This window comes from Gastrolobium bilobum, unplaced genomic scaffold (genome assembly GCF_033153095.1).
Source record: "Gastrolobium bilobum isolate Gb01-03AN ecotype WA unplaced genomic scaffold, APGP_CSIRO_Gbil_v1 utg1425, whole genome shotgun sequence".
Lineage (NCBI taxonomy): Eukaryota > Viridiplantae > Streptophyta > Magnoliopsida > Fabales > Fabaceae > Gastrolobium > Gastrolobium bilobum.
Window position 1 is genome coordinate 171889 of NW_026898713.1, and position 144179 is coordinate 316067.

Genomic DNA, 144179 nt, shown 5'->3' on the forward strand with positions numbered 1-144179 from the left:
CCAAACTACCCTAGGTTAAATGTTAATAATGTTCAAATCAAAAAGCCTTTGATCTGGCTTCAGTAAATACCAAATAAGTTGGCTATTAATGCCCTGTTGGATGTGTGTTTCTAGTAAAGAAAGAGAACTCCAATTGAATTTTCTTATTCAACTTATCAATGAATCATACATTTATACTTCATTCTGTAATTTGAAATAGTCACCATGAATCACTACTTGTGATTCTGATGGTGTAACAGATGTAACAACTCTACTCTTGGATTCCAATTTAACAACTAGCCTTTACATTTATGTCATCTCTACTGTACACAACTTCATTAACATTTTTCTAATTGAGTTGGTAATGTTTTCTTCCTTGATCTTTCTCCTTGTTGGCCTTGGATCGTTTAAAAATTAAATGGTTGCACTACCAGTAAAAGAAGTGTATTGGTTGGAAGCAGCTAGGGCAAAAATGTCATATAGCCTCTTGTCATGACCTTACAGATTATTATTTTGATATTTGAGTTGTCTTGACGTGGCTCTAAGAATGATGCATATCCTTGAGTAAGTAGGGACGGGGTTATTGGTCTATCTATGTATTTGAGTGCGTTACTCCATTACATACAATACGAGTAACTAACTAGGGACTAGGGGATAAAATCATTCAATAATTAATCAACCATCCTTGCACAGTTAGGTGGTGTTTGGTTGGGAGCTTTCCAATGGATATCTATGTTTCTGAAGTATGGCTTTTAGAAACACCATGTTTGTTTCAACGTATTTTCACCAAAAACCCATCTATCCAATTTGTCTGGATTTATGAGAAACATAGATATCCGCACTGTTTAGAAACCCAATTTGAAGGTGGGATTTTTCGGAAAACCGGTCATCTGGCTTTTAATGCACTGTTGATTTCATAAAGTTACCTAATTTTCTCAGTAAAATTTTTTTCCACCAAACAACTTTTTTTTACATTTTTCTACCTATCTCACTTTATCTATCTTTCCAATCATTTCTCTATCTATTACATTTTTCTACTATTCCAAAAAAATTTCCTTAACCAAGCCCTCCCTTAAAACATTACTCATTCACATAAACCAAAACCCTGACTCTATCTATGCATAGCTTGTGATGCATTGGGTATTGGTACATCTCAAACTCAAAATTCTCCTCGTGGTCTCAATAACGTGCTAGTAGTAAAATATAAATTTTGTGAACTTTTCATCAATTGCTTATGAGGTGGAGGCCTATTATATATTAGTGAGGTGGTTTATGCTTTGCTTACCCGCTACGTGGAAAACCGAAAGTAGTAGAGGCATGGGGTTACCTTAGCTTAGAGGGCCAGCAAAGGCCCTATTTGGCCTGCTTTGCCACATTATTGCAAAGGCACAAAGCGCATGCATGAGGTGAATAGCAAATATGTTGTTCTCCCCACTACATATATGTGTGTGAATATGATGTGATGTTAATTAAAAATCATGCCAGGCTTCGTTCACTCAATGAGAGTGATGCAATGGAGGGGAGCTAGTCCTCTAAGGGGACGCCTAAATCATGGATAAACCCATAATCGTAATGTTAACTTTAGTGGAGGGAGGAACTCCTTTTTGTGTGTTTTTTTATCAATAAAATAAAGTTTTAATGTTTCTTGCGATAAATATAAATAAATTATCTACATTTATTTTTAAAACGACGTTGTTTTGAATTGAAAGATTAAAAAATTATAATAAGAAAGATTATTATAATTCTGAAATAAATTATAACTACAAAATGATATTATTTTGAACTAAAAATAAATAATTTATCTACATTAAACGAACCCATAAAATAATAACAATGATCAAAATGTCGCGACAAAAACCAAATTGACAGGTTTTTTTAAATAAATAATTATTCAAATGTCACATTTAAAAAAGAATTATTAAAATGTTATATTTTAAGACCCACGGTTAGTCTTAATGTATCTAGTTTGGCACGTGTCGCATCAGCAGAAATTCTCTATCAAAAAAAGCAGGTCAAAGACCAATCACTTATGAAAGTAGGTCCTTACGGAAAAAAAATTCAGTATATCAGACGTATTTAAGAGAGCACATTTTTTTTCAAAAAAAAAAGAATTCTTTCCATTTAAATACTTACTTTTATCTTTATTTCATTTAAATCTTTTTTTTTCTTTTTTTTACCACTGTATAGTGCAAGAGGTGGCAAAGTGGGCGGGGCAAAGTGGGCGGCCAGTCCCGTCCCGCCCCGCCTCGTTTGGAGGGTTGGGCGGGTTGACCCGCCAGCCCGAGCCTATTTTACACTGACCCGCCTCGGCCCGCCAATGCCCGCTGTCAACCCGCCAAAAAATGAGCCCGCCCCGCTTTTGAGATGGGTTGAAAAACTTAGCCCGCCCCGCCCCGTTTGGCGGGTTGGGCGAGTTGACCCGCCGAGCCGAGCCCGTTTTGCCGGCTCTAAGTGCAGCAGTAGCACTGGTACTTTTTTTATACAGTTGGATTATTGTCTGCCACGTGTCACATGGGTAGGAAACCACCGACATGTTGTTTCTAATAACATGTCTTTATCCACGCGATACATGATAAACTAAACTTGCTAAAACTAATGTTGGATATGAAATATGGCAATTTGACAACAAAAAAATCTAAAATATGAGAGAGTGAATCCTCTTATTATTTAACATGATCATGTTATGTAGGAGAATCATAACTATACAAAGGTGGATTAATAGTGATAAGAAAAAAGAGAATAAAAATATTTGAATAGGCAATTAGAAAAATATTATCGTTGATTTACTTTTGATTAGGATTCTCCTACATGACATTAGTGGTGTATCCATGTTGGCTCCGGTCAGTGCCTTGGCCATGGCTGATTTTTAAAATTTAGTCACAGTTTAAACGTAGCTAAACAACCGTAACTTGCCATGTAACGCCTGGCAACTTGCAAGGATTAACGACTGTCCCCACACACTAACACGAGACTTTTCAGTGTGTTGTGTCCTCACTCGCACACTTCCCGGGAAAACTTCCCAGGAGGTCACCCATCCAGGAATTGCCCCAAGTCAAGCACGCTTAACTATGAAGTTCTTCTGTTCTGAGAAGCCGAAAAGTAGATGCATCTTGTTAGTATAGGTGGAGCCAATTAACTCTTATAAGCTATTTCCAACTGTACCGTCTCATACCAGCACAGTCTCTGGAATCCCTTTCTTTCGGGTGTTTATTCGATTCATTCATGTACCCCCGTCGCTGGAAGCCTGCCAGGAGCCGCTCCTTGTCCATGCCGTTTTTGAACCGACGATCACTTCATGCCCTCGTCATGACACTACACATGTTACACAAAGAAATGAGTTGATCGGGCTCACACTCAGTGATCACAAATGCAATAATCATAAAGAGTACCAAACACATACTAACACGAGACTTTTCAGTGTGCTTTTTCCTCACTCGCATACTTCCCAGTAAAACTTCCCAAGAGGTCACCCATCCCAGAATAGCCCCAAGTCAAGCACGCTTAACTATGGAGTTCTTCTGTTCCGAGCTACCGAAAAATAGATGCATACTATTAGTATAGGTAGTACCAATTAATTCTTATAAGCTATTCCCAACTGTATCGTCCCATACCAGCACAGTCTCTGGAATCCCTCTCTTTCGGGTGTTGATTCGATTCATTCGTGTATCCCCGTCGCCGGAAGCCTGCCAGGAGTCGCTCCTTATCCATGCCCTTTTCGCACCGGCGATCACTCCCCGCCCTCGTCAGCGCTCGGGATGTTACATGCCACGTTTCAAAAATTTAGTTTTTGGCACTAGCTGAATTTTTTTGACCTTAACTTAGTCATTTGGCTAGCTCCGTCACTACATGAAATGATCATATTAAATAAAATATAAAAGGATGATTTTCATAATGTGGTATTTAAATAATTTATAGGTTAACGAGTTATATCATTTTAATTTTTAATACTATGTACTACGGGTAGTAGATAATTATAATATGAAAAATTACTTTTTTTCTTTCAACGTCATGTATTATAACTATATGATTGAACAGAGAAAAAAAGTAATTTTTCATATTATAACTATATACTACATGTATTATATAATGTTAAAAACCAAAATAATATAATTTGTCTCATTTAAAGGGATAAAACCTTTTTTTCATAATTTATGGGTAATATTTCTCTCAAGTTGTCTAAGAGAGAAATATCTTCCTACACTTACATAGTCACATTGATAATTGAGCTACTATTTTATTTTTTCTCTCTCTTGGTGGCAAGGGCAGAGGGAGGGGGGTGCTAGGGTGGGCGGCCGCCCCCTCCCTAAAATTTGAAGAATTTTTTTTTAATGGTGGGCATCTAATAATGTAATGGGAAAATATTATCTTTTGTTGTAGGAGAGTATTTTTTCTCTCCTACACATACATCGACTTCCGTGTTGTTGTTTTTTCTTTTTTTCTTTTTCTTTAAGTGAGTGGGTCTCACTCATAACTATCTCTATGACATAAGAGAGCTTCTCTTATGTCACATGAGATTAATAAAGCCCTAATGTAATATCATCATTACAATTCTTAAAATAAAATATCAATAACGAATAAAAAAAAAACGTAATCAAGCCAAATCACCATATTACGTTACTAATTTTTTATATACTTAATTACCCAATCCAGTGGGTTATTAAAATGATTGGATGATGCTACATTATGTACAGGGTTAATTAGAATGTGTTTGAGATTTTAATTTAATACACACACAATGACACAAACACGATTCAAATATAATACTAGTATTGTTACATTAAGTAATTAACTAATTAATTAATTGGAATGGGGTAAATAAGTAACTTAATTTACTTCGGCATACTTTCTTCTGTATATTTGATTTTCGCCCCACCTAAGAAAAAATTCTGGCTCCGCCACTGCTTGGTGGCCCCCACAATTATATGTAAGTATAGGAAAATAGTTCTCTATTATGTAACTTGAAAAAAATATTACCCAAATTTATTTATAAAAACATTATTTTGATTGTTATCCCTCAAAATGCCAGCCTTCATGCTTTGTCTCCTTTTGTACCTGACTTCATATGCCTTTCTCTCATTAATTTGCTGCAGGTGGAGGTGGCACATATGGTAATTGTGACTATATCTTTAGGGGGTGTTTGGTTCGAGTTTTTGGAGAGGATTATCGGTAATCCTTCTTTGGTAAATGTAATTACCACGTTGGGTAGAAGAAATAAATTACGATTCCCGGATATCCAAGGATTACCGGTAATTTGATTTATAAAGAAAAGTCACTATTCAGATTACCAAAAATAATATGGTAATTCGGAATACCAATCAGAATACCAAGTAAAGGGAAAACATAACAATAAATTTTGAGACAAAAATACCCCAATACAGATAAAAATCTAGACCCAATCTATCAATTACAAAAGTAAAAATAGTTTGGGGTTATTTTTGTAAAATAACCTCATATTCCAAGTCATATTTCGTTCTAAACCAAATATGGAATCAATAATTTTTACCCAATATTCCCGGTAATATTTTGGCGAACCAAACACATCTTTTGTAAGATTCCAAGTAAACTCAATTTCTACTGAATTCCCATTAATCATGATTTCCGGTCACCAAAAAATTTCTCCTGTACCAAACACACCCTTAATTCTTTATTACTCCTGCCCTAGGGAATGAGACGTTTGTAACGTATGTTCAACGTGCTCGCTTGTGAGGTCAGTTTGTATTCTTAAAAAGGGTGTTTGGTAGGTGGTTTTTTTGTGGGATTGTTGGGTAAGTGAGAGTGGGGTACCATTAATGCCATGTTTAGTAGAGGGTTAAGAGAAATAAAACCAGGCAACCATTTTGCCCATGCAAATCAGCTTTGTGTGTAAATTGATGTCAAAATCACTGTTTGCAAATACCACCTCCAAGGTGGTATTTGCATAAGACTAGAGAAGTGAAAAAATTGGCGCTGCTTTTGTTAGGAAAATGCCCCTCATCCAAATATTTTCTTCTTCTGCGGTTTCAAGCCATCATAACAAAATTTTGAAAGATGTTATATTGGAACTCGTTGAGCTTGGGCTACTCTGCACACAACACAATCCTTCAACAAGGCCAAGCATGTCGGATGTAGTCCAAAAAATGGGGATGTTGAAGGATTACCTCACTGATTCAACCTTTCTTCTCATTGAAGATGATTCCAAGAGTAATTCTATCTGCAGTGAAGATAATTTAGTTGAAAAGTAAATAGTTAATTAAAAAAGTTCAAGATTTTTTTTTTATCTTTTTTGGTTGAGTATGCGTTGAAATGATTGTGTTGTAATGAGAGTGAAACATGCGGGTGAACATTTCCAAAGCTGCTTCTGTGTACGTATTTGGCTCCTGAATATGCTCAAAGTGGCCAAATGACTGAAACAAGACACAGACGAACAGAGGTCATAGAGGTAGGTTCACAAAGAATCAACGATAGACTAGGGTTAATTTTTATTTCAGATCCAAAAGTTAAAAGAGTTATTTTCGTAATTTACAATCATTATCTCATCAATATTTTACCTTCAACCAAACATATACTCAGGAGATTTAACTCAATTTTTTCGGTAATATTTCGGTCAACCAAACAACTTTTTTTTAACTTTCTTACCAAACTCATTTTTCCATCATATTCTTAGTAATTATATTTCCATGGTAAAAAAAAATTATCCTCTACCAAACGCCCCCTAACAGAATTTACTACAATGATGGCAGATGAGAGTATTTTTTGGGCCCTCAACAAATATTATGGGTCTAATTTAATTTCTTAGAAAAAAAAATTAACTTGTGATCCTTTTAAAATTTAAAATAGTTCCATATTAGTTCTTTTGAGAGATTAATGAAGATCTTCTTTGAATTTTAGAGGGACTATAATTTCAACTAACTGAATCTATTATGAATTTCAAAGTAATCACAAGTCGACTTTTTTTTAAAGGATTAAAATAAACTCCGTAATTTTTGTTAAGAACCAAAAATATTTTACTCGTTCTTTTAGTTTTAGGTCATTGTCACCTACTTCTAATGAAATAATGGCGATGAATTTCTTTAGTAAAAATTTTATTTGACAAATGACAAGGTTATCAAAAAAATGATCGACAAAAAAAATTGTACGTGGTTTCATAAATTTTTGTAAGATCTTACTTGTTTAATATCCTTACAATTATTTCTCAGCTCATATAACTTTTTTTTTTAGAGTTACCCAACCCTAATTATCTCTTTGAGACGAATTGGCTCCCTCCGGTATCCCCACGAGCTTCGACTCTTTGAGCCAGCTATGGGACTAATCCGGAGTGCGGGGGAACAGTGATGGCTAAAGGTTCAGCCCCCTCCCCAAGAATGCATTCAGCAGGAATCGAACACATATCCAACCTCACTAACTCAGCTAATATAACTTTGCATATAAAAATCTAACGTAAAAAAATAATATATATTCCTACAACCAAATACGTAGAACAATTGGTAAGAGTTGACAAAAACTTAATAGGTAAAACTTTATTATTCTTATAGTCGTACTCCTACACCCTACGAAGCACCGACACTTCAAAGTGACGTGTCGTGTCCGACACTTCCCGACACTCTCCGACACTCCAACACGCATTGTAGAAACTCAAAAAATGATTCAAAGGTTGCATTGCATTATATTTTTAGTTCCAACTAATAGATTCGTTAGATTACGATTGTAATTTTATTGAGTTTAATATAAATATTTGAGATATTTTATGTTTCTTTACAAAATTGATGGGTATTATAAGTTTAACTTCATTTTTTGTTAAATTATTGAATATTAAATAAAATATACACTACATAAACAAAAATTATTATTTAATATCACAATGTGTCCTAACATGTCGAATCTAAAAATTTTTAGAATTAACGTGTCGGAGTGTCGTATCGTGTCACATGTTTCGTATCGGTATCGGTGCTACATAGCCTACACCTACTCAACTTCAACCAAATCGATAAAAGTATTTTTTAAAATATATATATATATATATATATATATATATATATACATGAACCTTACGCGAATTAGGCGTGGCAAAAGTCGGCGTCGGCATCCTCTGTTTGAACTATGGCTCGTTTCTTTGTATTTTTTAAGAATTTTTAACTAAAAAATATGTTTAAAAGTTTTATAATAATTCGATTATATTTTATAAAAATTTATAAACTAATTTGTAATTTTATTTGAATAAAAAAATAGTAACTTCTAAAAAATATTTTTAAAATCTTATCAAAATGCAATTTAAAAATAAAAAGGAAAATCATTATCAATTGGATTTTTCAGCTTGATCTGGCCTTGACTCTAAACTAAAGTTCTATAGGGGAATTTTCGGTCACGACCCAAAATTTGTCTAGGCCCAACTTGTTGTGTCAAATAGCCCGTATACATACGAAAAATATTTCTGCAGTTAATGCAGATAAGTTATCTGCATTTATTCTCAAAATATCGTCATTTTGGTATTGAAATCTAAAAAATATAAATATAAAGATTATTATAACCCTGAAATAAATTAAAATTACAAAAATACTATGATTTCCACCCCAAAACGACGTCGTATTGGACTTACTGCAGATAACTTATCTGCAGTAACTGCAGAAAGAATGAACCCATAATTATATCTAAATTTGTAAAAGAAAATTATTTTCTCATGCAACATGAGATTACTTTTTCATATTGTGAGGCACTAAATCCATGTTATTTTTTTTCTTGTTTTTTTAGCAAATGATGGGCCCATCTCTTATTATATCTAAAATATGAGAGATAATAGATCAATTGACATGAGGAATCTTTTGTAAAAAGGTTTTATAAGAGTTATGTTGTAGGAAAAATGATTGTGTAATGTTATAGAGATTCGTTTTGCGTGCCGTAGTTTTTTTTTTTTTCAAAAAGTGTGGGCCCCACAAAATATTGTGTGTGTAGGAATTTTATTGTGTTTAAATGACAAATGCAAACACCTTTGTAAAATTGTGTTTAATCATGAAACAAATGCACAGGATAACTCTTTAGCACCATGCCATTAAAACTTGTTATGGGCCTGAATTTCGAGAAGTCATAACCCATATTACTCTACCGTTTCAAGAGACTTCCTAATGAAAACATGGGCTTAATATGATTATTACGGACTTATACTTTATTAAGAGTGTCTGTAAATAAACTTATGACAAAAGTTTATAATATAGTTTTTCAAGAATATTTTTTTATTTCATGAGAAAAGTATAAAACTGTTTTTTATATTTTTTTTAAAATTTGAACTAATTATTACAAAAAAAATAAACAATTTATATATACATATATATAGACACACACAAATGACCCTAACTAATTATTGCTTTTTCTCATATACTTATCCAGCAGCATTTGACTATGACTGTTTTATAAAAAAAGTCTAAAATGATCCATCCACCTTCATAATCCTCAGCCACGGATATCCGGCGGAGAAGAGAATATGCGGCAAACAATCAACATCTATTGTTCTGTGAGCTAAGACATTGTTGGTTAGCCATAATTAATTAAAAACTTAAGTTATATTAATATAATAATTAAAAAAATATGGTAAAATTCTCTTCAAAATGGTTTTAGTATTATCTTATATATAATTAATTAAAGTTAATTGAGACATGTTCATACACAAATTATTGTGTGTGGTATTCTCCTCTTTTTTTACTCGGTATTTCCTATACATTTTTTTTTTATCCAAATTGGTTTAATTTGGTTCAAGAATTGTCGAACCTATATTGGTGACTGTAGCAACACTATTTTCTTTCTTCCCCATACTCGAATGAGAATGAGATCTCTAATTAAGGGAAACGAATTAAACTAATTTATATCGTTGTACACAACTAAAATGTAGAGTATTATATTTTTTATTCCATTATCCTAACATAATTACTCATCTGGGGTGAGTCGGTTTCCGATATATCTTTGCAACCAGATGGGAAAAAGGTCTGCACAAATATAAAATTAATTTCAAGTCAAATGGTGCGACAATTATCTAGCTCTGACCCCAAAGGTCTTTTCCAGGGATTCAAAGTTACTCTTTTGGCAATTTGTCAATCTCTAAATTTACATTGCCACTTGAGTCAACCCTTGAAGTTGAATATTGTTTGACCCAAGAGGATCGTGATTAATATGGGATTTGAAAGTTAGCAGAGTCCATAAAAGAGATGGTCGCAAGGGGTGACAAATTATTGTGAGCAATTGAGACTTGAAGCCAAGAAAGAGTGGTGTGTGTACAATAATAAAGAAAGTGGAGTTTCAGAAATGTATACTTATCAGGTTTAATCTTTTATTTATATATAAAATATTTACCTTTAATGGATAAAGCTAAATATTGTATCAGACTTGTAAAATTCATTATGAGGATCCCGAACAAATATTACATTTCTGATTTCAGTATATCTAAACGTCATACTATTTGTATATAAAAAATAAAAAAATAAAAAAAATCATACTATTATAAAATTTAAAAATACTGTTCAAAATATAGAGATGCCTTAGTCCCCGTCAGAAAAGAGAGCGAAAGCGCCAAGGACAGCTCTTCTTTACCTAATGATTTATAATTTATGTTTTAAGTATAAGATGATTACAAGTTTCATAAATACTCAAATGATGAAGAAATCAATTACCAATGATATTATGACAAGGAGTGCTCCTTCCCTTATCACTCCACCCCCAACTTCAATATGCCATGCTTAATTAATCAATTGTGACCGTAAATAAATCAAATAAAGCACACCTAATTGGATACATAGAAAATGGGCACAAAATACCAGAGAAGCTTAAAATATACTGAAGATAAGTACATTAGCTCACCAATTTCTTATATTAATTAAAAAAATGGGGCACAAAACTAAGGAATCTTGAATTATCCACCTAACGTGTTTAGTATTTTTTTTTCTATATTTTTTTTCTTCCATACTATATTATTGTGTCCCTAGCAATCACGGACAACGATTTAAGAAATCCACAACTTCATCTCATGTTCAATACCACCAACACAAAAGCTGAGTCAGATAATTTAGTTATTATGGCTCTTAACTTCACTATTACTCTTCGCAATATTTGAATACATTATTAGGATAAGCATCCTAACAGAAATTCATTACAGAGAGAGTGATGTTTGTTTCTTTGGGGGAAGAGGGGGGGTTAACAGGTCAATTAATTTGAAGGTTCAAGAAGCTTTTTGTTACAAATTTACTGTCAGCTTAATAGTGAAAGCACAGCATTTTTTGTCCATTGGAAAAGCCACTTACTTTTGTCTGTCATTTTCCGTTTTCAAGCCTAAGATGCTATGATGAAGGATAAAACTTACCTAATTCTGAAAGATGCGAGAGAAAATTAAAGAAAGTTTAAAAATTAAATTATGTAGTCGGATTATCTTATATTATATTTAAGATAGAATATAATAAAATCTAATCAAAACTAAACACGCAACAGGCCTGCTTCTTGAGCATTGCAAAATTTCAAGGAAAAACTATACAGTATAAGATAGGATCCGTTTACAATTTTTTTTTACAAATTACACTAAGTACGACCGATCGTATACTGCATGATTAAAGTATGACCGGTCGTACTTAGTGTAGTTTGTAAACAAAAAAATTTATAAATATAACCTGACCCATATAGTATTATTATTAAGGGTTTGTCGCTTTTCATGTGGCTGCTGATGAGAAAAGTTGCAGCAAATTTTTAACACTAAGATACACGTGCGGATCCTAGGATACACGTGTGGATCCTATCAAAACAAAAAAAACAAAAAAAATCCAGGATTCGGACGCGTATCTTGTGTTGCTGCAAATTTTCCCTTCTGCAGTCACGTAAGAATTATTTTCCCCTATTATTGATTAGTTGTGTTTTCCCTCAGTACTTTCCTTTGTGCAACAGAAGAAATTGCTATCTTTCTACTCACGCCTATCTGCCCCAAGATCAAAATAAGAATAAAGGATATATATATGTTTTCTTCCATAGATGTATGTATGTTAAGTTCAAGCCTTTCAAAAATAGAATAGAATACCATTTGAAGAATGGTCAAAGAGGAAGGCTACTTATAAGTGATTTTTCATTATACTAGAGTAAGCTAAATCACATCTATGAAAGGATTTACATTAATAATTACTTGTGGAAGTTTAATTACCGAAGTAAAGGTGGATGACAAAGCTTTTAGAACACAGGAAATTACCATTAAGTTTTATGAGGAAGCAGAAGATGATGGAAAGTACATGTACATGTACACCACTTACAAAGAAATAGGTAAAATGAAAAATATTGACCAATACTTAGAAAAAGAGTGAGAGAAAAGACAAAAGAAGAGGGATACAAATACACCCTTGCACACACGCATGCTTATCTACAACATTGGTATTTGGCCTTTTCCCCAATTCCACAGCTAAGCACGCACGAAACCCAAAAGGAAGAGGCCAAAACTCTAACTGGGACCATTAGATAGACTTGAACTACTCAGTACTGAACTGTTATTTTTTTGTGGGGACACCACCACAGCCCTCATAGGACAAGTCATAATTGAGGCGAAGCTAGCTTGATTAAGCGTTGCTCCTGAATGATCCAAGAGCTTTGATAGCTGCAGCTCTAAGAATATATTGGTGGTAGAAAGCAGCTACTGCAGCTCCAACAAATGGTCCAACCCAGTAAATCCACTGAAAAACAATCACCAAAATTTGTGTTAACAATATTATAACCTCATTTAAATATGTTGTGTCCATCATTAAATAAAAATAAAATAAAAAAATTACTTGGTCATCCCAAGCCTTGTCCTGGTTGAAGATCACAGCTGGTCCAAAACTCCTTGCAGGGTTGATGCCAGTACCAGTAACAGGGATTGTAGCCAAGTGAACCATGAAAACAGCAAATCCAATAGGAAGTGGTGCCAATACCTTTTATTATTATTTCAAAGTTCACACAAAGAAAGCATATGAATAAGTAAAGTGAACCAAAAACACAAACATAAAAAAATAAAGGGTATATATGGTTAATTAATTAATTAGTTAATGCTTACAGGAACATGAGAGTCTCTAGCGCTCCTCTTAGGATCAGTGGCAGAAAAGACAGTGTAGACAAGAACAAAGGTACCAATTATCTCAGCACCCAAAGCTGTACCTTTGGTATACCCTCCTTGCACAAGATTAACCCCACCACCATACCTCACATAGTATCCTTTTTGAAAACCCTTAGCAAGTCCAGCACCACAGATTGCACCTAAACACTGTGCTATCATGTACAGTAACGCCCTTACCAGCGACACCTTGCGTCCTAGGAACAACCCAAAAGTCACTGCAGGGTTTATGTGTCCTCCTGCAATATACCAAATTAATATATATAAATAACACTTACATATATCATATATGTATAAAATTGAAGAAGAAAAAAAACATTTTTTAACTAATGTTTTCTATCATAGGTTATAATTATATATATATATATATACTAACCAGAGATACCGGCGGTGCAGTAAACAAGGATGAAGATCATGCCACCAAAGGCCCAAGCTATGCCCAAAACACCAACCCCCTCACATTGGGAATCTGGAATATTGGGATCTGTCTGTCTATTGTAACCAATAATGGTTAACACGGTGATGTAAAGGAAAAGAAGGGTTGCTATGAACTCTGCTATTACAGCTCTATACAAAGACCACTTTGTCAGCTCCTCAGGGTCAAACAACGCTGCTGGAGGAGGGTCATGATAGTCCTTTGCTGAGTATTCAACTTGCTCTGCAACCTCAACGTCGTCTTTCGCCATTTTTTTTTCTTTTTTTCCCTCTATGGAAGAGATGAATAATTGATGGCTGCGCCTAGCTAGCTAGCTACTAGTACTCTGTGTACATTGAGGGGTTGAGGAGAAAGATGGTATTTAAGGAACTGAAGAAAGCGAAGTACTAATGTGTCGAATTTAATAATTAATTGCAAGTTTTTGTATGTACGTATGTATAAACAATGACATGATTATCATTAACGTAATTGTGTTTTTCTTTTTTTTGCCGCCCTTATTAGCTTGATTTCGCTTGCATGGTCCCACGATGTGGCTATACTCTACCCTCCTAAGTCCTAACAACTCTTAATCCCTTACATATATTTTCTCGATGTTTCTTTTATGTATTTAGGTTTTTTCTATTTTTGGATTTTATTAATCTTACGTTAAAGGAAATAAGTTATCTCATATTATAAAGATAAATTTATGGGTTTCACTGTCTAAACAAAATAGCACAGTTATCAAAGATGTATAAAAGAAAAAATTTATCTAATGTAACATGAGAATATTTTTTTCTTTTCTTTTTACATATGGAAAATCATTATCTCATTTTACATAAGATAACTCTCTCATGTTGTCTCACATAAAAAATTGTGCCATCATTTTTCTTTTTCGTTTTTTTTAATAAATAGTAGGCTTCACCACATCATATGTATATAGTAGGAAATAACTATCTCCAACGACATAAGAAAATAGAATCTCTTTACATATATTATATATTTTGTTTCTGTGGGACCTGAAAAGGCTCTATAATTCAACGGTAACATGTGGTTATGGCCAATAGGAGAAGATGGAAATAAATTGCTTGTAAAATATAAATTGGATACGCAAGTTATATATGCACCAAGCAAAACAACGGTCTGTTTGCTTATCTGTCGCTGATTTTGGAGAGATTTTTAGATAAATTAAATCTATTAAACATTAATTTTTACATAAATTTATTAAAGTTCATCATGTAAATAAATCTAAGACACATAACTTTAATGTCATATAATTTCATGTCACATAGAAAGTCGGAGTTCTGTAGGCTCTGTTTATTTCTTTTCTTTTTTCAAATGGATGTACGTAGAGTTATCTTTCATCCACATGGAATTTACCATTTCTAAAGAAAATATTAACATAAAATAAAAATTTATATTTATAACTTATTTTCTTTTATAACTTCTTATAATTATATTTTAACGGTTGATTTTCATTAATCAATGATTATTATTTTCATAAATTAAATTTATTAATTAATTATTAATTCACAATAAATAATAATCGTTAATTGATAAAAATTAACGATTAAAATATAATTATAAAAAATTATAATAAAAATAAATTATAAATATAATCTTTCTCGAAAAAATATAAAAAAAAATTCAGATATATTATACTAAGAAACAAAAGAAACCTGGCTATCAATCATTGTTTTCAGTAGGACTATAATTATTTAATGTGATTAAAAAAAGGAAAAGTCGTTGTCACTTTTGTTGGGTGATGCTGGCTTGCCAGGTGAACTTATCTGGACGCACCTAAAATCAAATAGGTTTAGAATCAATGGGGGTTTCAAATTATCCTCGCCCCAATTATGAGACCAATATTTGTAACTAATTGCGCAAAGTTTTAAATGATTATTACTATTTTCAATTTGGTATTCCGAATCCTGTTCTAATATTATATTTTCTGTATCTGTTTGTACTTCGATTCTCCAACAAAAAAGAAAAGGTTTAAACAATAAAATAAAGAATATTCGAAGTTTCCCGTAAATTTATTGCTGTCTTATCCGACGATTTGTTATAAAATATTTCTAAGAAGAAAAAGAAATAAAAGAGAGAGAGAGATGGGTGGCTGGGGAGACCTACAAAGAGTTTTTAAATCAAATTTCAAGTATCAATACATCAAAAATTGTTTCTTTTTTCACACTCTGAAAAAAATTTAACATTTTATATAACTGATTCACTTACGTGTTATTGTATATGTATGATAAATGTTACAGTCATGTTATTTAGTATCAAAAAATTTAAACAATATTCAACCCAAAAAAAAAACTTTTAGACAGAAGTGGTCATGTTATTTAGACATTTAGTAACTAGTTATAGATTGGAAGGAACAAAAAGTAATATTTAAATATTAAATTAATAAATGATAAAATGTAACAATTTTTGTATAATTTATTTTGCAAAAACATATTCATACTATTTAACATATTCTAAAAAATATTTTTACCAAGCAATAACAAGCCATGGTGTAAGTGTATATAAAATATTTTTTTTGGAAAATGCGCATAAGTTCATGCAAAAATTTATACTTTTTGTAAATAAGTACTTCTAACTTTAACTTCATTCCAATTAATTCCTCAATTCCAAATATTGTTATAATAAATTATATTGACTTGGAGTTAACTTACTAATGGTGAACAAATCCTAAGTCATTATCCTATTAAATATCAATCACCGATTCATATTTTTTTAATTAAAAAATCTCATTATCTTATTTTTTAGATTAATTAAAACAAAATTAATATTGAAGGTACCTATTTGCAGAGCACATATATATATCTCATGATGACTTTATCACTTTTTCCTATTATTTCTATTTTAAAATATATATATTAAAATAATAGTCTATGCATATATTGAGCTTGTCTTCTCTGTTGCAATTAGAGCTCGTAAAATGGGTTCAATGCGCTGGGCCGACCCGTCCTGCCCTGAAATGGGACGGAGCGGGCTGAATTTTTTAAATTTGTTGCTTGTCAAGTCTGTCAGCTTGCTTGGTTGATTTTTTTTATTTTTATTTTAGTGTAAAATGTCACGGACTTGGCGGACAGTCCGCTCCGTCCGCCCAAACAGAACGAGACGAGTTAAAATTTCTAGTCCATCTTCAAAGGCAGAACAGGGGGACTAGCCTACTTTTGGCAGACTTATGGTGGGCTGGGGCGGCGCGGCGCGGCGCCGGCAGCCCGCTTTGCCACCTCTGATTGTGATCCATTCAAGAACTCATTTTTTATATTTTCGAGGTAGACTAATTTTACCACCCCTAGCATGAATAAACTTCATTTAACGCACACGTTAATGGTCGATAACAATTTCCTTTTCACATGTTCGCAGGGACTGTAAATAAAACTGCTATGAATTAGAATCTATAGTTTTTTCAATTAACTGGTTGTACTTGGATTGAGGATACTCTGGTTCACTTGTGATTCCTCTGTTGATTTACTTCATTCATTTTCCAGTTAATGAAATTCTTGATATTCTCGTTGGTAAAAAAATAAAAGAATAATTAGACAGGATTAAGTTGTCTTTAATCCATGGTCAAGAACTTAACAGTCAAGTCAGAATAAGGAATATACATAAGAAACTGCAGCCAAAACACAAAGATAAACTATTAAAATTCAAAAACCTTGAAAGAAGCCACCGACCAGAAGAGGGTCATTCTCATCTTACACATGCAAACAAATATTTATTTTATAGAAAAAATTATTTTCATGTTACATGGAATTAATTAGTGTTCTATCTTACATATTCTTTCATAACTGTGCAGCCTTTTTCTTTTTTCAGGTGGTGAGATTCACATATTTGTCAAGAGATAACTTATCTTTTTTAACATGAGATTAATAACGTCCTTGTTTTAATCAACAAAAACTTGGTGTACAAATGTTTAACACATGGTGCTTCCTCAGCCACAATATCATTCATATCACAATTACAATTCACTCATTCTTAACCTGTACACATGATATTTGAAATACGAGAGTAAGTGGGTGGCTACATGTCAATTATCATAATGGTCATCATCATCATTTCCCCCTTATATTTTTTTTTTCCCAATAAAATTATGCTCAAAAGCATTTCTTCAATGGCACATTCGTTGTCCATGTCAGGAGAGTGGTTGGAAAATTAAGACCATGGCATATATACAATGCCATCATCTATGTAAAGACGACTAACTATTATGGTCCCATTCAATATGTCAGCCTGTCATCTATTACTGGATAATCATGACCGGCTGGAGGCACCCAATAATTGTTTTGTTATTCTAAGTATTAGGGTTTAAACATTTACAATTTTTGTTAATCAGATTAATTTGTTCATAAGCGAGGGTCAAGCGTTTAAAAAAATTCAGTAGTTGCTGTCCAATTCCTTGGGATCTTACGTATACCAAGCCAAGGATAAACTTTCTTTCTTTTCCTTTTTTTTTTTTTTGATACATCTAGAATAAACTTTAACTAGTACGTACGCTGACATCCTGTTCACTAAAAGATTGAGGAAAAAAAATTTAAAATATTATATTTTAAATAAAAAACTATAAAAACATAATATTTTAGAACCAATTTAAGAATCTATTACATTAAGTCATGCTTAAAATGGGTGTGATAACTCGCCCAAATTGGGCGCAATAGAGAGAAAACACGTCTAAAAAAAACATGACCAAACACGATTAAAAAAAGGTGACACAAAACACACCCAAATTGGGTGAGAGGTAGAAGCCCTATATAAATCCCATTTTTTCACTTTTTCATTTCATATCATCTCTCTATCTTTTCTCTAAAACTTTTCTCTGATTTCTTTCTAGATTTCTCCATTAGTTTTTTTGCGCACGAAGCTCTATCAGATAAGTAAGTCTTAATATCTATTTTTTATATTATTAAATTACAGCAATAGATATGTTATACTAGTGACTTAGAAAATTGTTAGTAACCTAAGATATTCTTCTGCAGCATGGTTAGTGATTTATAACATGCTTAGTGACTTAGGTTATAATTAGTAACTAAGGAGAATTATAATAACATATAATATATGGATAGGGAATTTTATTCATGCTTAATAAATTAGAGTATGCATACATACTTTGAAGATGGCTATTAATTTTGATAATAGTTAGTCTAATTTCTTTTGTGTAGTGAATTAGGGGATAAATGATGAATATATTATACTTAGTGATGCTATTAAAATTGAAAAAAAAAATATTTGTTATTTAATTTTTTTAAATCTTGTACTAGGCATGTAAATTATTTGAAATTAAATTAATTATAGCAATTAATTTGTAATTTTTTTAAAGTGTATTGATATGGCTGAGTTGACATCAACTGAATCTCCTCGGTCTTTATCCGACCACGAGTTTGAGCCTATTGATCCCACCACACATGTTCTTCCTACACCATACATGTGGAACATCCTCCGTAGGCAAATACAGCTCATACGCATTTCACAAGCCGTGTGGAATGAGAACCAGATTCGAGCGCTAAAGACTCAACGCAAACGACTGTAGGGGGCCAACTCCTGACAACATTCCAGATGTGGTCGCAAAGTACCTTACACGTGTCAGATTCATATATGTCACACGCATGCGACATATTCAGGTCTACATTTTACAATGTAATATACTATATTGTGTTTAAATATAATATTTGAAAATTAGTGTATCGTTCACATATGAATTGATAATTGTCTTATGTATTTCTGATTGATCATACCCTTATTAGTGCTTTGGTCGAGAGGTGGAGACCATAGACTCACACCTTTCACATGATGTGGGGCGACATGACAATTACCTTGCAAGACGTGGCGACTATCCTGGGATTGCCTATTGATAGGCCAGTAGTTTACGAAGCTACCTCTTTGGATTAAGCGGCCATGTGTGACAAGGTTTTTGGTCATATTCCTGATGAGGCCACTGAGCTCAAAGATGGAAATCTACGGTTTCGTACTTTGATAGACTGTATATGCAATGAGGTCCGGTTGTTGCACATTCCAAGCCGATGGTTTTTTACACTAAGACGCACATTGCACATATATCAGAAGCATGGCTGTTGTGCGACAGATCGGGGGTAGCACAATTTCATGTGCTTTATTCCGTTGCTTGTAGGGGACTTTGAGGAGATTGGCAGATATAGTTGGGGGTCTGTGATTCTCGCACATTTGTTCAAACAGATGCGCGAATATACAAACCCGGCCATATCAGATATTGGTGGATGCAACATTTTGCTTCAGATCTGGACGTGGCTCAGTTTCCCACTCATTGTTCCCCCACTTCCTCTTCCTACACACCCGAAGTGGCACTAGGATAATAGTGTGTGTGTTTTGTATTTCTAGATTCGGTATCTTTTTACGAGTATTATAATCAATGTTTATCTTAAATTTGTAAATCAAGTTTAATACTTTATCCCGCTTCAGACCACATGGGTTAAGGTATGTTATCTAAATTTGTGGAATCGGTACATATTAGACAAGCTATGTAAGTATAAGGTATGTTATCTATTTTTCAAATTTCAAAAAGTGATTACATACTCCAGTAACTGCCTGTATGTTTATTTATTTTATGTGGATGGTGGTTTGGGAACCATATGGAGACTACAATTTCTTTCATGCATCTGATCGTGAGCAGTATTTATGGATGGACAGGACTCCGGTTATCTATTTTCACACAGTTGAATATTGCCATCCGAAAAATGCATGTGACTGTTCGGCAAGGATCAACTAATACCATGTAGGCCTAGAAAGTTAAGAAGTGTCCATGACCATACTCTTTGAGGTAAAAAAGATGATAATTGGGTTCGTAAGTTGAGGCAATTTATACATAGATGGGAGATTATGGAGCAACACATAGAGGTTCCCCCTCAATTGGATGGCCTAATGTCTCCCAACCAAAAGTACATGCATTAGAACAGGATAAGAGGCAAGTGCTGATGAAGATGGCTACGAAGCTTGGACGCAGTGTAAGTTATTTTTTAGTTATTATTACTATGTGTTTTTTTTTTGGCTTATGTATTTATGTTGTGAGTTAAGATTGATAGCATGGAGATGTTCTACTTCGCGACCACTTCTGAGCACTTCGCGGGGGTACTCTTGGGTGTAGGTTTATAAGGAGATTGGTCGTATTATAGCAATTTTCAGAAAGACACCTCGGGTGGAGGAGGCAGGACCACATGCACCCCCATCTCAACTTCAGGATGAGCCCTAGTTGTCTATATACATTTCGAAGTCGTAGATAGCAGGGACACGGGTTAAGACATCGTCGGCAACCGATACGACCAGTATCAGAGCCTATTCATGGACCCAAGCCGCGCACAGCTGGATGGTTTAGGCCTCTAGTGATAAGTCATACATACGGCACGCAGTCCGTGTATTATAAACCACAACAACAGAAGGACCTGCCAGATCATATGTTCACTAGTCAAGCTGCTATGCATCCATTGGTGGACTCATAGAGCCAGTCGGTGCATCACGTCAATCTAGTGGCTATGGCATCCAGGCACGAGTCGTCCACTCACGCAGAGAGCAATAGTCACGAGCTTCTTTCGTGGTCTCACGATGATGTTGACGATTTCTGCAGTCGTTTAGATTTTGAGGGTGACGTCCTTGGGGAGTGGCCTTCAGAGCATCTGGCGGAGGCAACCCAAGCTTCGTACGATGCTTCGACGTCATCTCTCATCCAGCAAGGTATAGAAACACATGATTTTTTACAAGCGACATTTGATTTTGAAATTCCAGCACTAGCTCCAAGTCCAACTCCACCCCAGACCTTCCTACATAGTCTTTTCGCGGGCACGGTCGTCAAGCGCGTCATCAATAGTGGTCTCCTCCGCCATAGATTTTATTTGTATTTATTATTATAGACTATATTATATTTATGGACACTTTATATACGTTATAGACTATACTTTATTTATGGACCTTTTTGTTTTTTTTTCATGATTTTCTTTATGTACAAGGACTATCTAATATTTATGACTTCTTCTTTTTTATAGAAACCAATAGAGTTAATACATTAATAACCAAAGACATGGATCATGCAACATGGATGGATATAAAATAATTTCACAAAAAATTTGTTACATTAATTCCCAATCATAATCATTGGTTAGCTCCACGATTCAGACAATTTCTGCGATTATGTCCAGGTTACTTGCAAATACCTTACATAATGTGCCTTTGACTGCTTTTAGCTTCATCTATCTCGTTACGTGTTCTAGTTGACTTTAGATGACCCTTCGCACACAACATAGATTTATCAGGTATGAGCACTAGATCTGCACTGGGTGGAATAACTTGCTCATTACCAATTGGCTGCCATGGAAATGAGTACGCTCGAACCAGGTTAGTTTTCCGGAATACGTCATCCACATATTGAAAAGGATTTTGACGAACATGTAAAGCAATCGTTGCGGCATGACTACATGGGTATTTGAGGTCCTTAAACTTTCCACATTGACAGAAACGCTCTGGAAGGATGACAGAATATGACCTCTCATAACCCTCGTCAACCTCAAATACTGTTTGTTCAACCTTATATGTACGAACATGATGTCCTGTAGCAAGGGACTCATTATGCTTCAAGGAATCAACCATATTTTTGCAAAGATGATGAGAAGATTGAAGTTGCGAAGCAGATGCTTGACCCCTACTAACAAAGTAATGAACCAAACTCTTGTATATGTTCTTAACCAGAGTAGTTATTGGCATGTTTCTTGCCACCTTTAATACACTGTTTACTAAATCAGACAAGTTTCTTGTCATATGCACATATCTTCGCCCATCTACATTCTATGTACATGTCCACTTTTCCTTGGGGATGCTATCAATCCACTCCACAACCTAATGACTCGTATCAAGAAATCGTGCATAGGCTATCTCAACATCCACCACTGAAGGAGTATAACCTGCACCCAAGATAATTATTTACAATAAAATTCATTAATACTGAAAAATTGAAGATAAGATTTGTTAACTATACCTAAATTCATGACTGCCTTCTTTAATTTATCATTTATGAACCTTTGATTAAAATATCTAGCAATATGACAAAGGCAAAACACATGATGCGTATGTGGTGGCTGCCACCATGGTGATTCTCCACAGCAGATAATATACTATGGTACCAATTCGAAATGACACATATTTTGCATCTGCTTAAAAAAGGCAAATGCAAGTGGCAAACATTTATTATTTCCATCTTAAGCCGTGGCAATCAATAATTTTCTTTTGTACTTTCCATATAAATGAGTGTCATCAATTTGAATAACTGGTTTGCAAAATTTGAAAGTCTCACATCATTGTTTGAAAGTCCTAAAAATGCGATGAAATATGCATTTTTCTCGTACCAGTCGTGGTCACAAAATAATCATTTGTTTGAAAATGATAAACAGAACCTGGTGAAAAGCGAATCATATATTCACACCAACAGGGCAAAAATGGATAAGACTCCTCCCAATCACCATATATCATTGCAATTGTTTTCTTCTTCGCATACCATGCCTTTCTATATGAAACTATGATTCCAACACAATGGGTGATCCTCTCCTAAACCAGTGCAGTTAAGATTGATGGTTTCTCCTTTATCATCCCTAATAATCAAATTATAACATATACATTAAGACGGTAAATTTTTCATAATAATTGTAAATAGCTAATTCAACCTAAAAAGTTATGTTATAAAATGTTATGTTGTTGAGTGAATTAATTGTGAAACTACTTTTTTTTTTTTTTTGACAAAAGATGGAGATGTCACTACTCTTTATTGTGAAACTCGAACTATCTTCTAAGACAGTTAGATACAAACACTAGTAGGTTCCAAGACTCTTTTGTTTAGAGTGGTCATCAAGCGGAAATGTATAGTTTAGAAAGTATCGAAGCAATTATTATCCCACTGAATTAGATAAAAGGTGTAAAACATAAAAAACAAGAGTTTTAACTTAAATGATAGAGATTATCACAAGTAGAAAGCACACCCAAATCTGAGTTGCTTAGTATTGTTTCACTGGTACGGGAATAAAGGTAGTATGTACAAATTTAACTATATGTGACGAATAATCATATCAGAGACAGAGATAATGACATCTATAAATAAATTATCTCTGACAAATTCCTATCTGGCGCTAGAATTGTTCTAAGTGACGTCTCCCTATTCATTTACGGAATATGGACGCAAGGTATATGGGTATTAGGCACTGCCTTAGGGCGTTGCTTGGCTTTCAAGAATACAAAGCCTACCCTTTCCTAATATTATAAGGTCTTCTTCACCATCGAATTCTTCAGCTCTGTCTTCCAAGATGGTCTCTAGCTTGGGAGCATTGGAGGGCTTCCAAGGGAAATCCAGAAGTGAAGGTGCAACCTCAATCCAGGGCTTCATCGTGTGCCTGAGCTCTCTTGCCATTGCAACCTCAACCCAAAGAATGTTAATGTGAGGCTTGATGGCTATGACTTGGAGTTACGGAAGCTTTTATTATTGTATATTGATCTCTCTCTCACTCTCTCTCTCACTCTCTCTATGTCCCTCAATGAAACACAGAGAGAGAAAACCGAACGAAAAGAGGGACTCAAGAAAAGCCAATTCGAAATTTTCTCAGGGAGATATTTAGCAAAAGCTATTGACTGACTGAATGAATCAGCAATGAGAAATTAAGAGCTATATATTCACACGCAAAGTGGTTGAGGTTGCGGTTATAAACCAAAGGAGAAGAGGAAACTACGGAACAAATGGAGGTAATGAGAGGGCAGGGAGAAAACCACGAGCAAATTTTGGTAGCTGATGGTTTCGAAACAAAAAATAAAGAACAATACATTGATGCTTTTCCCAAAAAAGTAAAGGAAAACCGAATATGAAAGAAGAGAAAGGGAAGTAATTTTGTGAATTATACTGATATACATTTATATTTTTTTATAAAGCCGAAGGAAAAATAAATACTTTATTCATTAGATATACTTAAAAAAATAATAACCTCACCACTTCTCTCTTTCTTACTTTTCTATTCTTTCCAGTATCTTTTACATTCCTTTCTTCTCTATCTTAACAATGCATGATTAACAAACATCAACCCAACAAGCGATTTGGGCCCAGTCTATCTCACCTTGCATTAACCCTCAGCCATCATAACCAGATTTCAAACAACAGCCCAACAAGTACCAGGCCTTCATTCATAAAGCCAATTTGAGCATTAATTTTGTAGGTTATCATTGCAACAAGCAAATAAGGAGTGAATATTGAATCAAAAAATTGCAGAGTTATAACATAGATTAGAGTAAAAATCCAAAAATGGTTTTCGTTACAATTTTTTCTAAAAATCGACATCAAAATCCCAAAATCAAGAAACTTGAGCAGTTGGCTTACTTCCCCTTAGATTTAAAAAAGTGTTATTCTTACGATCCATATTCTACGGACTACGGTCATATTCTATATCTTTCGTTTATACGAAAAAGCGACAAGGAAAAAATGAATCGCTCTCATCCTATTTTCTATGAAAAGGAAATGAAGAGTGAAAGTATAGAAAATGAGGTACAGGAATAAAATTGTTGCTTCATTAACACGTATCTAACTAAACTCGGTAAAAAAATTTAGCTAATTCTGATCATGTAGCACTAAGAATATCTCCATCATTAAATTTATATGTACCATAAATAAGAGTTTTATAAGAATTATGTTGTAGGAAAAATGATGGTATAATGTTATAGAGATTTGTTTTGCGTGCCGTAATTTTCGTTTTCTTTTTTCTTCAAAAAGTGTGGGCCCAAAATATTGTGTGTAGAAAAGTTTGTTGTGTCATGTTAAATGACAAATGCAAACCCCCATGAATAATAAGTAAAATACACATAAATCCAATCTTAGAGATTCTCCTTGAAAGATTAAAAACCCTTCCTCCGTGATGATGTTGGGATTACTATTTGAGGTAGCAAGAAAACATATCTTATAAAAAAGACAGTCCCAATAAAAAGACATACTCTCCCACATAAGGATCATCGAAAAAACTTAATCCTCATACATATTAACAAATAAGGCACAAAAGACACTCCGATTGCTTGCAAGAAGATTGGAATATATCTGTCAATGCTACTAATCATTTTCTAATGAGCAAGTGTACACACAAACCAGTTACGGTAAATTGAAAGGGAAATGAATTTAGTCCTACACCCGTGAGTATCCTGTTCTCTCCGGGTTGGAATACCCAACACTGCTGTAATACAAAACCTCAACCACCGGTTTTGATCATTTTTCTGAAGAGGACGTTCCTTAATCCTCTAAGGACATTGGCATTTGGCAATGCTTCCCGATCCAATAACCTTTTGAGTTAAATGGCAACTCCTAAAGTAGCAAAAATGTGGTGGATAGTCAGAGTATCAGAAAACTCCAACTGAATGAGAGTGGATAACTACCAAGAAGCAGCATAGTACTGAGTACTGACACAAATACAACAAACGCAAAGGCACAAAAATAAATTAACTGCACCGGAGAATGAACTATTTAAACTAAGACGTAATAGTGTAATACTCGTTCCTCCCAACAACAGTAAACCCCCCAAAAACACATGAATTTGATGTAATCAAAACAGAAGCTCAGCTATTCATCCAGTAACTAACTCAACCTATATTAATGTAACAAAAGACAAGGACATTTAAAGGGGTTATATAATCTCTGAAAATCATAAAGAAAAATAATATTATCCTTGTAAAGTTGAAAGCAACGTCAACATAAAATCCCTCAAAATCAACTCAATTACAAACAAACAAACAAAAAAAGTAAACGAATCGAGCACAACATTAACTAGTTCCCAAAATTTATAAAGAAAAAAAAAACTACGCAAAAAAGAAGAAGACCTACTCAATCGTGCGGGATTTCAACATCTCCGTCAGTAATCTCCTGTTGCAAATCCTTGGGATCCTTGCCATCGACGGTGCAGCCAACAGAGACGCAGGTACCAAGGATCTCTTTGACGGTGCCGCTAAGGTCCTTTGCCATCGACCTCGGTCTCATAACCCTAGCGATCTCGATCACATCATCGAGCGATATGTTGCCACTGTGCTTGATGTTCTTCGTCTTCTTGCGATCCCTTTCTGGCTCCTTCAAGGCCTTGATGACCAGCGCAGCCGCAGATGGAACCACTGACACCTTCGCCTGACGGTTCTGCACCGTCAGCTTCACCGTCACCCTCAACCCCTTCCAGTCCTTCGCAGTCTCCTTCGCTATGTCTTCTCCTATCTTTTTGGGTGACAGACCGAGCGGACCGATCTTCGGAGCGAGTGAACTCGCCGCGCCCACCTCGCCGCCGGTGACTCGGACGTAGACGTCGACAACCTGCGAAGGATCGAGCTTCGGCGGCATTTTCGCAGAATCGAAAAACTAGGGTTTACAGGGGAAGATAGGAGCAAAGCATAAAAGAGAATATATAATAATAGACACTAGGGTTTTGCTGAGACTCAAAACGAAATGTCTATTTTAACCCTCGCTTAAGTGAGGGTTTCATAAGAATGAGGCGTGGCATTTAGGCATTGGCCGTTGGGCCTGGCCTGTGTTTTTTGGGTCATCAGGCTCTGTTTTCTGAAATCTTTTGGCCCAATAAGAGAGAACATGTTGCTTGTTTTATTATCGAGGGAAGATATTTTTATTATAAAAGAAAATTATCATTAATTTATTATCTATCTAATTATTATTGGCTCAGACTCAGAGAGACAATATTAAAAAAAAATTAAAGAAAGGAAAAATATTGATTCAATAATAATTATATAAGAATTTATAAGAGTTATGTGGTAGGATAAGTGATTGTATAATGTTGTAGAGATTCGTTTTGCGTGCCATAGTTTTTTTTTTTTTAAAGTTTGGGTCCCAAAAAATGTCGCGTGTAAGAAAGTTTGTTGTGTCATGTTAAATGATAAATGCAAACCCCAATTATATATATAATGTGGTTGGTAGGAAAAAAATTTATAGTAAAAATATTTTCCCTCTTTATTATATAAGAAAAGAGATTAATATTTTTATTTTTATTGTAGAAATACTTTCTATCGTATAAAAAAAAAGTATTTGCTATTTTAAATAATATAATTTTATATTATTTTTAATAAAATATATCATTTTGGTGTGTTTTAATCTCTCTTTTCCATTTTCTTTTTCATCCTGATTAAATAAAAAATGACGTAATTTTATTAAAAATATCACAAAATTATATTATTTAAAATGAAAAAAAAAATTCGAATAGAATGGATCCGTTTTAATAGGAAAAGATAAAATAAATTAATGAAATTCGCTCAATTTCTACCACAAAAATAAAAATATTATTCGTTAAAAAAAAAAAAAAAACCATACAAGCTGCAACGTGGGCTTTTTGACCCTTATAACCCTTTACTAATAATTAATTACCCAATTGACCTTCATTATAAACTATTTCAAAAATTTAACCCCCTCAAAAAACATAACACCAATCTGCCACTGTTTGACCGTTGACCACGAAGCCTACCCGGGTACACCCCTACCTACCCGGGTATCTGTTGAAATTTTTTGTCTACCCGAGTAGAGAGATGTGTACCCGGATATTGTTCTTGATTGCTTGAATTATTTACCCGGGTACGGATGAGTGTACCCGGATAAATCTTGTTCTTATATCAAAAGATTCTGAGGTAAGTGGTCCTCCTTTTCCCTTATTAACTTTAACCTGTTGTATTCCCTATGTATTTATCCTTAATAATGTAGTGTTGGATTATTCATTTCTTTTATTTTTATTTTTTTAAATATCTGCAGTTATGCATTCTTCTTTCATGTTTGCTAGCTGTATTTTGCAATGTGAGCCAGTACCTTTGCATCGGGCGCTTTTCAGCTGTTTCCTTCCAGGTTTTAGGCCACATGAAAACAGTATGTGTTCTGACATTGGGATGGCTGCTATTTGATTCAGAGCTAACTTTCAAGAATATAATGGGAATGATTATCACAGTTTTTGGTATGATAATTTACAGTTGGGCTATGGAAGCTGAAAAGCAGTCCAATGCAAAGACATTTTCTCAAGTGAAAAACAGCCTGACGAAAGAAGAATTAGACTATTGAAGGATGGAGTAGAAAAGAGTCCTCTCAAGGATGTTGAACTTGGTGAGGCTAAAGGATAGATTGACTTAAATCTTGGTGGTAAAATTTAATGGGAAACGAATGCAGTCAATTATAATGTTCATTGCTTTAATTTGGTTTGTGCTTTTTACCCGGGTACACTCATCCGTACCCGGGTAAATAATTCAAGCAATCAAGAACAATACCCGGGTACACACTTCTCTACTCGGGTAGACAAAAAATTTCAAAAGATACCCGGGTAGGTAGGGATGTACCCGGGTAGGCTTCGTGGTCAACGGTCAAACAGGGGCAGATTGTTGTTATGTTTTTTGAGGGGGTTAAATTTTTGAAATAGTTTATAATGAAAGTCAATTTGGTAATTAATTATTAGTAAAGGGTTATAAGGGTCAAAAAGCCCTGCAACGTGAGTCTCGTGGAATTACAAACACTGTTACAATGCCACGTCCATTCAGATTCAGACGCTCGGCATGAATCCACGTGCTGATTTCTGATGATAATAAATACGTTAATAATATAAAAAAGTCCAATTACTTGATAAATTATTACGGTATTTATCCACACTTATCCACCCCGTACAAACACGTGCGTGGTACACTCGTGCCCATACACGTGCATAATGTTTTTTAAGGGTCGATGTCAGTTCAAGCTACACACACCAACGATATAAATATCCTCTCAAATTTTGTTTTAACATCACCATATGAAATGCAAAATATAAAACAATTATTATTGATTCAAATGATAAAAAATTTGTTTTTCAGTAAAGTCACAAATAATATTTTCTGAATTTTATTATTAAAATTGTGACAATAAATGGATGAAATATTTTCCATCATCTAATCATATTAAAACAAAGAGTTCGCTTTTCTGTAATTAATGCAGATAAGTTATCTGCAGTAAATTTAATATGACGTCGTTTTGGGAAGAAAATCATTGTGTTTTTGTATTTTAATTTATTTTAGAATTATAGTCTTTACAAATATAATTACTTAATTTTTTAATTCAAAATAACATAAATACAAATAACTTATTTGTAATAACTACATAAATATTACTCAAAAACAAAATATGAGATAATTCATTCGCATGTATTGCCGTTATTTGTTGAAGCGTTATTATTGAGGGAGGTTTTCCTATATCACTCCCAAACATTCATACAATCTTTGATAGCTTAAATTGGCCAATTATTTTTTATTCGTATAGTTCAGTGTTTTATGTTTAAATTTTTTTTGAAAAAGTGTGTGTGTTGTGTGTATATATTAGTGCAAAAAAGGTTTAAGTTTAACAGTTAAATAACTTAAGTAATAAAATGACGAAATTCGAGTATTGATGACAGATTTTTATTTTTATTTTTCCCATTTTTAAGAAAATTTTTATCTAGAACATGATGTTGGATACTCGTGGCAAATCCTCAAAGAGACAACCATACCTTGTGGGGATGGATGTGTCATAAATATGTTTACGTGTGGGTCGGGATAAGCATCTAGGAGGGATGTGGGCCATCTCAACTACTAATAAAGGTAACTGTTTCATATATTAAAGATAGCCTGATAATGGTTATGGAATAGTGCTTTCTCCTCTTCTTTAACTTGGAATGAAAGGGGAGGCTCTAAATTGCAAGTTCCAATTTCTAGCAATCAAGCAGACCCCATTCTCAATACCATATTACGATGCACCTATGTCCACTAGTCATTATCTATCTAGCTAGATTAAAGGACCAAAGCCATCAAACAGGTCAGCAACCATGCTAAGTTGATATAACTATTAAGTTAGGGAAAGGCATATAGCAATGGCTACAATCTTGCAAACTTTAATCTATCGGATACCCCACATATTGGACATCATGGCGTGAAAAGAAAAGGATAATTAACTCTATGAAGCCTACCCCATAGCCAAATACCAATAATATCTCTAGTATTAAAATACCGGACTTAAAAGGACCAACAACAAAAAAGAAAAAAAAACACTTCAGTTCAATTTTATTTCCAACTTGATATATACGCATAGATAAAAGTCTTTCATGTTATTTACAAAAAAAAAAAAAAAAAAAAAGTCTTTCATGTTAATTCATTAGGGGTGTTTGGTTGGAGGATTATGTTGAGATAGATGGATATTTGAGAAGTGGGATAATTTGATGCCTTTATTTGGTTTAAACATTTGGAATATATGGCTACCTAAATGATTATCCCACCGAAACAATTTGCATAGGTATCTGTTTGAGAAACCCAGTCAAATAATCCCTCTTGATACATGGTATTATTGCATGTTAACCGGCCAAATAAACTATGCAGGATGTCAACCGACCAACTAATCCTCCTACCTAGTATCCAAATTAAAATGGAAGCCACAAAAAAAAAAACTAAAAAGACACTGGTCATGCTTTTCAAAAAAAAATTATAAACAGGGATATTTTCATAATATTAACTTTTTTTCACATCTATATTTTATCTACAACCAAACATAGACTTTATAAAAGTTACCTAATTTTTTCGGTTAAATTTTTTTCAACCAAACAATTTTTTTTATATTTTCCTACCAAACTCATTTTCCTACCATTTTCTACAATTTCTCTCTCAACCAAACGTCCCCTATTGTTTGTATTAGATTCCCACTCCAACTACTACACGGGGAGAGTTGGGGAGCGATGAGTTCTCATTAAATGTATAACTTACGGGTGTGTTTGGTACAAGATAAATTTTTTAGTATCCGAGAATTACGATTATTGAGAATACACTAAAAATTGAGTTTACTTGAAATGTTACGAAAAAAGTGTTTGGTTGGACAAAATATTACCGAAAATATTGGGTAAAGATTACTGATTCCATGTTTGGTTTAGAACGAAATATGATTTGGAATATGAGGTTATTTTACAAAAATAACTTCAAACTATTTTTACTTTTGTAATTGATAGATTCAGTTTAGGTTTCGATGTGTATTGAGGTATTTTTGTCTCAAAAATTATTGTTGTGCTTTCTCTTTACTTGGAATTTTGAATTATTATATTATTTTTGATAATCTGAGTCTTTTCTTTGTAAATCAAATTATCGATAAACTTTGAATATCTGGAACTGATTTTTGTTATTTCTACCAAACATGATAATTGACGTTTACCGAAGAAGATTTATCAGTAATCTTTTTGATACTCTTGTACCAAACACACGTTACATGTAGTAGATTACTGGTATAAAAAGATGGTTAAGTAGTTTGGCAATTCACATGATAAATAAACCAACGTGTTTGTTTTCATCGAATATATGTAAAAGATTAAAAAGGAAAAAAAAAAAGTAATGGAGCTTATTAAAAAAATCATTTTAGAGGAATCTTCATAATACTCCCACTTGCTGTCGGACCTCTTAAAATAAAGAACCTATTAATTTTGAGGTTAAAATGAAGTTTGTGTTCTGAGATCTAGATTTAGATGCTTTTTGGCTTTTTTTTATATTAAGCTCTTTAATATATAATCTTGATACTAAAACCCACTACTAATCAAAAGGATATAATATTATTAACCTTTTGAGAGCTGATTTCAAAAGTGGCACACAAGTTAAAGAATGTGAACATATGTCTACCAAAAAAATTGTGAACATACCAATTATATACAGCCAAGAAGGAATTTCTAATAAAATAAAATTTCCAATTAATTATAAGTTAAATGTGTCTATTAGGTAGTGCACGTTATTATGGAAGAAACGGATATAAGTTCCAAATTTTAATAATGATTTAGATTTATTTTATTTTATTTTTTAACTTATCTCCTATCCGTCAGAACTGAGTAGGAAGCTATCTATTTCTATCTAGGAGTTTGTTTTTGTAAATTTCATGTACGCTTACAATTTTTTAATGTCAAATACTTATCCATGTATATTCTTTATTGCAGGTTGTGATAGTTTTTCAAGACGAAAAGAGATAGATGTATAAAAACATAAGAAGAAAAGTTACGATCTAGCTATTTAATTGTGTTCTGATTTTATTTTTCTTAATACTATTTTATATAATAGTTTATGAAATAGGTGTTTTGTATATTTATTTATTTTTAAAATCAAAAGTCAAAACACAAAATAAAAAGAACTCAGATATATTTTTTAAATCTAATTCTAAAAAAAAAACAGTTACGATTTTTTAATTTTGTTTTACAAAACATGCCTCGTCAAATAGGTTTTTTATTTATTATTCTTAAAATCAAAAACATAATTTTCAAAACAGGCCCTTAATATGCGAATTTTGTTCATTGTTTTGTGTAAATTGTCAGTGCATCCTCATTTTTCGTGTTATATTCTTTTGGGCCAGCTAGCTAGCTAGGTAACGCATTCTTAATGCACTCACTTGCAATTAAAAGTAAACAAGTGGATATGCCTTTAGAACAACGCTAATGTATTTCAATCAAAAACTATAAGTTTTTTGGTGAAAGTTTTAACGATTTATATTATTTTTTAATACATTTTTTCACCAAAAATTTCTCTGGACTTGAAGCGTAGATATTGAACAAGTTTAATTTTTTATTTTACCATGACATTATGATCACTGAAGCTCTGATACTTGTAAAAATCATTTCAATCCAAAAATTTAAGCTGTTAGGTGATAGTCTTTTAAATAATTTATATTACTCTCTAACCAGTTAACAAAGGAAAATATATACACACTTGATTCATTGTCACAATTCGTGAGGCTAAAGTGGATGAGATGCTAACTTTAAAATGTAATTAATATGTTATCAAAAAAAAAAAATGTAATTAATATATGTATTATGTTGGCATAAGGTATAAAAGTTTATATATTATAACTAAGAATCACAATCAATATTAGGACACAATTGCGAGCTGGCTATAATTAAGGTCACCTGTTAACTGTATTTTTTTATTTGTTAGTTAAGGACGACAAACTCAAGTTGCTAGCTAGCTGCTAATAAAATGGGAAACAATTATTGGTATGAGCATAATCGTTTATGATATTGATATATATATCAGTGACATGAAAGAGATATGAGTGGTATTGAACTTGATTAGTGTATAACATCGATGATTAACACTTGACTCCAATTATAATTTTAATTAGTCTAACCAATATAAAAGAGAATAAGTTACATTTTCAATTGTAGACATTTTTTTGAATACAATGGTAACATTGAGGTTAGAATTCATAACTTCACGTAGACTACCCAAATCCCTTACCCTTAAATCAATCCCAGTGACTTTTCAATCGTAGTCATTAATTTTATGTATATTTATCGAAATGTAATTTATCAACTACACAAATCATTAAATACAAACGAATCAATAAATACGATTTAGTATAATACCTATTTATTTTGGGACAGGATTGTTTACACTGGTGTAAGTATAATAAATCTTACACTTAATCTTAATCGCTGATTTTTGTCCATCAAATACCTTCAATTAATTGGATTATTCTCATTAATTAATTATTGATTCTCAACAAATTATAAATATAAGATATTAAAAATTAACGATTAAGATTGTGTGTAAGATTTATTATTGTTATACCTGTGTAAGAAGATCTTGCCCTTAATAATTACTTATTATCGATATAAGAATAGTAATTCTTATACTCAATCTTATCCATTGATTTATTTGTATTTAATGGGTCACATATTTAATAATTTACAGCAAGCGTGGTTTACTTACACATATATAAAAATAAAGGGATAGTATCTTCTTACACTAGCGTAAGAATAATAAATCTTACACTCGATCATAATCGTTAACTTTTAATATCTCACGGATATAATTTATTGAATGGTTATAATTTTTAGTATCCAATTAATTATAGTGTATATTATTAAACGGCAAGTATATTTTTTTCTAATTAAATTAAAATTTAAAGAGAGAAAATATTGTCATATTCCAAACTTATGATATATCATAAGCCTTGATGATTAAATATACAATAATATTTATAAATGATATATCCATGAGTAATTATTGGTAAAAAAAAATTGAAATATTCCAATCGGTTCATTGCTTCGCAACTAATCCGATTCGGAACGGATCCAATTATTGGTAAAAATTGAAGTCAATACATTTTTGTTGACATTATTCAATTTTATCAGCCAAGCCATCCGTATTTACTAATATTTTTCATTTTCTTAAGAATGGAATTGGGAATGAGATACTCTTTAAATGTATCATTCGTATTAATTAAACGATATTTTTTTAAATATATAAATGTTGGGGATATTGTTTCTCATGTTACATGAGATAATTTGTTTCATGTAACACCAAAAATGAGTAAGTCCCACTTTTTTTTTTCTATTTTTCCCTAATTGGGTCCCATCTTTTTTTGTATATATTGCAAGAGATAATTTGTCTCGTGCAACATGAGAAACAATATTTTCGTAAATATTATATAATAAAAAAAACCAGCTGCTAATGATAATTAGCTCAACTTGCAATCCAGTGGTGCCAATGCAAAGTCTAAAGTGTAAATTCATGTTGGCAATTTTTCACCAAAATTTCATTAGATTTTTTTTATTTTTTTTGGAGGTTGTTATGTGCGCTGTTTCTGGAATAATACGGTCTCCCCATTTGTAAGTTCCATTGAAAAATATTGGTAAAGCGGTGACAAGTCTTAGTTTCAGAATAAAACATCATCACTTTCTTAAACTTTTTATTTACAAAAAAGAGTGAAAAAAGAATATGATGCTCTTATCCTCTATAATTTCTATACTTGCACGATATCATGGAGACTACAATTTGACTTGAACAGAATATTATAGTGAATATTACCAAAGCAATATGCTTCAATTTTTTATTTTTTTTTAAAAAAAATGAAGTGTGATATTAGAGCCGGCAAAATGGATTCGGTTTGGATGGCTAATTCGCCCCACCAACTAAACGAGGTGAAGCGGGCTGTGTTTTTCAACCCATCTCAAAAACGAGGCGGGACGAGCTAATTTTTTGACGGGTTGATGGCGAACATAAATGGGCCGAGACGGGTCAATATAAAATAGGCTCGGACTGTTAGACCAACCCGCCAAACAGAACGGGACGGGTTGTCTCATTTTTTGATGAGTTGATGGCGAGACGGGACGGGACGGGCTGCCAACTTTACCACCTATATACTGATATTTGAAAGTTGAAATCACAATAATCGATCACCATTTTATATTTTCTTTGCATACTACAGCCAAGTTAAACTCCATAATTAGTGGCATCCAAGCCCTAAAAATTAGGTGGAGTATTACTAATTATAAAATTTAAGAAAACTATCATAACATGTAAAAAACAACAAATAACTATTTTTAGTTGAATTGAACAATAAATTTGTCATTTGCATACTAAAATTAAAATAATCAATTAAGTTATAATACAATAGCAAAATTTTTAAATATCCATAAACTAAAACAATAAAAGTAAGAACTAGAACACCAAAGACATACAAGATTTGAAAATAACTAGAGATTTCAAAATATTAATCTAAAAAAGGATATTATAGTTGGAAGAATATATGCAGTTAGCATGTAAATATATTCTGTTTACTTGTAATCCTAGTAGTTTCCTATTTGATAGCTTGTTAGCATAGTTGTTGATATTGTTAGCATGCTGTTAGCCTATTTTCACGTACAGCTTTAGGTGATTAGTTAGTTAGTTTCTTTTCAAGTTTTGATAATTACTTGTATTTATTCTAAGCCTATTTAAAGGCAACTGATTAATGAAGCAAACCAATCATTTGGTACCATATTTTATCTTGGTATCAAAGCGATCCTATGAAATACTTCCGCAAACACAAGTGCGTGAGAAATGGCAGGAGAAAACAGCAGCGCACTGAAGCCATCGGATCCTGACTCTCCTTTTTATCTAGGAGGATCGGATAATCCAGGTGTGATTCTAACCATCGTGCAGCTGCGTGGAGAGGCCAATTATGATAATTGGGCCAAGTTAATGAAAAATACACTCAGTGCAAAGAACAAGCTAGGCTTCATCACTTGTGATGTGAAGAAACCAGAAAAGGATAACGCCGCGGAATGGCATGCATGGGTCCGGTGCAACTCGATGATAAATGGGTGGATTCACAACACAATCGACCCTCAGTTGCAACCGCTGATCAAATGTTTTGATGACGTCAAGGACTTGTGGGACGACTTAAAGGAGAGGTATGCTGTTCAGAATTTTCCTAAACAGTATCAACTCCGAGCTTCTCTCACACACACACGGCAGCAGGGAAGCACCGTTGGTGAATATTACACCAAACTCCGCGCGATCTGGGATGAGCTCGAAGGCAGGAAGATTTCCAAATCATGCGCGTGTGGAGATAATTGTGCATTGGCAAAAGAAATCGAAGAAGTTAGAGAACATGAACGAGTGTACCAGTTTCTCATGGGATTGGATGAAGCGTCATTTGGGAACTTACGTTCTCAAATTCTTAATGCTTCTCCTCTTCCAAATTTGAATAAGGTTTATGCAACTGTTACACATGAGGAAACACATCGCGCCATTGCACGCGGCCATGATAATCGAGGTGCTGTCGTTGGTTACGCAACGCATACGGAAACTGACGGAGGAAAAGCGGCTGCTGCGTCGCGCATGATTGTTGATCCCTCGGTTGCTCGCACACCGTGTCCACACTGTGGGAAGACTAATCATGATCCCTCCTGTTGCTGGAAAATTATTGGCTTTCCCTTTACCCGTGGTGCACCTCGCGGCCGTGGAAGGGGACGATCAGGTGGACGTGGGATGCATGAGCAAGCCTTCGCGGTGCAAGCTTCAGATGTTTTTCAACCAGGAAATACGTCGCAACCTTCAGCTCCTTCGTCGACAGCAAATGCAGCGCCTTATTCAACAACAAATGCAGCGCCTTATTCAACAGCAAATGCAGCAGCTTATTCAGTCTTCACTCCAGAAGTAGTGCATAAACTCATGACACTGGTGGATCACTCTCATCAGGCTACTGACAAATTATCTGGTAAGGCTATCAGACACAATGGCTTATTGATAGTGGTGTCTCGCAGCACATGACAGGTTCTTTGGAATTACTGACTAATGTTACAAAAATCAAACCCCTAGCAGTGGGGTTACCTAATGGTGCACTTACTCATGCCGAACAACAAGGGACAATGGTGTTTAATGATGAGTTCACATTGTCTAACATTTTATTTGTTCCTCATTTGCGGTGCAATTTGATTTCAGTTTCTCAGTTATTGCAGCAGAGTGATAATAAACTAATATTTACTAATGGACAATGTATTTTACAGGACCAAGCATTGATGAGGCAGACTGGATTGGGTGATGTTCATGCAGGAGTTTATGTGTTTCAACCAAAGCATGCTTCAGTTTCTACTGTGAGAATTCAGGAGTCTGCAGAGTTGTGGCACAAGCGATTGGGTAATCCATCCTATGAAGTTGTGTCTTTGCTTCCGTTGTTTTTCCATATGTCAGCTAAAATTGCAGCAACTAAAATGGCATGTACCATTTGTTGTCGTGCTAAGCACACTAGGACTATGTTTCATTCAAGTAATAATCGCAGTAAAGAATGTTTTGATTTAATTCACTGTGATATATGGGGGCCCTATCGCTCTTCTTCTTCAGGTTCACATTATTTTTTAACGATTGTTGATGATTTCAGTCGATTTGTTTGGGTATATATGTTAGCTGAAAAGAAGGAAACATGCGATCGTATTCAAAAAAAATTTGCTATGATCATAACTCAATTTGGAAAAAGGATAAAAATATTGCGTTCTGATAACGGTTCCGAATTTAAATCAAATAAATTGCTGCAGTTATATCATGATAATGGGACAATTCATCAAACATCGTGTGTTTATACACCAGAACAGAATGGACGAGTAGAGCGAAAGCATAGACATATTTTAAATGTATCTCGGGCATTATTATTTGAAGCTTGTTTACCCGTCGATTTTTGGGAAGAAAGTGTGCTTGCAGGAGTCCATTTAATTAATAGAACACCATCCAAAATTTTATTTGGTAGTACACCTCATGAAGTTTTATACGGGGAGACTCCAAATTATGAACACTTGAAGATTTTTGGATGTTTGTGTTATGCTAATGTTAGACCAAAACCTACGGATAAATTTGCTTCTCGCTCTCGCAAGTGCATGTTTATAGGATATCCGGTTACTCAAAAGGGGTGGAAATTATATGATCTGGAAAATAGAGAATTTTTTGTATGCAGGGATGTGAAATTCTATGAAGAAATTTTTCCTTTGGCTTCCTTATCATCGCATCAACCTGAGTTTTCATCTGCAATCCCTCCTTCCCATTAGACACAAAACATGTTGGTTGATTATCAGGCAGATGACGCTGATCACAATGGTATACTTTGGACGCATGCAGACGCCGATAATACTGGTGCACTTCAGGCACATACAAATGACGCTAGACATGCCGCACTTCCAAACCATGACGTTGGTCAAACTGGTGCAATTCGCGAGCAGGCAGGCGACGCTGATTGTCTAGCAACTTCTGAATCCGATACAGTTGACAGGGGGAGCAACGATCAGGTGCTTGTATTGCCACCAACAGTAGCAGAACCGCAACCAGTAGCAAGCCGAAACCAGCGATCAAGGAAAACTCTGGCATATCTTCAAGATTATGAATGCAATGCTATCGAAACACATAAATCTCTTCCTGCTACCCAAATCAGTCACTCTTCAAATGCAAGGTCAGGTATTAAATATCCATTATGTAATTTTCTTAGTTTATCTAAATTTTCTCCATCCCATCGTGCATTTGTAGCAGCAGCTCTTGATGCAGGATGTGAGCCTCGTCATTTTAAAGAAGCCATGCAAAATCCACAATGGGTAGAAGCTATGAGAAAAGAAATTAATGCACTAGAAGATAATGGAACATGGGCAGTCACGGTTTTGCCTTCTAATCGACGAGCATTACTTAGCAAATGGGTTTTCAAAATAAAATATCATTCTGATGGAACCGTGGAAAGATATAAGGCACGGTTAGTTATTGCAGGTAACCATCAGATAGAAGGCGAAGACTTTGGTGAGACATATGCGCCCGTTGCAAAAATGACTAGTGTTAGGACTCTTTTGGCTATTGCAGCAGCCAAGCAGTGGGAATTGCATCAACTGGATGTGCATAATGCGTTCCTAAATGGAGAGCTTAATGAACAGGTATATATGAAGTTCCCTCCAGGATTTAGCAATGGAACAAAAGATCAAGTCTGTCGTTTGAAAAAATCTCTCTACGGATTGAGACAATCTCCAAGAAACTGGTTTAGCAAATTGAGCTTATCACTTATAAAATACGGGTTTCAACAAACTCATGCAGATTATACCTTGTTCACATTCCAAAGAGGTGATATTTTTCTTGCTCTTCTGGTTTATGTTGATGATATAGTGTTGGCAGGAAATAATACTCAAGCATGCAATCAAGTCAAGGAATATTTAAACAAGTGTTTTAAAATCAAGGACTTAGGCAAGCTAAAATATTTTCTTGGAATTGAGATAGCCCGTAACAAAGAAGGGATATTTTTGTGTCGACGGAAATATGCTCTTGATATTTTACATGAAGCAGGTCTTAGTGGAAGCAAACCAGCTGTATCTTCTATTGAACAAAATCATAGACTTGGTCTTGTTGATGGCCCAGATATCGAAAATCCTGAGAGATATAGGAGACTGATTGGAAAATTGATTTATTTAAATATTACAAGACCATATTTGAGTTATGCTATACATGTCCTTTCTCAATTTATGCAGCATCCAAAACAAGGTCACTGCGATGCGGTCCTACGAGTGTTAAGGTATGTGAAACAAAATCCTGGTCAAAGACTTCTATTAAAAAGCACATGTGATCTCCGCATTCATGCCTATTGTGATTCTGATTGGGCCTCTTGTCCTCTTACAAGACGATCTGTTACTGGTTATTTTGTTATGTTGGGCACATCACCTATTTCATGGAGAACAAATAAGCAGGTCACAGTTGCACGTTCTTCTGCTGAAGCTTAGTATAGAGCTATGGCAGCTGCTACAGCAGAGTTAATTTGGTTAAAGGGATTCCTTGCGTCTCTTGGTGTAAATCATTCAACACCCATGCAGTTATTTTGTGATAATACAGCAGCTCTTCATATTGCCGCTAACCCCGTTTTTCATGAGCGAACGAAACACATTGAACTCGACTGCCATTTCGTTCGAGAACACATTCAGGCGAACACCATTGCTACTTCACATGTCCGCTCCTCCGCTCAGCTGGCAGATCTTTTCACCAAAGCTTTGGGACAATCTGTATTTCTTGCATTCCTTTCCAAGTTAGGCATTTCATTCTTACATGCTCCAACTTGAGGGAGAGAGTTGGAAGAATATATGCAGTTAGCATGTAAATATATTATGTTTCCTTGTAATCCTAGTAGTTTCCTATTTGATAGCTTGTTAGCATAGTTGTTGATATTGTTAGCATGTTGTTAGCCTATTTTTCACGTACAGCTTTAGGCGATTAGTTAGTTAGTTTCTTTTCAAGTTTTGCTAATTACTTGTATTTATTCTAAGCCTATTTAAAGGCAATTGATTAATGAAACAAACCAATCATTTGGTACCATATTTTATCTATTATATAATAAAAAACAAATAATATGAATAATTAGGCCATTTTGGTAAGTTAAATAAGTTTATTGTTTTCCAAATCATGAAGATTATTTTACTTAGTTAAATAAGTATTTCAAAAAGCCTAAATTGAACTTGTTTGTTAATTAAGTTACGTTAAAATAAACAAAAAATAGGCTAAGCCATATGTTATTGATAGGTTGCTTAACAAATTCTATCAATAATATGAACAAGCAAAAAGAATAACAATTATACACTAAATCAAAAAACTTCATTACTTTTGAACTAAAATAAGATTCACGCAATTATCATGGGTTAGGTTTTGTTTACTTGAAACGGTTAATTAACCTGATGTAATGGCTGGAGTAGTTTACCTGTTGATGCACTCACACTTAAATTAGATTAGCATTTAGCACAAGAAGATTAATGCTCTTGTATCCCAAAAAAGAAGATTGATTGTACAAAAAGAAAGAGTCAATGCTCCATCGTTAGGATTGCATACCCAATGAGTGGGGTTTAACCTTTTAGTAATAATATCTTACTTGTTAAGTTACCCAAAATCATTAGTCAAATTCATAATTGATATTAGTCCATAGTATTTAGAGTCATTTGAACGGGCTTGTAAAAAAAAATTATATTTTATTTATTTTAAAAGTACTTTTTATAAAAGGTGAAATTATTTAGATTTTGAAAAAATATTTAGCTTATTTCCAAAAAAAAAAAAAAAATATTTAGCTTTTAATTTTTTTTAACAGACATATAAACGAATTTTATAATGAAATATATATATATATATTTAAAAAAATAGCTATTGACTTAAAAAAATTCATCCAAACGGATTAGTGATCGGGGTTCAGGCAAGGATCTATGCTTATCGATTTGTAAGATCCAAGTAGCAGTTTAAAACAACTCACTTGAAATAAAAACAGAAGTTAACTGCTCAAAATGTCTAGCGGTAAGAATGAGAAAATTAGTATTATATATGATTAAAAAGAAGGGTGATTTTGTTCAAACGAGAAATGATCATCGACTCTTGGCGAGTTGTTTTCTTGTCAACTAGCACTACAGAATTTTTATATTACTTTTTACAAAAAATATTCTTACAATTTATTAAGTTTAAACAGCCTAACAGAAGTGACAATATTTCTTACTTTCTCTAAGGAGCACTAAAGACTTATATTTTCTTTTAATACTTGTTTTTTTTTTTTAGCTCCACTCCACCACAACCTAGAATCACATTTTATTGGTAATAAGGGTCTACTCTCATATTGCCCAACTTCATTTTTTCTTTTTCCCTTTTTACCGTTGAGAATAACTTTTCATTTTTTATTGAATGTTGGGATCTCTAATCTTTAATAATTTTAAAATGCGTTTAAAATGTTTCATATTGTAAAAACATAATTATCTCTTAAAGAAATATAAATGTATATGGAGTTAAGCAAAAAAAAAATAAAAAAAATCCTACTGTTATATCTATAAAAAATGAGAAAAATTATTCTCATATTATGGGCTTGTGCAAAATAATTAAAAAACTGAACTGAACCATGAACCAAACTGAATTACAGTTAAAGTAATCGATTTTTAAAATCAGTTCATGAACTGAACCAGTTTTTAAATAATCAGTTCATGAACCGAATCGATTTTCAGAACCAGTTTAATAACCGAACCGAATTTAATTTATTTTTAAAAATTTTATTTTTTCTTTTCAAAATAAGGTCGATCCGAACTGAACCTTTTCCAACCAAACCGAATCATTTTCGAACCGAATCAGTTTTGAATCGAACCGAACCATTTCTGAACTGAACCAAACCATTTCCGAACCGAATCATTTAAACCAATTCGGTTCGATTTTTTAAAAAAATCGGGTTCGGTTCGATCCATGCACATCCCTACTCATATTGTTGGAAAATAGCTTTTTCTCTACACATTCAGCGATTTTTGTATATTGAACCTCATCTATGATTGTATCTATAGTAGAAATCTCACCTGTAATTGTGTTTATAGTAGAAGAAAACTACTTTTCTATACTATGAGATTATTAAAGCCCATAAAAGATAATTTTATTCTCAGCATTTAAATCTTTTAAAATTTATTTAATGGAGAATAATTCATTAACAAATTTTTTTTACAAATTCCATTAAATATGACCGGTCATACACTCTTGATCGAAGAATAACCGATCATACTTAATGTAGTTTGTAAATAAAAAATTTATAAATACAATTTTACACTTATTTAATATATGTAAAATAGGAACACAAAATATAAAAAAGAAAAACTCAAAGGGACCGATTACGTTATAATATGAAATGGGGAATGAGAGAAGGGATCATCCTGGCGAGATTATGGCATGTCGCATTTGAGAGGACAATTGATATCCAGTTAGGACCTAGCTGGCAGCAAGGAACGAAGGAAGGAAGAGCCTGCTTCACCTTCATCTTCACCTTCCATCATCATGCCTTTTCTCCTCCCATCAAACCACTAACCAACACGTGTCACCCATCCTCGAACATCCAAACAGGACCACTTTTGTCCTCTTTTCTTGAACCATGAACCCCCCCGCTCCGCGACAACCACCACACCCCTCCTATTCAATCCTCCTCGTTAAACCCAAATCACTTTTCCCAATTTACCCTCATCCACCCCCCATTCACTTTCGCTCCCACATTTCCATGTTGTTAAATTTAAGAATACCTACAGTCTTATCCAAAACCCAATCTTTTTTTTTCTTTCATTTTTTAATTCTGTTTTAAGAGTGAGAATATTCTCACTGCTAAAAATTCTCACTACTAACTTACTACCTATCACATCACTATTGGATCAAAGAGAGAGAATGTTAAAAAGTTTTTAAAGAGAAAGAAAATGTTAATGTAATGGTGATTAAATAAGTAGTAAATTGGTAGTGAAAAATTTCAGTAGTGAGAGTATCTCTTCTTCTATTTTAATAATAAAAAAAAGCAAGCTAACCTTTATAAAAAGCACATCAAAGTAAATGGGTTTCTGAAGAATCAAAACAAAACAGAGTGATTGTAACTTGTAAGAAGAAGAAATCAAAAATCGAAAAAGCATGGCGAGTAAGGGCCAAAACTCCTACCGCTTCCTCCCCACCATGGACAGGGATTTTCCACTCTCAGATTCCTCCTTCGAATTCGACGAGTCCGACCTCTACAGCTCCGGCCGAGCTAACTCGCCCGAGTTTCGCAAACCTGTTCGTGCTTCTCGATTCCACAGTAACTCCGGTGGTGGACGCGTCGGAGCTCCGTCGTCTCTTCCGGTCAACGTCCCGGACTGGTCTAAGATACTAGGGAACGAGTACAGACAGAACCGGAGGAGGAACGACGACGAAGAAGCGGAGAGCGATGAGGAAGATGGAGGTGGTGGGAAAGTTCCTCCGCACGAGTTTCTGGCGAAGACGAGGATCGCTTCATTCTCCGTTCACGAAGGGGTTGGTAGGACTCTCAAAGGACGCGATCTCAGTAGGGTCCGAAACGCCATTTGGGCCAAAACCGGTTTCCAAGACTAGACCCGCAAATAAATTACAATAGAATCACCAAATAGACATTTTTGTTTTTCTTCACTCTCCTTTAAATTTTCCATTTTGTGGAGTCGTTTTATTTTTTTCCATGATCTTCCTACTTGTATAAGAGGAGATGAGGATCAATTATGAAATCCAAATCTGAGAGATTTTAATTCGCATCAATACACGATGTTATTGTTATCAACTTATCATTTCTATTTATGAAATTTTCTTTTTATAAATATTACCTTAAGTAAAATCTTATTTATTCCTTCTGCTCTTCTTGTGTTTATTTTTTGGTTAGCTTTCTTCCATTTCCAGGATTGAACCTTTGTATGTGATGATGATCAAAATCTGAGTGGTGAAATGATGGGTCCATTGTAGTAAAAGTAGTTCAATGATTGGTGGGGTTTGGGTTTTGTCGTAGTTGATGATGTGGTTGGGTTTAGGTTTGGGACCAAAAGCAAAGCCTATGACCCTATGTTCGACATTTGACAAAGACCCCATAACTGTTCACAACCAAAATTTGCCAAGATTGTAGGGGAGGGGGAAAAATGTGCATAGGTAATAAAACGTAGAAATCGGGCACTCGGTTTGTGTTTGATTTGGGGAGTGGGGACCAACGCAAGAGTGATTATTTTGTCACACTTGACAAAAAATTTGACAAAAAAATTTATGAGACTGCCACATCACCTTTAGCCGTTGTTGAAGAAGTCTGAAAATAATTAAGAGTTAAGATAAGATAATGCGAATTAGTTATATTTTCAGACTTCTTCAACGACGGCTAAGGGTGCAGCATGACATTTTAGCAAAATTTACAGTTAGCGTGACAGTCTGATAATTTTTTTTACAAATGTGACAAAATGATTACTCTTCCGGAGACCAACAACTCCGTTGCTCGTCTCTTTTTGCTCTCTGTTTGTTTTTAATAGTCGAAAATTCTGTAGTGTTATTTATCGTTCTGTTTCTGCATAATTGGTAACTTTGTACAAAATCTAACAATAAATAGTGTAAGAGTCACTGCAAAAGTATTCGCAGGCATGGTGCATAAAATCTAATTCAATTTTCAAACAGGGCCAAATGGCTAAATTAATTACCTGTCAGGCTGTCAGTCTAAATGATTATATATCAAGACCTTTCCTCCTTTTTTTTAATCAATATTATATCTATTAGCAATAATAATTGTCTGAGAACTAGTGGTGGTACCAAGTCAAGCAACGTATGCAGAGGATGGTCTAGTGAAATGGGGAATGTCGACATTATAAAGACTTAAAAAATGGTTTTTTTTTTTTTTTTGTTTCACGTCTCAGAATACCATATTCCTTCGATAACTTTGGTTGACTGAAGGTAAGGACAATTTTGTCATTATACAATGCTTTTGTTTGTTCGCTGAGGTCATAATGTGTAATTTTAATTTTTAAAATTTTATAAGTCTAGAATCACTTTGGTTTTTAAAAAAATATTATAACAGTGATTCAAGTTTTTTTTTTTTTCCGTGTAAAATGATGCATAATCCAAGATAACGAACAGGAAAAACAAATGGGGTCTCTTCCATTTTTTCACCTATTCCGAGTGTAAAGATTATAAAAATAATAATACAAAAATACAATGGATTTAAAATTTATACAAAATGATTTTTTATTTCAAAAATATCGAATATCTTTTTTACATCTTCAAGATCTTCCATTCTCAAAATGTCTTCTTGCCTGTTATTCAAGAGTTCTAATAATGTATTTATATTATATCTTTTGAGAACAATTATAGATCCTGAGGGGCAACTCTAATTAGTCAAAAGAATGGATTTTAATGCTATTTCTTCTTTTATTCCTTAGATTAGACCTAGCCAATCTATCATGAAAAGTAAAAAGGGATAAGGTGACTATGTGTTAACTGTTTTCTAATTTTAAAATTTCCTCTTTCGCGTGTAAAAAAGCAATAAATAAAACAATCAAATTCTGGGAGGCTTCATAAAGTGCTTCTAGAGGGGACTCAGAAGGTTCAAATGGGGACAAAGACCAAAATACCACACTATTTATAAAAAATTACTTGAAAGTCATAGATCAATTTTTTTTTCTAAAATGTCACCTCACATAACTCACTATAACACTTGCGAGTTAGGTGTGGACAAGTGGCAGCAGGTTTATGGCCAAGTAAGTCGCTGCACATTGCAGCATGATTACGTGGCAGACAACTTTTGTCACAACGTGCCACGCATCATAAAACGTAAGACAACTTAGCATGTTACGTTTCTGACACGTGTCAAACTCGCTATGCTGCATAGCATGTTACGTGTCAGCTTTCTTGACATGTTGCCGTACATGTTGTGCTGCATAGCATATTATGTGTAAATAGCCTAGCAGTCTAGCATTTTTGGTCTAATAAATTCATCATTTCCTTCCCATTTCTTACATCATTGTGGTCTAATAAATTATAGGATGATTTTAATTATTGAATTTTTTATTTTGAAATAAAATGATTTAAGAAAAAATAATATTGATTTGAATATTTTAGTTTTAAATAACTTATGTTAAAATAATTTAATTTAGGACTGTTAATTTAATTTAACTTAATTTATGAGTGTTAATTTAGTTTAATGTTGGAGTGTTAATTATTATTTTTATTTTTTTTGTATCCTATTTGGGCAAAGAAAACCCCAAACAGGCTAAGAAATAGAAATACAACGAGTACTACTAGTACCCCCAAATCAGCTAAATACAATAATAAATTTCCAGAAGGAGGGGACGGAAAAACACAAAAATCTTTAAGATCCTGATTAGCCAGAGGTAAATTTGAAAGCCAATCAGCACAGCAATTACTCTCTCTATACGTATGCTTACTAACCATTCCCTGTTTCATCTTTACTGACCATTGGAGTGTTAATTAATTTAACTTAATTTAGTTTATGTTAAGTTAAATTATTTTTAACTTTTAAGTAATTTAATTTAATTTAGGAGTGTTAATGAATTAAATTAAACTTATGTTTATTAATTAATTTAATTTAATTTTTATATATTAATTTAGATTATTTTAGAACTATTAATTAATTATTTTTAGCAGTGTGAGTTAATTTCATTTAATTTAGTTTATGTCAATTGAAATTATTAACAAACATAAATTTAATTTAATTATTCCTAAACTAAATTAAATTAATTAGCAGTTAAAATAATTTAAATTAACATAAACTCAATTAAATTAAATTAATTAATATTCCTACAAAAAATTTGATTAATTAACATACATAAATTAAATTAAATTAACAGTCCTAAATTAAATTTTATTTTAACATAAGTTATTTAAAACTAAAATATTCAAACCAATATTAATTTCCTTAAATCATTTTATTTCAAAATACAAAATTCAATATATAAAATTATTCAATAATTTATTAGACCACAATGATGCAAGAAATAGGAAGGGAAGTGGTGAATTTATTAAATAAAAAATGCTGAAATAGTGAGCTACTTACACATAGGGTTGACTCGTAACCCATAAAAAATGAGTCGGGTTGTATTAGAAAAATGAGCTGTAAAACCGAGCCAGCTGAAAAAAAAAATTGAGCCAATCCGCGGGTCAAATGGGCTAGCTCGCAAGTTATTTTTTTTTATAAAAAAATACAAAATATAATATACAAAAAAGGACAAAATCCACACATGTTGTCATCATCTTTCTTCCTTCTCTAAGTCTAAGTCCCTAATCTTCTCACATTGATGTCATTTTTATATTGTTAGGTTGTGCTGGCTTTGTTTAGTTCAAATATCTTACCCACTATGTAGCAAGTGGTTCTGATTGTTGCCTGATGTTGGCGCAAATTTGTTGTTAAGAAAATTCAAAACTAGAACATTTTGCTTTTATTTCTCATTTTGTAACCCTTTTTTTAAGCTTGTGGAAGCCATATGGCTGGTGCATTAATACTACAGGTTCATTTAAATAGGCTGAAAACGAGCAACCCCACGAGCAATTTTCGAGCCAACTCGCGAGCTATTTTTTCAAGCCAAAAACGAACATATCTCTAGGGTAGTTTGATTATCATCATTGTTGGAGAGGTTGAGATAAGCACCACATTGGTGTATTTGATTATTTTTAACCATTATTTTCATAGTGGATTTCTGATCTGGACTAGGTCCCGTGGGTTTTTACTTATTCATTGGAGAAGGTTTTCCCACGTTAAAACTGGTTGTGTTCTTCTTTTCTCTATCTCCTGTTTTGATTTTTTCGTTTTTGATTGTTCCGCTGCGCTGCCTGACCTGGTGAAGTTCAGGCTGAGGTATTGCCGAGATCCGAGATCCGGATCTTGTTGATTGTCTTCCGCACAAAGGCTGCTTAGCCGAAGCTTGAGGGAACCGATATTTCCCAACAATGGTATCAGAGCCCGAGTTCGACGGGTTCTGAGGGAGACGAGATGGAGACCAGTGGCATAACTCATGATGGAGATATGTTCAAGTTGACCGCAGACAACTTCACTTATTGGAGACCGATGATGGAAGATCATCTCTACTGCAAAGATCTGCATGAGCCCATTATCCTTGATGAGAGACCGGCAGGCAAAACAGATAAGGAGTGAGAGATCCTAAGTCGGAAGGCGGTAGCCACGATCAGGAAATATATTGATAAAAGCCTCTTTGAGCACGTGTCCGAATTCACGAACGCGTATGAGTTGTGGACGAAATTAGAGTCCATGATTCAGAAGAAGACTCCCAGGAACAAAGCACACCTGGTTCGCCGACTTGTTAAGCTTGAATACAAGGACGGCATGAGCATGACTGAACACCTGAACACCTACAAAGGTATTGTGAATCAGCTGTCAAATGCTGATATGAAAATTGATGAAGAATTGCAGGCATTGCTGCTGTTGAGCTCGCTGCCAGAAAGCTGGGATACTATGGTGGTGACCCTAAATAACTCGACTCCAGATGGAAAATTGAAGATGGATGTCGTGACAGACAGCCTCCTGGGCGAAGAATCCAGGAGAAGAGAACGAGGTACTTCGAGTACATCTGAGGCCAACGTTGCTGAGAACAAAGGGAAATCTGACTCCCGCGGTAGAAGCAAAAGCCGAGGTAGAGGTCGTGACAGACGAGATAAGTCCAGAGGTCGATCAAAGCCGAAATATGAGTTGAAGTGCTTTTACTGTGGAAAGACAGGCCATAAGAAGCCAGACTGTTGGACCCTACAGAATGATGAATCGGGTTCTCAAGCTGAAGAACAACCGAGATATCCAACTCGAGAAAGAAGACCCTCTACGAGATACCCATCTGATGAATACACCGTTGTTGCTGAAGACGGTGAGCCTCAGAGTTATGGTGAGGTTGTGATGAGCTCAGAGAAGGAAGAATGGAAAAAGGCAATGCAAGACGAGATGAAGTCTCTGCACGAGAATCAGACTTATGAGCTGACTGAGTTGCCAAAAGGAAGACGAGCTCTGAAAAACAAATGGGTCTACAAGATTAAGAATGAAGAGAATGGGCAAAAACCGAGATACAAAGTCCGAATTGTAGTGAAAGGCTGCAATAAGAAGAAAGGAGTTGATTTTGAGGAGATTTTTTCTCCTGTGGTGAAAATGACCTCGGTCCGAACCGTGTTAGCCATGGCGGCTTCGATGGACCTCGAGGTAGAACAAATGGACGTGAAGACGGCATTTCTTCACGGTGATTTAGAAGAAGAGATATATATGGAGCAACCTGAAGGGTTCCAAGCTCCAGACCAAGATGACTTGGTATGTCGGTTGAAGAAGAGCCTCTATGGCTTGAAGCAAGCACCTCAGCAATGGTACAAAAAGTTTGAATCATTCATGACTGATCATAAGTTTGAAAAGACAGATGCCGACCACTGCGTATTTGTGAAGAAGTATGAGGCCAGAGATTTTCTGATATTGTTGTTATATGTTGACGACATGCTTATTGTATGGAAAGACAAATAGAGGATAACCGCCCTGAAAAAGGCGTTGAGCTCGTCCTTCGCAATGAAGGACCTCGGCCCTGCAAAGCAGATTCTCGGAATAAAGATTATCCGAGATAGACAGAAGAAGCTATTGTGGCTGAATCAAGAGAAATATATTGAGAAGATTTTGAAGAGATTTAGCATGACAAAGCCAAAACAGTGAGCACCCCTCATTGTCAGACACATAAAGCTGAACCAGAAGCAATGTCCGAGATCTGATGAAGACAAAGATGAGATGATGAAGGTCCCGTATCGATCCGCCATCGGAAGCTTGATGTATGCAATGGTTTGCACTAGACCCGACTTGGCATATGCTGTTGGAATGGTAAGCCGATATTTGTCAAACCCAGGCAAAGAGCACTGGGAAGCAGTGAAGTGGATCTTCAAGTACCTCCGAGGTACGACCGACTTATGTCTCCGATTTGGAGAAGGCAAAGCCGAGTTGCAAGGCTACTCGGATTCTGATCTAGGGGGAGACGCCGACTCGAGGAAGTCGACTACAGGATATTTGATGAGATTTGCCGGAGGAGCTGTCTCTTGGCAATCAAGACTTCAGAAATGTGTTGCACTATCTACAACTGAGGCTGAGAACATTGTCGCTACTGAGGCAAGCAAAGAGATGCTGTGGATGAAGAAGTTCCTCATGGAACTCGGCCATGATCAAGACAAGTACGAGCTGGGTTGTGACAATCAAAGCGCAATCCATCTTGCGAAGAATTCAACCTATCACTCCCGCACTAAGCATATTGATGTGAGGTATCACTGGATCCGGGATGTGGTGGAAGGTGGTGAGCTCGAACTAGTCAAGGTGCACACTGACCAAAATTGGTCCGACATGATGACGAAGCCGGTCCAGCAAGAAAATTTGAAGACTGCTGTGAAGGAGCCGGGTTGATGATGAAGCCGACGCATTGAAGTCGGAGGGGGAGATTTGTTGGGCTTCCTCCTTCAATGCTAAGCCCAAGCCCATTTGAGGGGTTTCCTAAAAACCCTAACCCTAATTCCCACCTCCTCTATATATACTCATTAGTTGAGGGTGGAGGCTAGGTTAGATTTGAGAGGTCAGATTTGAGAGAACAAATCTGAGAGAATTATTTGATTGTTTGAGCAAAGTTTTATGCTTTGCATTTGAGAGATCTCTAGAGAGAGTTTGAGTGAAACATCTCTAGGGTAGTTTGATTATCACCATTGTTGGAGAGGTTGAGTTAACCACCACATTGGTGTATTTGATTATTTGTAACCATTATTTTCATAGTGGATTTCTGATCTGGACTAGGTCCCGTGGGTTTTTACTTCTTCATTGGAGAAGGTTTTCCCACGTTAAGACTGGTTGTGTTCTTCTTCTCTCTCTCCTGTTTTGATTTTTTCGTTTTTGATTGTTCCGCTGCGCTGCCTGACCTGGTGAAGTTCAGGCCGAGGTATTGCCGAGATTCGAGATCCGGATCTTGTTGATTGACTTCCGCACAAAGGTTGCTTAGCCGAAGCTTGAGGGAACCGATATTTCCCAACAATTTTTTCTTCTTTGTATGTATGTTAGAAACGAACCTGCCAATTTTTTCTAATCTATATCCGTATACGAGTAACAAGTTGAAGCTCACGAATTGCTTCACTATCCGAAGTGAGCAGTGATTGCACTGAAGAATCATTTTCCATGATAACATTATTAAATCTTTCGTTCCAAGCTAACTTCAACCAATGGAGAATGCCCCATAATTTAGCTTTAAATGATGAGCATATCCCAATCTAACTGCAAATCTTATTCAGCCACCTGCCACTCATAACAGACAACCACAAGCCGCCTGCCACGGGTTGCCACGAGCTGCAGCATCAATATTGATTTTGACTACCGCAGGCTCTGGGAATTGCGAATAAACATTAGAACATACTTTACCTGCACCAGATATCATGCTTCATCTATCTTCCACTATTCGTTGCACCTCTAAAGCCAAACTGACAATCGTTTAATATTTTATGTCCAAAGAGATGGTCCCCTCCCATGCTTGGCTATGTTCCTCCAATGCCAAAGTTTCTAGCATGTTAAAAGAAAAGTGGTCAACTATGGGACTGTTGAATAACCATCAACTCCTCTATTGATACTTACTGCCTGCCATTGAAATAAATCCGTAGAGAAAAAAATTGAACCCTTGGAGACAAAATCGAATAATTTGCCCAGGGTTAGACAAAAAGGCAACATAGGGATTGACCCATTTTTTAAATAATAGTTTTTTTTTTTTTTGGACCAACAAGGAAGAAAGAAACAAAACAGAAACCACAAACTAAGCTAAACAGATACGTGGGATAGCAATCCCAACCATATCTTTGTACACAAGCGAGCTACATCGCATGGGCGGATGGTAAAGCAACTGCAAATTCCAATCTTGGTCAAAAGAGTGGGTAGCAAGCCAATCTGCTACTCCATTTCCCTCTCTAAATATATGATGCATTCGAATAAACTATGGTTTGCAAAATAATTCACGAATTTTGTTTACCAGAGGATATAATGGGTGGTTATTCTCACAGCCATGCTGAATTAGATCTTGGACAACTCTTGAATCCCCTTCCAAGTATACTTGCCTAAACGCCCTGCTCCCAGCCTAGTTGAAGACCCACCAATGTCCCCCAAAGTTGAGAATGTGAACCCATCTCATTTTATGATACATATGCATGCTAATCCTCCTTTTTTTTTAAATAAATAAATAAAATAATTAGTCGAGATAGATGAGTTAATTTGTTAAAATATCAAATTAAAAAAGTGAGAGATTAAGCCAATCAACCTGCCTAAAATTACCAATTACATTACAAATAATTATTTTTATACTTAGAACTCATGTTCTAAAGAGAAGTTAATTAAATCAATATAGTACAGTGCAAAACGAAATACTGCAATCCTCTACGGAGGGAAATCTTATAGTTAGTGAAGACTGAAGAGTATCCTAGTTTAGAGGTACTACATAATGACGCTAATAATAACAGGCCCACCCAAAAGAATTTTTAACTGGATCTTAATTAAAATGCACATGGAGGGTTGTTAGTTGAGTAATTACGAGCGAGACTCAAATCACAAGTTCAGTTTCACATAAAACAATTTTTATTTGTACTGATAATAAAGATCAGAATAATAAAGATCAACGATGGAACAAAGTTTTCATGCTAGCATAATGGGTGGTATTTGTGTTGGGTTGGACCTATAGGAAATGTGATAACCCGGCCCGCGAATTTGACGGGTTGCACAGTGGACGCATCTTCTGAGACTACGCCTAAAGCCAAAGCAACTCAAATTCTCTCTCTCTCTCTCTCTCTCTCTCTCTCTCTCTCTCTACAATTGAATTGCAATGAGTGAGAGATGAGTTCACTAGATCATGATTCTGAGCCTCCGATCCAACTCAACTTGCCTCCTCTCTCATTGAGTCTATTCGATGCCGAACCATCTGAACCCAACGGCGTCGTTCGCGGATGCTCCGAACCCTCAAGCCCTAGTAGCAGCGGTTATGCTGGCGAGAGGGGTAGTAGCACCGCCACAAGCGCATCCCCGATCGAAGAGGTCGTTCAACATGAAATCGAGGAGATGACGATCCATGATTCCCAACCTGTCTCGAATAATTCCCCTGCCTCCTGGCTTCCTGGGAAACGACACCTCGATGAGGTATATATGTTGATTCGCAATTTCTTTATCGTGAAATTGATTGCATGTTCTCCTTAGTTAGTGTCAGTGCCATTCACTCGCTATTATAAACTATTGATTACAGTTTCGTGGAGAATTGTGTGGTCATTGCGATTGATCTCATGATTATACTCACTATTATAATCTAAGATGGAGTATATGGTTTGTTCCACAAGCAAATCCGATATTAAACTTAAAATCATTCAACTTTCCGTCCTGAGTCTATGATGAATTTATTAAAAAATTAGAACCTGCAGTGAAATAAGCAATGATGTAGAATGAGGATTTGCTCTTGCACTTAGAATTCTGGTTGCAAGGCACAATTGAATGCATGAGTAGAAAAGACATGGCATGGGAAAATGGGAAATGAAGCTGCATCTTAGCTTTAACGATGATTAAATATTGCTTTTGTTTCAAGCATTGACTGCCGAATTCCAATCAACTGTAATAGATGATATGAGCTATTAAGCAATTCTGGTCAAGTACTTTAGCTTTGTTGTTACATACATTTATTTTCAAATTTATGCCATATGAGGAATTACACTTTCTATGCGGATACCTGTAATATCGTATTCTGTTTGATTAATGAATAAAGTGCAGGATGATGCTTCCATTTCATGGAGGAAAAGGAAGAAGCATTTTTTTGTTTTAAGTAATTCTGGGAAACCAATATATTCTAGGTTAGTGTTTGAACTCCTCGCATAAGCTTTCCTCAATTTCTGTTCATATCTCTTTCTAGGGTTGCTGCCTTAAACTTCATGTACATTCCTCTATTTCTTGTGTCACATCTTTTGTTCGTTCCAGGTACGGAGATGAACACAAGCTTGCTGGGTTTTCAGCAACTTTGCAAGCAATCATTTCCTTTGTGGAGAATGGGTATTGTGGCTATCTTTGTTCTGGTTAATTGTAGTAATATTCCTAAAATATATCTGATTTCTTATTTGAATATAATTTTAGAGGGAGTTTTCAAACATTTATTTTTTCTGTTTTCAGGGGTGACCGTGTCAAATTTGTGAGGGCTGGAAAGCATCAGGTCTGATCAGACAATTTTCTCTCTAAAACTCTTTGTTCATGAATATACAGTTTCATTTTAGCTTTACTTCCATATAAGCCACAACTTTCAAGCCCTCTTAAATATTATGTTATGCAAAATGATGTTTTATTCTTTACTTAGCTTTAAAGTATAAATTAGAGATACTGGATATTTGTTTTGCTTTTTGGCTGCTGAGCTGCATCTTATATTTATTAGTGTTTAGGAGAAAGAGTCTTTTTCTGTTTGGCTTTGCTGGAGCAATACAATGCTTTGGTGTTATGAAATCTTAGTTTGAAGTTATGGTGCAGGTGGTTTTTCTTGTGAAAGGACCAATTTACTTAGTCTGCATCAGCTGCACAGAAGAGCCTTATGAGTCATTAAGGGGGCAGTTGGAGCTTATTTATGGCCAGGTACAATTGAGTTGTACATTTGTATACCTAAAAAATTCTGGATTCATTTGCTTGCTCACTGTTCCTGCTTCTTTGCTTCTCAACGTACTATTACATCTTTCTTTTTAATCATTCAAATGGACTAATTATGTTGCAACAATTATATGATACATCCCTGTTGTTGATACATATGCAGATGATTGTTATACTAACAAAGTCAGTAAACAGATGTTTTGAGAAGAATCCAAAGTTTGATATGACACCCTTGCTTGGTGGAACAGACATTGTCTTCGCTTCACTAATCCACTCTTTTAGTTGGTTCGTTTCTCTGCTCTGAGCATGTCTGGTCTTATTGTATTAAAGGAGAAATGATAAAATCTTTTCTAAAAGATGGGGGTGTTTTAGGTTCTTTTTCTGTAGTCTTCTGTGTATTTCTTTGGTGGATTTGGGAATGGAGGTTTTTTGTTTGTTTAATATTCCTGGTTTCCCAATATCCTATGCTAGGTTGTCAATAGCGGCCCGTAGCGCCGCTAAACCGCTACCGTAACGGGTAGCGGCTGTCGGCCGCTACAAACCGCGACGCTACGCGACATTGGCCGTAGCGGAAGGTAGCGGCGTAGCATAGCAGCAATACCACTACCCGCTACACCGCTACCATGTTGGAATTTGATGGAGAATCCGTAGATGATGATGATTTTCTTTATTAGTTCACTTCTTGTACTTGACTATTTGACAATTTTATTGTTCATTTGTGTTTAATTTTGGATCCTTCCTTTATGTTCCTTGTATTTGACATTGATTGTGGAATTATGTGTTTGATTTTGTGTGACTTCTTATGTTTGAACATTAATACTAAAAGTGGTATTGCCTCGTTTCTTGACTGTTAGTATAATATATGTGGAATTAATACTTCACCGTAGCGGCAATACCGCTACCCGCTACACCGCTATACCATTTTCGGGGTCGGCCGCTACCGGCCGCTAACTGCTACTAACAACTATGATCCTATGTTAGATTTCAGTATTAAGCGTTGTTATTTGTCTGATCATGTCAGGAATCCAGCTACATTTCTTCATGCCTATAGTTGCCTGCCTCTTGCATATGCAACAAGGCAAGCTGCTGGTGCTATCTTGCAAGATGTTGCTGATTCAGGTGTTCTGTTTGCTATACTGATGTGCAGGCACAAGGTTTAACACAATACTAATTTGTCTAGTTATATACTGACATAAAATGATAAAATAACACATTAAAGGTTGAAGGCAGGTAATCAGTCTAGTTGGTGCTCAGAAAGCTTCTCTTCATCCAGATGATATGCTGTTGCTGGCCAACTTTGTTATGTCATCGGAATCCTTTAGGCAAGTAGAACTGGCATTATTTTATTTATCTGATACCATCTCAGAGATGTTTTGATGGAATACTTTATTCTTCATTCAGTCCAGTTGTTTTTTAATGGTATAATTTTCTTTCATTCTGTCTGCTTGACTCATTGTTATTTATCATACATGTAGTAAACAGCTAGGATACTGTGCAGTAGCAATTCCTTTGGTCTTTGGATTTCCTTGTTTGTATCATACTATTTTGCACTTTCTTACACTTTCTTGTGCTATAATTATGCAGGACATCAGAATCATTTTCTCCTGTTTGCTTGCCACGATACAATCCTTTGGCATTTTTGTATGCTTATATCCATTATTTTGATGTGAGTTAGATTTGATTGCATAGAAAATTTGCTATATGTTGTACATTTAGCTCACAAGTAACAGAGCTCTATATGTTTATCTGTGACAGGATGACACATACTTGATGTTGCTGACCACTAGTTCGGATGCATTTTACCATCTTAAGGATTGCAGGTAAATGATGGTTTAGGATTGCTGGCCACTATTCTTGGATTCATTTTTATATTCAAAAAAAGAAAAGAAGAAAGAACATTAAAAGAACAGAATGGTTCATAGCAAAGAGATCTTAGGTCTCTATGTAGCAAGTATCTTTCTTTCTTGCATGACTCAGAAATTTGCCTGCCAATTCATAGGATTCGTGTTGAAATGGTCCTTTTGAAGTCCAATGTCCTTAGTGAAGTTCAGAGATCCTTGCTAGATGGTGGAATGCATGTTGAGGATCTGCCACCCATACCTCGTTCTGGATCATCTGCTCATTTGGGCCAGCACAGGCTTCCATCAGATTCTCCTGAAAGACCGAGGGAACCTAATTATGGCATTGGCGGTGCTGCTGGGTTGTGGCATTTCATATATCGCAGTATATGTCTGGATCAATATGTATGTTCAGAGTTCTCATCACCGATTAACACTCCTCAGCAGCAGAAAAGGTATTAATGTCATGGTAACTTGTTTGCTTTTTATGCTGCTACAGCCTTTTTCTTTTTTCTACATTGTTGTTCATGTGAGAAGCATAACCCGTCTTTATTGCTGCAGACTGTATAGAGCTTACCAAAAACTTTTTGCATCCATGCATGATAAAGGAATTGGGCCACACAAAACTCAATTTAGAAGGGATGAAAACTACGGTAATGAATATTGTGATTTATACAGCGTTAGTTATTGTACATCCAAGAGATAGATATATGTTTTTATTTTTTATTTTTTGAGTCATGTTAACTATTTTGCTTTCATGTCAATAAAAGACAAGGCAATCTGTACATTTGTTGTTCTGCTGTGAAAACTCAAACTAATATGTCTTGCTCCATTGAACAATAATCAGACTAATAAGATATTTTTTATGTGGCAGTTCTGCTCTGTTGGTTAACACAGGATTTTGAGCTTTATGCTGCATTTGATCCCCTTGCAGACAAGGTATTGTTTTAGCTCGCCTACAAGATTTCTCAATTATTTTATCTTTTATGCAAAAAATGTAATGTGCTATAACGCCTATATTATTTATCAGTAGCCAGGTGTAGATTCATGTTAACATCCAATGAAGACCTGATATAAAAATATTAAAGTTTGAAATATAGCATTATGTATCTTTTTCATGTTACAACAATGTCGTTGTCAGCCTTCTATTCATCATTAAGATCGCTGCAGTTGGTAAAAAAAATAAACCCTTTTTGGTCCATTTGATTGGGAAAAGGTTCAAAAAGAGAAGGGGGAGTACAAATTGCATTTATTTTTGTGCTACTCTGGTTGGATAAATTCTGACTATTTTTGCGCAATGAGCATATGCAGGCCTTGGCAATAAAGACCTGCAACCGGGTGTGTCAATGGGTAAAAGATGTGGAAACTGAAATATTTTTGCTAGGAGCTAGCCCCTTTTCATGGTGATTTACTATCAAATGCTGTAAACATGTACGAGAAAGGTTATTTGATAAAAATTCAATGGAATTTTTTCTTTCTTTATTTTCCTTTATTGTATTTTCTATTCAAAAATTATTTGATGGAAAAGTACTTTATTATCAGTTTAAGCATCACGCCCAAAGCATTTCATTATTACGTCGTCATCAGCTGTGGAAATGCATGAATTAAAGATGTTATTGACACATGATTGCTGCGCCTGCATTAGTATGGCAACTTTTATGCGGAGGAGCCAAGAGGACGGAAGATTAGTGTTTGCAGAAGAATCTCTGTTGGGTTGTTACTCTACTTCCAATAATTAGTTTTAAAGCGTAGAGACTGGTTATTTGGATGAGTAATTCTAGTGGACTATTTTCGAGGAATGATGTCCCATTTAAGTTCAATATGATAAAAATTCCATTTAAGTTCAATATGATAAAAAGTCTGATCTGATTCCATGTATAGCTTAGAGTTTAGAAGGATGGTTGTGAGCTGTTGATTCATTTTAGTTTTATTATTTGCATCGGAATATCCACCGAAGATTTTCAAGGGTGGTTGTGTTGAGATTGTAAAGGGGTTTGACGCCCTCTCCTTAGCTTTGCATTTTCAGAGGTGTAGGCTTTATGCAAGCTGGCTTTGGTTAAGCGGAAGACAGTGACATAATGTGGCATGTTATTTTTTGTGGTGGGTTTGGTTGTTAAAGGTGCACGTTTAGTGACTAACCCAACTCATCCAATGAGAGTTATATTTCATTTTGAAATTAACTAGTTGATTTTATTTATGGATCATATGTCAAAATCTACTGGAATTAGCGCACTACTCTCCATTAAATACATACACGAATTTATGGGTGGGCGGGGAGAACAAGGCAATGGATAAACATCTACTGACGCTACGGTTATTTAATTTTTTATTTGGGATGAAAAAAAATATGATGTATACGGTATTTAATATTTAATATTTTTTGTTTTTTGTACTTTAGCACTTCACTGTTAGAGGACCGCTTCCTAGGAAAGCAAGACATTACTAGTACTACTGGATCTTATAACATGGCCAAGAAAGAAATAATAATTGAAGTTTCTTTACTCAATATCGTATTTTATTTTCTCCATTCCTTTTTCTCTCCCCTTATTCTTTCTGTATTATATTAACTATTAAGTAGGAAAGACATTTAGGATCATGATAGTTTATATAATTTCACATCTCGATCGGCATGAGCCTGGGGTAAGAACGAGGGAGGAGCAGAATTGCGCACAAAATCGCTGTAAAATATTTAAAAGTTTTTTTTTAAGTAAATAAATAAAGATGTATTTATCTTCAATAATGAGTTAAAATCATAATTTACGTTAAATTAAATTTAAAGAGAATATAAAATTTATTTATGAACGAGAGAAACAACAGAATACTTTGTTCATAAAATCGCAGTAAAATATATAAAAATTTACTGAGTTAGGATTATGATTTAATTTTAAAATAAATTAAAAGACGATATAAATTTTATTCATATACTTCATAGATAACTTCACTATAAAGTATCTTTATTTAAAATATTATTATACGTATTAAAAAAATAAATAAATGACAATAACTTGTAGTGGCATATGATGCACCATTTAATGCATGGATGGCATAAGGATAAGGTGCGTTCAATTTAGTTGGGTGGGAAAAATAATAAATAAGACGCAATTTTCCCCCGCCGAGCCTCTTTCATTCATTTACGTTGAGTATCTTGATTGTGGATTCGGTGGCTCCAACTTGTCAAAGGCACAATTAAACACTCCCTTGTGGCAATCTCGTTATTTCTTGGGGTCAAACTCCACTAATTTCGGATATTAAAAAAGTTTTGGATCCATTCCCCAACTTAACTCCTCCACATTAAAAATGCTTTTTAATAATCACCTCCTAAGTCCCCATTGCATTTCATTATTTCATTGCCAAACAGCAAAGACTTAAAAGACTATATATATATACTATGTGAATGTGCTTTGTGGAAGCCACCACACATTATACCGAATAAAATAAAAAAAACGGTATAATTATGACTCTAATTCACATCACGTGACCTGTTGTGGGGTTCATCACTGGCTCTTGCATTGCATTATTTGCGCCATTATGAAAAATATTAGTTCCTTTTTTACTCTTTTACAATCATGACCCAGAGATTTATTTATTTTCTGAGCCATTGCCTATTTTATTATTTATTTATTTATTTATTTTCATGAACTAGAGATTTTAGGAGTATGCTGTATTTATAAGATCACTACATTTATTCAGTCAGTTAAAAAATAACTACTAATGACTGTTTTGAGTAATTTATTGAAAATCACAAATCCAAGCTTCCGAAAACAAAATAATGGAAATACATTAATGTAATTAAAATTTAACAAGTGACACATAAATTGAATTTTCTTTCTATATTTTTTTTAAAAATAAATTTAATATTTTGATTTTTATCAAATTTTAAGAAATAATATTTATTAGTCTGTACATTTTTATTTTTTTTGAAAATATTCCAATCGGTTCATCTTCGCGACTAGTCCGATTCGGGGCGAGTCCAGAATTAAGGCTTTAAACTCCTCTCAAAGATAATACTAGAGAGGATCGAACACATGCTTTCACCTCACCTGCTCAGTTCCCATGCACGAACTGAGCTACCATCATTCTGTGAGACTATATACACTTTATATAAATTAAACTAAAAAACTCATTATATAATGTTAATAACATGCAGTATACCCTAAAAAAGAGGAGGAGTAAGTGGATTGGTTGTGTAAAGACATTTTCTCACATAAAAAAAAATGATTATAAAGACATTTGAATTGTGATTTGTAAAATTTATGTTTATTTCACATCTATGTTACATAGTAAACTTAGATTGAAGGTCCATTCGGACAAGGTAAGAGATAAAAATAAAAATAAAAATAAAAAGATGCTGCGTGGTCCAGATAATTAAATGTGCAATTTGTTTGGTGTCTTCCACCGACTTGTCATATGTTGCTTACTCGTCTTGAATCGTTGAGACAGATAGCCATCGAAGCACATGAACATGCCATTAGGCGTAGAAGGATAGATTCTGGTTATTAATGCAAACAGAATTAGATGAGTGTCATTTTAATCCACCCTTAATCTACATTTTTTTTATACTATTGTTTAATTTCATATTGATACCTTCTTTTAATTAGTGGTAATGGCTATATGTATATCTCAGTTTGTGTGTGATCAAGTGACAATCGAAGGGTCATTCAAAAAATTTTTTTATAAAAAAAGGTTAAATTTATTAAATAACGCAATAATATATTATTTCATACAATTTTTTATATTCACAATACATTAAAATTACATTAATTAAATTCCACCAGTTACGTTCAAACAGTATTTAAAACTTTTTTTTTTTTTTTTTGAGAATTAAAACAACATACAATTTGTATGACTTGAGAACATTTAAAAATTGGAGATCATTTATTAGGGTCGATCGGTGAAATAATTTCTTACTAAAAATTATTGCATAATTTCTTTTGAACACCGCTTGAACGCAATGATGAGTATCATTTATAACACATCAACATATATTGACTCAAGTGATAAGATTCTTTTATTTCTTATTTTTTTCTGGTTATATCTTATATGTTTTGTTATTTGAAATTCGAAATGCATTGAATTATTAATCAAATTAAACAACTTACTACAATTAGTATAACATAAAAGAAGCTTTCAACTATTAATTTTTTTTTTAAATTTAGCAAGTAAAGTTGACACGTTTCAATGATCTAAAATAAAATATTCTAAATAAAAAGTAAATATTTAATGCTTTTAAAATTTTAAAAATATTCAATATTTTTTTTGAGCAATAAAATAATTTAAGATATTAATAATGCTTCTTAATTAACCGAAGAAGTTGAACACTAGTTAGTGGAGGTTCTCAAAGTCTGCTTTGTCGTCTGAAACACAAGTTAGTGGAAACGAGGAGGTAGGTAGGTGATTATTATGAAAATTAAAATGAAAATAATAATATGATTTTATAAGTGCTTTAATATTTTTAGTAGATAAGTTATCTGTATTTATGTTCAAAATGACATAAATTTAAATTGAAAAATTAAAAATTATAAAATAAAATATTATTAAAATCCCAAAATAAGTCATAATTATAAAAAATATCTTAATTTTTGTCTCAAAACAATGTCATTTTAAATTTAATGTAGATAAACTATCTATATTAACCGAAAAAACGAAAATTTTATAAGAGATACGCATTAGTAAAGTAAGGGTTAAATTAAATCAACGTTACTAGGAAACAAAGAAACAATGTTCAGTAACCTCTAAGGGTAGCTCAGTTGGCAACTGAGCTCTTAAGAATTTGTTTGAGTCAGTGGTTCAAATTCGGACATGTCTCTTTTCTCGAATAGGGGTAGAGCTGGCAAAATGGGTCGAGCCCGCCGGCCCGGCCCACCCCGCCCGCCAAACGGGGCGGGCTGAGTGTTCTAAACCCGCTGCCCGCCAAGCCCGCCAGCCTGCCCGGGCTGATTTTTTTTTTTTTTTAGTTTTTAGTGTAAAATGTGACGGGCTTGGCGGGCAGCCCGCCCCGCCCGCCCAAACCGGGCGGGGCGGGCAGCCCGCTTTGCCACCTCTAAATAGGGGATTAGTCTCATCCTTACTCTGGTAGCGAAGCTTAATGCACCTATTGTTTTAATAAGGGGCTAGCCTATAGGGCCGTTACCCGAGAACAAAGTGACCGGAGGAGGTTAAATGGGGATACTTCCAAGTTATACTAAAAAAAAGAAAAAAAAGAAAAGAAACAATGTTCAGTAAATACTGGTTTAGATCATAGTCATAAAAGTATAGAAAAATATGCATGCAGCCTAACGTTTGAGTTGACTCACAACAACAACGCAATAAATAACGTTCCCAATATTATAATAAACATTTCACAGAAAAACAAAACAAGTTACTCCTCCTTCTTACTCTCTTCTCTCCTCCCTCCACTTTCTCTCTCTAAATTCTTACTCATTCCTCCGTCGACAAACCCTAAAACTCATTCATCTCGCCGGTGACAATTTTTTTTCCCCGGCGGAACCGGGAGGAAGCGAGCTCCGGGTCTGACCCGACCCGATCTGTTTCCGGATACCATTTCCCGAAAGAGATTGGAAAATGTATAAGAACCAGCTTCAAGAGCTGGCCCAGCGGAGCTGCTTTAACCTTCCATCGTACACTTGCATTCGGGAAGGTCCCGATCACGCGCCTAGGTTCAAGGCCACCGTTAACTTTAACGGCGAGATCTTCGAGAGCCCTCACTACTGCTCCACTCTCCGTCAGGCCGAGCACTCCGCCGCTGAGGTCGCACTCAATTCTCTCTCCCACCGTGGTCCATCTCACTCCCTCGCCGCTAAGATCCTTGTGAGTTCTCTCCCTTTCCCCCCTATCTATCAATGCTGATTTTAGGGTTTCTTTTTCTTTTTCTTCTGCTTTCCTCACTCTTACTCACTCTCCTTAACTTGATAAGGCTCAATATGCACCGTTTTGGTTGGGTGGGTCGTGAAATGACCGTAGTGCCCTTGGACTTAGTTTGATTCTGGTGTAGTACCAAGTGATGGTAGGAAGAGTGTGAACTCACCTGAAATAATTCTGACGAGCTTTGTTTCTTTCTGTCTTTGTGGGAGGAGCTTATGTTTTCAATTTCTGTGTTTTTGAACTCTTAAGTGCTAAGGGGTGACCAAAGTATAATCATCTCATGGTTCTAATTGGAAATTAAGAATAAGAGGAAGCTCCCAATGCATGACTTGATGCCTGAGACATGCACAATGTGGTGACCTGTATTCATGTGCCGGGCTGTATCTCCCTTTTTAGTAACTAACTGGCCTTTGGTTTTGGTATGATATGTGGAGTGACATGTATCTTCTCTCTGTTTTTTGATTGCGTGTGGCAAAGTGCTATGTGAATATCTGAATTGTATGTTAGTGGAAAAAAGGTCATAAATATACCATAGCAGTTTGAGCTTTTCCCATATTCACAATCTGTTTTTTTTTTACAAGTGAGTGGTCCTGTCAGTTATATTTGAATCCGGGATATTGATTAATTCGACAAGAGTCAAGGATGCACCCAATTCATTGAAGTGAGTTTGGATGACAAATGCCAAATCAGGGGGGCCTTGTGAAAATTGTGGTGTTTGTCTAGCAAAATTGCCAACAGTAGTATCTAAGAAATAGTAAACGTATTAATCTGTGTTACTGGTTGACTGGTGCAAATGTCTTCCTTTTTATTTAATTTTAAAATAAATGCATGAATGTTGCAGGTTGGTATAGAACCATTATCTCACCAGCCATTGCTCTATCTAGGGAAAGCTGGGGTTTTGAACCTAAGATTATTGGAGAAATTTTGCAATCAATGTAAATAATCATTCAGAAGGCGTGATAGTCTTTGTTATAAACATATATGAAAGAGAACGTAATTTGTTTCTTAAAATAGGAGTGAGCTTTATTATGCTACTCTGCTGTATAACTTGCAAAAAGTTCACCTCTGTAAATTTCTCTTGCTTTTTTTAATGTCTATTTGCCAATGTGAAAGAAAAGAAAAACAACTAATTTTATGTAGGAAGCCCAGCATGTGGTGCATGGTACTATGTTTTTCCTGTGTATATACTTATCTCTCTTCAGCTGCCCCCATAAATATTTCCTGCTCATTAAAGGAGAATTTCTATTCAAAATATTTTCTTTAATTTGGCTCTGTTATTATTGTTAATATGTTTATATATCCACATTGCATTTTATGTCTTTATTGCAGCCTTAGTAGCTTTTTGTTCATATATTTATCATACTTATTTTTGTAGGATGAGACTGGAGTCTACAAGAACCTCTTACAGGAAATTGCACAAAGGGTTGGTGCTCCATTGCCTCAGTACACAACATTCAGATCAGGCCTAGGGCATTTGCCTGTTTTTACTGGAATAGTAGAATTGGCTGGAATCACATTTACTGGTGAACCTGCCAAGAATAAGAAACAAGCTGAGAAAAATGCAGCTATGGCATCTTGGTCATCTCTAAAGCAATGTAAGTGGCTGGCTATCTTTTGTCTGAAATTTGAATTGCTTTAATGGAAATATATGGAACTTTACATCAATTTTCCCTCTCAATATAGCATTATACATAGACTACAAAATGGAACAGTGGCAATACCCATCCCAGGCTTGTTTCTCTGATTTTTAATTTTTTTTATTAATTTTTTTTGGCAAATGAATCAGGCTGGAAAATTTATCTTATGTCACTCTGGTGGTGCACTAACAATCTATGCTAAATCTTCTTGTGTGCTTCATAATTTATTTGTGATAAAGGCCAATATGATCTTCAACACATTATTAATGGACCACCTTAGATGCCTAGTACTTATTTCTATTCCAAGTTGATTTCCTTTAAAAGAAATAATATTATGTGCCAGATAGTTTTTTTTACCTGTCTTTATGACAATCTAATTTTCTTTTGTCATCTCCTTTGTATCTGATTCAGATTTTAGATCTCCCATGTAAATGATTGAATATGAATTGACAATAATTTTCTTTCTCTCCAGTGGCAAAAGAGACTGCAAGCTCTTCAACTGAACCGGAGAACAATGATGAACTGGAACAGATCACAATAGCTCGGGCTTTACAGAACTACCGTATGAAGGAAAAGATGGCAATGTCAAATCCAAATGCTCCAATTCCATTCCATAAGAAGTTTCAGATTCAAAATCCCAGGCCAACCAGTTCTCAACCTCTGCCTGCCACTACATCAAAGATCCTTCCCCTAATTTGCCAAAAAGCGGCACCTCGAAGCAAACCCTCATTGGCAACAGCAAATGAAAGCCCTCGAAGCAGGCATCCACTATCAGCAGCAGCCAGTGACAATTCCGTGGTGCCACCTCAGTCTTCTGCACTGGAAAGCCGATGGACCCGACCCCTGAAGTTCCCTGCAGCAGGAGCAGCACCTTATGTTCCTATTCGACAAATGAGATCACCTTGCCATGGGATTGCACCTGCAGTGACTATAAGGACCGTAGTACCTGTATTCTCTGCACCACCTCTTCGACCACCAGCCTCAGTGTCCCATCAGGTAATACAAGCTCCTCCTGTAAGAGTTGCTCCTCCAGTCAATATTCGGCAAGCTGTTCCTGTATATGCTGCTCCATCAGCAAGAAAGGATGAACCTGCTCCCATCCAAAAAGAAGAATCACCAGCTATTAGTGCCCTGGGCCAGCAAGATAAACTGCCAGCTAAAATTCAAGATATAGACAAGATTGAGAATACCCGACTAGAATCACAGACTGTGCGGAGCTTGGAGCTTCTGAAAATTTGAATTTTATTGGAGTGGGTCTGAATCCAGGGAACTCCGTCATGTTTTTGTGCTGACCTTGAGTTTACTTCTCATCCTATAATGAGTGATGTTAAATCATCCCTTCATCTTTCCTTACCCCATTTTGTCCTGTTAAATGCGACAGTTGGCGCAGGTTCATTAGCATCAGCAGTCGAATATTTGTGAAATTCAAGAGCAGTTTGGTATTTAATTTGCTCATGTTTTTACTTATGTATGTATCTCATATCTTATTTTGCCTTGACAGCAAGTCTGCGAGCTTGATTATTGCTCGCTTTTTCTTGGGATAAGTATTGCTCCACTCTTGCGTGTGGAATTGCTGCATTACTTTCCCCACTATTCACCTGAGACCTTACCATCATAGTGAGTTCATCTCCGAGATTTGAGAATGTGTCTTTGGAAAAGAGAAGGCAGACGCTGCCCTATGCTAGTTCTGTTAGAAGAAAAGCCTTACTCATGAAACGGACCAGACATGGCTTATGTAATTAGGTCTATAGGGTACCTCTGGGCTCATGATTGTTAACTTTACGTGTTAATTGATAGATATAATAAAGCTACATGAGTAGAATCGGATTCTCCATCAAGTTCCGAAACTTCCTTCGCCCTTTTTCCAGGGAACGTGGTTCAATGTTTTGGGATAAAGTATAAACTATCACTTATATTTTCACTGCACTGAGTCGTGACATCAATTTGTATTTTACTCCAATTCACAGCCTGAGATAGGTTGATTTTGGTTTTATTTGTTCGGCTTCCCCCGTTTACGATGTCTTTTTAGATATTAAGCTGATGTTGAATTCCTTTTTCTTTTTCCCTTTTTTTCATGAAGAGTGAAACCGAGATAGACGTTTCTAGTATTAAACCACCACGGCACCACCTTTATTTATTGAGGAACTTGCATTTTCATCCTTTTTTTCAATCATCTTTGTCACGTTCTATTCAACGAGTTGAGACACAAACTAAAGTTGTTCAAATGTGGAGTTACATTAAACCAGAAGAAAACACCTCCTCTACCCGTGAAGTCATTTTCATCCTATCGTTGAATTACAAACCTTTCCTGACTGTAGAGGTAAGATGAAAATACTATTAAAAGACGAAAACTTTTTCACTTTGTATATCACCAAGATACAGTTCTCAGATTCTATAATTAAAACAAGCAGAGCCTGAGACTGATAATCTGGAACCTTAACTGTGTCGGGGACTTAAATGGAACTGCAGAAGGACTTATGGCGAGGTAGTTGGTTTTGTTTAATGCTTGTTTGAATTGCACATACTTTTTTAAGCTTACAACGTTTCTCCCAAAGTCAATAATTATAATTGAGTCAGGACCTCTTTTCTAAAAACATAACTATCAGAAACTGCAAGTATATGTCATAATTGAGTCCACAGATGCCCAAAACATATAACAGGTTATTCTCATACATTTATTGCAATGGAACCTTGTTTTGTCTGGCTCTCCTTATACACTCTGTAACAACACCTCCCACCTCTTATCCTATCCTTGTGCTTGCTAATGAATTGCTTTGGCTTATCAACGAAATTAACACCAAATCGATCCTCATAGATTGCTTCCATCTTATCTCTAAACTCTGTTATTGAGGGTACCTACAGGGATCAAAGACAGAAAAAGACACATCAAAACCAATCCATATGTTCCTTATGGAAAAGTGTTATATAACCAACCTCGTTCACAAATTCATCTTTATGGCTACCAACTTCGTTCTTATAATTGATACAAAAATTTGGTAAGCGGAATTCCGTTCCGGAATTCGGGAAACTGAATTTTTCTAAATTTTCTATTTTCGGATATTATCGTAAACTGAACGTAAAAATCATATTTTTGAAAATTGAGATTCTCGGATAAAAAAAAATTTCCTCCGACAAACGTCCCCTAAAACAGAAAAAGTTAAGGCTTTTAAATGACTGGTACACGTTATTCCCACCTTGGATATTTAACCAGCAAAAATGATAATTGTATATCATTTTGTATAAGTTATTTTTTTGTGTAAGTTATTTTTATATGGTTGAACAACGTGCAGTCGAATAGCGCATGTTATGTATATTATGAATGCATATAATAATCGATTACCCCGTTCAACCCCTTATTACACACTTCATCATTTTTTTATATATTGTTCATCAATGTAAAAACATGTGTAAGTAGTGAAATTGTTTATCTAAGTTCACGGAAAATAAGAGAAAGAGTAGCATAATTGTTTATAAATACAACATCTATATATTATGGTAAGACAGAGAGAGAGAGAGTAGTAAAGAAAATGGAATTTTATAGTGAAATATGTCAGACAGTTTCATCATCACGGCAGAAGAGGACAAAATATAGGGAAAATGGCCATGGATTCCCTTGGACATCTCAAATCACAGGTACGGTTTCTTTAACTTTAACCAATGCTTGTTTGTTTGCACCCTGATTGGGAACCTTTTGTTGTTATGTAGTTACTTCATAAGATCACAAGGTTTTTGATATTAAGAATGCAAGAAAAGGATAAGATAAACTTCTGGTGCCGCTGCACTCTTCTTGAGGCTTTTAATTTCTTGTCAAGCATCGGTGATCACATACATTCACATAAAGTGACTAATGGGTCCCTTGTGCATTTCACCTTAGGCTTATTATACATTTGGGGTTCTGCATCAGGTAGTTAGTTATACAATAATAATTGATTTGCTTGTCATGTAGTGGTTACTATAAAGAAGGAGGGGGTGGGTATATCATGATAATAGGGGCATGGTGCCCTCCATTAAAATCAAATGCATAGTTTTGCTTCGGCAACACCCTTAACCACCACGAAGTGGCATCTTTATCCATTTGTGGGTTATATTATAACTTTATGGTGAAAAGAACATAGCATGGAGGGTGAAATAAATAATAAGTGTGCCAAACAAGCAAAGGTGTTGTGAGAGAGTGAATGTGTCAAAGTGGCTAATTGAATGGGACCAAGTCTCCACTTCAAAGACACCAATGACCAACCCCTCAAAGCAAGGCCATATCAGCATTTTATATAAATAACTTTTTTTTTTTTTAAATAAAATAAAGGGCAGAATTTTTTGACACCAATGTCAAACTAAAAAATTTGATATGAAATTCTAAGGAACAGTGACCAAAATGTCACTGTTCACCAACTTTTTTACCTAAATGCCACGCGAACAGTGTTATTTCCCAATATGCCACGTGAGCGAGTTCGCTACAGTGCCCAGCGAACTCGATTGGATGACGTGTCACGTTTTTAGTAGACACAGTACCAAGTTCGCTACTGGTTGGAATGTCAGCTTTTTCAATTAAAAAGTCCAACCATGTGTCTACTAAAAACGTGACGCGTCATCTAATCGAGTTCGCTGGGCACTGTAGCGAACTCGCTCACGTGGCATATTGGAAAATAACACTTTTTGCGTGGCATTTAGGTAAAAAAGTTGGTGAACAGTGGCATTTTGGTCGGTGTCCCAAATTCTAACTGTTCATTTCCGACAATCTAATGATTATAATTTATTAGATCAAATTTATTAATAAATTATAATCGCCAACTGTAAAAAATTACCGGTTAAGATTTGGTATCGTAAAATCATCCTATCCTATAAAATAAAATGAACATGAACTTTAGGGATGAATATGGAGCCAGCATATAGAGGAAGGTCCCACGTGATTGGACCTGAGATGGGGCCGAAAAGGGTGTTTGAGAGGGAGGCACAGGCAGTAGTGTTAACATTAAATATTCCATTCCTATGAGAAAAGCAGTGGCTGAAGGCAAAAGGAGATGGGAACCCTCCACCCATTAGGAACTAGGAACTATGAAGAAGGAGGAGGACATCAATTAAATCATAAAGAAAACAACAAAGATAAAGCAATCAGAGAGAAGGAGGGGGACAAAGTGGAAGGATGTTAATCCCATTATAGTAAAGTTTAGAAAAGAAAATATTCCCATTTGACTTTGATATATCTCATCATACAACATTGATTGTACTATATGTTTAGGAGGAAAAAAGAAAAAGAAAAAAACATTTACATTATTCATTCATATGTCACTAGACTCACTACAACTGTGTTCTTGATTTTCTTTTTTCTATGGGGTTGACCAAAAAATTAAGAAATCAAATATTATTACTATTAAAATTATTTAAAAAGAGGTTATTTCCTTCCATTATTTCTTTCTTAATAATATTTTCCTCTCTCAAATAATTATAAAGGACTTCATTTACTAAAATCATTTGGGTAATGTTAACGCGCACTAAATCACCATTCTTGTATTCTCACTTTATTTCACATGGAATCAAGGCATCACATTAAATTATCATTCTAAAATATATTTTTCTGGAAAGCAAAAAATAGGAATTATTCATTGTAAAAAATAAAATTAGAAACAGGAGTAAAGACCATTACTATTGTACCCAACACTAAGACATCATCATTTGAAACGTTTGGAATTAAGTTTATATTTAAAGGAAAAAATTATTTTCATGTTGTTGAAGAGTAGCTCGCTTTGTTATATATCCATCAATTTTTGTATAATTTAATTTATTTATTTATTTTATAAGTGAGTGAACCTTACCTATAATTATATATATATATTTTTTTTTTGATAACAATAATTATATCTTTGATATGATAGAATTACTCTCTTATAAGATAAGATTAATAAAATCAACATTTAAAAGCTTGATTTGAGGGATAATGCCGACAATACTATGGGAAGCACGATAGGCTTTTCCCATGTTGGAAGTCAATTTCATTTACCTTTTGCTACCTATTTTCCACGTGGATATATTCTATTGGCTTGCTTGGGGTGGAATAAACGCGAAGTCGTACAGCCAGATTGGAAAATCATCCTATTTCCAAACAAAGATCTTGACTGTTTTTCCCACCCTGAGTTTCTTATGTGTATGTAAGTTCATATGTCAACTTTTCCTGTTTCTGTCATTTTGCATATTTTCAAATGCCCTATTTTGGCATCCGTATTTGTTGTTTTGTCTTTGAGAATCTAAAAGCGCTTTGTATGGTTCAATTCATTCCCCTACACATTTTGGTCCACTTTTTTTAGATATTTAAATTGATTATGTTTAACCTTTTGAAATTATAGAAATTTAAAAATATCCATACTTACTTATTCATTATTTAACGTAAAAAATACATAATAAAATTAGGGTATACAAGAGCGAAAAAAGGACCTCTGAAGTGTTACAAATTTAATATAAAGTTATTCTTATATTTGTTCAGTCCCGACTCGGTCGAGATAATAGGTCAATATGTAAAAAATATTTTTAACCCAAAATCTTAAAGTGTTGAGTGATGGTCTTTTTAATAGTTTATATTATTTTATAACACAACCCTTCAGCCAAGAGTCCTTTGGAAGGCTCGATTTTTTGGTTTTACCTTGTGTTCGAACTCTTGACCTCATAGTCACTGAAACTCTGATACCATATAAAGAATCACTTCAACCCAAAACTTTAAGGAGTTGGATAAGGACTTTTTTAATGATTTATATTATTCTCTAACACAATAAATCACTAGTTAAATCGATACGTAATGGGTTCAACTTCATAAATTAAATTTATAAAATAATTTATAATAAATATTAAATTATGAATATTACATCCAATAAATAAAAATATATAATAATAAGCCTTCCAATTCTCAAACATCACCAAATTATTGAAACATGAGTTAACCCTCCAATCCGATCCGAGTTTTAAAACATTTTCTTAACATACAATTCTATCAGCTCATATAGTAATCAAATAAGCATAATCAATATATAGCTTGGTGCCACGCTTACTGCAAGCAGCTCCTTAAAGTGAGAAATTTATCTTGTGAAGTAAATTAACATGCACCCGATGACACAATAATCTATATTATTATAAATCTATCTAATACTATGTTTTAACATATTTTCCAGACTAATGACACCATCATAATTTTCTAAGGAATTTTTTTAAATTGAAGGGTATTTTTGTTTTTTATTGTTTTCGTTCAGAGCACATGTTAGTGCTCTAGTATATTTAATGGGAGAAAACAAAATATACAATCATTGTATCAAAAAGATTGATTTCGATCTAAAGTGTTAAATTTATATATTATCTTCTTCTTTGTTGCTTGTGTTGTGATGCAAAAGGTGGATTAATTATTGTTTAATAAGGAAACACTATAAGAAAGAATTATTAATGTTAAATTAAGACGTTTGTGATTTGTGCTCCCTGAAAAGCATGTGATCCTACTTTTGGCGCATGCCAAAAGCAGCGGAAAATGGAAATGCCACGTCGTAAATCAATTTTCTATCTCCTTACCCTTTTTTATTTTATTTCTTTTTATATGATTTTGAATTTTGTTTTGAATTTAGCTCACAAGAAGCATAGTTTTAGAATGTGAAATTAAATTTCAGAATTTCAGTCACCAGAGGCTAATGTGCGCTGACGCCACGGTGCGGTCGGCGCAGGGAAAATTATAAATTAATACAAAAAAAAAAGTGAAAAAAAAAAAGATTGAGTGGAGAATGAGCATTATGGACCCTCAATTTTTGGAGTTTGAATTTGTCCTTACTTAACCAGAGGAATATCCAAACTACCACATACTTTCCCTCTCAATAACTTTTGTTCATTCATTTTCTTTTCTAAATAGAAACAATATTGGTTCGGGGGTTTATATTTATCATTTAACATGATACAAGAAAGTTTCTTACACACGTAATATTTTGTGGGGCTCATATTTTTATAAGCAAAATAAAAAATAAAAAATTACGGCACGCAAAATGAATCTCTATAACATTACACAATCACTTTTCCTACAACATAACTCTTATAAAACCCTTGGTTCACAAATGAAAACTTCATAGATTATAATAAAATTTATAAGCGAATATAATTATCTAAGGATGCTTGAAGCGTTTACGAATTCATTTAATTGTATGATTTCGCAACTATTGTATGGATCACTTCGTGTATCTTGTTTTTTTTTTTGTTCCCTTCTAATTATATCATGGACTATACCATTTATATATTATATTTTATATTTTAATTTGACTGTGTCTGCATGTCCTAATATTTATTAATTTTGTTTAAATTATATGTTGATTTTATTTATGTCTCGTGTCCATGCTGGCATTTCCTAGAATTTGAGCCTGTCATCTTCCATGTGCAGCCTAGCCCCGCCCACATGGAGATCGGTTCCTAAAGCGTTCATCTTCGCACATTTGCGTGACTTTTTCGAGCATAGAGTTGATTTGGGGGGAAGACTCTTTCTCCTTCATAAGATAATTGAATTGAGTGGTAACCTTAATTAAGGTCACACTGATGATCTGACCTTAAAGTGCATGGTGTGATGAGTATGTGTAAAGAATGAATTTAATTCAAAAACTTAAATTAATGAGTGAAGTTATATTAATGATTTTATATATTTGTAATATGTTTCTTCAAACGAAAGCTTATTGAACTTGAAGATGGACAATGCACAGACCCTATACACCTGTGCGAAGAAATTTTATGAGACTTGATTAATAGAGAACAGTGAGAATTAAACTTATTACAGTAAAACTTTGATAATATATAAAAAATCAATTTAATCCAAAAAATAAAGCTAATGAATGATGCTACATGAATCATTTTATGTTTATGTAACAATATGTGATTCGTAATTGGTATTCATTCTGTAATTGGTACTGAGCTCCAAAGGGTTTGATTGGATCAGGGATTAAAATCTTGATTCAAATAAATTCTTGGAAAATCTTTGGGGCAGAGGAATCGTCTCTCTCCTCGAAGGGGATCAATCTCATCCTTTCTCCCATGACAAAGCTCAATACACCCTCTGTTTTCAATGAGAAAGTAGCCTTTAAAGTTGTATTATTAGGACAAAGTGACACAAGGAGGTCTTTATAAAAAAAAAGTGAAATTTATGTATCATTAATGATATAAGAGGATGTATGATAAAACTTGTAGGATGTTTTAAGTTTGTAGGATGTAAAAATTGAAGTGTGTGTAGCTACAACTTCAACTTTTCATTTGAAACAAAGAGCAGGGACAAGTACGTAAAAGAGCCACAACTTATAAACAAACATCTCTGTTATGTTTTTTGATATTCGTGCACTGCAAACTCTCTCTCTCTCTTCCCACACTTTATTCCCACTGTTTCAGCTCAGCACAGATCAGTGTCTCAAATTCGCTCTTTCTCTCTCTTGAAAATTTTCCCGGAAATCTGTTTGAACTACACCTGGATATGAATATGGTTAGGGTTTCTTGGTTGTTGTCTATTCTAGCTACCTCCATCTCATCACTTTCTCCGACAAAGTGAAGTGTATCCAAACTACCTACCCATTCCTATTCCTTCCTTCTTCCTCAAGCTCCATTCACAATTACTCTCTCATTTCGGTCTGCTTTTCTTTTTCTTTTTTTTGTTGTTGTTTTTTCTCCATACACACATTCCTTTTCCATTTACACTGGAATCTGGTTGAAAAGGGAATGTTCCTGAGTTGAAAGTTCAAACCTTGAAAGGAACATATATATTTTTTTTATGGATTTCACATTAGCCTTTTACCCAAAGAGAAGAAAAACCCGTGAATTGAGGAGCCTCTAAGTTTAGTTAGAAGAGAAGAACAAGTGGGTAGTGGGTTTTTTTTTTTTTTCGGTTTTTCTTTCATTTGTTGAGGTAGAGAAGACAAATCCCGGTTTCTGTGGGAAATTAAAGAACCCGTTGGCGCAGGTGGTTTTGTTGGAACCAAAAAAGAAACGTGATTTAAGGTTGTAAGAACGAGGATTTCCCTGTTTCAGTTTGGAACTATTGAGTTGCAAAGGGAGTTTCGTTTCAGATCAGTTCAGAGCTACAAAACCTTGTGAAAGAGCAAACAATAACGGAGGTTACACACTTTTTTTTTTTTTTTTTTAGTATAAGAATCTTGTGATGGTGGTGGCTGGTTTTCTATGCTAAGAAGGAAGAAGATTGTAGTACCTTGAGAAGCAGAAGCAGAAATTTTGAAGAAGATGGCTATGGCTGTGGCTCAACACAGAGAAAGCAGCATTGACAAACACCTTGATGCTTCTGGGAAATATGTTCGATACACGGCGGAGCAAGTTGAAGCTCTTGAACGGGTTTACACAGAGTGCCCCAAGCCAAGTTCCTTGAGAAGACAACAACTAATCAGAGAGTGTCCCATTCTGGCAAACATTGAACCCAAGCAAATCAAAGTTTGGTTCCAGAATCGCAGGTGATTTTTAAGTTGTATGTCTATCTATAGGATAGAATGTTATGGTAGAAGAGAAGGCCAAGGTGTTTTGAATATTGATACCGTTTGGTTTGGTTTGGTTTGGTTTGGCGTGCAGGTGTAGAGAGAAGCAGAGAAAAGAGGCTTCACGGCTTCAGACTGTGAACCGGAAACTGACAGCAATGAACAAGTTGTTGATGGAGGAAAATGATCGGTTGCAGAAACAGGTGTCACATTTGGTATGCGAGAATGGTTATATGCGGCAGCAATTGCATACTGTAAGCGGATCAACATTCATTTTAATTCACTATATCTTTGTCAGTTGTCATGGTTGAGGCATATAGTTATAGCTTTGATTATATAAATTTTTCGGTTTTTTGAACTATTGTTACTGTCACTGCAGCCATCAGCAGCAGCAGCAGCAACTACTGATGCAAGTTGTGATTCGGTGGTTACTACTCCTCAGCATAATATGAGAGATGCTAATAACCCTGCTGGGTAATTTTGAAGTTTATGACCATGAGCTTTCCTCTGGATGCTTTTCTTGTGAAGCTCTCTCTGACTCTTTTTCTTGTGTGATCCTTGCAGATTCCTATCAATTGCAGAGGAGACCTTGGCAGAGTTCCTTTCAAAGGCTACAGGAACTGCTGTCGATTGGGTCCAGATGCCTGGGATGAAGGTTTCTTTTCTTTTGTCTACTTTCAAGAAAATAAGTAAATAAATCAGTGATCATGCTTCTAGGTGGTAGGGGTGTAAATGGGCTGAGCTGAACTTTGGCTTAAATAATAAAATACTTTATGCCTGATCTGGCTTGTTAGCCTTATGTATGCCCAAAAGCCTGATCTATATTTAAAAAACAAAAGTCAAAGCCCAGGCCTGTCAGCCTGTTTAAGTCTATTAGACTTTCAATAATTTCAAAAATAATTAAAATAATATTATTTTATTGTTCAAAATCATTAAAATAATTATTTTATTTATTTTATTTAAAATAAATAATATGATATAAGTTAGCCCGTAAACTTATAGACCCGACAAATAAAAAAAAGCCTATGTCCTACTTTGTAAATAGGCTTTTTTAAAAGACTGAGCCTATTTTATTTGATTAATGGTTATAGCCAAAGCCTGGCCTGACGTAGGCTGGGCCATAGGCCCCTGTTTGGCTGCCTGACCCATTTACGCCCCTACTTCTAGGAGACAATTATATTTTAGTTTTACAATTTATGATACTGGGCGTATTTTGATATGAAGGCCAAGTTTCTTCCACTAATATCACCTATTATGTTTATTTTGAATTTCTTTTTGTCAGCCTGGTCCGGATTCGGTTGGGATCTTTGCCATTTCGCATAGTTGCAGTGGAGTGGCAGCTCGAGCCTGTGGTCTTGTTAGTTTAGAACCTACAAAGGTACATAAGGAGGGAAAATACTGATAGCAATTTTCAGTCATTTCTTAGTATGCAAGTTTTTAAATTGTTTGGATTTTGAATTGTTAAAAAGTTCCAAAATTTTCAATAGATTGTGGAGATCCTTAAAGATCGTCCATCATGGTTTCGGGATTGTCGGAGTCTAGAAGTTTTCACAATGTTCCCAGCTGGAAATGGAGGGACAGTTGAACTTGTTTACACGCAGGTGAGATATTAAACGTGAATTGTAAGATCCCTTAGTTATTTTATTGAATCTTGTGAGTGCATGTTAATTTGCTACAGACATACGCTCCAATGACACTGGCTCCTGCCCGGGATTTCTGGACTCTGAGGTACACTACAAGTTTAGAAAATGGCAGTCTTGTGGTGAGTATGTTTATGTTGTCTATTATCTAATGCACAACTATTGTTGCATACAATTTATATATGAAACTGCGTCCATCCTAGTGAGAGGTTTTAATTCTTGTATTAAAGGGAGATGATTTGATGTAATTGCACTTATATGCATTCTGATTCCACTTCTGAAGGTTTGTGAGAGGTCACTGTCTGGTTCTGGTGCTGGGCCTAATGCAGCTGCTGCTGCTCAGTTTGTGAGAGCCGAAATGCTCCCTAGTGGCTACTTGATTCGACCATGTGAAGGTGGAGGATCAATCATCCACATTGTAGACCACCTAAACCTGGAGGTTTGATTTCTTGACAATCAGCTAGTATATTTTTAATCTCTTTTAATATACATTAAATTGTTTAATGTTTTCTTCTAGGCATGGAGTGTGCCAGAAGTGCTGCGACCACTTTATGAATCATCAAAAGTGGTAGCTCAGAAAATGACAATTGCGGTAAGTTCACTATTGTTAATTCATGAAATAGGGTTCTATTGCAAACTTTGGTGCGCTATTGTGATTATTGTAAACATACTTAAACTGTGAATTACAATATTTTGAGCAAATCCCATAGTATATCATTCGGCATTTGAGTTAGCCTCTGGCACATTGATGTTAGACTGTGCTGCAGATACATCTTCTAGAAGTTGCTGTTAATTTTGTTACTTCAAAGTCTTTGGAATAGATGTCTCCATGTATATATATTTTTTTATTCCCTTCCGTCTAACATTCTTAGTGTCAAGTACATACTAGTTCAAGTACATACTAGTTTTCTATCCGGTCTTAATTTCATCTGATTCCCCTCTCCCATGCCTTCTAAGAATACGGTATTGATTCAATGACTTTCATGATAGGCACTTCGCTATATCAGGCAAATAGCTCAGGAAACAAGTGGTGAAGTGGTATATGGCTTAGGTAGGCAACCTGCTGTTCTGAGAACCTTTAGCCAAAGGTTGAGCAGGTGGGCTACATGAAATAATATGTTTTCTTGAAAACTATTTCAGCTTCTTGTTGTAAAATGATCCATTTCGTTGGTGAAAAATTGATACATTACTCTTACAGAGGCTTCAATGATGCTGTCAATGGATTCAATGATGATGGCTGGTCTGTACTGAACTGTGATGGTGCCGAGGATGTTATTATCGCTGTTAATTCAACCAAGAATTTGAGTGGCACTTCTAATTCAGCAAGTTCCCTTACATTCCCTGGAGGAATTCTCTGTGCAAAAGCTTCTATGTTACTCCAAGTGAGTGTGAGAACCCATTGGCGTGATGAATTAAATGGTTTTTCTTAAAAAAGAAGGAACATTTACATCTTTGTAATCTTATATGACAATCTTTCATTGTGCTTTACTTGTAGAATATCCCTCCTGCAGTTTTAGTTCGTTTTCTGAGGGAGCATCGCTCTGAGTGGGCTGATTTTAATGTTGATGCCTATTCTGCTGCATCACTTAAAGCTGGCTCCTATGCCTATCCAGGAATGAGGCCTATGAGATTCACTGGCAATCAAATAATCATGCCTCTTGGACATACAATTGAACATGAAGAGGTATTCCCTTGCCCAGGCACAGATTTCACATGGAAGTGCATCTTCATCCATGTCATGGGATCCATTAGAGAGATCTTAGCTTTTGTGACGTAGAGTTCTTCCTTGTTTCTTAGATGTTAGATGCATATTTGCTTTGGGCTAAGATTTGGTTATTATATCTGTTCCAGTTATGTTTACCAGTAGAGTGATGTCAACAATTTATGGTCAAATCACTTTAAACACTTGTATTTTCAGGCATCATTCATGCTAATGTTTTGTGAACATTTCAGATGCTAGAAGTTATCCGGCTTGAAGGTCACTCTCTTGCTCAAGAAGATGCTTTTGTTTCTAGGGACATTCATCTATTACAGGTGCTGCCTCTGACTCTAGTTGAAATGTAGGAAACTATATGTATTCTGTTCATTTTGCATAAGCTGAGTCTGATCAAATGTTGATATATCATCTTTGGGACAAATTGCAATTTTCATACTAAGGTTCCTATGGTTTTGGTACAAATATAATGGAAAAGCTCAAATTTTCATTAAACAATACTATTAGGAGAGATCACAATGTTAGAAATATGTCGTAATTCATGATCTGGCTGGACTAGAGCTGACATTCTCTCGGTAAAGGTTATATGTTTGGAAATTGTATTTACTATTTCAGTATATTGCAATTGTCTACCATATTTTTTTGGAAGAAAAAATATGTGATGGATATAAAGAGTGGAGGATGAAGTTAGGTAAACAAATAGTAGGGCCAGCAATATTCGGGCAGGCCAGGCCAAATTTTATTTGGCTAGTATTTTCCTAGCCTTGCCCATTTATCTTCAGGCTTGGCCCATTTTGACAGCCCTAACACAACCACTGAATTTTTTCTGCATTCCACCCAGATTGAGATTTTTAGATTAAATTGGGTTTAATGCTAAGCACTACATTAAGTTTTTGCTAGCTTGTTAATTATATTACTTCTGCCTATCAGTAGGTTTTGGGGATTCTTCTCTCCTCTAAGGATGCGCCTCATCTATAGTTCATTTTTGTGCAGTTTTATGGTTTATACATAGAAGAATGTGTAATAAATAGATCGATACTAAGGAACCTTCTTTTCTCTTGTTTTTGTTTGTTTGTTTTCTTTTTTACAGTTAAGTAGTGGAATCGATGAAAATGCTGTGGGAGCTTGTTCTGAGCTCATATTTGCTCCAATTGACGAAATGTTTCCTGATGATGCTCCATTGGTGCCTTCCGGTTTCCGCATTATCCCATTGGATTTAAAACCAGTTGAGTCTTGTTCCTTTGCATTTGATTTTCTCTGACAAGCTACTTTTCTCATCACTTTACTCCTTTAGTCGAGTTAATCTCCTTGCCTTAGTGGGTGCTTATAGTGAGTTGAGATTATTAAATTTCATGTGCTAACCCAAAAACATAGGATATCATTTTCTTTTGGTGTTAAAGCATGAAATACCATATTTCAACAGACTAAAAAAATAGTGTTAGAAAGCACCAAGTGGAACTGCAGTCCATATATGGAGCCCAGTAATCATGTTAATATGTTGATGTGTTTCAGGGTGATAAAAAGGATGCAATGACAACAAATCGAACCTTGGATTTGACATCTGGTCTTGAAGTAGGCCCAGCAACAAGTCATGCTGGAGGAGATGCTTCATCAAGTTATAACAATCGATCAGTGTTGACAATTGCATTCCAGTTTCCTTTTGACAGCAGTATGCAGGATAATGTTGCGGCCATGGCACGTCAGTATGTACGTAGTGTGATTTCCTCTGTGCAGACGGTTGCCATGGCTATATCTCCATCTGGTATAAACCTGGCTGTAGGAGCAAAACTATCTCCTGGCTCTCCAGAAGCTCTTACACTAGCTCATTGGATCTGCCAGAGTTACAGGCAAGCTTGCACATATCTCTGATTTCTCTGTTTCATATTTCCAACAAGTTTAAAAGTTAATGCATGCATGCTACCTTGCCTGTCTTAAGTGGTTTGAGAATGTCATAGTTTGAACTGTGATTTTCTTATATTACGCTGATATGTGTGTTAAATGATTCACATTGTGGTTTGGACAACAATTCTAGTTAAATATTCATTTTCAAAATGTTGTCTTAACATGTTTGTCTCTTTCACTATCTCTTATCTAAAAACAGTTACCATTTGGGGACGGAACTACTGAGGTCTGATTCTCTTGTCGGTGATTTGGTGCTGAAACATTTGTGGCATCATCAGGATGCCATTTTGTGCTGTTCTTTGAAGGTATGGCCGTGATTTTATTTCATGGTACAGTTGGTCCTTTTGTTATGTAATGAAATTTTGATGGAATTTGGAAATGTATAATGATTTGACCTTTAAAGCCTGTGATGTAAGGTTTATGTGATTCACTGTTTGGTTTTGCAGTCAATGCCCGTATTCATCTTTGCAAACCAGGCTGGCCTTGACATGTTGGAAACAACTCTAGTGGCTTTACAAGACATCACGTTGGATAAAATATTTGATGAGTCTGGACGCAAGGCATTGTCTGCAGATTTTGCCAAGTTAATGCAGCAGGTAATTAATTGCCTGTAGTGAACATGTTCACATCCTAAGCCAAAGCAATATATATATATATATATATATATATATATATATATATATATATAGGGAAATAATACTCTCATGCCACATGAGATACTCTCATTTTCCTACACAAATTCGTTTTTCGTGCCAAATAATTTTTCTTTTCTTTTTTAATATAAAATATGGGACCCACATTTAACTTCTCTCTACTTTTTTTCTCTCCTACAATCCTACAACATAAGAAAAGCTAAACCCATATATATATATATATATAGGGGTTGTAAAGAACCAATTCAACACAAAAGCTTAAGCTGTTGGTGAGGTCACATTAATGGTTTTATATATCTCAAATGGGGTAAACATTTCTACAGCTACTTTAGATAAAGTTATCTACAGCTACTCCAAAACTACGTCGTTTTGACAAGGTGTTTTTGTAATTTTAGGTGAATTAATGAAGGGTGTTTCCGTAATTTGCTTATTTTTTTATCATATCAATTTTACTGAAACACTCTTCATTAATTCACCTAAAATTACAGAAACACCTTTCATTAATCAAAACGACGTCGTTTTTGGGTAGCTGTAGATAATCTTATCTAAAGTGGCTGTAGAAATGTTTTTTTCATATATATATATACAAAAAAATATTTCTACAGTTACTGTAGATAAGTTATCTGCATTTACTTCCAAAACTATGTCGTATTAGGTTTACTGCAGATAATTTATTTGCAAAAAAAACGAACCCATATATATATATATAGAGGGAAGATTTTTTGGTTGCAGTGTAAAATTAAGAAGTATTACTTACCGTCTCAGCCTTTGATTTCCCTCTATACGATAGATAGTCATAATTTATTTAAAAATAATAATTAATTAATAGATGTAACTCAATAAATTACAACTGTCAAGTGAATGGAAATCAATGACTGACAGGAAGAGTAAAACTTCGTTCAAAATTCTTATTATTTGTATTGAGATATCAATTTTTGATTTATTTTTAACGTTTCAACCTAGTATGTTTTTCATAAATGGCTAAATTGTTGTGTGAATATTTATTATTCCTTCAGGGGTTTGCTTATCTGCCAGCTGGGATCTGCATGTCCACAATGGGGCGGCATGTTTCATATGAGCAAGCCATTGCATGGAAAGTGCTTGCTGAAGAAGATAACAATGTTCATTGCTTAGCTTTCTCTTTCATAAATTGGTCGTTTGTATGAACATCCGATTCCAGTATTTAAAGCTCTGCTTTTTCCCACTTGAATATATGAACGAGGTATAAATCAAAAGGAGAAAATTTTGAGAGGGAAAAAGAAATCTGAATTTTTTTCTTTTCTTTTGTTCATCTACACCATAAGTTCAGTTTTTGCATCATTCGATTTAATTTATTTATTATTTGGTGCAGTTACCAAATTAATTTAATCTTGTAAACTTTTGTTAGTGCTAACCTTAAAAGCAGAGAATCAATTTGTTGATGCTAAAGAGGTTTGTCGTTTGATGCCTATTGCCTTGTATTGTATGTGCGTTACGATCGTGTGTTGTGACGTGCGACTAACTATAACCTTAGCTACGTTGTGTTGTTAATTTATTGTTGGAAGAGCTACCTCGTTTTAACTGTTTCAAGTTTCATGCTTAATCTGTCAGTTCGTTTAGGCAATTACATTCTTTTTCAGGGAATACTAACCATTAAACCCCGACACAATTAGTAGATGGTTGGGTTTCTTAAGCATGTTTTTATATCTCGCATTTCGAATTCTCCTTCTTTTTAGTCTTTATTGTAATTTGGAATGCATAATTACATCCTCTTGACCAGCTACTGATCATCGCCTTAGTAAGCTATTGCCTCACCAACTAGCTAATCAGACATTAGCAGATTCATTTTGTGGTTTTCCTAATCAAACTAGAAGATTGATTGAGAAATATTTCTTGTTCTTATTATAAGATCGTGATTGGATCCGGAAGGTCAAGGAAGTTGGTGACCTAATGACAGGGGAGCCGGAGTTTGATTTTTGACAGTGTGTATGGAAAATGTTTTGTTAGTAGAGATGAAATTTATTTCGGTGATCTTTAAAGGATTAATCTTTGGCTATTGGTTGTGGTATATAAATTAGGTTAAATTGTTAAATATAAAAAATAGCTTGGGTTGATATATTTTACATATTGAAGGATATTTAGTATACTAAAAGTCAGTTCGTTTCGTCTTTCAGAAAAAGTAATTTTTATCTCTTCCTTATTTTAAAATTATTTTTTAAAAAAGTTAAAGTTATTTATATTTTTATAAAAATATTTAGTTTTTTAAAAAAAAAAAATTGACTTTTGACTTTTGTTTTTTGTAGAAGTTAAAATTTTTACTTCTAAAAAAAAGTAGATTTATGACTTTTTTATAATTTTTAATTTTTTTAAAGTAAATATCCAAATGAACTTAAAGTGAAAAGTAATTTATTTATTTTTGAAGAAAAAAAAAAAACTCATCCAAACAGTCCGTTAGAAACCAGAACGGAGGAATGGGAAAAAAAAATATATGTGAAAAGAAAATGAAAGAAGTTATTATTCATTCAATGTTGCAGTTGAAACATTTTCCCTTTGAAAAAAGCCTGGGGTTAGTTTAAACTCTGACAGGTGCACACATGATAACAACATGTACTTTACAAGAAGTAAAAGTTCTGTCAGTCACTGTTCTTTGTTTACCGTGATGCCAAGGACTAGAAGTTAAGGAGGAACAATGGCAATGTAACAGAAAGCCATTTCTGTAGCCGTTTCAAACTGCACACAGTGGTCCTGTGAACAACGTCCAAGATCATCATCAATGAGGACTGTGATGTTGCCTGCCCTCGCACAGGCTGCACCAAATGTAAGTGTGGAAGTGATCTTCTGAAATTCTTATTGCACCATTTTCAGAGGGAAAAAAAAATGTGATATCTTAAGGTATTGGATTGAAATGTGATATCCATAGTTGAATATTGGCCTGAATGTACCGAACACTTGAGCAGTGGAATATTGTAATGGGAGTGGAGAATTAATCACATAAATAACCTAATTCTCCCTTTTACAACAATTTCACGTAACCTAGTTCTCCCTTTCACAACAAGTTGACATCCAAATGATGATAAGATAAAAGTTGGAAATCCAAGACAATGATCATAATGCGACATTTTTCTTGGAAAATTAGTAATGCGATACGGTATAAGGGGTTAATATTTTATGAAAACAAAGAGGATAAATTTTTTTTTATCAGGAAAATACAATTACTAAAAATTTGGTGGGAAAATGAGGTTTGATAGGGAAATTGAAAAAAAGTTGTTTGGTTGGTCAAAATTTAGCTAGAAAAATTTGGTTAAATTTACTGAGTCTATGTTTGGTTAGAAGTAAAAAATTAATGGAAAAATAACTTGAAATTACGAAATAAACCACGTGCAACTCGATTTGGTCCTCAACAGGTCTCACTTTTGTGCTATAGCAGAGGGTATTTTTGACATATAAATAGTCCCCTTTCTTCCATTAGCATAGGAAACTTGAAATACCATCTTGCAAAGGGTCTTTCTCAACAGTGTTTTTTCCCATTTTTACACACAGATGTAAATGGCTAGGCAACACGATGCATGGGAAAAATTTCCAAAAACTTTAACTAAACAAGGAAATCCAAAAAAAAAAAGACACAATCAGATGAATAGATAAATTCTACAAAAACCTGAAACAAACACCCCCTAATATCCAGCTACGAAAACTATCATTCTATGTCCTCTCAATGGTTAGATAGATTTTAATAAAATGTTAAAACTTATCAGAAAAACTGTATATAAGAAAAGTGGTATTTGCAGTTAAACAAATCATCTTCTTTCAAATCAATTTTCAAATTCTGACATATTCAACAATGTTAAGACATCTTCATGTAACAGAGACCTATGTAGTTAGTTGCAAGACAAGAGTACTTGCACGGTGGTCTAGCAGAGTCATCTCAGTGCAATCAACACAATGCCCGTAAACTGGAACAGTGATCAAAGTGTTAAGTTTGGACAAAAAAAATTACCAGACTGTCATGTTAATAGTAAATTTTACCAAAATGCCACGCGGCATAATTCGCTACACAGTGTAACGAATTATGTATGCAAGTAATTTGCTACACAATATAGCGAAATATGCCACGTCAGAACGCACAGAACCAAAAATGCCACATGTCAAATTTTGCAAAATTCGCTACATAGGGTAGCGAATTTTGCAAAATTTGACACGTGGCATTTTTGATTCTGACGTAGCATATTTCGCTACATTGTGTAGCGAATTACTTGCATACATAATTCGCTACACTGTGTAGCGAATTATGCCGCGTGACATTTTGTCAAAATTTACTATTGACGTGGCGGTCTGGTAATTTTTTTGTCCAAATGTGACAAAATGGTCACTCTCCCCATAAAACTTTAACGAATAAAAAAGAAATAAACTCTCTCATTTTTTCCTATGTCAAAGATAGATTAAGCACGTTGCATAGCTCCATTCGACCACCAAAAAGGAACATGAACAGCATCAATTTGTTGTTCATTTATAAAAATTAAGCAAAATGTGTTGTACTTCTATCCCGATCCTTGAGAAATCATCATCCAAAACTTAGTTGATTGTACTGAAAGTTATACACTTGGCATCAGATTCATTGCCAACCAAAAAAAAAAACAAGAAATGTTTGCTCTCTTGGCTTGAGTTCTCCAAAAAACATTGGCAAACTCAAACACATTTACAGTAAATGTAATTTTGGTTATAGGGTAACAAACAAACGAGAGGTTAAAGATTTGTTTGATTGCGTTGTGTAATTTTCTTTCTTAAAACTATTTTGTAGAATAACTAATGAAATATGTGTTTTTTTATATTTTTTTGATTTTGAAAGTTAAAAGTCAAAACACAAAATAAAAATAACTCAGATATTTTCTTCTAGAAACAAAAAACAGTTATATTTTTAATTTTTTTTAACAAAATAGGTCTTATCAAATAGGTTTTTTTTTTTCTAAAAATTAAAAACCTATTTTTCAAAATAGCTATGGTTACAACAATGTTATTTTAGCTAAAATAAAGAAGAAGCACATCTTCATGTCATGATACCTTATTATCTTCACAAATTTAATTCAATATTCCTGAATTAGCTATCTATGAAAAAGTATGAGTAACTTTCAATAAAAAAATTACGGGAAATGCATATGTGCTGTTACATGAAAAAGAAATATTGTCCTGGTGAGACAATATTTTGAGAGAGAGAAAAAAATTCATGGGTCCCACAATAAAATTGTCTCCGCAGGAAAAACAAAAATATTTATGTAACATTACATATGAATTACCCAAAAATTATATTGATAACAATAGTAAAGATTACCAGAAGGCAGTGGTTACTGGTTAATGCCAAGATAAAGAGTGCAGTAGCAGCAGAGTATAGCCCATCAGTATAAAAAGTGAAAATAATCCATTTCCTAAATCAATGAAAAATATAAAAAGTATGGATACGAAAGTAAACTTATTCATAGATAGCTTTCAAAATTTTGTCATTTTGGGTTAAAAAATTATGATGAAAAAAATTATTAAACTCTAAAATAAATTATAATTACAAAAATATTTTTATTTTCTCCTCAAAATAACATTATTTTAGACTCAATATATATAATTTATCTATATTACTGTAGAAAAAGATAACTCTTATTTTATAATAACAATGAGGGCCATAAGTGCATTGACAAAATTGCAATAGTTGATCGTGAACCTTGTGCTGATCTGTGACTTGCGTGTCAATATCCCAAAAGTAATGTATGGTTCAGCTACGTAACTGATAATCAGGGTCATCAACCAGTTGCAGTTCACTGTTCATATTAAGAATTTAAACTATTTTTTTCAGAAAAGTAATGCCACAAATTCTAACTCTTCTCCAGATTTTACACGGCATCATACCTAGTATTTGAAATTGAAATCCAGATATTTGTGAAGTTTCTTCCTAATATTTGAAATTGAAAGCCAGATATTTGTGAGGTTTCTTTCTTCCTTTCTAATTTTTATTTTTTTTGTTTTTAAAAGATTATTAGGTATTTTTAAAAGAAAAAAAGTTATATTTACATACTTTTTATTTACAAACTCTTACAAATTATACTATGTTTGACCGGTAATACACTACTCTTGAGTAGAGTATTACCGATCAGACATAATATAATTTGTAAAAAAAAATATTACCCTACTCTTTTTAAAAAGTTCAACCTTACCCGTTATATACTTTTTAGGGAAATTTTGAACTTTTACATTGCAAGTAAAATTTATTCACGTGGAATTTAATTTTACTGAGTCATACATGTTGATTTGTTTCTTATCTTTATACTTTATAGTCAAACACCATGTAATCATATTTTATAGGCACATACGTTTTTTTGTTGATTTAGTTCAAAGTTTAAACTCTAATATTTAATATAGGACTACCTAATATAAAGTTTTAGATACGGAGGATTTTTAAGACATTTATCAAAAAATTAAGATTGAGAATATTAATTAAAACCTTTTAAAGTATTATTATTTTTATGCTTTAACAAAATACTTTTAGAATATTAATTAATAAAATCTTATGAAAAGAATATATACACATATATGAGTATGAGCAAATGCTACGTGGAGACATACGTATGACTAAGACAATACATGAAAAAAATAGTTACGATGACATAATTGATGATGATAGCATTATTGACCATTGTCCTTGTCAGTGGGGATCCCAACAATGACCGTGTAGAATGAGAGTTTAAACTTAAACAAATAGTTTTAAATAATTTATCCATTTAATTTTTTTAAAAATATTTATTTATTTTTTCAAATTAAAATTGTATATCTAAAAGGGATAATTTAATAACTCTAATAATTGATTTTTATATTTTGTGGGTTAACCTGACCTATTACAAATGATCCTTCATTAGGTGGATCGAGTCAGATTAAATTTTTTTTAGATTAAATTTTATTTTGTATAATCTACATATTTTGTCAATCCAAACAAAAATTACGCTTGCATTTTGTGATGTATTGTTACGTTGCTAAAATATTGTTGCATTTTGTCAAACTCATCAAATATGTTTTCAACAAAAAAATTGATGATAATTTAATAATGCAAAAAAAACAAAAAAAACACCGATGTAGTGTATCAAAAATGAAAAAGAAGAAGCAATGAAATGCACAAGAAACATTGTTTGTTTTATTTAAAATTTGTCAACGCACAGGGTGAATTATTATTCAACTTTTTTGGATTGCAGTCAGATCCAGTACTCAAATGCAAGTCACTCTGTGTTAAGATTAGAAAAAGTTCACAAGAATATTTGTTGCCACTTAACCTTAAGTAATTCAATAAAATTAAAATTTAAACATGTAATTATGTGTTTATTTACATATCACGCACTTCTCCACTGCATGTAGATTGAATTATTGTTTAGCTATCATAAAGGGAACATATAACGCCAACCATAAATGCAAAAGGGAACATAAAGATACACTAAGATAACTACTTATATTACATTTATTTAGTTTAAGTAACGAGAATGTATACTTTTTATATATATAAAAAAACAAAGGAAAAAATTACTCTTATGCAACATAAGAGTAGTTTATCTCCTACACACTCAAAGAAAACTGTAACACTTCTTTTACTTTTACTTTTTGTTTTTTTAAATGGTGACCCCATCACATATGTGTCTACAATATGAGAGAAGATCTCTCATGCAACATAAGATTAAATGAACCCAAAAACAAAATACCTTGTAAAACTTAAGCAGATGTCACAACAAATTATATACGAAAAATGAATATTCTTATTATCAAAATTTTCTACTACTAACTTACTACCAATCTAATCATCATTGGATCAAAGAGAAAGAATGCTAAAAAGTTTATGAATTGAAAATTATATGCAATTTAAAATCCTAGTGATTAACTTTGTAGTGTTGTGTCGAAGAAAACATCTTTTCACGATAGCCGAAAGGGAGATTAGTTAAAGGGAATGATAACTTAATCTGAAAAATTAAATTAAAATCATATTTCCCGCGAAGCTTTTTGGCAATGCTCTTTAAACTCAATTACTGGTTGGTTGAGCCTGCACACTTTTCATTTCCATTCGAAAAAGGAGGAGTAGCCAAAGGGGAGAACACGTGCCATTCCAATCCCTTATGGCCTTATGTGTTCTTTCTGTGAAAATTGTATTTTACATTTAATTAATCATTTATTTATAACAAGTGTCTATACGAAAAATAATACTATAATAGTATTATACTTTTAGGAGGTCAATTTTGGTAACAAATTTGTTTTAAGACAGCATGGAACAAAACAAGCTTACATGCATGATTCATTCATGTATGACCATATCAGCACCATGAGGAATAATTAAGCTTCTCCGCACGTGATTATCAGTTATCACACCAAATATTAAAAAGGCCTACGGCCTACCACGCATCACTTGACACGTGTCCCCATAGTTTGACTAATTGACCGGACCATATTTTCCAAAACAAGTTACACGTCCATGTTTCAGAGGTGTATTACGTGTTTCTTTCTTTTATCACAAATAACTATTTGAAACAACTCCATTCCAATTGATGGTTATATAACATCTCATTAAATTTTATTATGATATTATATAAGATAATATATTATATAAAATAATATAATTCAGTATTTGACAATGTATTATATAATACTAAATAGAATAAAAATAAATATTTTTAACAAAAATATTCTTTAATAAAGAATTTATATAATTATTTCAAATGTGTCATATGATTAACTTTTATAAAAGTCTATAGATCAATGTATCCAAAAAATATATATTAATTTTTATAAAAATAAAAACCTCAAATATTTTAAAAATTTATATGTATATTTTTATTTTAATATATTAATATTGAAATAATATATTAATTCTTGAGAATTGCCTTAGCAATGTTAATACATCAATCCCTTATCAAGCCTATTCTCCTCCCTTAGGCCTGATTAAGTTATATATTATTTTGATGAATTAAGAAACTCTACTGTATAAGTTTATATTATACGATGATCACACCAAACAGATAGAAATGTCATGACTTATAGTATGGATATATAGTATCAAACTTTATACATCCTATCAAGCACGTCCTTACAATAATATTACATGGTATAAATCTATTTTTGAAAATATATAAAAAAATAAATATTCCGTCTAATTATTGATGAATCAAAGTGATGATGTGGATACAACGTATACTTGATAATTCCACGACAACATGGTTTTGATGATAACAAAGAGGAATGATTCAAAGACGAAGCAATATCCAAAAAGCAAATGTGAAAGCATGCACCAAGTCTCAAGCATCAATCCATGTCCAGAATCTCAAATGGTATACTTATTTAGGACTTAGGATAAATATGTAAAGATGTATAGATACAAAGCATTGCATGAGCTCAAGGTCATTCATCAATCATATATTTCAAAAGCATTCATCCTTGAAAGAAAAGTCAAGACAAATGGTTTCATATGTACAATATTGGTTTGGAAGAAGTACCTATGTGATACAAACTTTTCTAGATAATTTCCATAACCAATAACATGCATTACACGTTATAAAAATCATTTGGAAAGAGCAGAAACTCAGAACTCGTACAAAAGGCTGCTGCTATGAAATATCCGGATATTCCACTTTGAATATTCGGATATCCAATATCCGGATATGGAACCAAGAATATCCGGATATACCATATTCGGATATGTGCCCGACAAATATTCGGATATGTACGGAGTACAACGGCTATAAACGACTAGAAACGACTAGTTTTCATAGGAGGTGTCATTATAAATACCCACATCAGCTGGGATGAACAGTACACGACCTTAGATCATTTATTGAAGCTTTATTACTCTTGCTAGCCTTTTATTGCTCATTGATTACTTACCTTGATCATTGCATGCACTTGAGCTTATCTTTCCTTTGAAGTTATACATCTCTTAGTTCTTCAATTTGTTCAATCTGTACTTTGAGAGTACTTAGCCACTTCTAATCACCTCAATATTACTTCTTGATTTGAGAGGGGAATGAACCCTATATTTGAGAGGTTACCAAATTCCTAAGAAAATTTGGAGTGAAAAAGTGTAAGGCATCAAGAGCCCGAAGTCTTGAAAAGTTGTAGTGGTTTGTCAAGCACCCTCAAGCTTGATAGTTAGTGAAAAGAATTGATCGAGCGGCTTCAGTCTGGACGTAGGTCACGGTGGTGGTGACCGAACCAGGATACATCTAGTTTGCAATTTCTCTAACCTTAATCTCTTTATTTAAGTATTAAAATTGCATCTTAGATTGTCTTTATATATTCACTTGCTTACTTTGTTGATCACTACACTTGTTTTTACAATTAGACATTTCCTTATTAAATCACTTTATTGAAGAAATAGTCTTTAAAACATCAAAGCAGATACTTTGCGAAAAGATTTTGTAAAACTCAATTCACCCCCTCTTGAGTATTGACGAATCTCGAGATTAAAGCCTTAAAACGTATGCTCTCACCTCTGACCCTAACTGAATTATCATCATTTGATACAATTTGCCACTTTCATTCATGCTAATTCCAATTAAAGACATAAACTCTCATTAGTTGGTCAACTTCATTATTACTATTATGATTTAAACCTTGTTTTTCAGTTAAGCGCATTCATTATTTGGATTAAATATAGCCATCAGTCTTCAATCAATTAAGATTACATGTATAATTCAAACAATTAAATAAAAAATTATGCATTTTCAATATATTTGTTAGTTGTTACCCCCTAAAGTAAAAAAGATACGATACCTTTCAGTATTTATTATTTAACGATTGAAATTGAAATATATGTTCTGACGGAGAACAGAGAGTATAATGGTGACAACATTATGGCCATCACATCACATGTAACATAGGTGTAGATCCATCCACAAATATAATAATAATAATAATTTTTATTTTATTTTATTTTTTTAAAGAAAAAGAAAGAGGTGCATTAACATTATGAAGCGTGGGATGGTAGTGTTTGTGTGTGGCAATTCCGGAGTACATATGGTTTGTACTTTAGCGTTAGCGAGCGAATTATTTTGGGGTTTCTCTCTCTCCCTCTCTCTCTCTCTCTCTTCTCTCTGTCTTTTCCTCTATCGATCTTCACGGCCTTTCTTCTTTTCGATCTCTCTCCCACGAAATTAGGGTTTACAGCATCTCCATCAGCTTGACCTAGATTTGCAACCCTCAATTTCAACCCTCTTTACAGATCCCCACTTTCTCTTTCTCTCTCTTCCTCTTTCGACATGTTTTGGAAGCTCGCCTCGCTATCTGCTTCCTCTCCCGTGAGTTTTTCTTCTTCTCATTGCTCTCCTTTTTTTATTTCACTTTAATTGCGCCAATTACGCTGCATTTAAACTCTACTTGAATTCTTCTCTTCTTCCTTTTTCTTTTCTCTATGATTTAAGCATCACTTAGTTCCCCGTTCGAATGTCATTTATTTTACCCTTGCTTTTTTTCTCTTTTTGTTTACCAATTAATTAATTGTTATTTAACTGTGTTAACCACCCCGTGTTGTCTTAATTTCTATTTCCCGGATCGACCTTAGCTGTTCTGGGTTTATAAATTATATTACAGCAATCGATAGGCATTTTTTTTTTTTTTTTTAAAACGAATCTACTTTAGTGTGTTACTTGTTTGGAGGATCTCAATTCATTTTAGCGAATTGATTTATATATATTTTTCTCTGTAATCTGCCTATTTTTATTGCATTCTCACCAATGAAAAACCCTTGAGCTTTACTTAAAGCAGAGACACTCAATTTACTGCGAATTTGTGGAAAGGATAACCCCGTGATTCATCTGAAGTTTTTGCTTTACCTTTTTGATGGATTTGAATTAGAAAAACAGTTTGTAACAACTTGCTTTGCTTTCAAGATTTTAGCGTTAGGTGCTTATGGTGGAATTTTATGATTGAATGCCTTGTAATTGATGGCCGAAAGTTTTAAGAGGACAACTTAATAGACAATCGAAGTCTTGAGTAGCTTTAAACTTGCGAAGTTTATTTTTTTGCTTCCTCTATCTATGTCCACTTTTTGTAACCGTTGAAGTGCATTTTGCGTTGCTGGTGTTGTACAGGTGGAGGCAATTTTAGATAAGGAGAATTTCACTTTGGAAGAGCTTCTGGATGAAGAGGAAGTAATCCAAGAATGCAAGGCCTTAAACAGTCGACTAATCAACTTGTATGTTTTTGTTTAATTCATATCAATAGAGTTTTTCATTCTTTCAACAAATTTCAGACTTTGGTGCATATTTTTATGCAATTGTACGGATTCTTCAACAAAAGGTAATTGATAATTTGCTATTTTTGTTCCTTTTAGTCTGAGAGATCAAGCTCAGGTTGAGCAATTGTTACGCTACATTATTGAAGAACCACCAGAAGATGCTGAAAGCAAACGAGCCTTCAAGTATGCAGTTGTGACTGAAAAATTTGTTGCTAAAAAATTTCTTTTAAATGTTTCAACTCTCTTGTAACCATCTGATCATTTGTCTGTAATTTAGGTTTCCATTCATTGCCTGCGAGATTTTTACATGTGAAATTGATGTCATTTTGAAGACCTTGGTGGATGAAGAAGAGGTTTATAATTCATTCTATTTATGACACTTTATTTTGATTTTGAAATTGTATAGTGATGTTTTACTCGTACTGATTTCCTGTTCCCGATATTGTAATTTCAGTTGATGAACTTATTATTCTCCTTTTTGGAGCCTAATCGTTCTCATAGTGCCTTACTGGCTGGCTACTTTAGCAAGGTATATGTTTGGTAAAGTTGGAACTTTAGTTTGTGTGACATCTTGTCAACGTGGCCTATCAAATTATATTAAAACCACTTGCTTGATACTGATTTCTATTCCATTTTACAGGTTGTTGTTTGCCTAATGATTCGCAAGACAGTGCCACTTATGAATTATGTTCAAGTAAGTAAAACAATGTGCTTTGTATTACAATAGTAGATTACTTATTCAATTTTATATTTACAATTTTATGGCGACCACAAAATTCAACTGGCTATAACAATTACTATGTATGTTATGTAGTCTCCTTGTGAAATATCATCTGGTATTCATCTTTCATCATACTTTCTGCAGGGCCATCAGAATGTTTTTCGCCAACTGGTTGATTTGATAGGAATTACATCCATTATGGAGGTAAAGTTCTACCTTTTCTCTAGTAATTATAACAATCCTGAGATCCTGCTGATGTGTTAGAATGGATTCTGAGATAAGTTCTTTGCACAGGTTTTGGTTCGATTAGTAGGCGCTGATGACCATGTGTATCCCAATTTTATAGATGTGATGCAATGGTTGGCTGAGAGCAACCTGCTTGAGATGATTGTTGATAAATTGAGTCCATCTGTAAGTGAAGCATCATCTGGTTTTATTTTCCTTTTGCCAGAATTTTGCTTATTAGCTGTATGCCTTCCGGACATGTTAAATGAGCTTACCTAAAGTCCAGATTCTTTGGCTTGGGGTTGTTCTACTCTACAAGCTTGAGATTAGCAAGACTAATCATTGCTAGTGGTGTTTTGATTTCGTCCCAGAAAAAATGAATTTTCTGGGACATTAAGGAGTAATTAATGAAAAGCCAACTTACCTGGCAACTTACTGCCGTGTCTCTTTTTGTTGCAAATTATCTGACAACTCCCCCTTCACTTCATTTAAACCAGTGTCCTCCTGAAGTTCATGCCAATGCAGCTGAAACATTATGTACAATAACTCGAAATGCCTCATCTACACTAGCAATTAAACTTTCAAGCCCAAGGTTTGTATCACATGGCTTAATGGTTTTTTCTTCAAATATACCTGTGAAATATTCATTATTATTTTTTAATATGCAGTTATGTTGCAAAAATTTTGGGTCATGCATTGGAAGATTCACCATCAAAGTCTAGCCTTGTGAACTCGCTTTCAGTGTGTATTTCTTTGTTGGATCCCAAAAGATCTACTATAGCATCTACCCTTTTTCATTCATTCCGAAGTCAACACATGTATGAGCCACCTGTTTCTGTAAATCCAGAGACTATTGGTGCAATGCTCCCTAAACTTAGTAAGTCTGAATTCATGTTTTTTAACCTCATGTTGTCAAGCGTTTATATGCTTAATATTAGGGTTTTCAATTTAGTTATATTACCTATTGTTTAGAATGTTATGGAACATAATAGGATGCTGAAATTATAGTTGAAATGGTTATAGTTTTTTTAATTTTTATGTAAGATGTATACTCATTTTGATTTATAGTAAAAAATTTCAAAGAAAAACGCCAAGTGGGTATTTTTTCCAAGTATACAGTTGGTATACAGAGGAGTTCTTGAGAAACGGTAAAGATATATTTAGTGTACTGGGGTTTTATATAATTGCTGTAATGCTATGTGTTTTCTAGGTTTGAGACTTAATTTATGATTTTATTTTGTTGTATGATTACGATTTAACTTTTCTTTGTCCTGGTAAATAAAGATTATTGGAGGGTTATGCTTTTTTAACAATTTTAGGATAATTTGGAGTTTTCCTATTGAAAGGGGATCGGTAATTTTTCTAGAAGTAAGATTCCTGGTGGTCTACCCATAAATCCGGTTTTAATTTTCTTTGAGTTCTAATTTTTTACGGACAAGTAAATATGAGATTTTATCTATTTGTTTCTTTTTGCTATCACTTATCTTTGTTCTTTACTCTTCCTGCATCTCTCTCTTCCCAAATCTTGTAGTCATCAATAAATATGAAAGTCCCATAGGTTAAGATGGTGTGAACTTTAGTCCTGTCAGGGTTTTTTGAGTGGTGGTATGTTCCATTTGTGCCTTATGATTATTCCATAACTGAAGGTTTAAAGAATGATATTGCCACTTTTTGTTTGTTTGGTACAGAGTCTGTCAAATTTTGTTCAAGTATCCATATCACATCATCTATAACATTGCTTTCTTGTCTGCAGGTGAATTGCTTATGCTTTTGAATGTATCATCCGACGAAAAAGTATTGCCTACAACATATGGAGAATTGAGACCTCCACTTGGGAAGCATCGATTAAAGGTTGGTTGTTATATTTTTATCATAAATTTGATATGCATGGCTAACCCTATCCAATCTAGGAGAGTTGCTGCGGTACCTGTAAGGGTACTGTACTTAGGTAAGTTGTTACACATTTGTTGGCTGTTGATTCTATCTAATTGTTTGCAATTTTGTTAAATATAATTAACCAGTAATGAATGTTTGAAAACTCACCTTGACTGTCGTTACCCTTGAAAAATAGGTGGGTACTTTAGTATTCCCTAAAACTAGGTTGCAGTTTGGGCAGTTGAGGTTGAATACTTGTTCCAAATATAGCCTTCACTATGTACTTCAACACTTTTTTATTCAATTATTATTTGTATTCGTAGTTTTATACGCAAGGATAATGCTAACATGAACTTTAAATATATTTTCTTTTTCTGACGTAGTGCAATTTATTTCAGATTGTTGAGTTTATTGCAGTCCTTTTAAAAACTGGAAATGAAGTGGCAGAAAAGGAAATGGTCAACTCAGGAACCATTCAACGAGTTATTGATCTTTTCTTTGAGTAAGCAACAATTAGTTTTCTTTTTATTTGACGGAGTTTTAGATGTTTAGAGAAATCTCGATATCTTCTGTGCGAATATTGCTTATCTTTACTGGATGACATTTTTTAAACTGGTTCGTGTGTGCTCTGCTAATACAGGTATCCATACAATAACTCATTACACCATCATGTAGAAAGTATCATATTATCATGTTTGGAGAGCAGAAATGATGCAATTGTTGATCATCTTCTTCGAGAGTGTGATTTAATTGGAAGATTTCTCCGAGCAGATAAGCATTCTATTCTCTCTGCTGACAGAAATCAGGTAAATGGATGCTTCAAACTGATAGATTGGATGTTGTGTCTTGGTCATTACTGTATATTGTTGAGTCTCAGTCATGAAACTCTTAAAACTTTGGGTGCCAAGAAATATAATTTTCTTGTAAGATTTTCTATTGTATACAAGACTAAAGTTATCTTGATTTTCTTAGTTGTTTTGTTGGATTAGAAGGGAAAAGAAAACATACGTAAGCTTGATAGCACCTATATGCAGTGCATAGTATTTACATCTCTACTCCGCCATTGAGTCTATTAAAATCTCAGCACTAAACGTGTGTTATCTTGCAGCCAACAGTACCTGCTGCTGGAAAACAGGCACCACGGGCAGGAAACATTGGGCATATTACTCGAATTGTTAATAAACTTGTTCACTTGGCACATAGTCGAAGTCACATAATGGCATGTCTTCAGGTTAGCTGTGTATAACATTAATAGTCACTGGTTTTCACAGTAAATTTTTATTATTTCTATAAATCTATGAAGGTTTTTGAATTATGCCTTGCATTGCTATCCCTGACAAATCTCCTTAGAGACTGATAAATTGGCTCAAAGACTCATCTGGGAAAAGCTTTTGGTGTGTCTTGTTAACATTCTTCCGCTAAAGCTTGTATTGTTTTGCATCAAGGATTTGAGTCCTTGATGTACCTAGTTTACTTCAGCAATTGTTTAAATAACAATGACATCAGCGGTGTATCGGACAAGCTATAAAACATGTATTCAAAAAAAAAAAAATATTATTCTTGCATCCAAGACCATGAGGCCGAACTTAGATGTTGAATTTATGTGGCGATAAACTTTTCTTTAAATACATCAACTTGATGTATATAACATCTGCAGGAAAATAGCGAGTGGAATGAGTGGCAAGCTACAGTTCTTCAGGAGCGTAATGTGGTTGAGAATGTTCACCGTTGGGCTTGTGGGTAAGCTCTGACTCAATTATCTGGATCTAAATGCTTAACAAGAGTATTTTACTGGGAGAATCAGGATTTTTTGTGCATAAAGTCTTTGTTGGCAGTGTTGATTTGGTAGCAGTAATATAGTTGTAAGTGGGCAGGGCTGTGCCCTTTCATGGGTAGTCTTGTGACTATAAGCAAGTTTATCATGAACAATAGGTTGAGAGGGCTTGATTTTCAGCAAATGACATTAAAAATATAGAAGAGCAGATGTGATTGTAGTATTATAATTTACAATTTTGTTTATTATTATTATTATTATTATTATTTTTGTACAGAAGCCATTTGGGTATAGTAATGATGAGAATATACCATGTTTTTGGTCTATTTATTTTTATTAAAAGACTATAATAACTATAACCTTGTTTCCTTTTCCTGTGCAGACGTCCAACTGCTTTACAAGACAGGATGAGGGATAGTGACGATGATGACCTTCATGACAGGGACTATGATGTTGCTGCTTTAGCAAATAATTTGAGTCAGGCTTTTAGATATAAAATTTATGGGAACGAGGATAATGAAGAGGTTTGTAGTTGTTGGCTTCCTCTTCCCCTCTGTATGAATGAATGTGCCTGTTTGTGCATTTTTTAATCCTTTGCCTCTTTTAGTTCCCTATATTTGTCTTTTGGGTTGGGCACTGCAACCTAAATGCTGGACTAATGCTTTGATTGGCTTGGTTGCAGGAACGCGGCAGCGTTGATCGAGATGATGAGGTAGTAGTTTTGTTTATTCTTTGTAACTGTTGTAGTTTTATTTGGGGATTTTGACTGGCTCATTAAGACGCGTCTCATTTGGAAATTGGGTGACTGTCTGTTGCTCATTGTGGCCCTTCCATTCTGACATGTGAAACACAACTGAGATGTGCTGTAATTTGTAGTTTTACTACTTGAGCATTAATTTCCATACATTTGACTGACCGCCTGTCACCAAGTGATGTGGTCAAATTTTCTTAATCATAAACCGGAACATCTTGTAATCTTTCACACTTTATTAACTAATTTGATAGCAAAGTTATCTTTTGTATGAACTGCAGGATGTCTACTTTGATGATGACTCTGCTCAAGTGGTCATATCATCCCTACGACTCAGTGATGATCAAGGGAGGTGAGTCTAAATTTTGTCATGTAACTGTTAAAATCTGTTACGAAGAATCTGATTGTCACGTGGATTAATCAAGCAGAGCAATATTATTTTAAAGCAAAGTCGTGTGTGTATCGATAAATAAGTAAAATAATAGTCTCACTAGTATACTGCGCCTGGCATAAATCTTTCCATATTTTGTTGTATGCTTCATCTTCCACATGGTATTCATTCTTTCCTTAATTTTTTATGATCTTCTGAAGATGATTGTAGAGTAGTGTAGGTCTTGTAGGAAGTAGTGTAGGTCTTGTAGGATGTAGTTGCAGATTTGAGAGAGAAATATCCTTCAAATGCAATTATGGAAAAATGTAATATGTACTAGATATTGAAGAAACATACTCAATCAGCCTTTTTTACCTTGCAAATTTCTTATAGATCCTCTAGTCAGGGATTTCTTCCGTTTCACTAGATCCTCCTCCCATTTTTTGGCTTTGGGGTGGGACTGCAGTAATTGATTGCAAATATTCACGTCCTGTGATTGAAATAGAATTTGCTCTTTCATATCTTTAACCCCTCAAGATATTTTGGTTTCAGTTGTCTGCTGACTCTGCTTTATGGTGTGGCTTTTGTTACTTTGCCTCCCTATTCTATTCCCTCCCATCATATACAAAACTTAGTATCACAGGGAGGCTAAGTGATAAAAGTGGACAGCATAAGGAGACTAAGTGAGTTTCAGAGTTTGGAACATAAGGTCAGGAAGTTGTGCAGTATAATTAACTTGAATCTTATGCTTAGATATACATTTTGAATTTGGTAGATGTACGTAATTTAAAATTATTGTCAATGAAGTTTAATGAGACGAAACACATGACTGTTGCTTAAGCTGAAATGATCATCATTTAGCTGTTCTTAGAGTTTTACACGCAATCTCCATATGGACTTGTTTTTGCTTTCATATTTTATTCAGAAAATTATAAAGCATTCAAAAGCTTCATTTATCCACCCAATTCTGTTGTCTGGATTTTACTGAAATTTTGTGGAAGTTCGTTGGTGTTTCTTTATTTAATTCCATCATTTTAATGTGGATATAAGAAATATAATTTCTATTTTTGCAGTAGTCTGTTTACAAACTCCAACTGGTTTGCGTTCCAAGATGACAGGATTGGTGATGCAACTGGGGGTACAACATCATCGGAGATGATGGATGAGATAAAATTGAACGGTGCTGCAAATGGTGGTAGTAGTAGTGATGATGAGGTAGTGGTTGGAGAGGATGAAGAATTGGATGATAGCAAAAATACTCTGAATGGTGGTACATCTAGCTCAAGCACAAACTTCTTCAGTGGATTAACTGGTAGCGATTCCATGAATGGAGGCGCTTTGAACTTTGAAAGTGAAAAGGCAAGTGCTTCGCATGACATGGGATTCTTCAGGTTTGAGGCATCGGACAATGAAGAGTTGTTTGGGGATAGGCCTTTGCCAGATTGGGTGGGATGGGGTGAACCTTCAGATATGCAAGTTACTGGCTCAAGCATGAATCCCTTTGTGGATCATGATGAGTCTGGTAGCAACCTTCCTACTAAACCTGAATTGGGTAGCCCTGATGCTAGTTCTTCTACAAATGGGGAATCTGTTCCTTCAAATGGGTCGCCAACTAGTAAAGATTCGATTGAGGGGAGTGTTGATTCTAGTCAAAGATCAGTAGCAGTACCTTCGCTATTTGAAGAGGATGTTGAATTTGTAGGTGTAGAATTAGAAGGTACTGAGAAGGCTATGGAACAGGCTCTGAAAGAAGGGATAGTTGGGGAAGCAGGACCATTGAAAAGAAACGTAGTCCCTAAAGTGGCAGAAAAGGAAGGTTCCGAAGAGGGTGGTCCTGGAATGAAGGAATTCAATGATGCGAATTACTGGAGGGTTGATCACGAGGTTGCTGTTCTGGAGTGATGGACATGATGGTAAATCGCACTTATTTGCTTGAAAAGTTGAACCAACACCAGTGGACCCCATTCTTGGTTCGCAGGGGCGTATGCACCAAATCAATGTACAGTATATTTTTGTTTCAATTGTGTCCTACTTGTGTTGTTCACGCATATTAGATATTAAGCTTGTTTGTTATGTTAAGTTTTGCCTCTTCCTGTAAGTGATTGGGGTTTCCCACATTTATCGAATTTAGTCTGCTATTCATTTTGGGTTCTCTTCCACGTCGATGCTAATTTGCCCCCGTCGTGTATGTGGCCGTCGGAAATTGTTAGCTAGAGCGCTTATTTCTACATTAATTGTGAGGATGCTTAAACTTTTCGTGTTGCTTAATTTGTGCATCGTTCACTTAACCGTGGAAAAGTGAAAGTGCGTCAGGTACAATATAGTTCGCATTTTTTTTTTCTTTGTGAATGCGATGGGACATTGATCAAATTGACATCCTTTTAATAAAAAATTATCGGATTGCCACGTCACGAATTTTTTTTGTAAAAATGTCAAGTCACAATTCCGTTGGTCTGACAAGCGGAAATGGACTGAACACGTGACAGCGTCTGAATGATCAATCATTCTAGCTGAGCAGCTCAACGAGAATGACAGAATGTTGACACGTGACAAAAGTACAACATTGTGTCATTCTAGCTGGGCTGTTCAGTTAGAATGGTTGACCATTCAGACGTAGCCACATATCCAGTCCATTCCCGCTTGTCAGACCAGCGGGATTGTGACGTGACATTTTAACAAAATTTTAAAGAGTGATTTGGTTCCACCAAAATATTTGTTAATGTGGTAATTTTTTTTTTTGTATATTGCTAGGAGGTATCCCCATTCAACCTTCTCCGAGCACCATGCTCTCAGGGTACGGCCCGTTTGGGCTAGCCCCTCAGTTGATTTTACTAGGTTTTACAGAAATCCTTTTTCTGTCAGATTATTTTAGTTCGTAAATTTTACTAGTATAGCTCATTTGTGATAATGTTAAAGGAAACCAACTCGTTGTCTTGTATTGAGTTTCATATTAATCGAAGAAATAATAGTTTTATAAACAACACGGCTCCACCTCAAAAGTAGAACGGAAAAGTGTTTATCCTTTTAAATGACACAATTTATATCCTTTCACTCTCACAAAGAGGTGAGACTCACATCTTTATTTTTTTTGTCAACTCTCTCTCTTCCTTTATCTATCTCTTTTTCTTAAAATGACACAACTTTACATCCTTTAAAATGACACACTTTACCAAAGTAGAATTATAGCAAACATGAATCACGTCTATTATCCTATTTACAAATCGAATTTTTTTATTGTAGTTTAAAACAATCATTAATATTTTTTATTTTTACTCAAACATCACCACAAATTATATAAATATTATATTATTTTTGTATCTGTGCTTCCATATCTGGATGTATGAAATTTCAGATCAGACGTTTTGTTTGGTCCTGAATTCACACGAGTTCTTATTATTTATTAATTGTAAATTATTTTAATAAAATTATATTTTTGGTCCCAAACAAAAGGATGGATGAGGCACGTACTAGAAGGTTCCAATTTGGGCCGAGACAAATGTAGGCCCAGAAAGAGGCAATAACTAGAAGGTTCTTCAGTTGTGATGAAAGTGAAAAAGTGAGAAGAAAGGGCAAAAAGTGCGAGAATTAGGGAAATTGAAGTGTGTTTGAGAGAGGATGATAGAAGTGGTGCTTAACGATAGGCTGGGGAAGAAGGTTCGGGTGAAGTGCAATGAGGACGATACCATCGGTGACTTGAAGAAGCTGGTGGCTGCCCAAACTGGTACGAGACCTGACAAGATTCGCATTCAGAAATGGTACACCATTTACAAGGATCACATTATCCTCAAAGACTACGAGATTCACGATGGCATGGGCCTCGAGCTCTACTACAACTAATCCTCTTTATTCACTCTCTTCTAATATTTGTAAGTTTGTGACATGCATTATCAACATATATGCATCATTCTCCTATCTCAATTGTATCTGGAACTTTATCATGTGATGATATGCGTGGCAATGCTTGATGGACTTTATTTATTATAATTATGCGCTTGCTTTTTAGTTTTGTTATTAATATTTTATGATCCGTTCTGGCCATTGGCTATGGTGCCATATGATGATTCATGTGCTCTAACGCGGAAAAGTAACTAAAGTTCCACGTTTTTTTTACAATTTTTTACCCACTTGTAACAATAATTTTTACCATTGAAATTCGTTATGATTGGTCACGAATTTGATTAGGTCACGTGACACATCTCTATTATTAGTGAACTTAGTCCAATTAACTTTTCCTGCAAAAGTATGTCACGTGTCACGAAATCATAGATTAATCAAGTTCGTACCAATCGTAGCGAATTTTGACGAGTGAGTGACAGTCCGATAAAAAATATTATTCGCATGACATTTGAGTAAAAAATTAGAAAAAATGTGACAATTTGATAATTCCTGGTCTAAGTATAATCCAATATGATGTATATTAATATTTCAAAATTATTAGTATTCGAAATTGAAAGTTAAATGATTTAGAGTATAAATTAAAGGGAAAATGACTCTCATGTTAGCTTCCCTTGTGTTTGTGGGGTTTATTAGTTTTTTTTTTAAATACTCAAGGCATATCTTTCGATGACGATGAGTGTGAAGAAAGTAATTTTTTTTCCATGTAACATAACAAAAATATATTTCATAAGTTGATATGATCCCCAATAGGAATGGAGGAATGGATCTACTAGGAATGGAAATTCTAACCCCAAATTCATCCACCAACACGACCTGTTAAGAACAGAGCGTATCTCACGCTACAGACCTCGGATTTGGGTGATTCCAAAACGAGGTGAAAGATGGCTTCCTGAATCACGATTTTGGCACAAGAATCACCGGAAAAGGATAAGGAATTCGAGAGATATGAATCCAAGATAATATAGAACGAAATTGGAGTTTAAGGATTATAGGTAGGCGCCACAATTCCAAAGAATTGATAAGCCCAAGAACGCCACAAGGATTGATGCCCTTGATAAGTTCAGAGATTCTCAAAAGAACCCAAGAGAACTAGTCTCACCAAAATAGGTTAACTTGATATTCCAAATCTGTCTTCAAAAGCCATGGTGTTCCCTTATATAGTGGGCAACAACCATATTGAGTTTAACCTAAAAGTACTTACACATAAAAGAAGATAGACAACCCAATAATCCAGCCCAATAAGCCTTATTACAAAAAGTTTAACTAAATATAAGAAAATAAAAAATTAAGTGCAGAATTTGGGCCAAGTAAAATAAAGCCTTCATGCATATCCATTGAGGCTTATTCTTCAAGGTCTTCAATTTTAATTAAGTGTATCATTTTGGGGCTCTTCTTCCTTTAGACTTGGGCTTGTCTCAAGTAAAGTGGTCACCAAGAGATTTAGAGCCTCTTTAGCCTTTTTAGCTTTTGCTCTTGTCATTGGGCCTCCAAGACCTTGTATGTCCTCCAAGTTTGTTGTCTTGGTCATGCCACCTCCTATGTCCTCATCATAAGTTAAACGATAAACCATTCTAAAAAAGAAAATTGAAAAGAATAACATTAAATCTATATATAATATTCAATGTCATTTTTTTCAATTTTTTTTCTTTTAAAAATTGAGGTATGCAAACAGTATAGAAGAACATAAAAATCTTGACCTTCCCCTTTCTCTAGACGCAGAGAAACCCATCTTGATGTTTCTTGCAACTTTTGCATAATTACATTTCTTGGTTCTGTTTTTATTAGAACTATAAAACTACAAAGAAGTTTGTTTTCCTTTATGCGTCTGACAACAGAGCTCGAACTGAATTAGTTTCTAATGAATCAGTGAAAAAATTAAAAGAAATAAATAAGAAAAACGATAGAATTACATTATGTGATTTAACCTTTATTAGAAGGGGTTTCAACTTCTCATTTTTGCAGTTGGAGAAGAAAATTTCTGCAGAGACATGAAACGTTGGGGCCTATATATTTTAGAAAAAAAAAATATTTCAAGCACGCAAATCAAACTCTCTATGTTAAAAGGAAAAGTGTATTTCCCTTATTAGAAACATAGAGCTGAGAAGAATATAAAAAGATGAGGAGGGATATTCTTACTACTAAAATCTTCTACTATCAACTCACTACCTATCTAATCACCATTGAATCAACATTTTCTCTTTTTTCAAAAACTTTTTAGCATTCTTTCTCTTTAATTCAATGGTGATTAGATAGGTAGTAAGTTAGTAGTAGAAAATTTTGGTAGTAATTCCTCTAAAAAGATTGCCCATGCTCTTTTCTGCTCTTTACATAACTACATTCCGCGGGTTTTCTTACTAAGAGGTTACAACTTCTTCGCTTTATCTTCTGAGTAATGCTGCCTTATTGCTCGTGTACTGTGTGTGGATAGGGTTTAATCCACAGTGCATAGAAAGTCAATAGAAACTCATGATCGAATTTCATGAACTCAATAAAAGAAAAAAAGAAGTAAAAATGTAAGATTGATTAAAGTTATGGCATACTGTATTTTATTAGTAAATTAATAACATAGTTATTATCATATACTATTGTACTATTGTATTAAGTTAATTAATAGTTGGTTAGTTAGCTTAATAGTCGGTTGGTTTGTTTGTTACTATCAGTTAGTCGATTGGTTAGTTTGTTACTGTCAGTTAGTTAGTTACAACTGATGTGTATATAAAGAGTCTCTCTCTGTACTGAAACTTAGCTTTTCATAATATCATTTTTCTGTTTTTCCCTTCGATAATGTGGATGCTTTTGGTTCTCTCTGTTTCATAACATGGTATCAAGAGCCTCTTTCTTTCCGGGTGAATTTGATTCTTTCTTCTCCCATCTAGAGTTTTTCTTCCGCTTTCTTTTCCTTTTCTTCTGAAATTCTTTCTTCTTATTTGCATTGAAATGGCAAATCAAGGTCCATTACTTCCGGATCATGCGACTAATCCTTCAAACCCTTTTTTCTTGCATCCTAATGAAAATCCTTCACTGATGCTAGTTAATCCACCATTGAATGGAAGAAATTATCAAGCCTGGGTGCGTTCAATGAAGATGTCTCTGAAATCCAAGAATAAGCTTGGATTTGTTGATGGAAGCATCACTATACCTGATGAATCCGATCCTCTTTTTTCTGCATGGGAAAGGTGTAATACAATGGTGTTGTCGTTGATTACAAAGTCAGTATCTGATTCAATTGTACAATCAGTGCTATGGATGGAGAAAGCAATTGATGTCTGGGAAGATCTTCGTGAAAGATTCTCACAATCCGATATCTTCCGAATCTGTGATCTTCAAGAAGAGATTTTCAGACTTCAGCAAGGTGAGAGATCTGTTTCTGATTTTTACACACAATTAAAAACACTCTGGGATGAATTGGAGAGTTTGCAACCTCTACCAATCTGTAGATGTCCAGTTATTTGCACCTGTGGAGCTTTGAACCATGGAAGAAGGTCAAGGGATAAAGATCAAGTGATTAGGTTTCTCAGAGGGTTGAATGAGCAATTTGCTCATGTGCGATCCCAAATAATGCTCCTTGATCCTCTTCCAAATATCAACAAGGTATTTTCCTTAATCATCCAGCAAGAAAGGCAACTGAATCTGGATCAAGAAGTAAATGCACTTGCGGGTTCCAAAATTTTTCTCAATACTTCTGAACATCAAAGTGTAAGAGGTGGAAGTTCTTATCGAGGCAGAGGACGGTTCAATGGTGGAAGAGGAAGGATGAACACTGGGAAACCTTGCACTCACTGTGGAAGAACTAATCACACAGTGGATACATGTTATCAAAAACATGGATACCCACCAGGTTACAAATTCAGAAGTAATCCTACAGTTAATGCAGTTAATGCTGTTTCTCTTGATCCAACGAATGTTGATGGATCACAATTTATCCAGCATTCCAATTCAAGTATGCAATTTTCACCAGAACAATTCCACAGTCTGCTGAACTTGTTGGAACAATCCAAACAACCTTCCTCTTCAACACATTCATCAAATCTGGTGCAAACCTTTGCACTCACAACAGAATCTCCTCCAACAGGTAATAATTTTGTCCAATGGATTTTAGACACAGGAGCAACAGATCACATCACTCCTCATATGTCCCTCTTCACTTCTGTTCAAAGGATTAACCCCATTGCCATATCACTCCCAAATGGATCTCGAGTTTATTCTTATCATTCTGGAAATATACACATCTCCGATGGTTTTGTTTTACAGAATGTGCTATATGTTCCAAATTTTCATGTTAGTCTAATTTCTGTTACAAAACTGTTGAGAGACATGAACTGCATTCTTGTACTTGATGGAACTTCTTGTGTTATACAGGAAATGCATACGAGGCAGATGATTGGTTCAGCTAATCAACACAATGGGCTATACATCCTGTCCAAGCCAGAAAATCATTTGAAATCTGTCCAGTGCAATGTTGTTGCCTTAGATCCTTCTGTTCTTTGGCATTTCAGATTGGGACACTCCTCTCAAACTACAATCAAAAGCATGTCATCTATTTTTCCTTTTATTCCTTGTAAACATGTTAGTCCATGTGACACTTGTCATTTAGCTAAACATAAAAGGTTACCTTTTACTTCTAGCATTACTCAATCCAAATGTATTTTTGATTTGATCCATGTTGACATTTGGGGTCCTTATGTTGTTCCTTCAATAAATGGTCATAGATACTTTCTTACTATAATTGATGATCTGTCTCGTTTCACTTGGACCATTTTGATGAAACCCAAAGATGAAACCAGAATGCATATACAGAATTTTGTTAAACTAGCTGAAATCCAATTTCAAACTCATGTTAAAACCATTAGAACTGACAATGGACCCGAATTTTTTATGAATTCTTTCTTTCAGGAAAAAGGTATCATACACCAAACCTCTTGTAGGGAAACACCCCAACATAATGGGGTAGTTGAGCGTAAGCACCAACATATTTTGGATGTTGCTCGAGCTATTTTCTTTCAATCCAACCTTCCCAAACAGCTCTGGTCATTTGCTATCACCCAAGCTGTTCATATTATCAATAGGTTGACCACTTCTGTTTTGCATAACAAAACACCATATGAGCAGCTTTATGGTTCACCTCCTACATTACTTGATCTTAGAGTCTTTGGATGCTTATGTTATGCATCCACAATTACTTCTCACAGGACCAAATTTGATCCTAGATCTCGAAAGTGTGTGTTCCTTGGGCACAAAGAAGGCACCAAAGGATATGTTCTATTAGATATTAACTCCCATCAATTGTTTTTTTCTAGACATGTAGTTTTCTATGAGTTGCATTTTCCTTTCTTAGATAACTCCAAGCCAGTACATGACCATGCTCAACTTCCTTCCATCACTTCCTTTGATCAACCCACATATGATCCATTCCCTTCTGATTCAGGGGCAGATAATGTCCTTGATCAAATACCTGCTGTACCTGAACAAATTCCTTCTCCTACCAGACGATCCACAAGAAACAGAACCAAGCCTAACTATCTTAGAGACTATCATTGTAGCTTATCTGTTGAGACTACTGAACCATCATCTTCCTCAGGTAACACTATGCATCCTTTATCTTCTGCTGTCTCATATAAGAAGTGTTCATCAGATTATACTCGGTTCTGTCTCAATTCAATCATCCATGAAGAACCAAACTCTTATAATGCTGCTGTCCAATTCGAATGCTGGCAGCAAGCTATGAAGACTGAAATCATGGCACTTGAACAGAATGACACTTGGTCCCTTGTTGAATTACCTACTGGAAAACGCCCTATTGGTTGTAAATGGGTGTATAAAATTAAATACAATTCAGATGGATCAATAGAGAGATATAATGCAAGGTTAGTAGCTAAGGGCTACACTCAATTAGAGGGTGTAGATTACTTTGACACATTTTCACCGATTGCAAAGCTTACAATTGTCCGAATTCTCTTATCCATTGCATCTATCAAAGGCTGGCTGATTGAGAAATTGGATGTGAATAATGCTTTCTTACATGGGGAGCTCAATGAAGAGGTGTACATGACTCTCCCACCTGGTTTTCAAAGTTCTTCTCCAAATCAAGTGTGTAAACTGCAAAAGTCTCTTTATGGCTTAAAGCAAGCTAGTAGACAATGGTATGCCAAGTTGTCCATTGCTCTTACTTCTCTTGGTTATATTCAATCCCAATCTGATCATTCTCTATTTGTTCTCAAGACTGCTGCTTCATTTACTGCACCTGTAGTTTATGTGGATGATATCATGTTGGTTGGTGATGACAAAAATGAAATCAATCGGGTAAAGAATTTCCTTGATCAACAGTTTAAAATTAAGGACTTAGGTTCCTTAAGATTCTTCCTTGGGCTTGAAGTTGCAAGATCCAAGCAAGGAATTCTTCTAAATCAAAGGAAGTATGCATTGGAAATCTTGTCTGATGCAGGAGTCCTTGGAGCCAAACCAGCATCCACTCCTCTTGATCCTTCCATCAAGTTGCAAAAAGATCATGGGGAGCCATTTGATGATCCAGCAACATATCGTCGGTTGGTTGGACGTTTGTTATATCTTACAACTACAAGACCAGATATATCATTTGCTACTCAACAATTAAGTCAGTATGTGTCCAAGCCTATGCAACAACACTATCAAGCAGCCATTCGGGTCCTACGATATATAAAGGGCTCACCATCCAAGGGATTAATTTTCCCTTCTACTGGCATACTCCGATTGACAGGATTTGCTGACTCAGATTGGGGAGCTTGTCCTGATACTAGGAAATCGATTTCTGGTATGTGTGTCTTTCTTGGACACTCCCTTATCTCCTGGAAATCTAAAAAGCAAAGTACTGTTTCCAAGTCTTCTTCTGAGGCAGAGTATAGAGCTCTGGCTTCTCTCAGTTGTGAATTACAATGGTTGGCTTATCTTCTAGCTGATCTGCATATTTCCATAGCCAATCCAATTTCTGTGTTTTGTGACAACCAATCAGCAATATATCTTGCTCACAATCCTACCTTCCATGAACGAAGCAAACATATTGAAATAGATTGTCATGTTGTAAGGGAAAGGATCCAATCCGGTCTCATCCATCTTCTGCCAATCTCTTCTTCCAACCAGTTAGCAGATATTCTGACTAAAGCCATGCATCCTAATCCTTTCAAGTTGATTGTTGACAAGTTGGGCCTTCTCGATGTTCACCTCCCAACTTGAGGGGGGGGGGGTATTATCATATACTATTGTACTATTGTATTAAGTTAATTAATAGTTGGTCAGTTAGCTTAATAGTCGGTTGGTTTGTTTGTTACTATCAGTTAGTCGATTGGTTAGTTTGTTACTGTCAGTTAGTTAGTTACAACTGATGTGTATATAAAGAGTCTCTCTCTGTACTGAAACTTAGCTTTTCATAATATCATTTTTCTGTTTTTCCCTTCGATAATGTGGATGCTTTTGGTTCTCTCTGTTTCATAACAATAGTTATCACTTATAATTCCGTTATTAATACCTCACTAGGATGAAGAGCTCTCGTGTCAAGGGGAGTCAATTGCGAGGGATCGTTCCTAATGAATTAAGTTATATCAATTGTAGCAAGTGAATTTAATATTATAACTCAACTCAAAATCGTAAAATATAGAGTTCATGGATTCTCCTATTGATATGGACTTCAATTATTTCATTACCAATCAATGTAGGATTTTCATTACACTTGAATATGCAATAATCTCTCCATCACGTGTGAAATCTCATATTGGTATGCTCTCCTTCAACCAAAGTCTCTTTGAGTACCTCAGGTTTAAGTACTCAACAACTTACCATAATGTCTTTGTCTGGCGAATATGGGGAAGACTATGGTAGGAGGTCACCAACAATGGGATAAGTTACACCAATCATAATAAATGGATTCAACATTATGTCTAACCAATCATAATAAGTGGATTCAACATTATGTCTCAATCCAAATGTGGTATTAGAGTTAAAAGTGGCATTAGAGTATTGGGAGATGGTAGTTGGTGTTTGGATTTACAGGTAGCGACAAACCGATGTTGTGAAATCAAAACTTACTCATTCTTGGTTGGTAATCCTATCAATACTCGATGAAATTTTTGCTTGGGATGGAGTTGACAGTTGTAGAATATACACTTAAGGGGGAGATCGATGGAAATTCAAGTGTGGATGATAAAATTTTTTATATAGGAACAAAATGAACTAAGCATAATATATATAAGTGAAATAATTTATAAATCTCTTAAGATTTTGGTTAAGATATGATGTTCACTTGATGTGATTGGTTTAATTTAACTCATTTATAGTGGATTGCTGCTATGGGTTTCCCTGAATGACATCTATCAAATTCCAAAACCACTTGCCAGGTTTCTGAAAATCTGAGTGGCGTTATTATGTCTAGCTTTGACGGTTTAGGGAGCCTAACTTTTCGGGCTGCTCATAACAAAACATTTGACTAACACAACTTGCATAATTTCTGCTGGGATCATTGCGGTTGCATGCATCTGTTACGCATTTGACTAACCCAATATGTTGGGCACTTGTAACTCGTTCTTAATATATAATTTACCTTTTTCCTTCTTGTAATCCAGTATTAGTGAGAATTAGTTTCAATTTAATGCTCTGTCACTAAATCTTTTCATTGGTTGATTAGACCGCTATCGTGGAGAATTGCAATTTGTATGAAATTCCATTACCTTTCTACATTGAGGTTCTTATATTCAGCATATGACATAAAGCAAACATTTGTTACTGAAGACTATAATAACAGTAATGACCATGCTGACAAACAATAATGACTTTATACTATCAAAAGTAGGTTGATAAAAAAAAGTATTCAGAGTAGGAGAAGATAATTGTACAGTAAAAAAAAAGGTACATATAATATAAGATCCGTATCCAATATCAAATTAATGATGTCACGTCCCGAATTGGGAAGAGATGTAACATTTTCATTTTCAACGATGCAAACTTAGTTTCTCGCGAGAAGGAGAGAAGTTCTTCCATAATGGTAATCTCGTCGTTAAATTGATCAAGGCAATGGTATACCACTTGTCCACGCAATAGGACTCTAGTCCTGATTTCAATTCACACACTGGCACAGTATTTTTCTTTTTTTTTATATATTATATGAAATCTATTAATCTCATGTTGCATGAGATAATTATCTCATGCAACATAGATAAAATTGTGAGGTCTATTATTTTTTTTAAAAAAGTAAAAAAATAGTGGACTCTACTATTTTGTTTCTGTTGTACGAGATAATTATCTCATGTAACATGAGATAATTATTTCTCATATTATATATATTTTTTTATAATTTGATTAGCCAAAACTATATAAAAACAAGCTAAGACAAAAAAGAAAAGAAAAAGATAGGGTCCACCGCACGGGTTGGTGGGTCTTGCAGGCCAACCTCAGCATATCTCTGTCGCTATGGTGCTTAAGCCACATTTTCTTTCTTTCAATTATTATTATTTGACTATCCTTACCTTACCCCTTCCAACTCCCTCATCATACAATCTACTTTTGCCATCTACTTAGTTTGATAAGCTATTACATCGGGGAAAATAAAGAAAATTGAGAAACAATAAAAGTTAATTATTCTTATTCTCGTATGCTTTAAATAATATTGATAGTTGAGAATTACTGCACGGTCAGAAATATTAATTTAATGGTTTTTGTGTGGGTGTTTTTATCTGTATAAAATCAACCATATGTTGTAATCAACTTTGTACAACTATTAAAAGTAGTATAAACATCATATAAATAACAACGAAATGCAAATATCACCGACTCTACAAAACTTAGAAAACCATATGCAATTATCAATCCATAAATAAAACTACGTAAGGGAAATTAATTAGCATGCGGCAAACCAAGATTTGCAATGTAATGCCGCAAAAGGGGAAAAAAACATGAATTTCATCAGTGAAATGTGGGAAATAGGAAGATGCTTCACTATCACAGAGCAAAGAAAACAAGCTCCAGAAACTACGGCTTTGTAACTGAAAACAAGGAGATTCAACTCCTCGGAACGAGTTTTCTTTGTCTTTGCACCTTGTGAATTGGCATTATGCCTCCTTAATTTTCTTCTTATTTGGACACAAACTTCCAGTGCATGCCCCCCTTTGACCATTTGACTGGTAATTGTTTAGCTGCTACATTTTCATCCATAGATTTCTGCATTGGTATACTTTGATTATGGTCAAGCTTGGTAGTAGTCTTGCAAATTGACACTGATCTCTAATAATTAAGTCATATATCATATATATATATATATATATATATGTTGTATAATACAATTTCAGCTTATACAAGTGAATGAATATGTTGTTATATATCAGTTTTGGTTCACAAACACCTGAACCTGAATTTTAATTTTGAGGATTTGAAAGGAGAAAGATGTAATATATAATGGAATTTGCGTTTGTCATTTAACATGACACAACAAACTTTCTATACACACAATATTTTGTGTCGAAAAAAGAAAAAAAAGACAATTATAACACGCAAAACGAATCTCTATAACATTACACAATCACTTTTTCTACAACATAACTCTTATAAAACCCACGACAATACATTATTAGAGAATTATAGAGTAGGTGGATTGGAGTCAAATCCCAAAACGCCATTAAAATGGGCAAAAGACTCGGCCATCGAAACGGCAACACAGCACGTGCAACTGTCTGTTGTCAAATATAGAATTGCGGTATTCATATTCACTATTCAGCTCTCTCTCTCTCTCTCTCTCTCTCTCTACCTTACCTCAATCCTCATCTGCTTTGGTATTGGTCTGGTCCCACTCCCACGTGTGGCTATCGCTTAGGACTCAACAAAACACTCATGTTAAGGTGGTTTTCTTGGGATTGAGATGGACCTGTATGTATGTCCTCAGTCTTCAACGTTTCACGTAGAAATAGGATTCAATTCACTTATTGGTGTAATTTGGACAATACAATTTGAGACCAAACCCATTTTGCCCGTCAATTTGCCACAACAAATATTTCAAAACCCATATAATGTTTTCTGGCTTTTCAGATCCCAACCTCACTGAAACACCCTCAAAGTTAGCTACTAATAGTTGATCATTTCATCCTATTAATTAATTCACTTATGGATGATAATGTTAGAAATAATCAAGTGTGAGTAGTGATGAAATTCCACGTCGATCACAAATATTCCAAGCAAGTACTACGTAAGTGCAAAAAAGACCTACAAAGGGTTTTGGAATTCTCAACTAAGTATTTGGAAATGATGATATTTTAAGACGTCTGCAAAAGACTAGTGTGATGTATGATATTGGGCCTCACATTCGAGGGGAGAATATTAGAAATAATCGAGTGTGAATAGTGATGAAGTTTCACGTCGATTAAAAATGTTTTCCTTAAACATTTCTAAATGTTAAAAGGGTTTTTGACTCTACCGTATCATTTTCAACTAAGCATCTCAAAAATCTGGCTCAACATTTTACTCTTGCAAACCATACATTTGCGCTATTTGAGGTAACAAAATTTATTTTGCCCCTCACCTATTAAACGAATGGTCTTTTGTCCAAACACGATACGTTCACACTTTGCTCTTTGCACCAAAAAAACCAAACACACTCGTGATCAACAAGATTAATTATACCCTTTGATTCATCAATTTGCCACAACAGCACCAACCCACACACTACTGGCATAGAATAGTTCAATGACATTTTCAAGTTTTTGTTTGAAAATTGAAAGATGATTATGAAATTGACAGTGAGACAGTGATAGGGACAGGACTAACCTATTCCATTATAATGTCTTGCTGGTTAAACCAACCATATTATATTTATATATATATAAATGAATAATGTCGATGATTGAAGTGGATGATGTTCTTTCAATATTTGCTCTAAGAATTTGAGAATACACTGTTGCCACGGGGTGAGGGGGACCTACATGGTGACCATTCTAAGTTAATAATTGTACAAAAACTTTAGAAACACAAGAGGGTGGTTGCGGTTTCTTGGCTTTGGCTGAATTTGAAAAATTTAGAGTAAACATCTTTTTTGATCTTTGCTAATATCTACGAAATTCTTTTTAGTCCCCGGCAATAAAGAAACATCAAATTGGTCCCTAACAGTATGCAAAAAGGGCCACATTAGTGTCGGAGGAGTTGACATAAGGACTAATATGGCCCTTTTTTTCATAATTTTAGGGACAAATTTGGTCATTTTTTATTGTCGGGACTAAAAAGAATTTCGTAGATATTTTCAGGGACCAAAAAGAGTGTTTATTCAAAAATTTAAAAGGCACTAGTCAAAGAGTTCAATGTCGGGTTTAGGTTCAATATTCAACCCAAAGTGAGTAGCTTGCGGGTTGTGCTAACTTCCAAATGCCAAAACAAACTCACATAATGATGCTGCTACTACTACTACTACTCTAATTTGACAAGAGACAAACCTTTCCTTTCAACTTTTTACTATATGCCTTCAATGCCATCATTTTAAGATGGCAGAGAGGTGACAGTTTCATATAATACCCATAAACAGGAAACCATGAAAGTAACATGACTCATGTTTATTACCTAAAAATTGAAATAGCAAGAGGCCAAGCGCTAATAAAGTCAAAACCAAAAACTATAAGCCATTGAAAACCAAGAATTCTGAAACCTTACAATCATGGGGATCCCCGCTACGAATTTATTATAAATTCATTAGCAATTTATGTAACATAGTTTGATAAGATGTTTAATCTGTTTTTCACATCTATCATTCAATGAATCCTCCTTTTTATTTTATAAGGGAAAAGATAAAGATCGGTTGCCTAAAATTGTTTGGATTGCAATGATTGTTGTGGCCTTGTGGGGATCTCAGATCAAAGATCATTGGTCAAGTTTGGATTTTGAAAGTTAAATTTGATACAATTTTTATTGCATTTTGGTTAGTTCGTCTTGACTTGATATGCCATTATTTTTTAAAACAAAATGTATTATTGTTTGGTACACTGATATAAATGTCAGTGTCTGATGTTATATTTTTAAATTTATAATTTTTTAATGAGTATAATTTATTTTTAAAAAAAATAGCTGCAATCTTGAAAGCACGGACACACAATTTCTTTTTAAAATTTGCGTGTCGAACACGTGTCCGACACAGACATGCTCGGACACGCGTCCGACACGTGGTCAACTCTCCGACACGTTTTTTCGACACGCGGTCAACGCTCGGACACACTAGGACACGTTTTTTTTAATCTTAATTTTATTTTGTTAACTAAATATAAAAGAAATAATTTATAAATTAATTTTTTTCTATTATGAAATTTGACATGAAAAATTAACAAAGTACGAAAAATTATTTATATTTATATTTATGTTATGAAATTTAAATATTTGATTGGTTATATGACTTATTATAGACTCTTATATGTATTAAATATAAATTATATTATATATATTAAATTTTTTATTTAATATCAAAACGTGTCCCAACGTATCAAAATATGACATTTTTTAAAATTAACGTGTCAGCGTATCGTGTCGTGTCCGTGCATCATAGGCTCCGATTATATCCAAATGGGAATGAAAAATAAGAATATGAATCTACTTAAATTTTTTTTGGGAAAATGAAAGTTCAAACCTTCAACGTATAACAACAGCACAGCCTCGATTGAGTTATGCTAACTAGCTAATAAAAATTTAATTTCTATGTGTATGTTATTATTATCACTAACTTTAATTATATTTTTAAAATTAAAGGTTTTAGCCCCCAATCGATGGGTCACAGCAAGAGAAATGTTTTAGACCCACATCATGTAAACTACAGTAGCAATGGCAGATCATGACTTCAACTGATGACCTCAGTTTTTCTGTGTGTCCGCACACAACATATTATACTCAAATTCTCAAAGAAATAGTGACGTGGAAACCAAATCTTGGTTAATATTAGAACAACAATCGTCTATGATACACAATAATCATTATTTTCTACACTTGGAAAAAAACAAAGACACCAATCTTGATTAAAAGTTTAGTTCACATTCAGCATCTCTCTAACAAGTAAGAGTGATAGATAACTACGTCCTTCAAAGTCTCGGATCTTTAAACAATATCAGATGCCACGCCATATTAAGCAAATATGCTCAGAACACCTGTCTTATTTGATGCATCTAATCCATGTTCAGCATTTCGACTTCCTGTAATCCACACCCTACAAAACAGACTTTAAAGTCACATACATGAACAGTTACACATACCAAAAATATTGTTTAGTACTTCACTGATCTTCCGAGGGGCGTTTGGTTGAAGAAATTTTTTTAGAATAGTAAAGAAATGAGATAGATAGAGAAATGATTGGAAAGTGGGATAGTTAAAAAAATGTAAAAAAAGTTGTTTGGTGGGAAAAAACTTTACTCGAAAAATTAGGTAACTTTATGAAATCAACATTGCATTAAAAGTGAGATAATCGGTTTTCCAAAAAATCTCGCCTTCAAACTGGGTTTCTCAACAGTGCGGATATCTATGTTTCTCATAAATCCATACAAATTGGATAGATGGATTTTTGGTGAAAATATGTTGAAACAAACATGGTGTTTCTAAAAGCCATACTTGAGAAACATAAATATCTCTTGAAAAGCTCCAAACCAAACACCACCTAAGAGAAACATCCTATAGATAGATAGATAGATAGATAGATAGATATCTCAATTATTTATTTATTTTCTTATCACCTTCTTGTATCTTTGCCGCCTGAAGCCGTCAGAATTGTCAATCTTTTTGCTGTCTTCATGAAGTCACTGCAATGTCATGGCAAAAAAAAACAAAACCCCATTAAAATATAGGACTCTAATAAAAATATTCATTAAGTAAAAAAAAAAGGAAGACATAACAAGAATGGATAATACCTAAAGGGTTCTTCTCCAGTTTGTTTAACAGCACCTGTTGCATCACGGTAGAGTACATGACTCAACATGTCAGACCTTTCTATTCCAAACATGTTGGCCAGTCTCCTGTAAAGTTCTTCATAAGAACCAAGACGTGACAGGTCTAGGGTCCTTCCTACATCTTCTGACTCCATGAAAACCTTGCAATGACCGGTTTCCAATCCAAGCTGCCAAGAAAACTCAGTGGTAGAGGACTTTCCTGGTGAAAACTGCTGTGGAGGTGAAGATTGGGAGTCACTAAAAAACCACTTTTCTTTGTCCTTATTCTCATCTGGTGAATTTTTCCCGGTACAATTCTGAGACAATACATCACTGGAAGCTCTTCTAGAAATTTGTTGCTCAGTGAGTATTGGTTGACCAAAAAGCAAAAATTGGTGTCTCTTCACATTATCAGATTTCTCCAAACTCTTGTGAGAATTTCCCATGGTCAGCAAGCATGATAAGCTTTCTTTGCTCTTATCATGGTTGGTTATGTTGCCATTAGAAATCCCAGTATTCAAATCAAGCTTATGGATGTTAGCTGGAAGCACACCCAACTGCAGTTTATTGTTAAGATGGAGATCTGAAAATGATATTCCGAATTGAGCATGCCTGGCTCCCTGTATGCCTGCAGGAGCATTATCAGATACACAACACAAGGGGCTGTTAGGCCCAAGGGGGTTGCCTGAAAACGTTGGTATTGGAAATTGAACATCAAGTGGAAAATCTGGGTGTTGAGGAAACCGAAGCTTCTTCCTTGGTGGAGAGAAGGGTGTGAGATGGATGACTGGCATGTTTGATACCAACTCAACCAACCATGGGCTTACACGCTTCACATTGTTTAGCAAATCTGGCTCATCCCAAGTAACCTGTAGTGATATCAGCAAGATCAATCAAGATTGCATGATAAGCTTTTCTACAAGATTATATTGATCTGAACTATGGTTTGAATACAATCAAGTATTAAAAAGACAAACATCTCCCCAACATAAAATTGGCATTTAGGAGTACTACTACTAACTAACCTAGAAACTGAAAGAGATAACCATAATATTCGTGGATTAAGAACTGCAAGTAAATTATTGTAGAACTTAACCCCATAAAAAAAAAAGAAAATAATAATGAAGATAGAGTGGGGGGTTACAGGATTATAAAGCATTCTTCTAGATCAACTTCATTCAAGCATTTTGTTTTATATATATACTAAGAGAATCAGATTCGTAAGAGACCTTCTCATAAAAAGAGAACCTTAACAAAGCACAAATACAACACCAAAGGGGCATCAGAATTGAGCCCCTTATGGCTCTTATCAACAAATGATTTAGGAACCAGATTGCTGAAAACATGTTAACCAAAAAGAGAAAAAGATAAGAATGTCAAATTTTGTACCGTCCTAACAACAAACATAGGGAGAGAGAGTACCTGAAGAAGTCGCCAAGGGGAATTAGGCCAACGGATAGGATCAACAACTTGAACAGAAGATATGGTCCCCATGAACCAGCTTATCCTGGAAGAATCCTCAGTTTCAAAGGGCATCTTAAACCTCATCCCAGAGCCCCATTGAATCCTCATAGCAGCCCTCACAGCTGAAGTCTTAATGCAAAACTCAGGTGTGCTTGCTCTCGGGTAATAAACAACTTCAAACGGTTGATTGCTAGCAGCAAGTGTCATAGCTTCCCTAACAGATTCATGAGTCACTTTTGTTCTTCCACTCAAATTGCCACCACCACCACCACCACCACCACCACCAGGACTTGAGTTCCCACAACCATTTCTCAAGGGCTTGTTCTCCTCTCTGAGGAAAACACAGAAAGCCCCATAAGGTCCAAGACCACAACTTCCAGAACCAGAGCTCCACCCAGATGGTGCCTCTGAACCTCCAACGATTCCCCTCTTGGCCCTACGAATTCCAACACAGAGATCACCATTTTCAGCCCTCAGAAACACGATAGAATCCCCTGCAACCAGTTTCTTCTGGTTCACGAAACTGCTCCACCCGGTTGTAAGCAAGTGGCGACGTGGCGTGCCTCTATATATATGCCTAAACTTCCAAACTTCACCGTGAACGTCCTTGGCGATCACCGTCTGAACCGGTGGTTCAGCCGAGTAATCCAGCCTCGGAAAGATGGTTTCCGCGCAGTACCTTGGAACAGAGAACCCCCCACCATTGTTTGCATCGGATTGAGTTAACGTCTTGGCAAAAGATGCAGGCTTTTCTGAACTCTCGGAGGGATCACCGTCAAGAGCACCACCATCTTCGTAATCAAGCTCTGAATTTCTCAGAGGAACCAACCTCATCCTTGCAAAAACTTCATCGGTTTCTGGGTCAGCCAAGAATTTCACAGTCGCCACACGGCAGAGAATGAGTGGTGGAATCCTCATGGAAGCTCCAAAATCAACGTTGGCTTGAGCGTGCTCGGCATGCCCTTGAGGAAAGTAGAAGACTTTGGTGTTCACCGGAGGCATCTGAACCATGCTTCCGGCGCATGCGTGCCATAGTTGCGGATCCAAGCTCTTTTCAGCTTCCTTCATTGGTTGGATTTGGATTATTGTGGCAGCACAAAGCTAAGTTGATCAAACAGTGGAAGAAGCTTTTGGTTTTTGTGCTGATGGCTCTCTCAGTGAGAATGGTCTCAACCAACTATGAAATCAAAAGAGATCCAAAATGGTTTGGAAAAATCAGAAGGTAAGCCACTTCTTCATTGATTTGCTTTCAAGAAGAAGAAAAAATAAAATAAAAAAAAAAACTTTGGAGATTGGAACAGAGATGACTTTGTTGAGAGAAAATGTTGTTACCTTTTTGTTACGCAGAGAAAAGCAGGAGAATAGTGAAAATGTGCCGTAGAAAGTTGGATTGCTTGCTTCCACAGTTGCAAAGCTCGAATCTTCCAACCCCAACAAAGAAAGACAGAAACTTTAACTCCCCCACAGAACAGTATGATTGCACATTCAGTTTCCAAACACCATCACGTTCTTCCCGTTCAAAAGGTCTTGCTGAATTTTCTCAATTGGTTTTCTTCTGGTTTACTCAATCACAATAAAGCCTTCATTTTGAAGTAGAATCTGAAACATGAGAGACTCTTTGAGTTTTCAATTTCATCAATCCGATTTTCAGCAGCAGCTACTACAAGAGATTCAGAATCATATCTTCACAATCACGCAAGACCCTCACCTTCCTCAGCTGATTTTTTTTTTTTTTTTTCTCTCTTATCTTTCGGTTTCTCTCAGATCTCAGAGGAAGAAGAAAAGAAAGATACAAACAACTATTTTCTATTTCACACACACTCTCCAGAGCCTATAAACTAAACAATCGAACCACTATTTATTTAATAATAATAAGAATAATAAATAAACAAATGAGAAGAGGAATGGTATTGTTTTTTTTTTGGCCTACAGTCACCATTATAATTATGACGACATGATATGATAAAGATAGTAGTTATTTCCAAATTGAAGGAGAGATAGAGGTAATTACCATTGTGTCACGATATTGTGTCAGAAAATATCGCGAGTTAAAGGTAATTGATTCATTTACATTACATGGCATAAGTAACTGCTAACTTAACTCAACATCGCTGCCTCTGACTCTGGCTGTGCCTGCAATAAGTCATAAGCTGACAAAGTAACGCATTTGGATATTTACTTTATTTAATGATAATAATAATAGTAAGGGAAAAGTATGTGTCTTTTTTTAAGGATGTAAACTTGTGTCATTTTAAGAAAGAGAAAGATATAGATGAAGAAGGAGAGAGTTGACAAAAAAAAAAGGTGTAGGTACCATTTCTTTCTTTATAAGAGTGAAAGGATATAAGTTGTGTAATTTAAAAAAAAAGTAAACATAAAATAAATGAAACTTTCTTTATTCTTTTACTTCTTATTTATTTACTCCCTCTGCCTTTAACTAGTTAGTATCAAGACTTTGCCAAATTGACAAAAACAGAAAAAAGAAAAGTCCAAGACTCTGCCAGTGGCAGTAACGCGTACATGACACGCTTTATATGGGTCGTGGGGAACGGTGGTCAAGGAAGTGAGGGCCCACGATTTTTTGGTCGGATGAGGTTAATGGAAAAGCGGGCCTTTGTGGAAATGGTTGGCCTTAGGTGGACACCACCCTTCTCACACTCACTTACCCGCCCCTACACTCTCTTCATGTAGATGTCTAATCTAAGCTTGCATAATGCATAGTTGCATTGCACATAAATAATAAATAAATAGAATCACAAATGAAAGAAAAAAAAAAGAGTGAAAAAATATGGGCCTCTTGCTCTTGGACATGGGCTGGTTCTTTCTCTTAAAAATGTTGTATCAGTCATGAAGTCGAGTACTTACTACTCAACAATGTATCAGTCAAATACTATGTGTCTTTTTTTTTTTTTTTTTATAAGTTCAAAAGCTCCAATATTGAACATTATATTATGCATGCGGAAATAATAAAACAATTATGAAATTGTCAACAAACTAAGATATTGGCGAAGTAGTTTGTTGTGTTTCTTTTTGTGAGATCAAATGGTGAAGAGCATGTCACTAGCTAGATGGTGTTGTCCACAATGTAGAGTTAACTTTTATCTAATTGGTGATTGTGCTAATAAAACGCTACCCTCATGCCAAGATCTTGGCTTTCGAAAACCTTGTTTGGTTATGACAAAGGAGGGATTGACGCGGGATGTTTATCTTGTTCTTTTCTTGCCGACCGCAGGAACGACTAGTGACTTTATAAAAATAAATTAACAAAGAAATAGTACCAAGAATTTATTATTTTACTCATGCATAGGCCTACAAATTCTTCCATGTGTATAATACATGTTATGAAGTAAGACATTTGAATTGGAAGATATCTAATTCACAAGGATCAGGATCTGAATCATCAAGATGGAACAATATTATAGAACTCGCAATATAGAAATTTGAGTCGAGAACAGTGGCGCGTGTGCTAGAACAAAGCTCACCTGCATATTTTCTTCTCCTCCACAAAAGTAGTTTGCCAGAGGGGCAAACTAAAAAGGTGAGGTGGAGGAGAGAATATGTAGTGATCCCGGCACACATCTAAAAAGGTGAGGTGGATGAGAGAATATGCAGTGATCCCGGCACATGTGTGCCGGAAAGAGAGATAGTGAGAGAGAAAGAGAAGAGAGAGGAGAGAGAAGGGGGATCACTGAATATTTTTTCAAGGTGGATGCCTATAAACCCCTTCACTTCTCATGTCTTATTCAATGTGAGACTTCTACTCATACACCTCTTTCACCTTCCCTTTTTCTCTTCTTTCTCAATCCATTTTTTATGTATAACCCATGAGATTTAGACACAAATCAAATAATACATATAGAAAATGCCCGCTTTGATTGTGATAACATATCAAATTAATAAAGCTTCAATTGAACAGTGTTTAAAAACTCGGCTCGGCCATCAACTCGGCCGAGGTTAGGGGTCATGGGTTCAACCGGGGGGTCATGAGGTCACTTCGCAGACCCAATTTTATACATTAAAAAAATATAAATATATATCCTATATGAAAAATTCAAAAAATTCAAACTACCGATCATTAAAGATTCAAAATATACTTAACATAATTCAACCAATTACATCCACAAGTCAATATTCACAAGCTAATCAAAGTATCAAACTATTAAAGTATAAAACACAAATTCCAATGGAGTTAATAAAAAGTTATATCATCAAACTCAGGCTCTTATTGTCTTTCTCATGCACTTACAGCAGTATGTGAAAAGAGATCCCCTTACCAAATAGAGAATAACAGAGGAGAGGCGGCGACACGATAAATTAACGGTGGGAAGAGAAGAACCAGTACGGTGGAGGAGATCACCGGATCAGGGAGACTGAGTCTAGTTCTAGGAGAAAAGATCGAAAGAGAATAAGAATAACGATTCAGATTTTAGATTTTAGATTTAGTTCTAAACGTAGGTAGCAATGATTTTTTATTTTTTATTTTTTATTTTATTTTTTACACAACAAACAATGTTATTTTGTGTATAATTTGTTTTTTAAAAAAAATTGCAGTGACCCCTTTGACCTATCTGACCCTGGAGTCACAGGTTCAATCGGGAGCCAAGGGTTAGAGGGGTCAACTCTTAAGTAGATCTTAATTACTAACCCTAATCCTCAAAGAGAGGATCAATAACCCAACTGGATCGATCCCGAAATGGGAGTGAGTTTTAAAATACTGCAATTGAAAGCAAAATATCTCAGAAAATAAAATTCAGTTATAACTAGGCACAAACCGACAAAACCAATTGGTAAAATTACAAAGGAAAACCATCGGCACGTACGACATGTAGCCGATTTTAGCAAGCATTGTCAGGGCATATGCTTACAGTCATATAGGCTATGTGGTCACACAAGTTGTTTAGGTGAAGCGACCACGTCGCTAGTACCAGCTTGTATCTAACATATCAATCTATTATGTTCAACCAGGGTCTATCTTTATAAATAATATTAAATGTCATTTAAACAAGTTTAATGTATGTTTTTGTATTTATATTAAGAAAGAAAAGACAATAACAACAATATCAAGATGAATAAAATAAGCAAAAGGAACAAAAAAAGTTGATAAATCAGCCAGAAAAGATGTGTTTATTGGAAAAATAATTAATTGGATTGGTTGGTTAAGAATCAACATTGATACAGACACACAGCGTCGAGACAATTAATACACGAAGATGAAATGATAGACATGTGGAGGAAACAATCAATGTGGAAATGTTGGGGATAATAAATTTAAGAAATGAATTGTATTAGCCATATATATATATATATATATATCACCCATGGCCCTTGTCCTCAACTAATCTCGTTCTTGTGCTCAAAGGCCATAACTTCTAACAAATGTCTTATTTTGCCGTCCCACACTCGGTCCTCTTTGTAGTGTGTACCCAAGAACCTCATTCATTCATCCGTGCTCATAGTAATTGTTTCTGTACCCTTCTTTTCTCTGTCGGCTGGGAATTTCCTTTCTTTGTTTTTTTTTTTTCTCAAGGTATCTTTCGACTGATAGTCGAAGACTAATTCTTTCGAGACGGGAGATCACATTAAGTGAATAAACCTCTTCCAACAAAGCTTTTTTCATACGCATGGCCAGGAATTGAACTCCTGTCAGCATGCTTAAGGAACCCAACTATCTACTAACTGTGCTAGACTTTGTTGGTTCTTTGTCTTTTTTTAGGTTATGTTAGCACATAAAATTAATTTGAAAATAATAAAAATAAAATTTTACTCTCTTACGTACATCATAAAATATTTAAATAATACTATCATAAATTTATTTCATTGTATGTCACAGTATCACTCCATCTTTTTTCCTTTCATTTTACTTTTCATTGAAAATTTAAACATAACTTCTTGGAATTTTTTTTTAATTAAATGTATATATGCGGTCCCTGCCCTTCACTTATTAACCAGTTTTCTTGATAAATAATCTTTCCGAAGAAGCAGAATCTGTCTCCTCTATAATTCTATAAACCATTTTCTTCTGCTACATTTATTTAAGGGGAAGGAGGTGTTAAGTTAAGGTGCTCCACCAAAACTCACATGCATCCCAAAAGCCAAAAGAATCCATTATCGTTAACGAAAATTGTCAATAAATGTTACCATTCCAAGACCATATCGGACCCACCCCAGCAGGGGCCTGAACAAATTTGGTCCCAGGAAATTGACAAATGAACTCAACTTTCGCCATTGTTTGTGACTTGCATATTATTTTGTGTGTGTAACGGAAGTAAATATTTTTTTATCAAAAATGAAAAATATGAAAAAAAAAATAACTATAACTATAAAAATAAACATAATATAAATACATTGTTTTTTTTTTATATTTGATAAAAGATATACAAAATAATCGATAGAAGATGTCAAGGACAGTGACCAAAGTGTCAAAGTTTGATAAATTTTTATCCAAATGTCATGCGAATAGTATATTTTACCAGACTGTCACGTGACGTTTGTTACGACTGACAATGAATTATGTTTGTCAATGATTTTGTGACACGTGACCACATTCCGTACCAAATTCGTTATCTCTAATAGCAAATTATGTCGAGTCAGTTTTCTTTAACGAAAATATGCCACGTGTCACAAAATTATTGACAAACATAAGTCGCTACCCGTCGTAGCGAAATATATCTTATCCTGACAGTCTAATAAAAATATTATTCGCATGATATTTGAATAAAAAATTTGTCAAACAGTGCGCTTTGATCACTCTTCCACCAAACCAAGCCAAAATCAAAATAAAAGGGATGGATGGTGTGGCTGTCCTCTCTCTGATCACTGATCTGGTCTGAATCTGACAACGATAATTGATGATAAAATTAAACTAGGTTTGAGTGCATCCATCCATGTCCATTGTCAATTCCACATTATTTACAATGGACCATTCCCCAAACCCCATAACCCCATTCCCACCAATTTGATTTTCTTTGCTGTTTGTACTAAGAATAACATCTACAGTATATATGACAATAACCTTCAGTGATGATAGTTGACCTGACATTAACCTGTCGAGGTTGGACACGTGTCAACATCAAGGTGGGCTTATAGCTGTTCCTCGATGGCTGATGATGGGACCTATAACATAACCCGAGGGGCCCCACCAGCATGGTGATGAATGATGGGGACACACACACACTCTCTCTCTCTCAGGAATCTCTGTCGTTGTGTTCTCTTTGTCACAGTAGAAAAGAGAGGGTGGTAACTTGGCACGACTAAAAGTCAAGGCAAAGGAGCATGCAGCATTATAAGGTTAAAAAAAATGTAAACGTGGCTTTTGCGTTTACCTTTATTATTTATTGTTTGTCTCTTTCTGCTTCAATGATGTGAGGTTTTTGTATAAACTCGGTCGGTGGTTGGCGATTTGATTCCGGTGAAGGGAGATGCTGCCACGTGGATCATATGGTATCAAATTTGTATAATCAATGTGTGAGGGTAGTGCCACTGAAATTTTCTGACAGTGCCCTTTGGCCCATCGCACTACCACTTGCCACGTGTCGTTTTCTTTCATTCTCAGGAGAGTTAGAATGTCGGATCAAGACCTTGCTTGATTGGTACTTGGTTATCTTAACCTTAACATAACCTCATGCAATCATCCTAATTTTATTTTGGAGTTTTATAAGAGTTATATGTCGTAAGAAAAATGATTGTGTAATGTTATAGAGATTTGTTTTGCGTGTCTTAACTTTTTTAATTTTTCTTTGTTTTAAAAAGTACGAGTCCCACAAAATATTATGTGTGTAAAAAATTTGATGGTATCATGTTAAAGGACAAACTACAATCCCTTTATTTTGCTGTGTAACTAAGACAAAAACTATGCTTTTATGCTTTATGTCACTCGTGCATTGTTAGAAAATAACTTCTTTTTTTTTTGGATTAAATTGGTTTTTTATATAATATTAAGACTTATAAGATGAAATTACATTAATAATTTTATATATCTCTAATATTCTCTCTCACACGAGAGTCCACTAAACTTAAAGGGTGGATAATGCATAGGTCAGTGAAAATTGAACCTATAATACTGAAACTCTGATAGCATATAAAAAGTCAATTTAACCGAAAAGCTTAAGCTATTGAGTGAGAGTTTTTTTTAATGGTTTATATTATTTTGAAACTTGCATTTTTTCACATTTTTTTTTAAAAAATTTCCCTTCTTCTACAAAATGAAAATAGTAGCTATCATGTCCTATTCGTTCATTTTATTTTTTAGTTTTGTAATATGTCTTCGGCGTACAAATAGAGAAGAATAGAGCAATCTTCTTTCTTGGTCATTTTAATTTCTTGATTGTCTTCAACCAAACAAGAAAACGACATCATTTCTTCCAAAAAAGAAAAAAGAAAAAAGAAAACGACATCATCAATATAAATAATATATATATATATGATATATTATGAGCTGCAATGAATTGAAGTACATTACAACCTAAACACTATTTATTGGTTTGAATTGAATAGAATTACCACCAGGCAAAGTCTGACACCAAATAATCAATTGGCCGTTTGTTAACAAAAACAAAAATAGGAGAAGTAAATGATTTCGATCCCTTGCTCCTTCACTATCCCATAAGAGGAGTAGGATATGATGCATATAGAGAAGTAATGGAGGAGTGTAGCTATCTAAAAACAGAATGTTATAGTACGAAGGGTGGAAGAAATTGATGCCACTACATTGGATTAATGCATGTACTTACTTTTCATTTCGAAAAACTGATATATGTGCACTTAAACCAAAATCGTTAGGGCATATTAATTAAGTCTTTTAAATTAGAGGTAGTTTGGTATTTGGTTGGTAATTTGGCACTAGGGGGTGGGGACGCATGGGAAAATCACCAAAAGGCCAAACCTTAATTAAGACTACGTAGGACCACTCCTTTAAGATGGGGCATGTTTAAAATAAGGCAGCATCAAAAGGAGCAACAGACTCAACAAATTAATTAAGGTACTATTGTTTGACCCTTTTCATTGAATGTTTGCATGTAAGCAGTGAGCACAGCCTGTTTATGATAATTAAAATAAGGGTTTTATTAATCTTATTTAACATAAGATAGTTATCTTATGTTGTAGAGAGAAAATAGGTGAGTTTCACTATTACAAGAAAAAAAAAGAAAAAGAAAAAAGTGGAGTACGAAAATCGAAGTGAGAGAACATGAGAGAATATATCTTATGTAAGAGGAGAGTAATATTTTCCTTAAAATAATACATAATATTTAGTATAATAGCAAGCCAGGTTGACTTTTCAAATTTGTTTGACAGTGAATTATTTGGGTTTGGGGTGAAGAAGAAAATAAGTGTGACTATGGGCTACCTCTGAAAAGTTTATGGCTTTGGATACATGACTTACTGGCTACTAAGTCAATTATGGTCTGCTTTTAGTTTCGGGCTCATAAGTCCAGTTTATATTTGCATTAGATCTTTATTCCAATAATATACGATAAAATTAATCCAAACATGATGATGGATTAATCTTCATTAGTTCATGGAAAAAATGTATATCATTTTAAATGACATAAAGTTGTATCATTTTAAGTGAGAGAAAAAGATAAATCAAAAGAGAGAGTGAAGAAAAAAAGTTTTAAAGATGTAAATCTCACCTCTTTATGAGAGTGAAATGATGTAAGGTGTGTCATTTAAAATGACACACCTTTTCCCCTTAGTTCATTCAGATGAATGGTTTGTGATATGTTGTCAACCAGACAAACAGAATAAAAATGGATGTCAGCATAGAGAAGGAACAAATATATTTTAACTATATAGAATTTTACAAAACACATTAAAAGTATACTTGAGATTAAAATATAAAACAAATTTTAAAACAGAAAATATGTTCTTTAAGAAAAAAATTAGGTCAGCCCGCACAGACAAACGGGCTTTAGTATGAGCTAGCTCTTTAAGCTATGCATGCTGTTAGAAACAAAATCTACTAGCCTGTTTTGCAGGGTAAATAACCAACCCATTTAGAAGCTGACTTGAAAGGCGTTATTCCAACCTGCAGGTCTAACATCCATGCATGTGCTTTTACTATAATTTTTGTGCCATGTTGCATGTGATATCATTGTCCTTGCCTTAATTTGACCCTTGACTTCATGTCCTCGTAGCACATGCAATGGCAAGGATCCAAGTATCCAGTTAGAGAATTGCTGGCTGGCTGCTTCATCAGCCACAGCGATGAGATTATATTTAAACAAACATCTGAATACCATTCTCTTTCATTACCATGTTTCCTGAATGCCTAGCAAGCACTAACCAGTGATCTTTTGCTACTACATCTTATTTCACCAATCAATTTACATTCAACAAATAATGCTTAAGCAATTTAACATTAGACTAAAAAGAAAACAATAAATAAGGAGGATCCAGTTTGGGACTATAGTTTCTTCCTCAATAAAATCCTACACAAAATTAGCCAACAGAATTTCCAGGAAGATTTGATGAAAGCCAACATAGAACCCCTAACAGCTTCCTAGATGACCTTGCTTCTCATCTCCACGACCTTCTTGTGACAGTTTGAGTGCAATGATGCTACAAAAGTGGGGCTAGCAGCAGGCCGGTATTCCGGAAAGAGACGGCCAGACCTGTATCGGACGCCACAAGCATTGCACAGTGTCTTGGGACCCATAGGTCCCTCTCTCCATTGTGGGGTCTTTGTCACCTCACAATGCATGCATTTTCTTGAGGCAACTGAATGCAGTGATGACGATCTCTTCATCTCAACATCACCAGATAGCAGGGAGAGATCCTTTTTCCTCTGTTTTTTTTCTCTGTTTAATAGTTTCCCAGCAAGGTGTGTTTCTAAATCTGATTCAGAGGCATCTGTCCTCTGATATTTTTTCAAAGCTGGTGAATAAGGGATGAAAGGAATTGAAAATAGACGACTGAAGCTTGAACGACACAGGCGTTTACTTCGAGCCCGCTTTACTGGTATGACAGATAGATCAAAGTTGGAATTCTCTACTGAGGCAGAACTACTGCTTTCAAAAACAGAAACTGGACTGTAGGTTTGGAATTGATGCAAATCTTTCCCATGGTAAGAGACATTCTGGCTGGGAACAGTTTTTCCATATGTTGGTCCAGCAGTCTTTGCCAGCTGTTTTATTGGGGAAATCTCATTACACTGCAATGCAAAATAATCATCAAACCAACAACAAAAGGAAAAACAAGAATCAGATCCAACATCAATGAATATGCTTAGTTGAAATAATAAGTGAAACAGGAACCTAGGTTATTTCTTCCAATATTTACATCTATAATCTACAGAGCTAATCACATGAAAGGACTGCTACTGTGCTAAAACATATGCTCATATAGTTTAGTTATCAATTATCAGATGCTTTCAAGTCAAATCATTATAACAAGGACCAAAGAGCCTTGGTCACTCAAACTAAATGCGTCTTTTTGCAATTTCAGTATGCAATACCGCATATCATAGTCTTATCTCTTAAGAAAACATGAATACATACACTGTAAACTTAATTATGTTCTGTTTCATTGCCATTAAACAATATCCACGGAGGAGAACCCAAGATCTATGATCAGCCCCAGCCAAGTTGTATCAGGCAGCCACCTTACAAGGCGCAAGAAGATTCCTCAATTTAAATCCATGAAGAGACAGGAATAGCTTTTGTTAGGGGTCATTTATTTACTTACTGCCTCCCACCATTTACCAAATACAAGAACATAAGACACACACTCATCTATTAAGGAACCAAGGAAGCAAAATTTACATCTTTCTATGTATGCAAGCCATCTATCTATTCATCATTCAAAATAACTAAAGAGTTACAAATTCCAAGCATTGTCCAAATATTGTTACTGTTGAGATATATAGTCCCACATTGGTTGTATGAGCAACTAATGTGAAATTTATAATGTCTTGATACTCCCACCCTTTGAGCTAGCTTTTGGGGCGGTGTGTCTCACGGTTCTTTACATGGTATATTAAGCTTTTGGGTGAATTGGTTCTTTACATGGTATCAGAGCCTCGTGTCCCGGGTTCGATCCTCACCGCTCCCCACTTTCTCTTGTGGAATTTCTTAGCACAGGTAGGTGGGCCTGTGCATTGTCCACCCTTCAAGCCCAATGGACTCTGGTGTGAGGGGGTGTGTTGAGATATATAAACTCCACATTAGTTGCTCATCCAACCAATGTGGGACTATATATCTCAACACACAAGAGCCCATTGGGCTTGAAGAATGGATGATGCAACAGGCCCAGCCTACCTGTGCGAACAAAGAAATTTCACTTGAAAGAAAGTGGGGGCCGGCGAGGTTTGAACCCGGGACACGAGGCTATGATACCATGTAAAGAACTTTGGGATACACCACCCCAAAAGCTAGCTCAAAGGGTGGAAGTGCCCAAGGCCTTATAAACTCCACATTAGTTGCTCATACAACCAATGTGGGGCTATATATCTCAACACGCCCCCTCACATGAAAGCCCATTGGGCTTGAAGAGTGGACAAAGACCCACCTACCTGTGCGAAAAAAGAAATTCCACTTGAAAGAAAGTGGGGGGCGGCGAGATTTGAACCCGGGACATGAGGCTCTGATACCATGTAAAGAACCTTGGGATACACCACCCCAAAAGCTAGCTCAAAGAGTGGGAGTGCCCAAGGCCTTATAAACTCCACATTAGTTGCTCATACAACCAATGTGAGACTATATATCTCAATAGTTACCATTTCTCACTTTCTGAGAGCAACAACCCAAAAAATACAAGGCATGAGTGCCAAGGTGCTCGAGACTTGAAACTTAAAACTTAAATGGTATCAACTAATATATTTTAAACACATATTTAACTGAATACAAATGATGATTAAAAAAACACTTCCTATTAAACCCCGGCTGGTGAGGGTAGGGCAATCCTTGAACACAGCCTTAACTTTGCATATTGATGATTAATGTATATAAAACAGAAATAATAATTGTAATAAGCACATACTAGAAAAGAAGATTTGTATATTATTGAATCGTATAATATCTGTACAAGAGCTCTCAATTTAAAGAGTACTGAAAGACCTAATGGGCTAAGCCCAAAATACACTTCTAGAGTATTTTAGCTAATACAAATAAATAGATAAAATTATAATATTTACAACACTCCCCCTCAAGCTGAAGAATGGATATTTATCATTCCCAGCTTGCTAGTAAGCTCTTGAAACCTATCATTAGGTAGACCCTTAATCAAGACATCAACCAATTGACGACCAGAAGGGATATATGGAGTAGTAATCAGGCCACTATCGAGTTTCTCTTTGATGAAGTGACGATCAATCTCAATATGCTTAGTTCGATCATGTTGGATTGGATTGTGGGCTATACAGATGACTGACTTATTATCACAGAATAACTTAATAAATCCTTCATATCTCAAGCTTATTATCACAGAATAACTTAATAAATCCTTCATATCTCACCTTGAGATCATCAAGAATGATTTTTAACCATAATAACTCACAGATCCCTTGAGCCATGGCCTGAAATTCTGCTTCTACACTTGATCTAGCAACCACATTTTGCTTTTTACTTCTCCATGTTATTAAATTTCCACAGAGAAACATACAATAGCCCGAAGGAGATCGTCTGTCAGTCACAAATTCAGCATAATCGGCATCTGTATAAACCTCTAAGGAGAGATTTCCTCCTCTCTGGAACAATAGTCCTCTGTCTGGTGTGCCTTTCAGGTATTGGAGAATCCTGTCCACAACTCGCAAATGTTTCTCCCTTGGATCATGCATGAATTGACTAACAATACTAATTGTGGTTCTATTCGTTGATACTGTCCTTTGTCAATTGGAGGGCTCTCATTTTCACTTCCTAGTTTGTGGTTCTGCTCAATTGGAGTACTGAAAGGTTTGCATCCGAGTTTTCCTGCTTCTTTAAGGAGGTTAAGAACATACTTCTGTTGACAAATAAAAATGCCTTATTTTGAATGAGCAACTTCTATCCCAAGAAAATATCTCAGATTTCCAAGATCTTTAACTTCAAATTCGGCAGTCAGTCTTTTTCTCAAAGCACATTTCTCATCTATATCATCTCCTGTTATAATCATATCGTCAACATAAACTAGAAGGATAGTGGTTGTTGAGATTTATAAAACCATTAATATAACCTCACCCAACAGCTTAAGCTTTTGGGTTGAATTGGTTCTTTATATGGTATCAAAGCCTCGATGTACCGGGTTCGATCCTCACCGCCCCCACTTTCTTTCTAGTGGAATTTCTTTCTTCGCACAAGTAGGTGGACCCATGCATTGTCCACCCTTCAAGCCCAGTGGGCTCTTGTGTGAGAGGGTGTGTTGAGATTTATAAAACCATTAATATAACCTTACCCAACAGCTTGAGCTTTTGGGTTGAATTGGTTATTTACAGTGGTCTTACCTTCCTGAGAATGTTTAAAGAAAAGGGTATGCTCTCCTTGACTTTGCTTGTATCCTATTGAAAGCATAACTTTGGTAAATCTTCCAAACCAAGCACGCGAGGATTGTTTCAAGCCATACAACGCCTTCTTCAATCTGCAAATTTTATTATCTCCATTTGTAGAGTTAAATCCTAGTGAGATCTCCATGTAAACTTCTTCTAATTCGACGTTGAGGAAGGGATTTTTCACATCAAATTGTTTCAAATCCCAATTAAAACGAGCAGCAAGAGATAATAAAATTCTTACAGTATTCATTTTGGCCACTGGAGCAAATGTTTCTTCGTAGTCAATACCATAGGTCTGTGTGAACCCCTTGGCTACCGGTCGAGCTTTATATCTCTCAAGAGTCCCATCAGAATTATACTTTGGAGTATACACCCATCTGCACCCTACTGCCTTTTTTCCATTTGGCCTGTCAAAAATTTCCCATGTATTATTCTTCTCCAACGCATTCATCTCATCATGCATGGCTTGAACCCAATTATCATCCTTTAATGCTTCATGTACTGATATCGGGATAAAGTGCTGTAATAAAACTTCTATGCTGCATAGAGAGATTCTTAGAGGAAACAAAATGAGAAATAGGGTGTTGGGTACAAGATCTTTTCCCTTTCCTTACAACAATGGGTAAGTCATTAGAATTAATATCAGGCTCAAGAATAAAAGTAGTGTATTCAGTACATACCAGCGGTTCAGGCGATTGCAGTTGCTGATGGAGCAATGTGGGTTGTTTCTTCCTTTGATACACTAGTACAGGTGTCCCAACTTTGCGTAGATCAATAGGAGGCATGTCACATGAGGATTCAGATCCATTTTCAGTCTTAGCAACTAAGTCTTCATTCTCAACTTGGGTAATAGGTGTAGGCAACTGAAAGGGAGACTCAAACTCAGACTCAGAGAAAATGAATGAAGCTTCTATATTGTTCTCCCCTTGAAGCTGAGGGTGTTGAAAGTAGGACTCAGATTCATGAAAGCTAACATCCATAGAAACAAAAATTTACGACTTGGAGTGTGGTAACATTTGCATCCTTTCTTGTTAGGAGCATAGCCAAGGAAGATACACTTAAGGGCTCTAGGTTCTAATTTACTCCGATGTTGTTTATGGACATGGACAAAGGCAACACATCCAAAGACATGAGACTGAAGACTCTGCATAATAGGAACAAAAGGAAAGAAAGAAGTCATGAGATCAACAGGACTTACATGGCCAAGGATTCGAGAGGGTAACCGGTTAATCAAATAAGCTGCAGTTAATACAACTTCTCCCCAGTAAGAGTTGGGTACAGATGTCTGAAACAACAATGCTCTGGTGACTTAAGCAAATGTCAATTTTTCCTTTTAGCAACCCCATTCTGTTGAGGGGGTATCCACACATGTGAGCTCATGAGTCATTCCTTTGTCTTTAATAAATTGGGAAAGACGCTGATTAACATATTCTGTACCATTATCTGATCTCAAGCATTTGATACTTTTACCAAATTGGGTTTCAATCATATAATAAAACTGAATAAACAACTATGTCACTTCTGCCTTATCTTTCATAAAAAATATCCATGTTATCCGAGTTTAGTCATCAATAAAAGAGACAAACCATTTAGCACCAGAAATATTAGGGACTTTGGAAGGTCCCCAAACATCAGAATGAATAATAGTAAAATGTTTAATACTTTTTATTTCACCAGAAGGAAAGGATACACGATGATGTTTTGCAAACTGACAAACATCACAATTAAAAGACTCAACAAACTGAGACACAAACAAAGACAAAAACATAGACCTAAGTAAACTAAAAAGAGGATGACCCAAGCGCTTGTGATGAAGCCAAATAAGAGAATTTGAAGTAGACTGACGAGTCATCAAATTCTGATCCCTGGTACCTTCTGCAGCAAAGTCTGGAACCAGATAATACAACCCACCCTGCTCCTTAGCAACTCCAATCGTTTTTCCCGTGATGAGATCCTGAAAAACACAATGAGTAGGGAAAAAGGTTTCAGTTCAATTCAAATATGTAGTAAGCTTAGGAGTAGAAAGGAGATTGGTAGAAAGTTGGAGAACATGGAGAGCATTCTTGAGACACGAGAAGGGTTGGATTCTAATGTTACCAGAACCTGCAACTGATGTGTGTGATCCATCAGCTACAACTATAGTACAGATACCAACAGTAGGATTATAAGAAAGAAAAAGGTCAATGCAGCAAGTCATATGAATAGTAGCACCAGAATCCACAATCCATGAAGTTTTGAAATCAGTACAAGAAGCAACAAAAGAATAAGTGCACGAGTTCTTACCAGTCATAGCCAAAGTACCAGTATCAGAAGGCTTATTGAGAGATTCAAATACGGACCTAAGTCGTTCCAATTCCTCACGACGAATAGTAGTAAACTCACCAGGCATCTGTGAGGTCTCATTCACAGTAGAAATGTCTAAGGGGGCAAAGAAGGACTGACCACGTGAGGTTGACTTACCAAGCTTCTCCTGAACCTGTTGCTTTCCATGAAGACGGTAACAAACCTCTTTTGTGTGACCTGGTCTTTTACAATAGTTACACCAACGCCCCTCTTTACTAGGCTTAGGAGGAAAATATCTTGGAGGTGGCTTAGCTGAGACCATAGCAGACCCGTCAGTGGGCTTAGAATCAGAAGGAGTTGGAGTAGTAACTTTAGATAAGAGCATAATAGATCATTCAGACACTTTGGTATCCATCATGACAGCCTTGCGACTTTCTTCACCCCTGACAGTGTGAAAAACTTCAGAAAAAGAAGGTAATTTTTCCTTACCAAGAATTTGAACTCGAATAGGGACATACTATGAGTTGAGACCACAAAGAAAATCAAAGATCCTATTGCGTTCAATGGAGGTGGTCAGAGTGGCTGCATCCTTGCTACACTCCATCTTCAAACTCTTATTGATCAAGCTCAGTCCATAACCCATTCATAATACCATAATACTCTGTTATAGAGAGAGAGAGCCTTACTTGGTAGAAAAAATCCTATTCCTTAGATCATATCAGGTGGCAACATCTTGCTTCATTGAGTAAGTTTGTCTAAGAACATCCTAGATCTCAAGAGCAGTAGGTAAGAACATGCAATGTTGACTAACCTCAAGAGTCATAGTTCCATAGCCACGTCATAATAAGAGAGTCTTCATCATCCCAGTCAGCAAATTTTGGATCTGTTTTGGCAAGAACAGGTCCTTCAAGATGAGTAATTTTATGATGTCCTTTAAGGATGATACGAACAAGCTGGGACCATTGCAATAATTCTTCCCATTAAGACGGTAATTCTGATGAAGAAAAGGGAGGTCATTTGGAGAAAGAATAGCCATCGAGCATGTACCAGATGATTGACAGGTTGGAGTATCTTCAACGTCTGACATAATAAGGGCTGGAAAATTTTCCCGGTGGCTGGTGGCGATGAACAGTAAAATAAAATAAATTTCTCTTCTGTTTTTTTTTTGAGCTGTTCTAGTCATCTAATGAAAAAGAAACCTCCGTAGAATGATAGATCTGAGAAAACGGAGTGAAACAGGGGTCTTCATGGTCCAAAAGGTCCTCGGAAATTTTTTTCTGATGGCGGCTTTGTGGATGCGAGAGGCAAATAGGGTTTGATTTTTAAAGGCGGTGATTTGCGGAAGCAGAGCCCTCAGAATCAAGAGCTCTGATACCAACTAGAAAAGAAGATTTGTATATTATTGAATCGTATAATATCTGTACAAGAGCTCTCTATTTAAAGAGTACTGAAAGACCTAATGGGCTAAGCCCAAAATACACTTCTAGAGTATTCTAGCTAATACAAATAAATAGATAAAATTCTAATATTTACAACACACATTTATTTTGAATTTTAGAACCTAACAATTATGATTGATAATCTTATCCATTACATAACTAAAAATTAATCAGATGATCCATTTCCCATTAATTTTTTTTCTCTGTTGCTTTCCCTTTTGTCTTTTTTAAAACCTTCTACTGTCATCCACAACGTATACCAAGAGAAGGAGTTTCTGCAACCTGAATGGGAGAGGAAAGAGATTACCACCAGCTTCCTACTTTCCTCCTCCCTTTGTCTTGCAACCCCTGAGAAGTTCTAACTTTACGTGCATAAAAGGCTGAGCACTACCGACAGAAAAATAGCAGCATCTCCAGGACATTTTGGATCAGTAGCAGATGAAATGAAGCAACTTTTCTCAACAATTTGTCAACTATTATACTTCTTTAATTATGATTTCCTGTTACCGCCAATAATGAATAAACACATCAGCAGCACACTTTCAAGGGAATTCAGAGTACCATCACAAAGTCAGCATTGCTCCTTGTCCTACTCCTTACTAGCAGAAACAGCTAACTAGTAGACATTAAAGCACGTAGTATGCAATTAAAGTTGCACAATATTCGTGCCTATTAATTAAATGCTGAAAACTGAATCTCTAACATTTGAATCTTCCACTTTTTTACTCCAATTCTCCTAACAAGACCAAATTCATTCTACAAATCTCTTCTCTTACCCCATGAAGTAGCTTGATTACCAACGTTAATTTTGTCAATCTGACAAAATTCCTAGACAACACCATTCTAGTTTTCCTTAGAAGTCACAGCTCCTGCAAAAATTCCAACTGTAAAAACTCATAGTTGCCTAAGTAACAAAAGGACAGCTCCTGCAAAAATTCCAACTATTAAAACTCACAGTTGTCCAAGTTACAATATTAACATTTCCTATCAAAAGGTCTTTGATGAAAGTCCAGGAAAAACAATTCATTCACAAAATATAGATCATATCAAACAAAATGGCCATTGCCAGTAACTGAACTTACAAAAAAGGACCTAAAGCATCAAAATTTGTTGTTCAACGTTGATTCATTCATGTTAATCCAGTTTCACATAATAAAATCAAGCACATAGTTAATTCATCAAATATAAGAGCACCGCAATGAAGTATAATTGTGACATTCTATGTACATAACTACTAGGAGAAATTAAGCAGATAACAAGACATTAAAAGCTGCATTCCAATACAACATAATTGTGGCAAGAATACTCACAGAAACAGACACACTCTTCCCAAGTTTGGGATTTTCAATTTGAGTTTTGCCATGCAGCCCACCTAATGATGCTGAAAAAACATCAAAACATGGCTCTTCAAGGCGTTTAAATTGAGCATCCCAGTCTTCTTCCACAACATTAGGTTCCACATCTTCAGGTGGGAAATCAAAAAACTTGATGACATCATCAAAAGTCTCATCTAACAGACCATTAAAATTCTTGTCAAAAAACCAAGAGTCCTTTGTATTAGCCATATCCTGCTTCAAGGTATTACAGTGCACAAAAGGACATCAAACAAAGACATTGTCATCCTTTGCTTGCATACAATAGAAGACACTTCAAAAAGAAACAAGATAAATTATTAACCATTGGTTTAAGATCATCAAAAAAATAAGAATTTATGCTATGAGCATGTTATCTTGTCTGGCCCAAATTGGATAACCATGTAACAAAATAGTCACAACGAGATTATGCACATTTTACACAAAACAACAAAATCCAGCAAAAAAGTCCCAGTCTTTTTTTTTTTTTCCTCCATTTTGGAGAGAGAGAAAAAATAAAGTACACAAAATGCATGCAGTATTATAATCTCCAAAAATAAAATAAAAATGCATGCAGTATTTTGAGCTAAAAGAAAGAAGAGACACAAAAGAAAAAAAGAAAAAAGAAAAAAGGAAAAAAAAAAGGAAGAGCTTTGAAGAACCTCATACATGTTCTGCTTCAGTGAGGAATCATATTGCAGCGATTTGGAAATTGAGACAGACAGAGGCGAGTCTGAGGATTAAATTTAACACAACAGAACAAGGATCTTAAGATATGAGAATCTCTCTGTCCAAATTTGGTAAATTAGGTTTTGTTTTTCTGCGGCAGGCGCTATTACCATGCGGAAACCCTCATCCTGCTCTCGTGAGTAAAATAAATATTTTCTATTGACCAAAAATAAATAAATAAATATTTTCCTTCCAAAATTATTCCATCTATTTTCAAACCTAATTTTAATTTTTTTTTGGACAATAACTTAACTTTATTATAGTTATGGTTGTAAACAGTTAAGAATCTATTAATGTCATGTTTCATGAGATAATTATCTCATGTAACATGGATAAAATTATGGGATCTATTACTTTTTTAAAAATAAAATAAAATAATGAATTTCACTATTTTGTCTCAGTTTCATGAGATAATCATGCCATGCAACATGAGATAATTATTTCCCTACGCAACAGAATATAAAGTTTCAGTTGCAAAAGCTAGTTGTTACAAAAAAAAAACACGAAATCAAACATGTATTAAGTTCTCAGAAGAGTTATTCCTTAATAAAAACAATTTTCAATAGTATATTGATAATTCATAAAATTTAAGTATTTCTTCATGGAATTTAATTTCAATTCAATTGAAAAAGTGTGATGGTTTCTCTTGAAAATCAATTTTTTATTTGATAATTTATAAAATTTAAAGTATTTCTCTTGAAAATCAATTGAAATAGATCATGATAACAATAAATTGCGATGTGAATGCATTGCTAATTTTCTTATTTTTTTTTTCTATCACCGTGACTTATTGTTAATATGATATGCCAAGAAAACTGTGGAAATAAGGGAAAATAACAAAAAAAAACAGAGTGTGTTGGTCAAATCAGGGTGGAACGGTGATGGGGCATGAGATGTGGATCTAAAAGGAATTATTTAAGGTGAAAATAGGTGGATCTGAAAGAAATTAATATTTATTTGAATGATTGTATCATACGCAGATTTGAGAGAGTATTTTGCATCTAAAACAAAATTGATTGAGCAATCACCGACGAATCGACACGAGACCAATGAGACCTTTTTATGCAAATAGAATTATTACATACCTATGATTGTTTTCTTTCTTTCTTTCTATTTTAGAAAAAAAAAAAAACCAAACGTGAATTATTTTTTCGTTTGACTCAACATAAGCGGAAACATTATTTTGGGACAAAGATGCTTGAAAAAGTTTTAGAAAAAAATTTAAGGGTTCAATTTTTCTACTGTCAATGTAGATAATTTATCTATAGTGAGCCTAAAACAACATCACTTGATGGCGGAAATCAAGATATTTTTGCAATTATAATTTATTTCAGGGTTATAATAATATTTTTCATTATAATTTTTTAATTTTTCATCCAAAAATGACGTCGTTTTGGGAACGAATGTAGATAACTTATCTACATTCACTTTATAAACATTAAAACCAAAATTTAATGATATAATTTTTAAAATTTGATTTTAGACCTTAATTTTTTAAACTTTAAAAAATATTATTTTTTTAACTTATACTTTTAAAAAATTTATTAATTATTTTCAAATTTTTCAAACATTTTTTTTAAATAAACAAACGAACTCTATTCCTCAAAATGGCTAATAAATCATGAGTTTTATGTTTATCATTTAACATAATATAACTTCACTTTCTTACACACACATTAAAGAGGTGAGATCCACATGTTTTTCTTTCTCTTTCATCATTTCACTTTTTCTCTCCCTTTTGATGTAAGAGTTGGAAACAACACTTACATTATGTTACATAACACTAATAAAATCCATAAATCATCCCGCCAACTATATTTTCTAACATTTAAACTTTTGGTTGTTTCGTAAAAAGTAAGATTCATCTCATTGGTAGAAGAAGAAATGATTATGGATCCTACAATTAATAATTCATTAGACTAAATATTCGACGTGGGACCACGGTTGTTGACAGATCATATGATGGAGAATGGAGATGTAATGCTATATATTTACGTTTCTAAGGCAAAAAGATTAACAATGCACAAAAGAATTGGTTTTAATGTAAAATTTTAATAATATTATCTAATAATTACAAATTACAACATCAATAAACATTTTTTTGACTTTAATAATTATTAAATAACATTATTCAACATAAAAGTTGAACAAGGTCTGTTGCAGTTAATAAAAGAAATTACAATTCAATTCAATTAAAAAACTGGCAATCAAAATATTCCCGGGTCATATTTTTGTGGATAAATAATTTTTTTTTAACAAAATTTTTTTGATAACATATTTTACAATGTAAAATGTGTTTATTTAATAAATAGTGTATCCAATAATAAAAAAATTATTCTTTAGCTACCGATTTATTCCAACAAATAAACTCATTTAATCAAACACAATTCCTAATTATTTCTGTTTTACAAACTAAAAAAAAAATATTTTTAAGAATATTATCACGCACACTCACAGTTATACTGATACAAATTCTTGAAAGGAAGTATGAATATAATTTTTTTTAGTACATAATATAATATAATTTTGTATCGATAACAATCAATAACCAAATATTTTTTACTGATGTAAGGGTAATATTATACGGCATCATAAATCTGAAATTTTCAACGAAAAAATCAAGGTAATAAGTGACAGCAAAACAAATCACCGCCACGGCAATAGATATTACGGGTGTACCAAACTCGATATTCCCGTTTACTAAATGAGAAAAATTTGAAGGGATATAAAAAAAATATAAAAGAAAAGCAAGAGTTAAAGTGAAAAAAAATTATCCATTTTAATAAACGGGTGTGCCGAGTTTAGGACACTAGATGTACCAAAAATTTACTTCACACGACACTTAATCACTAGGCCAAGAAAGAAGAGACCAAGATAATATTTGTCACGAAAAGATGGTAGATATAAAAACAAAAAGACTTAGCTACTCAGATCTACCATTGATGTACGTAGATCAAAGGGAATTATATATTAGAAATCACAATGACACATTAAAAGAAATTATAAGAAGAACATCATAAAACTATAAAACAACGAATTACCATAGGACTGCAAGAAAGTTTAGCCGACACAAACACACTAGTATGTATGCCCAACCTAGGCTCACATATGGTAATTGTAGATCCTAGTGACTTAGTAGGAATATATAAGAAAAGAGAAAAGTGTTTATCCTTTTAAATAATATAACTTATATTATTTCACTCTTACAAAGAGGTGAAATCCATACCTTTATTTTTTTGGTCAACTCTATCTCTTCCTTTATCTATCTTTTTCTCTCTCTTAAAATGACACAACTTTACATGCTTTAAAATGACACATACTTTTTCCATACGAAAATGATACTAAGGTAAACAAAAGGGTCTATTT

General features: G+C 34.6%; 11 protein-coding genes across 28 annotated transcripts; 6 read left to right on the plus strand and 5 right to left on the minus strand.

The window, feature by feature from the left end:
• Positions 1-12142: 12142 nt before the first annotated feature.
• On the minus strand, positions 12143-13869 carry LOC133318649 (aquaporin PIP2-7). 2 transcript variants are annotated; one of them, XM_061520687.1, is made up of 4 exons: positions 13431-13869; positions 12998-13293; positions 12731-12875; positions 12143-12638 (listed from the first exon to the last, which is right to left on the minus strand). In XM_061520687.1, exons 1-4 carry the CDS (start codon positions 13738-13740, stop codon positions 12571-12573), a joined length of 819 nt encoding a protein of 272 aa, XP_061376671.1. In that variant the 5' UTR covers positions 13741-13869; the 3' UTR covers positions 12143-12570. The 2 variants fall into 2 exon arrangements, with proteins under 2 accessions (XP_061376671.1, XP_061376669.1); XM_061520685.1 differs by having other exon boundaries at positions 12735-12875; positions 13431-13862.
• Positions 13870-21650: 7781 nt separating this feature from the next.
• LOC133318659 (uncharacterized) lies at positions 21651-22196 on the minus strand. Its single transcript, XM_061520705.1, has one exon. The coding sequence runs from the start codon at positions 22194-22196 to the stop codon at positions 21651-21653; it is 546 nt and encodes a 181-aa protein (XP_061376689.1).
• A 43-nt stretch (positions 22197-22239) lies between these two features.
• Positions 22240-26879, minus strand: LOC133318655 (large ribosomal subunit protein uL11-like). 4 transcript variants are annotated; one of them, XM_061520697.1, is made up of 2 exons: positions 26326-26879; positions 22240-22393 (listed from the first exon to the last, which is right to left on the minus strand). In XM_061520697.1, exon 1 carries the CDS (start codon positions 26824-26826, stop codon positions 26326-26328), a length of 501 nt encoding a protein of 166 aa, XP_061376681.1. In that variant the 5' UTR covers positions 26827-26879; the 3' UTR covers positions 22240-22393. The 4 variants fall into 4 exon arrangements, with proteins under 4 accessions (XP_061376681.1, XP_061376682.1, XP_061376680.1 ...); XM_061520698.1 differs by lacking the exon at positions 22240-22393 and adding an exon at positions 23059-23077; XM_061520696.1 differs by lacking the exon at positions 22240-22393 and adding an exon at positions 25521-25904.
• Positions 26880-44088: 17209 nt separating this feature from the next.
• LOC133318682 (protein S40-4) lies at positions 44089-44797 on the plus strand. Its single transcript, XM_061520737.1, has one exon. It carries the CDS (start codon positions 44148-44150, stop codon positions 44601-44603), a length of 456 nt encoding a protein of 151 aa, XP_061376721.1. The 5' UTR covers positions 44089-44147; the 3' UTR covers positions 44604-44797.
• Positions 44798-53830: 9033 nt separating this feature from the next.
• LOC133318647 (vacuolar fusion protein MON1 homolog) lies at positions 53831-59684 on the plus strand. 3 transcript variants are annotated; one of them, XM_061520682.1, is made up of 15 exons: positions 53831-54177; positions 54796-54875; positions 55000-55071; positions 55189-55228; positions 55537-55638; positions 55814-55935; positions 56672-56804; positions 56881-56972; positions 57235-57316; positions 57406-57470; positions 57650-57943; positions 58050-58141; positions 58363-58427; positions 58800-58930; positions 59031-59684. In XM_061520682.1, the coding sequence occupies exons 1-14, from the start codon at positions 53878-53880 to the stop codon at positions 58893-58895; spliced, it is 1635 nt and encodes a 544-aa protein (XP_061376666.1). In that variant the 5' UTR covers positions 53831-53877; the 3' UTR covers positions 58896-58930; positions 59031-59684. The 3 variants fall into 3 exon arrangements, with proteins under 3 accessions (XP_061376666.1, XP_061376667.1, XP_061376665.1); XM_061520683.1 differs by having other exon boundaries at positions 58800-58919; XM_061520681.1 differs by lacking the exon at positions 59031-59684 and having other exon boundaries at positions 58800-58970.
• A 4157-nt stretch (positions 59685-63841) lies between these two features.
• On the plus strand, positions 63842-67801 carry LOC133318657 (double-stranded RNA-binding protein 2-like). The gene is made up of 3 exons (XM_061520703.1): positions 63842-64295; positions 65725-65944; positions 66459-67801. Exons 1-3 carry the CDS (start codon positions 64050-64052, stop codon positions 67223-67225), a joined length of 1233 nt encoding a protein of 410 aa, XP_061376687.1. The 5' UTR covers positions 63842-64049; the 3' UTR covers positions 67226-67801.
• Positions 67802-75329: 7528 nt separating this feature from the next.
• On the plus strand, positions 75330-83678 carry LOC133318672 (homeobox-leucine zipper protein REVOLUTA-like). 7 transcript variants are annotated; one of them, XM_061520729.1, is made up of 18 exons: positions 75330-76434; positions 76550-76723; positions 76858-76929; positions 77020-77110; positions 77738-77833; positions 77943-78056; positions 78134-78217; positions 78379-78534; positions 78613-78687; positions 79086-79192; positions 79294-79477; positions 79591-79779; positions 80049-80129; positions 80900-81034; positions 81334-81656; positions 81911-82016; positions 82158-82307; positions 83381-83678. In XM_061520729.1, the coding sequence occupies exons 1-18, from the start codon at positions 76211-76213 to the stop codon at positions 83528-83530; spliced, it is 2511 nt and encodes an 836-aa protein (XP_061376713.1). In that variant the 5' UTR covers positions 75330-76210; the 3' UTR covers positions 83531-83678. The 7 variants fall into 7 exon arrangements, with proteins under 7 accessions (XP_061376713.1, XP_061376711.1, XP_061376707.1 ...); XM_061520727.1 differs by having other exon boundaries at positions 76550-76717; positions 76861-76929; positions 81322-81656; XM_061520723.1 differs by having other exon boundaries at positions 76550-76713; positions 76845-76929; positions 81322-81656.
• A 9681-nt stretch (positions 83679-93359) lies between these two features.
• On the plus strand, positions 93360-102489 carry LOC133318639 (uncharacterized). 6 transcript variants are annotated; one of them, XM_061520668.1, is made up of 21 exons: positions 93360-93643; positions 94436-94539; positions 94678-94764; positions 94859-94934; positions 95036-95110; positions 95222-95275; positions 95447-95506; positions 95597-95713; positions 96025-96119; positions 96196-96404; positions 97281-97378; positions 97801-97904; positions 98043-98208; positions 98511-98633; positions 99060-99142; positions 99559-99700; positions 99859-99888; positions 100209-100279; positions 101374-101660; positions 101739-101814; positions 101866-102489. In XM_061520668.1, the coding sequence occupies exons 1-21, from the start codon at positions 93605-93607 to the stop codon at positions 102197-102199; spliced, it is 2430 nt and encodes an 809-aa protein (XP_061376652.1). In that variant the 5' UTR covers positions 93360-93604; the 3' UTR covers positions 102200-102489. The 6 variants fall into 6 exon arrangements, with proteins under 6 accessions (XP_061376652.1, XP_061376651.1, XP_061376646.1 ...); XM_061520667.1 differs by adding an exon at positions 100982-100984 and having other exon boundaries at positions 101371-102466; XM_061520662.1 differs by having other exon boundaries at positions 99859-99891; positions 101371-102466.
• A 1350-nt stretch (positions 102490-103839) lies between these two features.
• On the plus strand, positions 103840-104299 carry LOC133318678 (ubiquitin-like protein 5). Its single transcript, XM_061520734.1, has one exon. The coding sequence runs from the start codon at positions 103913-103915 to the stop codon at positions 104132-104134; it is 222 nt and encodes a 73-aa protein (XP_061376718.1). The 5' UTR covers positions 103840-103912; the 3' UTR covers positions 104135-104299.
• Positions 104300-118093: 13794 nt separating this feature from the next.
• On the minus strand, positions 118094-122401 carry LOC133318641 (auxin response factor 18-like). The gene is made up of 5 exons (XM_061520670.1): positions 121885-122401; positions 120511-121729; positions 119071-119957; positions 118897-118962; positions 118094-118376 (listed from the first exon to the last, which is right to left on the minus strand). The coding sequence occupies exons 2-5, from the start codon at positions 121618-121620 to the stop codon at positions 118295-118297; spliced, it is 2145 nt and encodes a 714-aa protein (XP_061376654.1). The 5' UTR covers positions 121621-121729; positions 121885-122401; the 3' UTR covers positions 118094-118294.
• An 8389-nt stretch (positions 122402-130790) lies between these two features.
• LOC133318669 (GATA transcription factor 11-like) lies at positions 130791-140936 on the minus strand. Its single transcript, XM_061520719.1, has 3 exons — positions 140747-140936; positions 140043-140300; positions 130791-131701 (listed from the first exon to the last, which is right to left on the minus strand). Exons 1-3 carry the CDS (start codon positions 140753-140755, stop codon positions 131051-131053), a joined length of 918 nt encoding a protein of 305 aa, XP_061376703.1. The 5' UTR covers positions 140756-140936; the 3' UTR covers positions 130791-131050.
• Between the last annotated feature and the right edge of the window lie 3243 nt (positions 140937-144179).

Bases quoted from the DNA above. Each gene is read 5' to 3' on its own strand.
- LOC133318649 (XM_061520685.1), bottom strand. From the start codon at position 13,740: ATGGCGAAAGACGACGTTGAGGTTGCAGAGCAAGTTGAATACTCAGCA. The intron at 13,294-13,430 runs GTTAGTATATAT...GGTATATTGCAG, and splicing joins CTGCACCGCCGGTATCTCTG to GAGGACACATAAACCCTGCA. The intron at 12,639-12,734 runs GTAATTTTTTTA...ATTGTTTTTCAG, and splicing joins ACAAGGCTTGGGATGACCAA to TGGATTTACTGGGTTGGACC.
- LOC133318659 (XM_061520705.1), bottom strand. From the start codon at position 22,196: ATGCCAATAACTACTCTGGTTAAGAACATATACAAGAGTTTGGTTCAT.
- LOC133318655 (XM_061520697.1), bottom strand. From the start codon at position 26,826: ATGCCGCCGAAGCTCGATCCTTCGCAGGTTGTCGACGTCTACGTCCGA.
- LOC133318682 (XM_061520737.1), top strand. From the start codon at position 44,148: ATGGCGAGTAAGGGCCAAAACTCCTACCGCTTCCTCCCCACCATGGAC.
- LOC133318647 (XM_061520682.1), top strand. From the start codon at position 53,878: ATGAGTTCACTAGATCATGATTCTGAGCCTCCGATCCAACTCAACTTG. The intron at 56,805-56,880 runs GTTTAACACAAT...GGTTGAAGGCAG, and splicing joins TACTGATGTGCAGGCACAAG to GTAATCAGTCTAGTTGGTGC. The intron at 58,428-58,799 runs GTATTGTTTTAG...GAGCATATGCAG, and splicing joins TTGATCCCCTTGCAGACAAG to GCCTTGGCAATAAAGACCTG.
- LOC133318657 (XM_061520703.1), top strand. From the start codon at position 64,050: ATGTATAAGAACCAGCTTCAAGAGCTGGCCCAGCGGAGCTGCTTTAAC. The intron at 64,296-65,724 runs GTGAGTTCTCTC...TTATTTTTGTAG, and splicing joins CCCTCGCCGCTAAGATCCTT to GATGAGACTGGAGTCTACAA. The intron at 65,945-66,458 runs GTAAGTGGCTGG...CTTTCTCTCCAG, and splicing joins TTGGTCATCTCTAAAGCAAT to TGGCAAAAGAGACTGCAAGC.
- LOC133318672 (XM_061520722.1), top strand. From the start codon at position 76,211: ATGGCTATGGCTGTGGCTCAACACAGAGAAAGCAGCATTGACAAACAC. The intron at 76,930-77,019 runs GTAATTTTGAAG...TGATCCTTGCAG, and splicing joins GATGCTAATAACCCTGCTGG to ATTCCTATCAATTGCAGAGG. The intron at 78,535-78,612 runs GTTTGATTTCTT...GTTTTCTTCTAG, and splicing joins TAGACCACCTAAACCTGGAG to GCATGGAGTGTGCCAGAAGT.
- LOC133318639 (XM_061520662.1), top strand. From the start codon at position 93,605: ATGTTTTGGAAGCTCGCCTCGCTATCTGCTTCCTCTCCC. The intron at 97,905-98,042 runs GTAAGCAACAAT...CTGCTAATACAG, and splicing joins GTTATTGATCTTTTCTTTGA to GTATCCATACAATAACTCAT. The intron at 99,143-99,558 runs GTAAGCTCTGAC...TTTCCTGTGCAG, and splicing joins GTTCACCGTTGGGCTTGTGG to ACGTCCAACTGCTTTACAAG.
- LOC133318678 (XM_061520734.1), top strand. From the start codon at position 103,913: ATGATAGAAGTGGTGCTTAACGATAGGCTGGGGAAGAAGGTTCGGGTG.
- LOC133318641 (XM_061520670.1), bottom strand. From the start codon at position 121,620: ATGAAGGAAGCTGAAAAGAGCTTGGATCCGCAACTATGGCACGCATGC. The intron at 118,963-119,070 runs GTATTATCCATT...ATGACATTGCAG, and splicing joins ACTGGAGAAGAACCCTTTAG to TGACTTCATGAAGACAGCAA. The intron at 118,377-118,896 runs GTGATAAGAAAA...TCTGTTTTGTAG, and splicing joins GGCGGCAAAGATACAAGAAG to GGTGTGGATTACAGGAAGTC.
- LOC133318669 (XM_061520719.1), bottom strand. The intron at 131,702-140,042 runs GTGAGTATTCTT...TTTGCATTGCAG, and splicing joins GGAAGAGTGTGTCTGTTTCT to TGTAATGAGATTTCCCCAAT.